At 45.5% G+C, this 144,179-nt stretch overlaps 1 protein-coding gene and 2 non-coding genes across 3 annotated transcripts; 1 reads left to right on the top strand and 2 right to left on the bottom strand.

The window, feature by feature from the left end:
• Nucleotides 1-2,544: 2,544 nt before the first annotated feature.
• Nucleotides 2,545-2,731, bottom strand: LOC145358056 (U2 spliceosomal RNA). Its single transcript, XR_013889426.1, has one exon. It is a non-coding gene; the product is annotated as a U2 spliceosomal RNA (small nuclear RNA).
• An 85-nt stretch (nt 2,732-2,816) lies between these two features.
• On the bottom strand, nt 2,817-3,008 carry LOC145358048 (U2 spliceosomal RNA). Its single transcript, XR_013889419.1, has one exon. It is a non-coding gene; the product is annotated as a U2 spliceosomal RNA (small nuclear RNA).
• A 24,140-nt stretch (nt 3,009-27,148) lies between these two features.
• Nucleotides 27,149-137,183, top strand: LOC145357935 (uncharacterized). Its single transcript, XM_080211519.1, has 22 exons — nt 27,149-27,472; nt 46,006-46,156; nt 83,096-84,003; nt 86,208-88,110; nt 92,810-92,857; nt 98,650-98,768; nt 101,366-101,540; nt 105,732-105,871; nt 107,466-107,592; nt 108,453-108,488; nt 110,231-110,367; nt 111,667-111,793; nt 112,993-113,135; nt 114,646-114,772; nt 117,865-117,897; nt 119,592-119,704; nt 122,956-123,085; nt 126,402-126,541; nt 129,203-129,326; nt 129,638-129,796; nt 132,754-132,916; nt 136,454-137,183. Exons 1-22 carry the CDS (start codon nt 27,291-27,293, stop codon nt 136,540-136,542), a joined length of 5,274 nt encoding a protein of 1,757 aa, XP_080067645.1. The 5' UTR covers nt 27,149-27,290; the 3' UTR covers nt 136,543-137,183.
• The last annotated feature ends 6,996 nt before the right edge of the window (nt 137,184-144,179 follow it).

Here is a 144,179-nt window from a genome sequence, read left to right as displayed (position 1 = left end):
CATTTACTTGGTGCCAGTCAAGTACGGCCTTCATTTTAAATTCTCAGCTGTGTTTTCAAGTACCTTCCCCCCCCCACCTTGCCTTTACCCCTCCCTATTTCTCTACCCTTCTCCAGTTCTACATTTCACTCTTCCAATTCTACTCTCTTACACATCCCCAGTTACAATCGCTCCACCATCCAATCTTGCCTTCAGTTCCATTGATCTCAAAACTCTGGAATTTTCTCCCAAACCTCGCAATGTTTTTACCTATCTAATTCATTCACCTTTTTTATATTTCTCCTTTAAAACCTCTTTTTGGCTCAGTTTTGATCACCAATCCTAAAGTCTCCTCATGAATCAAAAACTCCCAGTGCAGGTACACAATGGGATAGATACAATAACATTTCCTTTACACTGTCCCCATTAACCACTCTCAGAGCAGATATAGAATGGGTTAGATACAGAGTAAAGGTTTCTGTACAGTGTCCACATCAAACGCCCCCAGGACAGGTACAGCACAGGCTTAGATACAGAGTAAAGGTTCCTTTACACTGTCCCCACCAACCACTCCCAGAGCAGATATGGAATGGGTTAGATACAGAGTAAAGTTTCCTCTACATTGCCTCTATCAAACATTCCCACAGCAGAAATGGAATGGGTTAGATGCAGAGTAAAGATTCCTCCACACTGTCCCCATCAAGCACTCCCAGAGCAAATATGGAATGGGTTTGACACAGAGTGAGGCTTCCTCTACACTACCTCCATCAAACATAGTAAGAAGGCTCACAACATCAGGTTAAATTCCAACAGGTTTATTTGGTAGTAAATGCCCCAAGCTTTCAGAACACTGTTCTTTCGTCAGGTGAGTGGAGAGTTCTGATCGCAAACAGGGCATATAAAGGCACACACAGTTTACGGAGTACTGATTAGAATGCGCGTCTTTGCAGCTAATCTGCTATTCAAGTCTTAAAGAGCAGACAATGTGAGTGGACTTAGCATTAAGCATAGGTTAAAGAGATGTGTATTGTCTCCAGACAGGACAGTGAGTGAGATGTTGCAAGTTCAGACAAGTCATGGGGGTTACAGATGGTGTGACACGAACCCAAGATCCCAGTTGAGGCTGTCCTCATGTATGCGGAACTTGGCTATCAGTTTCTGCTCAGCGACTCTGCAGTGATTAGTGAGCAATCAATGAAACAACTATATGATGACATCATATCGTTCCATCCCACCATCAGACTCACCATGGATTATTGTCTGGAATCGGTTGCATTCTTGGACACATGCATCTCCATTAAGGACAGTTGCCTCAGCACCTCACTGTATCGCAAGTCCACAGATAACCTCACGATGCTCTACTTCTCCAGCTTCCACCCTAAACACGTTAATGAAGCCATCCCCTATGGACAAGCCCTCCGTATACACAGGATCTGCTCAGATGAGGAAGGTCGCAACAGACACCTCCAGACGCTGAAAGATGCCCTCATAAGAACAGGATATGGCGCTCGACTCATTGATTGACAGTTCCGACGCGCCACAGCGAAAAACCGCACCGACTTCCTCAGAAGACAAACACGGGACATAGTGGACAGAGTACCCTTCGTCGTCCAGTACTTCCCCGGAGCAGAGAAGCTATGACATCTTCTCCGGAGTCTTCAACATGTCATTAATGAAGATGAACATCTTGCCAGGGCCATCCCCACTTCCCCACTTCTTGCCTTCAAACGACCGCACAACCTTAAACAGACCATTGTCCACAACAAATACCCAGCCTTCAGGAGAACAGTGACCACAACACCACATAACCCTGCCACAGCAACCTCTGTAAGACATGCTGGATCATCAACATGGATGCCATCATCTCACATGAGAACACCATCCACCAGGTTCACGGCACACACTCTTGTAACTCGGCCAATGTTGTCTACCTGATACACTGCAGGAAAGGATGTCCCAAGGCATGGTACATTGGGGAGACCATGCAGACGCTACGACAACGGATGAATGAACATCACTCGACAATCACCAGGCAAGACTGCTCCCTCCCTGTTGACGAACACTTCAGTGGTCACGGGCATTTGGCCTCTGATCTTTGGGTAAACATTCTCCAAGGCGGCCTTCACGACAAAAGGCAGCACAGGGTCACTGAGCAGAAACCGATAGCCAAGTTCTGCACACATGAGGACAGCCTCAACTGGGATCTTGGGTTCATGTCACACTATCTGTAACCCCCATGATTTGCCTGAACTTGCAACATCTCACTTACTGTCCTGTCTGGAGACAATACACATCTCTTTAACCTGTGCATAATGCTATCTCTACTCACATTGTCTGCACCTTTAAGACTTGAATAGCAGATTAGCTGCAAAGACTCACATTCTAATCAGTACTCTGTAAACTGTGTGTGCCTTTATATGCCCTGTTTGCGATCAGAACTCCTACTGACTTGATGAAGGAGCAGTGTTCTGAAAGCTTGTGGCATTTACTACCAAATAAACCTGTTGGACTTTAACCTGGTGAGACTTCTAACTATGTTTATCCCAGTCCAGCTCCGGCATCTCCACATCATGTCCATCAAACATTCCCAGTGCAGATTTTTTTTACATGATGTGGACAGAGCAAACCCCTATTTCATCTCCCTGCTCCAAAAATCAACTTAATATATGGTCCCCAGATAAGGGGCATATCAGATACTAAACTGAAAAGAACAGATTTTTTTTTGTTTTTATTCCAATTCAATCAAATCAAGTCCAATTCAGAGTCTCAACAAGTTGAGACATTCCTGATCCAAGCTGACAAGACAGGGTTCTCACCTCCTGTCTTGGGCTTGATCTATTTGATCCAAGGTGATTGGAGTAGGTATAGCTCCCCCTCCAAGGTTTGATCTTATTTGCATCTTAGCCAAAAGGCCAAGATGCCACTTTTAAAAATTGCTTCAAATGAAGCTGAAATGTAACCTAATGACTTCAACCAAGCACAGCATGTCAATACTACACTTGATCTTAGCTAAAAGGCCGAGAAGCGATGGAATGGGGGTTAGACAAGGAGTAAAGATTCCTGTCCACTGCCCCCATCAAACACTCTCAGAGCAGTAATAGAATGGGTTAGATACAGAGTAAGGTTTCCACTACATTTGACCCCACCAAACACTTCCAGAGCAGATATGGAATGGGTTAGATACTGAGAAAAGTTTCCTTTACACTGTCCTCATCAAGCACTCCCGCAGCAGATAAAGCATAAGTTTTGTGTAGAGGACAGAATTTTAATTGGGGAACACTCTTTCGCTGTTCTTTCCCTTTGCTACTTGCTACACAAATACAATTAAAGTTTAAGGTGCTGGCAGTGTGTATGGGAGACACATGTGGCCACACAGTGAGACTAGCTTTTCTATAGAGATAGTGGCAGCAGCTGATAATGCTGGACAGATTTGGACAGCCTGTTAAAGAGCCGCTGGGCAAACAGGGAAGCTGTTATCATGGTCTGAACTATCCTGCCCTGCTCCATTGCCATTAACAGAAAGTTTATTGAGAGTGCAAAGGTGGCATCAGTGTTTTCTTCAAATTTAAATTTCATTTGGAAACACGTCATATTACATTATTTTCACTTTATTCAGTCTTATTTGTGAGACTAACTTAGAGTTAAGTGTCCTGTCAAGCCTCCTGATTGGCACGTGATGATAATTACAGGGGAGTTCGGGACATTTCCTTTCATGTGGAAAAAACAATGTTGTGTTTTTTGTTCCCTCTTTATTGAATGTTCATGTTAGTGTCCAGTAGTACTCACTGCAATGTGGAATATGAAGGAACTTGCAGACTCAGCTGTCCCTCCCTTCTACACACTATAAAGGACATTGAGGTCATGCTCAGTGGGGATAATTGAAATGTTGTAGGTGAACTCAAAGTCCTGTAAGGACTTTACTGGCCAACATGCTGAGGTGAACTTACAGGGGGACAGTGTTGTCACCACTTTAATGTCTTCATTCTTCTCTTGATTGACTGCTCACACTAGCTCCCATCACTCTCAGGACAGGAGACCCTTCTCTTTTCCGCGTCACTTTGCTCCCAAGCCCAATCTCCTGGTTCACTCTTGTGGCTCCAAACCCCCCATGCAACTGCCATTCTCCTGTGCCCCTCATTCGAGTTGTTCAACAAGGAAAACTGCTGACCTCAGAAGCAACCACACAGAGCCGCCTGGTGCACATTATAATGATGCTGTGCCTTTAAGAAATCTACATCATGTACCTTGTGCAAGTTTTTTTTTAACAGTCTGTTTTAACCGGTACCACTGGGTCTGTAGCCCTCTATTATTACTGCTGCAGCATAATTACACCCACATTTGTTTTAATCTGGATTGATGCTGTTCCATTATTTCAGTGATTTCCCCTGGGATTTTGCAGAGTAGGGCTTGATTGAGTTGATTGACAGAAAATCAAGTAGCTGGATAAAGCTAGGCTTACAGAGAATTCAAACCGTTTGGGACCTTTGCAGAGAGGTCACTTCGGAGAGAGGTCACTCTCTCTGTATTGCTTTCTGTCTCTGGAATTGGAGAGTGGAATCAGCCAAGAACTAAATGACTTTCTCTGAGATCCTGCAGTTTGGGGATGGATCTTTCCCTGGAAGTTGGTGTATGAGAATTAGCAGACAGGCATCTGTCTGGATTTCTATCTAGAAGTGGTAAAAGTCTGAAAATCTAGCATCAACATGAACAGATCTGTTTTTGATGCAAACTGGTTCTGAAAAACGAGTTGTGTCTGTGGGGCACTGCTTCTAATTGAAACTTTAGAGATAGCTCACTGTTAAGAATAATAACTTGCCATGTTTAAGTATTTTCATTGGTAACAGCTATGCTGAATCTTTTTGCTTTATTCTAACTGTGTTCTTATATAAGGTTTGCTTTGATAAAGGAAGGGTGATACTGTCACACAATGTTTAGCGCTGCTGCCTCACAGATCCCAAGACCTGGCTTCAATTCCCAGCTTGGATGATTGTCTGTGTGGAGTTTGCAAGTTCTTCCCGTGTCTACGTGGGTGTCCTCCAGGTGCTCCGGTTTCCTCCCACAGTCCAAAGGGTTAGGTTGATTGGCCATGCTAAATTGCCCCTTAGTGTTCTGGGACGCGTATGTTAGAAGGATTAGTGGGGTAAGTATGTGGGATTGTGGGGATAGGCCCTGGGTTGTCGATGCAGACTCGATGGCTTCCTTCTGCGTAGTAGGGTTTCGAAGTTTTCCTCATGGGTCAGTAGAATTACACCTGGAGTGAAACATGTTATGCTCACCCTAATGCCCTAATGGATCTAGGCTAACTGCATAAAATACTGTTGGGTTTCTAACCAGGTCCCTAACAACACATCCACTGGATGTCATGAGATTCATGTGCTGCTGGCCTTATCTTGAAGGTAGGACACTATTTTAAAAATTGACTCATCTTTTGTTCCCTCACCCTGCAGTATAAATATCTTTCACTTTCTATGTCTTTTAGCTTTGACAAATGGTCATCTGGACTCAAATCGCCAGCTCTTTTCTCTCCTTACAGATGCTGCCAGACTTGCTGAGATTTTCCAGCATTTTCCCTTTTGGTTTCACAATTTTAAAAAGTCTTGCTCTAATGACTGTTCAAGATAGGCAAATTGATAACATGTGAAAACCTGCCATAGGCCAACATACTACAAACAAGTTGTTGACTTCATCTTTGGATTGCAGCCTATTTACAGGAAACTGCAGTTTCAGCTCTGGCTAATTGAGTCGCCACCCCCGTCTGCCACCTTTGCTGCTCTTTCAGGTTTTCATCAAATTCCCCCCCCGAGTAAAGCTTCCTCTTCACTGTCCCCATCTTAAGTCTGTTTAAAGCACAGTGCAATTAGTTACGTCACGCAGAAACACCTTAACATAAAGCCTTTAACTGGGAAAACCATACAGAGGATCCCACACCATCTAACACTTCCAGGGCAAGTACAAGCAGAAGTTAGCGAACCAGCTGAGTTTCTCTGAGAGTCAGATGGCTTCATGGTCACTTTATTTTCAATTCTCCATTTTTTTTAAAACTGAATTCAAAGTCCACACATTTTGATGGTGGGTTTTGGACACACATCTCCCAGCAGATATAGAATGGGTTACATATAAAGTTGTCTCGACACTGTGCCCATCAAATACTAGATCAATCTAGACCACAGGATTATTACGCCAATAATGTATCATAAGGGACTTGACAACGCTGGAGCCTTTTCCCACCCTTCTTTGCATGTATAGCAAGATGTGTTCCCTTTATTCAGGTTCAGCCCTGATGTGGAATTGCCGGCATTGGACTGGGGTAAGCACAGTAAGAAGTCTCACAACACCAGGTTAAAGTCCAACAGATTTATTTGGTAGCACGAGCTTTCAGAGCGCCAAAACTTGTTGGACTTTAACTTGGTGTTTTGAAGTTCAACCCTGACCCAGAACCATTCTTATTGTAGTCCAGCGCACACCTGATGCCTGACCCAGACCTTCTCCCTTACCCCACCCCCCAGCCTTGGCTCTAATCTTGATCCTGACCCTTGGCCAATCCTGATCCTAAGCATGCCTTTGGCCCTCAGCTCATCCCACTTACCTCTCCTACAGATTTTTCAGCAGCTATGCACCGGGCTTACAATGAGGATTGCGAAGCGCTGGGCTAATGTCTTCCCTCCTTAACCCAAAATCAGTGAATCATTGCTGTAACACCCCCTCTGTCGCCTCAGCACTGATGAACAAGCAAATTAATCAAAATTCTTTGCTTGCTGTGCTTGTGTTTTTTTTTGAGTTACATTTTGGCAGTAACACCAAAGAACCAGTAATTAGCAACAACATAGCTGAAATAATCTCCACAGGCCAATGCAAAGCTCAAATAGGAGAGCAAGCCTGTTCCAGTCAGTGTTTTATCTGGACTGGTATCACCTGCTCATGTGGAGGGTGGATGCTCCCAACACTCAGATGCATTTCAGGGAAAATCAGATAAATACGTGCAGGGGAAAGGAATAAATGGATATGTGAATTGAGGTAACTAAAGTGCGAGGAAACATATGTAGAGTGTAAAAATCAGCATTGACTGGTTGGGTTAAAAAGCCGGTTGATGTTTTGTAACTTTTATGTGATATAACCCCATGACGTAGGCACACTCAGGGAAGGCCATGGCCTAGTATCACTAGTCTATTAATCTAGAAACTCAGCTAATGTTCTGGGGGCCTGGGTTTGAATCCCGCCATGACAAATAGTCAAATTTGATTTCAGTAAAAAATATCTGGAATTAAGAATCCACTGATGACCATGAAACCGTTGTCGATTGTCGGAAAAACCCATCTGGTTCACTAATGTCCTTTACGGAAGGAAATCTGCCGTCCTTACCTTGTTTGGCCTACATGTGACTCCAGGGCCACAGCAATGTGGTAGACTCTCAGCCGCCCTCCAAGGGCAACTTGGGATGCGCAAGAAATGCTGGCCAACCAGTGATGCCCATGTCTCACGAATGAATTTAAAAAAAGTTCCTTAAAACTTTCCACTCAATTAGCTCATAGCTGATCAATATCTTAACTTTTCCTACTGAACTACCTCCCATTACTAGGGGCGGCACAGTGGCACGATGGCTAGCACTGCTGCCTCACAGCACCAGGACCGGGTTCGATTCCTGGTTTGGGTCACTGTCAATGTGGAGTTTGCATGTTCTCTCTGTGTCGGCCTGGGCTTCCTCCAGGTGTGCTGGTTTCCTTCCACAGTTCAAAAATGTGCGGGTTAGGTAGATTGGCTATGCTAAATTGTCCCTTGGTGTCAGGGGAGTAGCGAGGGTAAATGCATGGGATTATGGAGCTAGGGCCTGGATGGGATTGTGGTTGGTGCAGATTCAATGGGCCGAATGGCTTTTCACTGTTGAATTCTATGATTCCATCCCAATCTATCAATTCAGTTTTGAAATTTTCAAACCCCTCACCCTCACAGCCTCAGTAGGGCTTGAGAAAGTTCCAAATTTTCACTACCTTTCATGTGATAAGTTGTTCCCATCACCTCTCGTTGTAAGGTCATGACTCCTTTTTTAATATCCCACACACTCCACTCCCCCCAAAAAATAATTTCGCTATCTACTCTATCAAATCCTTTAGTGATGTTAAATATCTGAATTAGGTCAACCTTTAATCTCTTAAACAAATACAAATTTAGCCTGTGCAACCCGTCCTCATATTTTAACCCTTTTAACTGTGTTATCATTCATGAAAATCTGTACTGCATTCCTTCCCTGACCAATGTCGTCTTTCTGACGTCTGGTGTCGAATTGAGATCCTAAATAGGATTGTACATGACTGCAGGATCACCTTTCCCACAGATGGCCATAATTAATGATGGTTATCATTAGATCAGCCATGATCTTATTGAATGGCGGGGCAGGCTCGAAGGGCTAGATGGCCTACTCCTGCTCCTATTTCTTATGTTCTTGTGTTCTTATGTTACATTACCTTGGATTTATATCTGCAGATATATGGGCAGTGTGGTGACACAGTGGTTAGCACTGCTGCCTCACAGCGCCAGGGACTTGGGTTCAATTCCAGCCTTGGGTGACTGTGTGGAGTTTGCATGTTCTCCCTGTGTTTGCATGGGTTTCCTCCGAATACTCCGGTTTCCTCCCATAGTCCAAAGATAAGCAGGGTAGTTGGATTGGCCGTGGTAGATGCATGGGATTGCGGGAATAGAATGGTGTAGGCTTGGGTAAAGTGCTCTTTCGGAGAGGCATTGCAGATTCAATGGGCCAAATGGCCTCTTTCTGTACTGTAGGGATTCTACATTCCTATCAGTCCTATTACATCCCTAACATTACACCTGGGTGTATTCCTTGATTCAGCATCTGATACTTGGGAAGGTCGGTGGGACTGTAGCACAGGGATTCAACTGGTTGGGTAGACCTTGACTCACCCTCGCTGCAGGACTGAGGGAGTACAGCACAGTCACTGAAACTGTCTGACAGATCAGCTGAGTTCCTGACTGCCCCCAAAATATGGATGTAAAAGATCCCATGGCATTTCTCAAAACAAAAAGGGTGGGCAATTTCATCCCGGTAGCAAGAATCCCTCAACTATCTGAACTAGGTTACCTTGCGTGCGGCCGTATTGTGTGTGCCCCATTCCCCTCCACTGGAAACAGGCTGCCGTTCGGGGTGGGTGAGGGCCACGACGTCCAGCCTCACAGCTACTGTTCAATTCTATCCTCATCGCAGAGCACTCAACTCAAAAAAGTGCGATATAAATGCAAATCTTTCTCCTTTAAATGCACCCCTGCAACTCCCCTGAGCGTGTGGGCATGTTTCCTTTCCTCGCATGCCTCAATTCTAACATAGCACAGGAAACAGGCCCTTTGGCCCTCCAGAATGGTATATGGTATCGAACTGTGTTTGTTAATGTTTCATCCAAAGTGAGACATTTCACACTACCTGAAAGGCACTGTCAAAATACGGGTTAATTAGCTTAAGTGTGAGGTGCCTTTGTCGAGAGTTGAACATGCAGCACCAGCGGGGATAGAATGAAGCGATTCCAATTGCATCTTTCAAACGGGAAATTAAAAATAAAAATACTTGGTGGGGGAAAAATAAGAGGAGTGGGATAATTCTTTTAAAGAACCGGCACAGGCAAGTTCTGCCAAGTTTTAAAGATTCCAGTGCTGAGGCTCCTTTATTTACAAGCTTGTCACTTCAGCTATTTGTTGATGGCGGGTTCACATTCATGGTGCAATGGAGGCATAATAGAGGGATTTAAAAAGAATTACAGCACACAATGTGGCAAAGTAAAAGTGGAATAATGAATGGATAATGTAGGTGTGAGAAAGGTTATTTAAGTTGAATCATCAGCGCAGAACCAGTGAACACAAGCAAAAAAAACAAGAGTAAACATTCCCAGAAGTAGATTTGTGGGCTAGATTCTCAACAAAGGCACCTCACACTTAAGCTAATTAACTCGTATTTACACAGCGCCTTTAAGGTAGTGAAATGTCTCACTTTGGATGAAACATTAACAAATACAGTTTGATACCGTATCATATTAAGGATGGCATGGTGGCACAGTGGTTAGGAACCCTGGTTCAATACCAGCTCGGGTCACTCTCTGTGCGAGTCTGCACATTCTCTCCATTTCTGCATGGGTTTCCCCAGGGGGCTCTGGTTTCCTCCCATAGTCTGAATGATGTGCCGGTTAGGTGTATTGGCCGTGCTAAATTCTCCTTCAATGTACCTGAAAAGGTGCCGGAGTGTGGCGACTAGGGGATTTTCACATTAACCTTGCACTGTATTTTTTAAAAGTCCCTCTATTATGCCCCATTGTGCCATGAATGTAAACTGAAATAACTTCAGCCTTTCTGTGGGAGGAAACCGGAGCACCCGGAGGAAACCCACGCAGACACGGGGAGAACATGCAGACTCTGCACAGACAGTGACCCAAGCCAGGAATCGAACCCAGGTCCCCGGCACTGTGAGGCTGCAATGCTAACCACTCTGCCACGGTATCATCCCCGCAGCACCAATTTATGTTTATTAGCACCTTTAATGTAAAGGTCCCAAGGCACTTGATAGGACCATTACAAAATATCACACCAAACTATGTAAGGACATATAAGGTCAGGTGAAAAAGATCTTGGTCAGAGGGGCAGATTTAAAGGAGCGTCATAAGGATGAAAGCAAGGTAGAGAGGTGGAGGTAGGGAGGGATTGATTTGATTTATTATTGTCATATTTTAGTATACATTGAAAAGTATCATTTCTTGTGCACAATACAGACAAAGCATACAGCTTATAGAGAAGGAAAGGAAAGAGTGCAGATCGTAGTGTTGCAGTCATAGCTGGTGTGCAGAGAAAGGTCAACTTAATGTGAGGTAGGTCCATTCAAAAGTCTGATGGCAGCAGGGAAGAAGCTGTCCTTGAGTCGGCTGGTACATGACCTCAGACTTTTGCATCTCTTTCCCGTTGGAACAAGGTGGAAGACAGAATGTCTGGGGTGTGTCCTTAATTATGCTGGCTGCTTCACCCAGGCATCGGGAAGTGCAGACAGAGCCAACGGATGGGAGGTTGGTTTAGCTGGGACCTTGTCAGATGAAGGCACGACCACCAATGGTGGAGCGATTGCAATTGGGAATGGACACGGTGCCAGAATTAGGGCTGTTTAGATATCCTGTGGCGGAGTGGGGGGTGGCGGGGGGGGGGGGGGGGGGGGTACATCATTCAAAAGGAACTTACGTTGTTAGGTGTGAAGTCACCCATCTGTGTGGTGAGTTTGATGAGCTAAGTGTGAAGCAAACTGCATGCAGATGTCAAATGTTGACTATCACGTTCATTAGCACTGACCAGTATCTCAGCCCTCTCATCTGCTGAACTGTCTGGAAAATGAATGAAAGTGTACATTGTCAGCCCATCATTATCTTTTCAGGGAAGGAAGGCTCTTTGGTGACTGGGCTCTGAGGATACAATTAATAAAAATATTTGACAATTAATTATTAGTGGGATTCAGTGATTGCAGCCCAGGCCAATCTTCAGTGAAGCATTCACAGTACAACTTGCTTTTTCAGAACTTTCAAAGCATTAGCAGGACACAGAGAAACAACAGCTATCATTCTGTAAAACAATCAGAAACTTGAAATGAAAATCAAACGTTAGAAGTAATATGCTTTGCTTGCGAGGGAGAAATATTGGTCTGACTAATTTTCACCATAAAAGCTTTCTGTCCTTGGTCTGCTTAAAGAATTGTTTTTTGCAGTTAGTCAATGTCTATTTCTGTACATCTCACCTCTGGTTAGAGGGTTTTAGGTTGAGTCAGTGAAACAAGGCCATGGCTGTTCACTGAAGCTATGTGTTTAATTTGTTTTGTTGATAAAAATAAAGGTTCTCTTGCGTTTCTGCTGTCACTTTTCAAAGGTAACTTTCAAATCTGTGACATTATTCATTTCTGACTCAGCTCAACTGAAAACCTCATCCATGCCTTTGTTACCACCAGAATTGACTATTCAGGCTGTCCTTCTACCTACCATTCTCTGTGAATTCCAGCTTATCCAATACTCTGATCTCTGTATACCAACTCAAATCAAGTCCCATTCACCCATCATTGCTGTGCTTGTGGACCTACATTGGTTCCTGGTATAGCAATGGTGGCATGGTGGCACAATGGTTAGCATTGCTGCCTCACAGCGCCAGGAACCCAGCCTCAATTCCGGCCTTGGATGACTGTTTGTGTGGAGCTTGTACATTCTCCCCATGTCTGCGTGGGTTTCCTCCAGGTGCTCCGGTTTCCTCCCACAATCTGAAAGACATGCTGGTTAGATGAATTGACCTGAACAGGTGCCAGGGTGTGGTGACTAGGGGAATTTTACAGTAACTTCATTGCGGTGTTACTGTAAGCCTTACATATGACAAATAAATAAACTTTAAAGTAGGCTTACATTAACACCACAATGAAGTTACTGTGAAAATCCCCTAGATTAAAGGTGTTCAGGTTAAGTGGATTGCCCAATGCATGGGGTTATGGCGATAGGATGGGGGGTGTGGGCTTGGTAAGATGCTCTTTCGGAGGATTGTTGCAGACTCGATGGGCCGAATAGCCTCCTTTGCACTGTATGGATTCTATGATTGTCTTTGCTTTTAAATCCTCACGGTGTTGCATCGCTCCACTGCTATAAACTATTACTACATAAGCCTGGCTTACAGCCCCCTGCAACCTTTGCACTCTTCCAATTCTGACCTCATGTGCGTCGCCATTTTTAATTTCTCCTCTATTTGCAGCCATGCTGATATGTATCAGCTATGATTTTCTTTTCATGAAGTTGACATGGGAATGTTGGCAGGAAATCAAATGTCACCAGGTTAGTTGGCACTGAGCCTTTGACATTTCTGTCTCCAACTACCAACTTCTCAGGAAATCCTGGGATGGGCAATAAATTAATCACTGTCAAATTTGCCTTTATCCAGAGCATTACCTTAAAGAAAGACACAAAGGACAGAATGATTTTACACAAACACATTAGCAACTATGCTGAATATAATGCAGAATAATTCCTCGGCAGCTGCGTCCATTGTTCTGCATATGTTTTTCTCTCTCACTTCCTGTCTGTGGGCCTCTCACTTTCCAAGAAGGATTTGGGTAATCCTGCCAGCCGATCATCATGCCAAACTGCCAACGTTTTTCAATCCACCCTTGCTGCCTGCAGTGAGGACAATTGGCGGAGAGCGATAGAGGGCAAGACCAACATGTGACGTGCTTACCTTGTGTCAATATGCACCGGTGCTAAAGCCTTTCCATAGACTCTTACAGCACAACAGGCCATTTGGCCCATCTAGCCAGCGCCAGCTCTTTCAAAGCTATCCCATTAGTCCCATTCCCCTGTTCTTTTCCTGTAATCGCTGCATTTGCTTCTTTTCAAACACAAAACCAATCCCTTTGTGAGAGTTACGACTGAACCTGCTTCCAGCACTCTTTCAGACAGCTATCCTAGATCGTAACAACTTGTATTAAAAATGCTCCCTAATATCTCCCTGGTCCTTCTACCAATTACCTTCAATTTGTGTTCCCCAGTTATCATCTCTCATAGAGTGACAGGATAAAGAAGATGATCATTTGGCCCATTGCGCCTCTATGGGTCTTTGGTGGAACTATCCAATTTATTCTGCTCTCATAGCCCAGTAAATGCCCTACAAATATTTATCCAATTCTCTTTGGAAAGTTACTTTGAATCTACTTTCTCCGGCCAGTGCATTCCAGGACATGACAGTTCACTGTGCAAAAGAAAATGTTTCTTGTGTGTTTTCTCTGTTACTCTGTAAATCACCTTTACTCTGCATGTTCTCGTTTATGAGTCTCCGAGCACTGAGCCTTAGAGGAAGCTAACTAAAAATAACTCCTTGCAACTTTCACAACCTGAACCCAAAAGTGAAGCAGTTCCTGAGGAAGCTTTTTTAAGCAAAGTGAGTTTGCTTGCCTAATTTACCACTGTTGACTGGTAAGTAAGTGATATGTTCTTATAAGGAGATATGTTTGTGGAAGGAGCCAGCTCAGTGGTAGCTGTTTTCAATTCAGGGTCAGAAGATCCTGAGTTTAAATCCATTCTAGGTGTGACACTGTGGCATAGTGGTTAGCCCTGCTGTCTCACAGCTCCAGGGACCCAGGTTCGATTCTGGCCTTGGGTGAGTGCCTGTATGGAGTTTGCATGTTCTCCCTGTGACTGTGTGGGTTTCCTCTGAGCGCTCTGGTTCCCTTCCAAGTGCAGCTTAGGTGGATCGGCCATGCTGAATTGTCCCTTAGTGTCCCAAGGTGCGTGGGTTAGGGGAATTATAGTTGGGATTATGGGGTTAGGACCTGGGTGAGATGCTCTATCAGAGAGTTTGTGCAGACTCGTTGAGTTGAATGGCCTCTTTCCACTCTTACCAACAAAGTATAGCACAGGAACAGGCCCTTTGGCCCTCCAAGCCCATGCTGATCATGGTGCCCTTACTAAGTTAAAGAAAACCATTGCCCTTACTTGGTCCGTATCTGTCTACTCCCTCCCTATTCATGTATCCATCCAGGTGCCTCTTAGATGTGCCTGCTCCCACCGTCTCCTCTGGCAGCGCATTTCCAGGCACCCATCACTCTCTGCCTGAAAAATGTACCCCACACATCTCCCTTAAACTTTCCCCCTCTCACCTGAACCTGTGCCCCCTTATAATTGACATTCCCAACCTTGGCAAAAGCCTCTGAATATCCAAGAAAAATTCTCAGACTAGCCTCTGTAGGGGTTCTATGAATTCCTGTGAGCTCTGAATTCTGACTGACATCCAGCGAGATGCTCCCATTTGATGGATGTCAGTCAGAATTCAGAGCTCACAGGAATTCGTAGATCCTCCTCATCGTATGAGCTACGGGAACCAATAATGTTGAGACTTATCCTCCCTATCAGCTTGTGTGGAGATTGTTCCAACGATGGAAGGAGCATTAAATCACAACCAGTCGGCCCGTGAATCAACTGCTTTACTCTGCTCTCAAAGCGAGTAGCGTGATGATACAAAAAAACAACCTGCTCTGAACTCAACTCGCGTTTGGTGAAGGATTTCAACGGTGGAATCGAGAAGAAAATCTGAGAAGAAGTGAGGTTTGACGTTACACTGAGGCCTGGTCCGCCTGTTAAAGAACAAAGAACAGTGCAGCACAGGAACAGGCCCTTCGGCCCTCCGAGCCTGCTCTGATCACTTTGTCCTATCTCGACCATCCGCTTACATCCCTCTATTCCCCGTCTGTTCATGTGTCTATCCAGGTGAGTTTTAAATGTTGCTAATATAACTGCCTCAACCACCTCACTGGGCAGTGCATTCCAGGCCCCCCACTACCCTCTGTGTAAAAAAACTCCCCCCTACACATCTCCACTGAGCATTCCCCCCCCTCCGATCTTCAACTTGTGCCCCATTGTAATTGTCATTTCTGCCCCGGGAAATAGCTTCCAAGGGTTCACCCTATTTATACCCCTTGTAACTTTTACCAGGCGGCCCTCAGTCTCTGGCTTTCCAGGGAGAACAGTCCCAGGTTATTCAATCTCTCCTCATAGCTGTCACGGGTGGTTATAAAATAATCCACGGCTGCTATTTCAAGGAAGTGCAGGGACATTCTCCCCACTGTCCTCGGCAATATTTACCCCTCAACCAACATCAGATTAGCTGTCATTTATATTGCTGTTTGTGGGAGCTTGCCGTGGGTATAATGACTGCCCTGTTTTCTACATGACAAAAGTGACCACATTGCCAGAGTATTTCTCTGACTATAAAGAGATGACTTAAGGTTGTGAAAGATGTTGTACAAATACAAGCTCGTTTGTTTGTTTGATGGGGAGAATCCAATGGCATATTAAACATGACACACCTACAAGCTGTTCCTTTGGGTTTATATAGTGCAGCAGCCCCATCTGCTGGCCACTCTGACATTAACAACATTTCCTGGTATGATGCCACACTGTGGGGACGCTGGCGTTGGACTGGAGTAAAAACAGAAAGAAGTCTCACAACACCAGCTTAAAGTCCAACAGGTTTATTTGTAGCAAATGCCACATTTGTAGCAAATGCCAACTCCCACCTGATGAAGGAACAGCGTGTTCCGAAAGCTTGTGGCATTTGCTACAAATAAACCTGTTGGACTTTAAGCTGATGTTGTGAGACTTCTTTCTGTTGAAGCCACAATGTCAGAGCAACAAGAACTCATCAAAGTCCACCCCAGCACACAGCACTGGCGTATAACATAACGGTAGCACAGTGGTTAGCACTGCTGCTTCACAGTTCCAGGGACCTGGGTTCGATTCACGGCTTGGGTCACTGTCTGTGTGGAATATACACGTTCTTCTCCTGTCTGCGTGGGTTTCCTCCCACAGTCCAAAGATGTGCGGGTTAGGTTGATTGGCCATGCTAAAATTTCCCCTTAGTTCCCTAGGATCCTTAGGTTAGAGGGATTAGTGGGTAATAATATGTAGGGATATGGGGGTAGGGCCTGGGTGGGATTGTGGTCAGTGCAGACTCAATGGGCCGAAGGGCCTCTTTCTGCGCTGTAGGGTTCTGTGAATAGGGAGAGGAGAATTCCAAATAGAGATTAAGCAGGAAGCATTCTAAAGCTACAGGTGAATGGGAGCTTCTTTAAAAGAGTTGTATATCATTAGGTGCAGAAGGTCATTCAATCCTTCAAATCTTTGTAGAGCGATCCAGTCAGTATAATTTCTCCACTCTATTCCTATAAGTTTATTTCTTTCAAGTACCGATTCAATTTTTCCTTTTGAAATCATTGATTGTCTTTGTTTCCGCCCTGGTGGGCAGTGAGCTCCAGGTCATTATCACTTGTTGTGTAAAAACGTTCTTCCTCACATCCCCCCTACAACTCTTGTCCAAAACCTTAAGTCTATAATCAGAGACCTTTGGGGGAGTTTTCTCATCCTGGGTGCGGATCATACAAAGATCTGTTTACCTCGGGTGGGACTTTCTATTTTTGGGATGAGCGCAGCCAGAAATTCCTGCCACTGTACTGCCAACTAGTTGGAACAGACTTTCTTTGTGTACCTTATCTAAAGCTGTTATAATCTTATACACCGTTATCAAATCTCCCCTCCTTCGCTATAAAGAGAACAATCCCTGCTTTTCCCGCTTAACCCTATAGCTCAAATCTCTCATCGGTGGAACCATTTCCTCTCTGCTCCTTCTCAAGCACCGTCATTTCCTTTCTAAGGTGTGCTGACCAGCCAGAACTGGATGTAATACTCGACTTGTGACCTGGATAGAGCTTTAAGGATCAGCATAGTTTCTCTGCTTTTGTCTTCAATACCTCCATTTATGAAGCCAGATGCTTAGCCAACTATCCTCTCAATATGTCCTGATATTTTCAGAGATTTTATACACATAAACTCCCAGATCCCTTGTTCCATTTTAGAACTGTGTTTTTAAGCCGATATTGCCTTTCCTTATCCCTCCAGTCGAAATGCTTCACCTCACATTTCTCCATAGGAAATGGTGTCTGTCAAAGTTTGCCCTTTCTGCCAGCTTGTCCATTTCCTATTGGTTTAATCCTCACTATTACCCACACCACCAAACTTGTCATCAGCAAATTTTAAAATTCTGTTCTATTCTAATATCCACGTCATTTATATTTATCTGAGGAAAGGTTGTAAGACCTCGAACTGAACAGTGAGGAAGACCACTGTCCACCATCCGCCATTTTTAATCCACTGACCTTCCTATTCCATGAGCCTAAATTTTGTTAACAACCCTTTACACGATACTCCTTCAAACGCTCTCTTACAATCGTGATAAAGAACATTCACTGCATTCCCTCCATCAACTTTCCTTGTTACTTTATCAGTAATTCAATAAGATTGATCAGAGATGATGGAAACTTTACAAATGCACACCAGCTTCCCTCAATTACCTAAATTAACTCTCTAAATATCTTTAACTTCCTTCCCTGATTATTGGTGTGGAAAGCTTACTTTGATGTTAAGTTGATTGTCCTGTAGTTACTAGGAATGTTCTTGCACCCTTTCTTGAATAATTTGCCATTAGCCAATGATAGTATCAGAGAATCCCTACAGTACAGAAGGAGGACATTTCGGTCCATCAGATCTGCCAGGCCCACCCCATGCCCCATAACCCCACACATTTACCCCACTAATCCCTCTAATTTATATGTTTTTGAGCACCAAGGGGCAATTTAGCATGGCCAATCCACCTAAGCTACACATCTTTGTACTGTGAGAAAGAATTGGAGCACTTAGGGCAGCATGGTGGCACAATGGTTAGCACTGCTGCCTCACAGCGCTAGGGACTGGGGTTCAATTCTGATCTCGGGTCACTGATTGCGTGGAGTTTGCACATTCTCCCCGTGTCTGTGTGGGTTTCCTCCTGTTTTTGGATTGTACTTAGTCTGCACTGAAACGTCACCTCCTTAAAGATTATCCATTAGTCTATTACCATGTTCCTGCCACCCTTTCAATCCAATTTAACCTAATTGTATCCCTCTCACCCCATTTAAATTTGCCCTTTTCCGATGTTGAAGTTCTATTTACATTGTTCCTCGCTCTTCTCTGCTATTACTCTCAACTTTACTGTTCAATGATCATTATTATACAATTGTTTCCCCACAGACACTAATTTCATTTGGCTCACCCTGTTCTCTGGCACAGAAATGTCTCATTCCACATTGGAACAGAAACATACTGGTCAAGGACGTTCTCTGAATACGTCCATACCCTGTACTCCAACGTTTTCCCAATCGATATTTGAATGATTGAAGTTCCTCATTATCACTGTTTTATAGTTCCTGCACATTGCTGTGATTTCATTTTCTCACTGAGGCCTGTAGAATACTTCTCAGTAGCATGGTCACAACTTCTTTGCTTTTTAATTCGAAGCAAATGGATTAAGGATGGCCTCTGTTACAAAAATACAATGTCTTCCCTCATCAGTATTGTCCTCCTTTTCATCCTTTCCAATTTTTTTGCAAATCTTCTTTTCCTTGAATATTAAGTTCTTACCATTTTAAAGTCACATTTCCATTATTGTAACTTCATCATGTTTCCACCATTTTCCCAACAGCTATTTTATGCTTGTAATTCTCCCCACATTTTTCACCAGACTTTATGCATTTGACATTATTTTTGTCTCCCTCGTCATCCTTTTTAGGGTGCTACTTTCTCCCAGAGTGAGAGCGAGTAAAGGTTTTACTGAGGGACAAGGGCATCAAAGGTGGAGGGTGTAGTATAAGTGTCTGATACACACACAGTTAATGTGTGTGCCAGTTCCACCTACACAGACACAAGAAGACACATGGCCCAGACCTAGTGCTTTGAAGCAAAGACGTGTAAAGACTAAGTCACGAGACAGAATTTGAAGTACCGAGTTAAGGTGCGCGCCTGACCCTGAAGAGCATAAAATTGTGCGAGAAGGCAACCGTGTGCGTCCTGACATTATCGCGCACTCACGTGATATTTTGGTCACCGGGCACATGCGAGAATCAAAAGTGTGCCCGCCAACAATCCAGAAGCTAATTTAAATGAATTAAACACCAGTTGATGGGGATTTTGCGTTGCCCGCCTGCCTTTATAATTGGTTGATAGGTCGAATGGCCAGTTGACCTTTACATTTAAATTGCAACCTCAACCCAGGGCAGGGTTGAAACAACATGAACAAATGCATCTGCAGAAGGGAGCCCACACCATGTGGTGTCAGACAAGGAGGCAGGAACATCCTTTGGGGGTCCCCTGGGCACATTACACCCCCGGACCAACCAGGTCATTTCTCTCCTTTCACTCTCACTCATGACTTCTTGAATCTGGTCTCCCCACTCTGAGACCCCTGACTCCAGTCTTACTTGGGCTTCTTGGCCTTTTGGGACTGCACGTTGTCACTGTTGGAAGTACAGAGCTGATTGGTCATCAGCTCTCCAAGGCTAGATTTCCTTCCAACTGTAATAATAATGGATTACTGAATTTTAAATATGACCTGTGAGATTTTTCTTTTTAAAATAGGCATACAAGCTGAGGATGCCTGAGGATATAAAGCAGGTCATTGGCTGAATTGCTGGAGGGTGATAATCTGAGAGAGACAATGGAACTACCCTGTTTCCAGATAATGATTACTATAAAGCATACTAATTGTCATCTCTGGTGGAGACAATGGGAGATAATAGGAGATGAGTATCAAACCATCAAAAAATACTCTATGCATGGAGTCCCAGATGGATTTGTGGATTTTGCCTTCTGGGAATGTGCAAAGAGTGGGATACAAGCCAGTATAAAAGCTGTCTCAGGTGTGTGTTTATTGTGTGTGTGAACCGGTGCCAGGGCATCAAGGTGTATATGGCACAGAAGCAAAAATCCAGTCAGCATCAGTGGCCCTGCAAAAGATTTTTGCAGATATCTCTCCTTCAGATTGCTGAAGTTGGCAAAGATCACAGCTGAAAAGGAAACCTGGGCAACATCTCAACCAAACTACAGAATATTCAAATCTCAAAACTAACTATTTGCTTGTTGAAGTCAGCACCATTTGAATCCTGAATTGCGACGGTCGCAAGGCTCAATCATTTACTCTTTATGAGTCAGGAACTATTTGGAATAACTTTTTGTTCACTTAATTACTTTGGACTCAATTCTCACTTCTAATCTGCATTATGTGAATGCGTGTGTTTTTATCATTTTCTTGCCTTCAATAATTAATAACTCGGTTCTTAGCTCAAGAAAGCCTGATTCAATTGACTCCTTTTGAAGCTTAAATATTGGGAATGGGAAAAGGGATTCGTAAAAGAAGAGATCCTTTAAATTAATCAGAGGGGCTTGAAAAAAGAAAGGGTGCCAGTTCATCTCTCCCTAACCGGGCATAACAGGCTGGGGATATCACTGCCTGAAGTGAGCAAACTGGAGGCTTGTGCCAAGATAGGTCCCTCCGAGGGGACAGAGAGTGACAAATTGAGGGATCTCGTCCAGGATAACAAATTTGGGGAACCTTGCTTGGGGACCAATTGTAACATGAGAAAGGGGCAAGATGTTAATCCTAAAGGAATTGATGTTGCTCCCAGGTGTAAATTTGTTGAGATCAATCATCAGGGTCACTGGTAAGCTCTCCATCCTGACTTTCTAACAGGGCAGCAGGGGTGGGTCCAGGGGCAGGGGGCTGGTATTTGTGGTGGTAACAGGGACAACATAGAATTGAGCCAGCAATTTCATATTCCCCCATGGTTGACACTGACTGATATCGACACCCAGTGCCAACCCATCATTACTCTTCTGCCTTGCTACTCCCTGCTGTCACCTAGGCTTGAATCCTCTTTGGATAGGTCTATTGCTTTCCCTCTATTCCTCTCTGTACAATCTCCAAAGGGCTCATTGAGGGTCTCATCACCACCTCCTTACAGCAACCCCATTAGCTGCCTCTGACTCTCTCGCCAGCTTTCCCACCCAGCACATTTGCTGTTAATGAAACAACCCTCCCATTCCACTCACCCACCCGACCACTGGACCATAACAGAAAATCAGTAATCACTCCTTGCATTTTGCCGAGGAATGAGTGTTCACTTGTGAACAAATCCCGACTATCCATGACTTTATTGTCAACTGTATGGCCTTGATGGAGACCTGGCTCGCAATTCACTAAAGTTCCTTCAACAGTGCTTTCTAACCCACATCCGTTATCACCTCAGAAGAATAGCAATGGAAATACCACCATCAGCAAGATTCCCTCCAAGTCACACACTGTCCTGAGTTGGAACTATATTGTTATTCCTTCACTGTTGCTGGGTCACAACTATGGAAATCCCTATCTAATAAGACTGTTGGTTTACCTACGTTATCACAGTGGTTCAAGAAGGTGGCTCACCACCATTTTCTCAGACCCAATTCAGATAGGAAATAAATGCTGTCCTTGCCACAACACTCTCATCCCATGAAAAATTAAAGCAATTCACCTTGACTCTCACTGAAGGTTTGTCACCCAGCCATCCTCCCTGTCCAAACCACTGCAGTGAGGCCTTTATCACAAAATTATACTTTGATCTCTTCTCTTGCTCCTCCGGTGACTTCTCCTCCTTCAAACATCTCATCGTGTTCCACCTCTTTTTGAAATTCTCCATTTCCTGCAGTTTCTCATTAATACATTCTTCCTCTCTCCCCCTCAGTCTCTGTAAACAGTAACTTCCCATCCTCAGTAACTTCAACCTCCCTTTCAACTTACTTTGTCCTTGTTTCCCTAGTTCCATTGGTTCCTCATCTTCCCTTAAACAGCTGTCCCTGCATTAAACTCCCTGGTCCATTTTCATGGACACGACCTTGTCACCTCACATGATCTCTCTGTATCCACTGTCTTGATCACAGCTCCTGTTATCCCACAGCACCATTGTCTCAGAATCCACCTGTTCTAAACACAATTCTCCTCCAATTCCTTTAGAAAGGCATTTGCAAGCTGGCAGCTTCCGGGACTGAAGACTTTGATCAGTCAGGATGATGTTTCTATCATTGATCTACCTCCCTGCTGTTGGGAGGGTGTTGATTACAGAATGGTGTCCCTTAAAGAAGACTTTGTAGCTTTCAGCCGTTTAACAGCAAGTCTTTGTTACCTGGTTGCAATTGTATACATAAAGGGTACCGCTTCAGTAGAAATAACAGTAGGAGGGATTATTATTTAAAGTGTGAAAAGCTGCAGCATGCTACAGTGCAGAGGGACCTGGGGGTCCTTGTGCACGAATCGCAAAAACCCAGTCTGCAGGTGCAGCAGGTGATCAAAAAGGCGAATGGAATTTTGGCCTTTATAGCGAGGGGGATAGAATATAAAAGCAGGGAAGTCTTGCTGCAACTGTACAGGGTACTGGTGAGGCCGCAACTGGAGTACTGTGTGCAGTTTTGGTCACCGCTTTTGCGAAAGGATATATTGGCCTTGGAGGGAGTGCAGAGAAGGTTCACCAGGCTGATACCGGTGATGAGGGGGTTAGCCTATGTAGAGATTGAATAGACTGGGTCTGTACTCGTTGGGGTTTAGAAGGCTGAGGGGGGATCTTATAGAGATTTACAAGATAATGAAGGGGATAGATAGGGTAGAGGTAGAGAGATTCTTCCAGCTTAGAAAGGATAGCAGAACTGGAGGGCACAGCCTCAAAATAAGGGGGGGGGGGCAATTTAGATCGGAGTTGAGGAGGAACTTCTTCACTCAAAGGGTGGTTAATCTCTGGAATTCTCTGCCCATTGAAGTGATGGAGGCTACCTCGCTGAATATATTTAAGTCACGGGTAAATAGATTTCTGATAGACAAAGGAATTAAGGGTTATGGGGAGAAAGCGGGAAAGTGGAACTGATCCACTTCAGATCAGCCATGATCTTATTGAATGGCGGGGCAGGCTCGAAGGGCTAGATGGCCTACTCCTGCTCCTATTTCTTATGTTTTTATGGTACAGGCAAGGAGCTGACTCCACAGCTGAATGTTTCACCCATTGGATTTGTATACTTTGTTTGCCCAGAATTGAACCCAAAGTGCCCTGCCCATGGTCAGCCCTGAAGTGGGATTTTGTGTTGGTTGGCCAATTTTTTTTATTCAGTCATAGAACTTGTGCATTACTGGCTGGCCAGCATTTATTGCCCATCCTTAGTTGCCTTTGAGAAGGTGGTGGTGAGCTGCCTTTTTGAATCGCTGCAGTCCATGTGCTGTGGGTTGACACACAATTCCGTTAGGGAGAGAATTCCAGGATTTTGACCCAAGAACGGCAAAGGAACGGCGATATATTTCCAAGTCAGGATGGTGAATTGCTTGGAGGGGATATTACAGATGGTGGTGTTCCCACGTATCTGCTACCCTTATCCTTCGTGGTGCTGTCTAAGGATCTTTGGTGAATTGCTGCAGTGCATCTTATAGATAGTACACACTGCTGCTACTGAGCATTGGTGGTGGAGGGAATGGATGTTTGTAGAATGTGGTGCCAATCAAGTTGGTTGCTTTATCCTGGATGGTGTCAAACTTCTTGAGTATTGTGGGGCTGCACCCATCCAGGCAAGTGGGGAGGTTTCCATCACACTCCTGACTTGTGCCTTGTAGATGGTGGACAGGCTTTGGGGAGCTACAGTATTCCTAGCCTCTAACCGGCTCTTGTAGCCACTGTGTTAATGTGATGAGTCCAATTGAGTTCCTAGTCGCAACAAAAGAGTCTCAACAGGCACAAGGATAGGCAGACCGCCTGACACTTAACCCGCACAACCCACCCCCCTCCCCATAGAATTTCCGATATGTAGACAGCAGGTATGTGTAAATCTGTGGATTTTAAGAACCCCTCCTGGTCTTCAAGCCTCCCTCAGCAGGTGTGTGTAAAATCCAGCCCTGCGTCTTTGTCCTCACAATAAACACACGCACTGTCCTACCTGTGATCAGCCGGACCAGAGCTGAGATCTGATGCCAGGTTAACTCTGTTTCCCTCTCCACAGCTGAGTATTTGCAGCAAAGGTTTGTTGTGATTCCTCAGCAGATCGCATTGTGTCACCTCCAGTCACCAGCATCAGGTCCAATCTCAGGCTCTGAACTATTTGAATATTTTTATTTCAATCCATCCGTACTTATTCTTGTGATTGTACCCATGACAATACAACGGCCAATCTGAATTAATCCTTAACTGCCTGCGTCATTTTCTCTGACTGCCTCTCCGGAAGCAATGCCTCCTGTTCACTTCTAGGCAGGAAATATGCAGTATCTTGTGTAAGAAATATGCACCTTTAGGAAAAGATGCTTTTTAGAATTGTACAGAAATCTAATAGATCTAACTGGCATAGTATTTAATTCTCTTTCACTCTCCCTGGAACCATACAATAATAATTCCAAGGAGGAATAATAATAATTCAGGTGGCACGGTCACACAGTGGTTAGCACTGCTGCTTCACAGCTCCAGGGTCCTGGGTTCGATTCCCGGCTCGGGTCACTGTCTGTGTGGAGTTTGCACATTCTCCTCATGTCTGCATGGGTTTCCTCCGGGTGCTCTGGTTTCCTCCCACAGTCCAAAGATGTGCAGGTTAGGTTGATTGACCATACTAAGAAATTGCCCCTTAGTGTCCAGAGATGCGTAGGTTAGAGGGATTTGTGGGTATAATATGTAGGGATATGGGGGTAGGGCCTGGGTGGGATTGTATTTGGTGCAGACTTGATGGGACGAAGGGCATCTTTCTCCACTGTAGGGTTCTATGATTCTATGAGTCAGGGATGAATGTCACTAAGATTACACTCCTGCCATTGAATTCATCGGATTTCACAAACATTCCTGAACCGATAGTAGGCAGCCTTCTTGCATCCTACAGACTGCCTTTATTGAGCAAACAACCCTCAGCATGAGGTCAACTCATGGTCCTGTGCGGTGGTACAGTGGTTAGCACCGCTGCCTCACAGCGCCAGGGACCCGGGTTCACTGTCTATGCAGCTGCCTCTAACTATGTAATATCCTGGTTCAAAGCTAGTGGAAGAAACGGTGAAAGGAAGAAAGGCCATGATCAGGTTTGTGCCTGATTGCTCTCGGCTCTCAGGATCTTACCGGCACCAGATATCAGGAACGATCAGCTTCGTGCCAATTTCCAGCGAGAGGCTGGGTAATTTATTTAAATATATTTAAAACATCATTTCCATGGATTTAATGAGCCCAGATGCAATCGTCCCGCCTCACTTGCCTTTGCGGCCTCACTTGGAGGGTTCTCACCGACAAGGAACACACCCACTCCCATGAATGAGGAACAATCGGGATGGCCTCGCCGGTAAAACCAGAGACCACTGAAGCCCACTGGGGAGGTCATGGGCAAGGGTGAGTGAGCCCCTTGGGTAGTGTCAGTGGAGTCTGAAGGGCTGTGGCCTATGGGACAGGGCTTGAAGAAGCAGGGCATATGGAGGTGGGACTTGAAGGGGGCACAGCTAGGCTGGGCAGCTGTGGAGGGGCCCTGCTGCCACTCTGCAGGAGATCGTGGGGGGTGGGGGGGTATGACTGGTCTGAATAGCAGTGGGAGGGCACTATTTCCAGGTGATGTGGGGCTTGTGATTGGCTGCTGGGCCTCGCAGTAGCTGAGGTGGGGGGTGGTTTGTTGAGGCTAGCTGCAGCAGCAGAGGCCTGGCAGATCTCTCTCTCAGACCTGCCTCTGCTGTTGCGTGCAGCCCCAGAAGTCTGCACATGTTCAATAGCTCCCTCTGCTGCTATAGCAGGCTGACGGTCAACGTAAGCCCTGGCCCCTTCCCGACAGGTGAGGAACGGTTGGGCCATTGTTTAATCCACTCAGAGCATAAAATTCAGGGTTTGAACTCATCCCCCCCAAAATGGATGAGCATCTCTCCTATTTTCCTGTCCATCCTGGACTTAGAATGTTTTTGGTAAGATCCCCCTCATGAACTATAGATTATATGGAGATGTGGGAAATGTAACAGTTCATTTGTAACAAAAGCAGAAAATGCTAAAAAAAACTCATCAGGTCTGACAGCCTCTGTGGAGAGAGGATAGAGCCAACATTTCAACCAGAGCTCTGACGAAGGGTCATACAGACCCAAAGCCATTGCTCTATTCTCTCTGTAAGAAGTCTCACAAAACCAGGTTGAAGTCCAGCAGGTTTATCTGGTATCACGAGCTTTCAGAGTGCTGCTCCTTCATCAGGTGAGTGAGTCATCTGATGAAGGAGCAGTGCTCCAAAAACTCTGGCTACCAAATAAACCCGTTGGAGGTGTTGTGAGACCTCTTACTGTGCCCATCCCAGTCCAACGCCGGCATCTCCACATCATGGCTATTCTCCCTCTTCAGTCCAAAGATGTGCTGGTTAGGTGGAGTGGCCATGCTAAATTGCCCCTTCGTGTCAGGGAGATTTGTAAGGTAAATACGTGGGGTTATGGGGATGGGGCTTGGGTGGAATTGTAATCGGTGCAGACTCAAGGGGCCGAATGGCCTCCTTCTGTACTGCAGGATTCTATGATCAGGTGCTGTCAGACCTGTTGAGATTTTCCAGCATTTTCTGTTTCTCTGATGTTTGTGTCTCTCATTCCCTGTCTCCTCTTATTTAACTCGCAAATAACTAATTATTGCTTTGGAGGTGATAATAAACCAGTTCCGCCACTACAGTCCATTTCTCCCTCTAGTATTTAACTTGCAAATGACTGCAGCCTTGTGTTGACAGCAAGCCAGTTCCGCCCCTGTGTGTGTCTGGCTCAGCATCCTGGCCACTACACAGGTGATATCCCTGTTGTCAGTTTCACTCACCTCCGGGCTCTCACCCGGGGTCACCGCCGGGCCACTTGCGTTGAAGAAAGTTTACTTTGTTTTAAAAGCTCTGACCAGCCGCTGACGTCTCGGAATCTCTACAATGTCCAGGAGAGTTTCCGTCCGCAAGTCCATCTCCAAGTTATTCTCCAGGAGCGACAGCAGTCTCGGGTGCTCGGATGGGGCAGAGAAAGTGGACAATAAATGTGTGGGAGGGGAGAAAGCGAAGAAAAAGCGGAGGAGACGCGAGAAGAAGAGAAGTGGTCCGAATACTGAAACACAAAGGTATGGGCAGATATTCCAGCACACTCTGGAGTCCTGTTATCTCTGCACTCAGAAAGGAGTGAGTTAAAGGGGCAGATTCGGGTCGGTTGGGATGTGATTTTACTCAAATACGATCTATATTAGCGCTGACCGCAAACCTCAAATAATAATAATAATATTCCAGAAGACAGGAGCGGTATAGAACCACAGAGATTCAGGATTGCAAATGCAGGAATCCATGAAAATTGTGGAGAACTTCAAAAAAAAGTCATTTAAAAGGCTGCTAGATTGTTAGTCTTTATCTCAATGAGATTGAATGGCTAAATGGATGGAAGTTGGTCTTCACATAAAATATTCCCATTGGGATTTTTGTTGTATAACACTGGGCAACGTAGCTCCTGAGGGGCATGTGTCACTTTTGGAGAGGGTGCTATATCTAAATTGGTGTTATCCAGATTAAATTAGGGGAACTGGCTGTATACATTCAACTTCAATCCCTTGGATTTAGCAGGTTAAAATTAATTAGAGTATGAAACTAAAACAGAAAATGCTGGAAAATCTCTCCCTACGGATGCTGTCAGACCTACTGAGATTTTCCAGCATTTTCTGTTCTTCTTTCAGATTCCAGCATCCACAGCAATTTGCTTTTATTTTAAGATCAATTGAGGGTGTTTAAAGGGATTAAAGGATTTGTTAAAGTCAATAAACAGAAACTTTACCCAGTAGGCAAATTCAGAATCAAGAGATTGTTCAGGGTGATGTCAGGCAGTCTAATTGCTGGAAGCTGACAAGGTCAATTGAAAAAAGTCAGAACAGATTTCCTCAGACGTTTATTAGGTAAAGATTTGAAGGCAGGTAAGTGGAAATATGTTGCAGGTCAGCCATGATATAATTGAATGGAGGAACAGGCTCGAGGGGCTGAATGGCCACCTCCCATTCTCCATGTTCCACTGGTGACAGAATAATGATTAGGATGTTCCTCTTCAGCCATTGATTGGATTATGATTTTCATGTGGCTGGCCAATGGACTTGGGGTGCATCAGCTAAATGGCCATTCTTCATGAGCGACCTTAGACTTAACGGAATCCCTATTTGTGCAGAAAGGCAATGCCCTGACTCTCCAAAATGGCAATTTAGTGTGGCCAATCAGCATGATCTGCACATCTGTGGAGTGTGAGAGGAAACTGGAGCACCTGGAGGAAACCCATGCAGACACTAGGAGAACGTGCAAACTCCGCATAAACAGTCACCCAAGGCTGGAATTGAACCTGGGTCCCTGGTGCTGTGAGGCAGCAGTGCCAATGACTGTGCCACTGTCCTACCGATAGTGAATGTCAACTGGCTACTCAACAACAATGGATGTCATCTTTAAACCCCATTCATCATCTCTTCACTAACACTCACCCTGACTGACTTTCAGCTCCACACCTGCCAACTTCTTCTTTGTTAAAGAAGATTAGAGGGTCCTTATATTTTCCTCATGCTCCTTTTAGATTCCAGTGTTGTATATCTCCTTCTCCAGTTAATGTCTCAAAATGGTCTCATGCAAGGATTCCCTTTGGGACTCCTGCATTTTGCTGGATTAATAACTCAATACTTCCAACTTCAACCTGGTGTCAAAACTTTATAAATTTTGAAGAGGTAATACTCAAAATAATTGATTTTGCTTGGACCTTATACTCACCACAGAGTCTTTATGAGGACCCAACTGACTATGGGCCATCTGCAATTGAGTCTAGAAGACCCCTCCCCACCACCTCCTTCTCACCCACCCCTCTATACAATAGGAAAAGACCATCTGACCCAAGTAGTCTATGCCAGTTCTCCTGGAAGCCTCTTCCTCCCTTCTTCAACTAACCCCATCCATGTAATATATAAAAAAACAAAAAATGCTGGAAAACCTCAGTAGGTTTGGCAGCATCCGTGAAAAAAGAAACCGAGTTGACATTTCAAGCCTGTATGACTCTAACATACTAACATCAATGCTGTTCCAACATAGGTGTTGCTTGTGAATTGATGAGGGAACACTGGCCGGATCTGTTTTATCTGCCTCTCTGGCTATTGTCCATTGTTCTTATCATGTGTCCTCATGCTAGATGGGTGGTTGGTCACTCCCTGTGTGCCAAGCTGTCTCCATCCACTCCAAGGGGCCAGATCACATGGGAATGTCTCCGAGGAAGAACCATGATTATCTCAGGCTGCGGACACTCAGCAGATCAGGCAGCATATGTTGAAGATAAATAGGGTTAGAGTTTGAGGTCAATGCCTCTTTACCAGAATTAAAAGTTGTTAAGAGATTATATACCTGTTCAGTAAGGCTATTAATCGGGAAGTCTTAAAGTGGTTCCATCAAATGCAGCTTAATCCAATTATACCACGACTACTCAATAGGTTAAACTGCATTTCTGCTTCTGTATCCAGTTTTGTTTTGAATTGGTCTTTTACTCCATTAGATTGGACGATCCAAAGAAAGCTCTAAGATATTTTTCTTGACCAAAACTCCATTAAATCCATTGCACTTTTAAACTAAAGCAGCCTACTGTTTCCACTGGCTAGCATTATTTTTGCAAGTGTGATTTGTCCAAAATTGCTGCTAAAAGTTTTTGGGGGACGTTGAGTGGGATTACTTTCTGCTTCAGGGATATTTCACCCCAATTGAAATAAACATCCTGTTGGAAGCAGCCCATAAAACTGGCTACATTACTGAGGGAATTAATTACGATGTGGCTTTCCAATGGTTGTGGTCATGGCGCGCCTTCAAGGAGGAAAGAGTCATCAAACCTGAATGTTCAATTTCCTTCTCTCTCCACAATGCTGCCTGACTTGCTGAGCATTCCTTGCTATCTCTATTTTTATCTCAATTTTAAGCTTGCTTTTAGACCCAAGGTAATAATTAACATGTTTTAGAAGCTGTGTAATACAATTGTTAATTTGCCAAAACACCCTGACTGCTGTAAACCACCCCCCCACCAATAACAAAAGATTGTGTGCACTTTTTTTGTCAAGCCATTTTTGGTTGTTAAGAATCAGATTTTTCACAGGTGGTGATTTTTAAATGCTTTCTTTGTGAAAACCCCAGTTTCGGCCGTATTAATCGCACTACACCAAGTTACAACTCAAAGACACTAAGAAATATATATCAAAGCAAAAAAATAAAATTGCTTTTCACGTCAAGTTTTAGGGTGCTGCCCAATTGAAGTGGTTTATATGGTGAAATGCAAATCAGTTTGAGTGGAAGCTTGTGTTGTCCCTCTGGCTCCTAAATCTGCCATCATCAACCACAGAATTGTTGCAGTGCAGGAGGATCCATTTGCCCTGTCATGTCTGCACTAATTCTCCAAATGAGTGCCATGGCTTGGTCCCATTTCCCTGCCTTAGCCCCACTGCAATCATCTAACGCCCTCTTGAATTCCTCGATTGAACCTGCCCCCACTACATTTCCAGGTCCATTCCCAATGTATACCAGACCCAAACCACTCTACTCAAAAGCAATCAATCCTTGCCCCTGCTGCCCTTGCCAACTATTGTCCAACCTCCCTTCCTTCTCCAAAGTCCTTGAACATGTTGCCTTCCACATCCATTGTTATCTGAATTCCAGGTTTGATTTCTTCCTAGTTCCTGCTCTGCAACAGTACCGAAAAAACTCTTACCAAAGTCACAAAGAACATCGCACATGACTCTGACAAAGATAAACTTACTACCCTCCTTCTTTCCCAGCTGTGTGCAGCCTTTGATCATCGTTGGCCTTCAAGCCTCTCCACAGTTACTCAGCTGGGTGAGGCTGCTCTGGCCTCCATTCTTAACTCTCTAGTCAGGGAATCGCTTGCAATGGTGCTTCTTCCCTGCTCTCGCATTGTTACTTCTGCTGCCCCATCCCAGGATCAATGCTTGGCCTCTTCCATTTCTCAGCTTCATGCTGCCCCCCAACTGACATTATCAGAAAGCATAGCATTGGCTTTCACATGTATGGCGATGATGCTCGCCTCAACTTCGCTACCCCCTCTCTCGACCCCTCTACAGTTATTAAATTATTAGACTGCTTATCCAACACTGGATGAGCAGGAATTTTCTTCAATTTAATACTGGGAAGAATTAAGCCATTGGTTTCAGTCTCCAGTCCAAACCTCATTTGTAGCCACCAACTTCACTTCTCTCCCTCATGCCAGTCTGATGTTAAACCAGTCTGTTCAATACCTTGGTGTCAAATTTGACACTAAGATGAGGTCCTGGCTTCACTCATACCATGATTAAGATCATATATTTCCACACTGTAACATTGACAGACTTTGCACCTGTCCCAACTCCTCTCCTAGAATCCTCATTCAAGATTATGTTAGCTCTAAACTCAACTGTTCCTCTTTGGGCTAATCTCCCACATACTACCCTTCATATATGAAAAAAATGCAAAATTCTGTCAAATGTATTAAATTGCATTCCCTCATCAGCCCATGCTCACTGGCCTACAAGAAACATCTTGATCTTAAAATTCTCCTCATCGTTTTCAAATCCCTCCATGGCCTCACTCTTCCCAATCTCTCTAAACTCCTCTAGCCCCACATCACTCCAAAATGCATTCCTTTAACTCTTGCTTCTTGGGCATCACTGAGATTAACTTTGTAGTTTTGACAAAGGATCATCTGGGCTCGAAACTTCAGCTCTTTTCTCTCCTTACAGATTCTGCCTAACCTGCTGAGATTTTCCAGCGTTTTCTCTTTTGGTTTCAGATTCCAACTTCTGCTGTAATTTGCTTTTATACTGAGATTAACTGGTCCACTATAGGTGGCTGTGCCTTCAGTTGTATATGTCCTAACTTCTGGGATATCCTCCCTCCACCTCTCTTCCTCACTAAATACAACTTTCACCAACACACATACCATGAGCTTTCATTTTCCGCAATAATGTTTGATGTGGCATATTTAGCAAATGCCCTCTGAAAATGTAAGTACAGTACATCCACAGCTTCCCCTTTATCCACAGCATACATCACTTCTTCAAAGAACACCAGTGAATTGGTTAAACATAATTCCCTCTCTGAAAACCATGTTCACTCTGCCCAATTACCTTGAAGTATTCAAGTGCCCCACAATAAGTCTTTAATAATAGATTCTAACATTTTCCCTTTTGACAGATGTTAAGCTAACTGGCTTCTAGTTTCCTGCTTTCTGTCTCCCTCCCTTTTTGAATAAAGGAATTATATTCACTATTTTCCCATCCAATAACAAACTTCCAGAGTCTAAGTAATTTTGGAAAATTCGAATCTGTGTACAATTATCTCATTAGCCACTGCTTACAAGTCCCAAGAATGACGTCCATCAGCATCCAGAGACTCCTCAGTCTCAGCTCCTATAATTTGCTCAGTCCCATTTGCCTACAGTATCACAGAGGCAGCACAGTGGCACAGTCGTTATCATTGTCACTGCACAGCGCCAGGGACCCGGGTTTAATTCCAGCCTTGGGTCACTGTGTGGAGTTTGCACATTCCCCGTATGTCTGTGTGGGTTCCTCCGGATGCTCCTGTTTCATCCCACAGTCCAAAGATGCGCAGTTAGGTTGATTGGCCATGCTAAATTGCCCCTTAGTGTCAGAAGGATTAGCAGGTAAATATGTGGAGTTACAGAAATAGGGCCTGAGTGGGATTGTGGTCAGTGCAGAATCGACGAGCCAGATGGCCTCTTTCTCACTGTAGGGATTCTATGAATCTGCTTCCCTGGTGATTGTAATTTTCCTGGCTTACTCTCTGCCTTCTATTTCCTGATTTAGGACTATGTCTGGGATGTTAATTGCATCCTCTAGAGTGAAAACTGATACCTTTTGCAATTCATCTGCCATCTCAATTTTCCATTATTCACTCCCCATCTCACTTTCTATACGATCAGTCAAATTCTTTTTAAAATATCCATAAAACACATTTTTTCTGTTTTTTTTGTGTTTCTAGCTAGCTTTCTCTTATCCTCTTATTTTTCCTTCTGGATCCATCTTTTAGTCACGGATTGCTGTTTTTTGTATTTTATCCAATCTTCCGCCCTGTTGCCCATTCTTGTGGAGTTATATGCATGCGTTGCCCCATGCTTATAATTACAGAGGCTCTGGACACAGATGACCCAGTTTGCTTGGAGATGATATGAAGAGGGGGATGATTTTGAACATTAATGGCACTATATAAATGAAAGTTGTCCAATTAGGCAATGTTTTGATACAATGTTTTCTTTAGCTATTAAATGGATGCTGCTAACATCTTTTCTGATGGAATACTTTCTTCACATTTTCTATATTGGAATGCAAGAAGATGTTGGTTTGGATAAGATTTACAGATTTACAATCACGGAACTGGGTTTGTTTAAGAGCTAATGTCTTCAAAGAAAACATAGAAAAACTACAGCACAAACAAGCCCTTCGGTCCACAAGCTGTGCACAAGGAAGTAAATTATGGAGGAAACATAGAAACAGAAGTTGGCAACTCAGTCCCTCAATAAGGTCATGGATGATCTATATAATAACTTGGTTCTGTAGTCTGAAGCACCTTTGCTGAACAAGAATCTTATCAACAACACCAATGAATCTTTTAAACCTTGGTTTTAAAATTTTCAGTTCACTCCAGCCTCAAACAGCTTTTTAAGAGATAGTTCCAGATTTCCTGCACAGTTGTGTGAAGAATTGTTTCCTCACCAGCCTGAATTAGCTAATTTTGATTTTAAGGTTATGTCCCATTGTTCTAGATTCTCCAATAACCGTTTCTCTCTGTGTTTCATTGTCCTGAGAATATAGATGATTAAAGGGCTGCAAGGTGGCACAGTGGTTAGCACTGCCGCTTCACAGCTCCAGGGACTTGGGTTCGATTCCCGGCTTGGATGACTGTCTGTGTGGAGTTTGCAAATTGTCCCCGTGTGTGCATGGGTTTCCTCCGGGTGCTCCAGTTTCCTCGCACAGTCTATAGATGTGTGGGTTAGTGGATTGTCCATAGTAAATGAGCAGGATTACAGGATAGGGTGGAGGGCAGAGCATATGTGGGATGCTCTTTCAGAGAGTTGGTGCAGATTCAATGGGCTGAAAGACCTCTTTCTGCATAGCAGGGATTGTACGAAAGGGTGATTTGATTGAAGATTTTGAAAAGAATTATTGATCGGGGAGACAGATGGCATAAAGTTAAGTTTATTTATTAGCCACAAGTAAGGCTTACATTAACACTGCAATGAAGTTATTGTAAAATTCCCGTGTCGCCACAGTCCAGCGCCTGTTCAGGTTAATGCACCTAACCAGCGTGTCTTTCAGACTATGGAGGAAACTGGAGCACCCGGAGGAAACCCACGCAGACACAGGGAGAATGTGCCAACTCCACACAGACAGTAACCCAGCCGGGAATCGAACCCGATCCCTGGCATTGTGAGGCAGCAGTGCTAACCACTGTGACATCGTGTAGCAAAAGACCTAATCTTAACATTCTGAGCCAGACTATTCATTTGAAAAGCTACCTTTCATAGAATCATAGATTCCCTACAGTGCAGAAGGAGGTCATTCAGCCCATCGAGTCTGCACTGACCACAATCCTACCCAGGCCTTGTCCCCATAATCCCATGCATTTACTCTAGCTAGTGCCCACTTGGTGTGACAGTCTTCATAAAATTGTGAAGACTATCTTCAAAAAGCAGTAGAAGATCAAATAATCATTTTAAGTCTGAAATTAATGGACTTTTGTTGAACATGAGTCCAAAAAGAATTGGAGCCAAGGTGAGTGGATGGAGTAAAGATACAGATCAGCCATGGTCTTGCTCAGAGCAGGTTCAAGGGCGAAACCGGCATTCTTAACAACTTTCTTTAATCAGCTTAAATACCTCCAATATATCACCCTTAATCTTCTACACTTGAGGGATTATAAACTTAATCTATGCAACCTATACTCATAATTTAACCCTTTTAGCCCCAGTAATCAGTCTAAAGTTTGAAGTTTATTTATCAGTGTCATAAGTAGGCTTACATTAACACTACAATTAAGTTACTGTGAAAATCCCCTAGTCGCCACACTCCAGTGCCTGTTTGGGTACACTGAGGGAGAATTTAGCATGGTCAATGCAGCTAACCAGTATGTCGTTGGACTGTGGGAGGCATGATGTAGAGATGCCGGCATTGGACTGGGGTAAATACAGTAAGAAGTCTCACAACACCAGGTTAAAGTCCAACCAGTTTATTTAATAGTAATCCCACAAGCTTTCAGAAATGCTGTTCCTTCATCGGGTGTTTGGAACCTTCCACACACCTGATGAAGGAACAGCGTTTCCGAAAGCTTGTGGGATTATTATCAAATAAACTGGTTAGACTTTAACCTGGTTTTGTGAGACTTCTTCTTGTGGGAGGTAACCAGAGTGTGCTTTCACCCAAACAAGTGTCAGAGTGTGGCAGCTAGGGGAATTTCACAGTAACCTTATTGCAGCGTTAATGTAAACCTTACTTGTGACATTAATAAATAATCTTTGGAAGAAACCCATGCAGACATGGGGAGAATGTGCAGTCTCCGAACAGACAGTGACTTGAGCTAGCAATCGAACCTGTGTCACTAGTGCTGTGAGGCAGCAGTGCTAACCACTGTGCCACCATGCCGATCTTGAAGTATTGCCTCTCAGAATAAAGAAAATGGCTTTGCTGATCTCCTATGTTTAAACTTTAAGTCCTTGAGGGTATAAAGAGATGTTAGTGGGATATGCAGATATAGGTGATAATGTGGAACAGCCAATGCCTGCTGAAGAGGTGATGGTCTAGAGCTGATGGACCAAATAGAATGTCCTCCTGTCATGTCCTTATTAAAGTAACAATACTTTTATTTACCGAGGCAGAACAAACACACACAAATGACCCTGTTGTTTTTTCATTCACTGCAAGCTGCCAGTTGTTATTCTGCTTTCTAAAGGAAGCTGATTGTTGCAGTACATGGTAACAGTTGTATTAAAATGACATTTGCCAAATGGACCTTTGTCCCTGAGCCAGGTAGGTCTGAAGTGATAAGCAGCCCTGGCACTCTTGTGGCAGCGTGTTGTCAGCTGTGCCCTAATCTGCACCTTGACTACAAGTTCAGATCAAAAAAATGGAATATTTCGAATTACCTTCATCAAATTATAGAATGATACAGCATGGAAGGAGGCCATTTGGTCCAGCATGCCAGAGCTGTCCTTTCAATCCCCGTCCTCTGTTTTCTCATCTCCGTCCTGTAAATTTCTTTCCAAGAATTTCTCCCATCCCCCACGAGTGTTGCTGCTGAATCTGCTTCCTCCCCCCACTCAGTGTATTCTGAACCAGAAAATCAAAGGATAAAAAATAGTCCTCTCAGCCATTGGTTTAATTGTGTACGCCTTGGTTACTGACCCTGCTGCTTGTGGAAACATTTTATCCCTAAGCCGTGAAAAGTTACAAACTCTCTCATTAACCTTCTCTGCTCTAAAGAGAACCACACTAACTTCTCTTGTCCCTGATACAACTGAAGTCCCTCATCCCTGGAGGTATTCCAGTAAATGGCCAATCAACCTAACCCGCACATCTCTTCTGCACCCTCATAGAATCATAGAATCCCTAAAGGCAACAAGAAGGCCATTTGGCCCATCAAGCCTGCACTGACAATAACCCCACCAAGGCCCTATCCCCGTAACCCCACATATTTATCCTGCTTATCCCCTTACACTAAGGGGCAATTTAGCACGGTCAATCAACCCAACCTGCACATCTCTGGAATGTGAGATCTTGGCAACCTTTCTAAAGCTTGAACCAAATGAGGCCCACTAGCAATTTTAAAAATATATACCTGTTAAATATGAAGTATTCTCTTCTCCCAGAGACATTATAGACTGTTTTCTTGATACACAGGTGTGATAAAGGTGACGGCACAGGGTGGCATGCTGGCACAGTGGTTAACACTGCTGTCTCACAGTGCCAGAGATCTGGGTTTAATCCTGCCTTGGGTCACTGTCTGTGCAGAGTCTGCACATTCTCCGTGCCTGCGTGGGTTTCCTCTGGGTGCCTCGGTTTCCTCCCAGAATCCAAAGATGTGCGGGTTAGGTTGATTGGAAATGCTAACTTGTCCCTTAGTGTTGGGGGACTAGCTAAGGTAAATGCATGGGGTTGTGGGGAAAGGACCTAGGTGGGATTGTGATCAGTGCAGACTCGATGGGCTGAATGGCTTCCTTCTGCACTGTAGGATTCTATGATTCTATGACTTTATAGAGTGACTGGAAAGTGAGGATTAGAGGTAAACCTTTTAGGAGTGAGGTGAGGAGAAATTCCTTCATTCAGTGGGTGGTGAATGTATGGAATTCATTACCACAAAATGCAGCCGAGGCCAAAACATCGTCTGATTTCAAGAAGATTTTAGATATAGCTCTTGGGGCTAAAGGGGTTAAAGAATATGGGGGGGAGGGGGGAGGATCAGGATATTGAATTTGATGATCAGCCATGATCAAAGTGAATGCTGGAAGGGCTGAATGGCCTCCTCCTGCTTCTAGTTTCTGTGTTCCTATGTGAGGAAAAGGCTTCCATATTCAGCAGTTTCAGACTGGTCTAACCAGCCTGCTGATGTTCCATAATCATACATTATCTCTCCTTCACTCTTCTTTGATGTTGTCCTACTCTGGTTCATCATCGAGTTTGAGGCCTTCACCGTTTCACTCTTGACCACTGTGCTTTCAGCTGTTGGCCATGTCTGTTGGAATTCCCTCCTTAAATCCCATTGCTCCTCCTTAAAACTTAACTCTTCGGACAATCAAAGAACAAAGACAATTACAGCCTTTGGCCCTCTAAGCCTGCACCGACCATGCTGCCCAACTTGACTAAAACCCCCTATGCTTCTGGGGACCAAAAGAACAAAGAGAATTACCGTTTGGTCACTTTCTCCTATTGTCTCCCTTTTTTTGGCTTGGAGTCTTTTTTCAGTTTTGTTTAATTATGCCCTTAGGAAGCGCTTTTGGAAAATATCTATGTCTTATTCAAATACAAGCCTCTCGATTTCCAAAAACAAATTGCTGCTGGGAAGTGACCTCAATCTATTTAAATGCAACTAAAGCACATCTGTTTGAGCTGGCTGATGAGGGAGTCAATTTTTACTGGGACGACCAAATAATCGCAGCAAACAATGGTAACAATTCGAGACGAATCACCCTGGGCGCAGCCCAAAGCAAGATGGTCGCTTACAGAGCAATTCATTGGGCCTTTCTCTAAATTTTGGAAAGCTCCTTAGTTTTGGACAGTAACTTACTACCTTTGTAGCTAATGTGAAAAAAGCCCTCTATCACCTGGAGGTTGTGTAAATGGTGTGGTTCCCCCTCAGGTGAGTGCTGTGGTTCCTCCTCACAGGTGCGTCGCATGGTCTCTCCTCCAGGCGAGTGATTTGAAACCTCCCCCTGCTCCCCAGGCAAGTGGTATGCCTCCCTACCCCATTCCAGGTGAATGGTGTGGTTCCCAATCCCCACTCCCACCCTAGAAACAACACTGTGTGAAAAGAATGGAGATTTGGGGAAGGAATTCGAGGCCCATGTGATGAAATTAACAATTGCGTGCACATAGATATGAGGACAGATTGCCAATGAGAGTTAATTCTCTGCTTTGACCCTAATTCTCCCCCACTAGATTATGAACATTGAAACACACAGGGAGTAAAACCTTATTTAAAGGGCTTAATCTGATTTCCTTACATTTGATGATGTTCAATTTGGTTTGAGGGAGGTGATGGCCTGATGGTATTATCGCTGGGCTATTAATCCGGAAACTCTGCTAATATCCTGGGGACTCGGGTTCGAATTCCACCCGGCAGATGGTGGAATTTGAATTTAATATAAAAAATCTGGAATTAAAAACCTCCTGATGACCATGAAACCACTATCGATAGTTGGAATAACCCATCTGATTCATTAATGTCCTTTAGAAAGGAAATCTACCATCCTTACCTGGTCTGGCTTACGTGTGACTCCAGAGACACAGCAAAGTGGTTGACTCTCAACTGCCCTCTGAACAAGGGCAACTAAGGATGGGCCAGCTAGCAATGCCCATGTCGCATGAATGAATTAAGAAAAAGCTGCTTGATCTGGTTCAACAAAGGTTACCCAGGCAAACAAAACAGAAAAATGCTGGAAAATTGCAGCAGGTCTGACAGCATCTGTGGAGAGAAAATAGAGGTAATGCTATGAGTCTGGATGACCCTTTGTTAAACATTGGCTTTATTCTCACTCATGATGTGGAGATATCGGCGTTGGGCTAGGGTAAACACAGTAAGAAGTCTCACAACACCAGGTTAAAGTCCAACAGGTTTATTTGATAACACAAGCCACTAGCTTTCGGGGAGCTGCTCCTTCATCAGATGAGTCAGCTGACAAAGGGGCAGTGTTCCGAAAGCTTGTGGCTTGAGTTACCAAAGAAACCTATTAGATTTTAATCTCACTCCACAGATGCTTTTGTTTCGAATTCCAGCGATATTTTGCGTTTATTTGGACAAACCTGGGAAGGAACCCTTGTATGTAATGCCTGTTTATTGGATGTAAAATGGTCCAATATTGAGTGTGATTTCTTGTGCCTAACATCAGCCAGTGCTGTTATACAGATCTGCGGTGTTCTTGGGAGCAACCACCTGAAATCAGCTCTGGATCAATTTAAATCTGTAAGGAAGGGCCCTGTGCTGTTTTAGAATCCCTTTGTTAAATAAAGTAGGCGCGTCGCTCTGGGTTCGCAAGGGCCATTTTTAAAATTAGTTTTATTTTTGCATGAACAGAATCTCTTCGAGGGCAGACAGAGAGTGTTGAAAGATTGATGGGGAATGAACACTTGCTCTGCTCTGCAGCACTTGTATGGATTTTACATTTACCTGAGCAGCGTGCCAAGACCTCTGCTTAATGTCTCCTTTGAAAGAAGAGGCAGTGTAGATATGAGCTTGAGATATTAACATGTCCCCACCTTTTCTTCAACCTGCCTACTCAATAAAGTCATTTGAGCAAATAGAAATATATGGAATTACCTCCACACAGCTGGTGGGTAAATACTGGGTGTGATCGATAAACATTACTTCAGCAAACAAGGCTGGATGAACATCCAGAATGTAGCAAAGGAGCGCCCAGCTAAACAATGGGAGTGACACATTGGCCATGGTAAAGTTAAACCAGCTGCCAAGCTTGCCACTTCCCCGCATTATCCAGTGATGTGTCACTGTCCCTGCATGGCACTCTCGTCCCACAGCCACCCAGCCTGAGATACTCATTTGGCTCAGACGTAAGGGCTGGCCACTGAATCTGAGACATGAGCAACTACTAACCCTTGTGAAAGAACGAAACACAGGCTTTCAGTATTATTGTTCCTTCTATAAGAGTCCAAAGATGCGTGGGTTAGATGGGGTCTATTGGCCATTCTAAATTAATCCTAGTGTGATGGGATTAGCAGGGTAAATATGTGGGGGTTACAGAAATAGGGCCTGGGTGGAATTGTGGCCAGTGCAGATTCAATGGGCTGAATGGCCCCCTGCATTGTAGGATTCTATGATTTCTGAAAGCCCCTTACAGTCAAAGATATATATCCTGCTGTAGAAAGATGCAGCAACTGATCTGTACTCAGGATGCTCCTCCACACAGCTGGGATAGATCTCCCAGTGATCAGTTTTATTTAGTGATAAGTATCAGTCTATCGGGGAGAGCATTCTTCTTCAAACAATGCCAGTGGATCATTTAAATCCCATCTGAAAAATAGCACCCCCAACCATGCAGTAATCCCTCCAATGCAGAAGGAGACCATTCGGTCCATTGAGTCTACCACCGATAACACTCCGACCCAGGCCCTATTGCCATAAGCCCACGTATTTACCCTGCTAATTCCCCACGACGCTTAGGGACAATTTAGCATGGCCATTCAACCTAACCCATATATCACTGGAGTTGGGGGGGAAATCCGTACAGACACGGGGAGGACATGCAAACTCCACACAGACTGTGACCCGAGGCCAGAACTGACGCTGGCACTGTGAGGCAGTGGTGCTAACCACAATGCCACCGTGCCCCACCCAACTTGAAAAATATGAAGGTTGCCCTTTATTGTCAGGGTAAATTTACATGCTTAGTTTCTGGAGTGGGACTTGAAAGCACAACATTTGGATTCCAAGTGCAAGTGTTTCCAACTGAGACACAAGGATCTCTACTGTTGTATTACCTTCTCAAGGGCAATTAGAGATGGGAAATTAGAGTGTTGTTAGCAATACTCTCACCTCATGCAAGAATTTATGAAACTAACAAAATTGTACCGGTTTCCGTGTTTTGAGAAAGCCCACCATCATCTACCCATCGGAATTCTCTCAGGATAGGGAGAGGCAGTTCAGCCCCTTGAGTCTGCTTCGCCTTCCAATTACAGCATGATGGTCCGCACCTTAACTCCACCCATCCTGGTTCTGTAACAGTTAAATATTCTTGTACAACAAAAACATCTGTCAATCTCAGGTTTGAAAGTTTCAATTGGCTTCAATCTCACCAGCTTTGTGCCCGAGTGGGCCACATTGCCACCACCCTTTGTGTGAAAAAGGCACTGGGGACTGGCGATAAATTCTGCCCTGAATGGTAACAGTTGTATCCTGAGAATGAAAAGCGCTTAACTTATCACTGCATTTGCTGGTTCACACATCCTATCACTGTATTCTTTTGGACCTGGGTTAGAATCATAGACTGGTACAGCAGACAATGAGACCATTCACCCATCTGGTCTGTGCCAGCAATGTACAACAATTGATGATGAAAGAATGCCCAGGGCTATTTTATGGAGAAGAGCAAGAGAGGTTTCTCTCCTGTCCTGGCCAACAGTTACTCCTCAGCCATTATCTTAGGGAACACTATTTGGTCAGTCTCTCATTGTTGTTTGTGGGATCTTGCTTTGCACCAACTGGCTGCTTTATTTACTACACTATAACAGGATTACACTGCAAAAGAGCCCCTATGGCTTTAAAGTGCTTTCAGAAATCCTGAAGTTGTGAATGCTTCTATTTTAATGCTAAGAGTAAATCCATAGAATCCCTACAGTTCTGAAGGAGGCCATTTGGCCCATCAAGTCTGTATGGACAACAATTCCATCCAGGTCCTAATCCCAAAGCCCCATGCATTTACCCTAGCTAGTCCCCCTGACACTAAGGGGCAATTTAGCACGGCCAATCCACCTAACCCGCACATCGTTGGACTCTGAGAGGAAACTGGAGCACCCGGAGGAAACCCACGCAGGCACAGGGAGAATGTGCAAACTCCACACCGACAGCCACCCAAGCCATGACTCAAACCAAGCCCCTGGCGCTAGTTTGAGAATCATTTCTCATGATGTGGAAATGCAGGCATTGAACTGGGGTAAGTACAGCAAAAGTCTCACAACACCAGGTTAATGTCCAACAGGTTTATTTGGTAGCACAAGCTTTCAGAGTGTTCCTTCTGAAGAAGGAGGCTGTTCTTCACCTGAAGAAGGAGGAACACTCCAAAAGCTTGTGCTACCAAATAAATCTGTTGGACTTTAACCTGGTATTATGAGAATTGTTACAATCATTTCTCAGCCAGACTGGGTAAGGACAGCAGATTTCCTGCCCTAAAGGACATTAGTGAACCAGTTTTTTATGTACATTTTATGATCTGTTCATGATCACTCCTACTGCAGTGTCACAGAGACCTGTTCAATGCCAGCGCTGGTGTGAGAGTTGATCTGTCCCAGCGTTGGTCCGAGGCCACCTCGATGAGCCATGGTGCGTGCCGGTCTGACTTTAGAGTGAGTAAGCAGTATTGTGACCCTGAGCTCCTGTGGGTCAATGTGTTGAGTGTGGCTGTGTTTGCGAGAGGCAGCATTTCTTATTGTATAACAGGTTGCTGGGAAGATAAGAAATGCAAATAGCAAATTCACTTTGGTGTGGTCTGTAATGCGTAGTCAATATTGGTATCAGCCAGTCCTGTCTTCAACTCCCAGCTTCCTGTTTAACACCAGTTTACGACTAGGTTGCCTTGTTAAAGATTGACTACGGTATTACCTGCACTGGACATGACCCCCTAAACCAGACCCCCATTTGGAACTCTCCATGACAACGCTTGGCAATGATGGCCCATAGGTCCCCGTAGGTTTACCGTGGTTTCGGACAGTGAGCCTGGCAGTGTTATCCAATTAAACATTCCCCAGTCAGCCACCACCTCAATCACCCTGTGAACGCCCATGTTTCTGGGGAAAGAAGGTCGTGATTCTCCCGTCACGACCCCCAATTTTCCTGGCAGGTCACAGTGGCAGATGAGCGTTGCTGGCCTGGTACCGGAATTTGTGTATGTGCCGGGATTGCACGCGCATCTCCCAGAGCTGGCGAACAGTCACCAGTCAGACCACACTGGAAACCGGTGGGAAGGCAGGTAAGTCATTGGAATCTTTTTTAAATGTATTTTAAATATATTTTAGGTCTCATAATTGGGAACTTTCAGGTCCTGATTGTATCTCCCATTCCACGAGGAGCGTTCAATTCTAGTGGGGTTCAGACTAGCTCCCCAAGTTTGGGAAACTAGTGGGAGACTCCACCAGACTGAATGGGGGCACTCGGGGTCCCCAGGAGGTTGGGCAGCAGGAGATGGTGCCCCCTGAGCATGGGCACCTGGCAGTGCCAGCCTGTGCCCTGGCACTGCCCAATGGGCGACGTGCCCATGCCCAGGGAGCACCTTGGCACTGCCCATCGGGCGTTGAGGTGCCAAGGCGGCAGGACCTATTGTGGGCAGGGGCATATGGGTGATCGGTTGGGTTTGGGGGGGGGGGGGGTGCGGGGGGGGGTGGCCACTGCCACTCTGCATGGGGACCGGTCTGAGATGGAGGGAGGGCAGCAATTGGGGCAGGCTGGGAGGTTAGAGTGGTCTGCTGGGAGGGCCTGCCTCCAGGGGGACTCTGAGCTGAGGGGGGAGGGGTGAGTGGGGGGGGGTGTCTGCTGGGTTTTGGGGGGGGGCGGTGGGTGGGCAGCGATTGGGGCGCTCCAGGGAAGTGGGGGGGTCAGGGCTGGCCTGGGAATTGCTGTGAGGGCCGCGATCAGAGCGTGGAGGGGGGGGGTGGGGCTGGAGGGGCAGCACTGCAGGGTCCCAGGCTGGCCAGCAAATGGGGAGACTGGTCTGAGCCACTGCGCATGCACAGAGTTCCAGAGCTGTCAAACTCCGGTGTGAATAGGCCCCGTCCCCCCGGGTTTTTAATAATATTCACGACTGGGATCTCTGCGGTGCGCAGAGAGCGGAGATTCAGGTGAGAAGCTGAACTGACAAAACAGTCAGGATCTAAAACAGTTTTCCCACCAATTCAGCGCTTTTGGGAGAATCACGGCCAAGGTTTCTCTTAAATCTTAATTGGATTTTAAAGCGGTAATTCAATATTAATCATAGAATCCTTACAGTACAGAAGGAGGCCATTCAGCCCAGCGACTCTGTACTGACCACAATCCCATCTAGTCCCTATTCCCGTAACCCCTTGCATTTACCCTGCTTAACCCCCCCCCACCAATCAACCTAATCCACACATCTTTGGAGTGTGGAAGGAAACTGGAGCACCCAGAGGAAACCCACACAAACACGGGGAGAATGTGCCAACTCCACACAGTCAGCCAAGCTGGGAATTGAATCCCTGGAACTGTGAGGCAGCACTGTGCCACCCCCAAAAATAATTGTTGTTATAAAGAAATTATTCAGTCACTCCTGTTAATTAATGATAAATATATTGGATTTGGGGAGAAAAGGCTGTTGACTGATAGTCACAATTATCAGTTAGGTATTTACTAGTTAGGCATTTGGAGTATTGTGAACATTTTGGGCCCCATTCCTAAGAAAGGATGTGCTGGCTTTGGAGGGGGTCCAGAGGAGGTTCAGAAGAATGATCCCAGGAATGAAGGGTTTGTCATATGAGGAGTGGTTAAGGAGTCTGGGTCTATACTCAATGGAGTATAGCAGGATGAGGGAGGATCGAATTGAAACTTCCAGAATACTGAGAGGCCTAGACAGAGTGGATGTGAAGAGGATGTTTCCATCAGTGCGAATGACATAGAACTCGAGGGCACGACCTTAGAGTGACGGGACGCTCCTTTAAAACTGAGATGAGGAGAAACTTCTTCAGCCAGATGGTGGTGAATCTGTGGAGCTCTCTGCCGCAGGAGAATGAGGATGAGAATCATATCAGCCATGATTAAATGGTGGAACAAACTCAATGGGCTGAATGGCCTAATTCTGTTCCTATATGTTATAGTCTTATGGTAATGAGGAATCTGCTTGTTTTCTGATTTGTTTTATGGGGGAGGTGGCGAGGCACTGAATTAATGGGTGTCTCAGGTAACCAATGGTGGGAGAGTTGGGGGTGGGGGCGTGGTGTTGTGGGGGTGGGAGGTCATTCATTGACACTTTCAGGAATTTGCCTAACTTTAGGCTTAAGCCCTGGATCAATCCGAGGACCGTGCTGGTCAGTCCAATCCTATACAAGCCCATCACAGTTCACACAAACATTGATCCATTTTGGCCTTTTCCATGAATTAATAGAAGTTGTGAACAGTGAGTTAAAAGAATTATTTTCCATTTTGGTCCTTTCAGATGTTTGAGTTGGAGCCACAGTGAACAGGATGAAGGGGATGGCAAGAGTACACAAGACAGTTATATGAAAACTTCACTTAGTACGAATGAATCACTGGACACTTTGGAGTCAATGGATGTCTCCAGTTGGAACCCAGTTCCAAAATCAGAGGTAAGAAAGCAGGATAAATGATCAAAGCAGTGTAACTGACCAAAAAAACTAAAATAACACCCTTTTGTGGCCATTTGTGTACGTGCGTATATGAACCAAAGCTGGATTAAACTAGTTGGTTGGGGATTTGAAATCCATGTGTATGCACCTGTCTCCTTTTCGCCCTGCAAAGATATCACAGATACCAGATACTGAGTGGTGTGGTGGCACAGTGGTTAGCACTGCTGCCTCACAGTGCTGGCTTGGGTCGCTGTCTGTGTGGAGTTTGCACATTCTCCCCATGTCTGCATGGGTTTCCTTCAGGTGCTCCAGTTTCCTCCCATAGTCCAAAGATGTGTGCATTAGATGGATTGGCCATGCCAATTGCCCCTTAGTGTCAGGGGTACTAGATGCGGTAAATGCATGGGGTTATTGGGATAGGGACTAGGTGGGATTGTGGTCAGTGCAGACTCGATGGGCTGTAGGGCCTCCTTCTGCACTGTAGAATTATATGATTCAGGTTGTAGCCTAGTTCTTTGTTAAGTTTTTTTTTTGTAATGTTTCCAAGTTGGGACATCCCTTCCCCACTTGCAAAGGGAGCCCATGGGGATCTCTTGAATGTATATTTGGGCGGGAGGAGTGAGATGGGGGACTGGTACACCAACCCCTTCCCCTTGCCTAGGAGAGGATTATGTGGCCTGTACAGTAGGTAGAGATAGGAAATCAACAACTAGTAGCACTGGAATCCATTGGCATGTTAACCTGTCAGCTGCTGCTCACTGGGTAATACTCTCACTTGGGTCAGAAGGTTGTGGGTTTCATATTCTGTGCCAGACACTCGAGCAGATAATCCAGTGTGGGATGGATGTTCCAACTGAATGCAATGAGAGTTGGTGGAGACTGGGCGAAGAGGTTGTGGGGTGATTATTGTGTTTGGGGGGAATGGCGGTGGTGAGAGCTGGAGAACTCTGGGGAGATTGGGGGCAATGAGGGTTGGTTGACTTTGGGGGAGACTGGATGTGGGGAGGGTAGAGGTCTCAGGAGGGACTGGGGGTGGGGAGGGTTACAGGTCTCGGGGGAGACTGGAGGTAGGGAGGGTCAGAAGTCTCGGGAAAGACCGGGGGTGGGGAGGATTAGAGGACTTGGGACAATCTAGGGGTGGGGAAGGTTAAAGGTCTCAGGGAGTCTGGGGCTGGGGAGGGTTAGGGGTCTCAGGAGAGTCTGGGGCTGGGGAGGGTTAGAGGTCTCGGGGGAGACTTGGGGTGGGGAGGGTTAGAGGTCTTGGGCTGGGGAAGGCTAGAGGTCCCAGGGAAGACTGGGGTCAGTGTGGGTTAATGTGCTTTACAGGGGAGACTGGGAGCTGAGTGGGAATAATGGATCTCCAGTGAGTATGTGGCAGAGTTAATGTTGGTGAAGCTGTAGGTAAGGTGGACATGGGAGTCTAAGTAAAAAAAAAGGAAGAAAAAGAAGACTGGGGAGAGGGAAATAAAACCTGCATATCTTTACATCTTTCTGTGCTGTTTGAATATGTATTGGGCAAACAAGCCTTGGATATGAACTGGAGCTTATAAAAGCATTTGGGTGTGGGAGAGAAGACTGTGTGCACTGGGACATGGCTTCTGCTGCTCTGTGTGCCTGAGGTGAGGAACTTTGGTGAATTTTGAAGGTGGAGGCATAGAGAAGGTAGTGAAAGATAGGACTTGTAGTTTGGGAGGCTCTTGGATAAGAAAGTGGAGGTCGGTCAGGGAGTTGGGTGGCAGAGGGGTAGGGGGTGCAGGTGGGGGGATGGGAAGTAGCAATAAGAGACAGTGATAGAATTGAAAGTCTTTTACGTTTAGGGAAAACCAGTCCACATGGGACTCAGTGTGAGATTCTGTCCCATTTATTGTTCTTGTGTCTGCAGTTAAATGATTTTTTTAAAGCAGGTTGAAGAAGCAGAAATATGTTAGCCCTGGAACTCAGAGGTGGAGAGTTCTCCTGAATCTAGGTGATTGGCTTATTGTTCGAAGTGGCCAGCTTAGAGGTTGTTCAACAAGCAGTTGATTTCAACAAACAGAGCATTGCAGGGATAAGAATTTAAAGATGGCATTTTGTGACCAGTTTTTGAAGTTTGAAGATTAAAATGTTCTGGGTGACAAATTGACCTTTTAATAGTTCCAGAAATTATAGACTGAACAGTAGAACAATAGATGTTTATGTTGGTAATTTCTGTAGTTAAAAACTGGTAAATAAATGATAGTTGAGGTGCAAAGGAATCCTCAGAATGTTGCAAATGTTTTAATGTTAGATAAATCTGATAAATGTTCCTTAAGAAAAAGCCTGGTCCCTGGATCAATCCTAGGACCTTGCTGGGCTGTCCAGTCCTATACAAACACATCACTGTTCACACAAACGTTGATCCATTGTGGCCTTTTCCATGAATTAATAGAAGTTAGGGCTAGTGGTTGATCTCAGAAACTGAGCAGAGTCGGACCTTGGTGCAGTCAGTTGTAGTTGCCAGCAGAGGCCGCTGTCTACTCTGTTAGCTGATCACTCAGCTATTTGCTCTGGCCTCCTGTACATCAGTAAGAAGTCTCACAACATCAGGTTAAAGTTAACAGGTTTATTTGGTAGCACAAGCCGCTAGCTTTCAGAGCACTGCCCCTTCATCAGGTGAGTGGGATTTCAGTTCACAAACAAGGTATATAAAGACACAAACTCAGTTTACAAAATAATAGCTGGAATGTGAGTCTTTACAGGTAATCAAGTCTTAAAGGTACAGACAATGTGAGTGGAGAGAGGGTTAAGCTCAGGTTAAAGAGATGTGTATTGTCTCCAGCCAGGACAGTTAGTGAGATTTTGCAAGCCCAGGCAAGTCGTGAGGGTTACAGATAGTGTAGAGGATTACAGCAAATGTCACCTCAAAGACTCAGTTTCAAACCAAGTCATGTGCACGATGGTTAGAAATACAAGGGGTTAGGCTAGACGCAATGCAGAGTTACTGGGTTCTGGGTGAAAAATCTATCCATTTATATTTATTAGTGTCACAAGTACGCTTGCTTGAAATTGCAATGAAGTTATTGTGAAAATCCCCTTGTCATCACACTCTGGCCCCTGTTCGGGTACACTGAGAGAGAATTTAGCATGACCAATGCACCTAACCAGCATGTCATTCGGACTGTGGAAGGAAACCGGAGCACCAGAAGGAAACTCATGCAGACATGGGGAGAATGTGCAGACTCCACACCGACAGTGACCCAAGCCATGAATCGAACCCAAGTCCCTGGCCCTGATGGATCCTTATTAAAGCTGTCCGCATGGGAGCGTTTTCTGAAAGAGAATTCTAAGGCGATTTCTTCAAACATGACGATTGAAAGCCCTTGTGAGAAAGACAGAGACTGGTGTGCTCACAGTGTAGCAAATTTCTGAGTGGGTTGTTGGGAAATCCATAGAATCTGCTTTGGTCGCATCTGTCACTTGCTTTAGAGTATGGTGTGTGTGTCCACAGTTCGCCAACTGGGTTACATGTGCTGCATACTTGCCCTGAATATTAGAGTATAAGACATATCTGGTAAATTGTTTTATCTTTCCGAATTTGTCTGCGAAGAGATAGCTGGGCTGAAGGAATCGTGAATATTTGAATTGTATTCTTGTGTTTGTATTGAGACATTTGGAACCTTTTTGCCTGGCTCACTATTCTTGTTTGATAAATGTTTTGTTCTTTGTGTTTAAAGTTCATCAGCACGCTCCAGTGAATTTGTTAAATAACTTTCCTCAAAATTCTTTAAAAGTTCGGATCTATCAAGCCAAGTTCCAGGATCTGACTTGTCCGCTATTAGCAGCAGCTGGGATCATAGCACCAGTTGTGTAGCCCACGTAATTAACATTAATTTATCACGTGCCCGTTCATGCACAGATTAATCTCACCAAACCCTAATTTTGGGTTTGGATGCCAACTTCATGTCACGTCAGATAGATCACTTATAATTGCTGGGAGATGTGATACGATGCAGTCAATAACAGCAGTATTGTGTACTGGATAATAGGAGCCAGAATTAGGATGGTTAATGGCCCTGAAAAATGCTGACTGCCATCAAATCCATACATAGAAGCAATATCAGGTGCTTTCTCAGAGATGCCAGCCATTCAGCCCTTCAAGACTGCCCTGCTGTTCAATAATTTCACCGCTGACCTGGTTGGGGTTATGATCGAAGTTTGTTGAACCTGATGTTGAATCCATAGTAGAATTCCCCTTGTCCTGGCCTTCTGCCCCGTCCACCCCCATATCCAGTGGATCATCCCCTGCCAGTTTCGGCACCTCCAGTGCAAGACCACCATCATACAGATCAGCTCCTCCCATCCCCTGTCAGCAATCCATAGGGATTGTTCTCCCTGTGACCTTCTGGGCCATTCCTCGGTCACTTTCTCTCTTTCCTTGAAAGAGCTGGAGAAGCAATGCCTCCCCTTCTACCTCCTTTCTCACGGCCCAAGGCCCAAAACATTCCTTTCAAATGGAACAGCCATTTATTAATACGTTGTTCAATTTAGTATACTGTTTAGTATACTGTTCAATTTAGTATGCTGTTTAATTCAGTATACTGTTCAATTTATCATACTGTTCAATTTGGTATGCTGATTAATTTAGCATACTGTTCAAGTTGGTATGCTGTTCCACTTGGTATGCTGTTCCATTTGGTATACTGAGTTGTATTTGTTGTTCACAAAGCGATCTCCTCTACTAAAGGCAGACGGGGTGATCGTTTAGTCGAACATCTTCGTTCAGTCAGTCACAATGACCCTGAGATTCCTGAAATTTCTATTCTCTATCTTGCTCTGACTCTGACCTTTCAGTCCTCAGCCTGCTCCAGTCTTCCAATGTAGCTCAGTGCGAGCTCGTGGAACACACCTCCACCAGAATTGTCCTGTTCTGCCTGCCGCAGGAAGTGTAGCAGATGGGGAGGGAGTGTGGGGGCTGCTGGCAGCATTGCAAAGGCCCTTTGACTGCAAGTGGAATTTTTTGATTTTGGGGTGAACACGGCCAGAAAATCCAGCCCCAGATCATTCATCTGGATGCATTACATCCTTCCAGATTCATTAGCCCTGATTTTACTGGCACGGAAGCCCAAGGCTTGTAAGATTGCACCCCAGGCTAATGGGGAGTGCTGTTCTGCGAGACTCATCCGCCCTGATTTCAGGGCAGCTGTGCCAATAAAATCAGGGCCATTGAGTTTAATCATTTTGAATCATAAAACTTACACCATCATCTTGTTTGTGTTTGCTTTTGAAGGTTTGTTTTTTTATCTGAAACCAAAAGAGAAACTGCGGGAAGATCTCAGCAGGTCTGGCAGCATCTGTAAGGAGAGAAAAGAGCTGATGTCTCGAGTCCAGATAGCCCTTTGTCAAAGCTTTGAGAAAGCTTACAGATGCTGCCAGACCTGCTGAGATTTTCCCACGGTTTCTCTTTTGGTCACAGACTGCAGCATCTGCAGTGATCTGCTTTTATTATATTGTTTTTTTCTGTATTTTAATTCCATTATTTTGCATTCAGATGGCTGCAATCCTTCCATTCATACCTTCCCTCGCCATATATTTTATTTCTTTGCTTTTCCCATGGCCAGTCCCTTCAGTCTTACAATCTTTTGTCAATTAATTCCTCCTCTAAACACAGACTGTCCCTGCCTCAACTGTCAACCATCAAAAAGGAAATGTGATGGCGCATGAGAGACGGAATGTGGGAATTGCCAGGAATAAAGTTATGGCAAAGGAATGAGAAAAGAAAGGCTTGCATTTCTATAGTGCCTTTCACAGCCATCAGATTTCCAGAATATTTTATTGATACTGTTGGGGGTGGCACAGTGGCTGCTTTACGGTGCCAGGGACCCGGGTTCGATTTCTAGCTTGGGTCACTGTCTGTCTGGAGTCTGCACGTTCTCCCTGTGTCTGCATGGGCTTCCTCTAGGTGCTCCTGTTTCCTCCTACAGTCCGAAAGACGTGCTGATCAGGTGCATTGGCCATGCTAAATTCTCCCTCAGTTCACCTGAACAGGAGCCGGAATGTGGTGACTAGAGGATTTTCACAGTAACTTTATTGCAGTGTTAATATTAGCCTACTTGTGACACTAATAAAATAAACTTTAACGTATTTTTTGAGGTGCTGTTATCGTTGCAATGTGGGAAAGCGTGCAGCAAATTTACACACAGCAAGCTCCCATAAGCAGCATGACCAGATATTTTGTGACACTGTTTGAAGATTAATTATTGCCCCAGCACACAGGGAGATCACCCCCCTGGCTCCTCTTTGTTATCGTGGTGTGCCATTTTTATGCCAACCTGTGAGAGCAGATGGAATCTTGGTTTAAGGTCGTATCTGAAAATGAGGCCTCTGACAGCTCAGCGCCCCCTCAGCTCTACATTGCAGTGCCAGCCTTTGAGTTCTGCGCTCCTGTCCTGGAGTGGGACTTGAACCTAGAACTTTCTGACTCGAGAGATGGGAATACTGTCAATGCAGCCCTGCCTCACATTGAGTGGCACTTTGAGGAGAAGGTTGAAGAAGGAGATTTGCTCCATTTACAAAGTAATGAAGCAGCGTCACCCAGTAATTCAGCTCAGAACAGGTCCTGCTCACCCACTGTGCTTACTGAGCTACATTGGTGCCTGCCCCATCAATGCTTCAACTTTAAATTTCCCATCTTGTGTTCAAACTCCTCCGTGGCCTCTCTCCTTCCTGCCCCTCTAACCTCCTCTTGAGGCCGCTGACATAATCCGACCTCTTGTATTTTCCTTAATGGGATTTTCCATGCAGCCCACCGCATGTTTCACAGCAATGGAGGTGGCCCACCATGGGCCAGTGGTGGGATCTTCTGATCCTGCCATTGTCAACAGGGTTTCTTATTGTGTGGATCCCTCAGCAGTGGACGACCTCCACCGGGGAGGCACCTTCGACGGGACCGGAAGATCCCGCTGGCGTGAAAGACTGGAAAGTTCTGTTCTCTGATTACCTTCATCTCACCATTGATAAGCAGATCTGAGCTCTGACCTTCCCTCCCAAAGCTTTCCGCCTTTCCTTCATTACAACTCTCCTTAAGACCTATTTGACTAACATTTTTGCACACCTGGACCCATGCCTATATCTGCAGTCTTGGTGTCAACTTTCATTTGCATTGTGAGAGGTCCTAATGCAGTAAAGACGCGATATGAAAGTTGGATAGGTTCAACACTCACTCCAAGACCTGATAGCTGAGGAAGGTGGGTTCATGAGGTAGTCAAACAGGTTGAGAGTCTACCTGCAAAAATCCTTCCAACATACAAGACATTCCAGGAAAGGTTTACAAGACCAGTCCCAGGGATAGAAACTCCAGCTGTGTGGATAGATTGGAGAGCTTGGGACTGTTCTCCATGGAGAGAAGGTGGCTAAGAGGAGATTTAATAGACATGTTCAAAGCCATGAGGGGATTGGATGGAGCAGACAGAAAGAAACTGTTCCTCTTTGTGAAAGGATCAAGAACAAGTGGGCACAGATTTAAAGTGATTTGTAATACAAGCAAATGGAAGAAAACATTTGTCCACACAGCGAGGGCTGGGGTCTGGAATGCACTGCCTGGAAGTGTGGTGGGGGAAGGTTCAATTGACAGCATAGGATAGGAACAATATGCAAGGGGAAAGGCAGGGGAATGACACTAAATCATAATGCTTATTCAGAGAGCTGGTGCAGACATGATGGTCCGAATGGCCTCCTTCTGTGCCATTTCAGTTCTTCTGTTATTCTATTGGAGGGTGAGCATTCTCCACTGACCAGCAAGAGTTTGTGGTCTTGGGAGATGAAGGATCATACAATCTGTACAATGTTGAAGAGGCCATCCGAACAGGCCCTCTTCCCCATCCATAACCCCTCAGGTTTCTCATGGCTAATGCCCCAAGCCTACTCATTTTTGATTTGATTTATTATTGTCACATACATTAGTAAACAGTGAAAAGTATTGTTTTTTGCACGCTATACAGACAAAACATACCGTTCACAGAGAAGGAAAAGAGAGGGTGCAGAATGTCACGTTACAGTCATAGCTAAGATGCAGAGAAAAATCAACTTAATGCAAGGTAAATCCATTCAAAAGTCTGATGGCAGCAGGGAAGAAGTTGTTCTTGAGTTGGTTGGTACGTGACGTCGGACTTTTGTATGTGTATCTTTTTTCATCTTGGAACACTAAGGGGCAACTTAACATGGCCAATCCACCTAACCTGCACATCTGTGGACATGAAGGAGAAAAGCATCTGGCCTTTAAAGAAATAACTAGAAGTTCCGAAAAACTTTGGAAACAGTCCCTAACTGCAGCAGGAAAACAAGATTTTTGAACATCTCTGGCTAAAAACCTCCAGCATGCACCACGGGAACAGGATGGATTATATGTTCTCGTTTTTTTGTTTTATGTTGTTCAGCTAATCTCTGGAGAGATGGAAATTCTTCAGCATCTCATGAAACTCAGTCCCAGCGACTTGAGTGCCAGGATTCTGTTCAAACTGGTCTAACCAGATTTTCAACTAAGGGGCTATTCATTTCCACAAAATAAAACCTTCCTGCAACACATTCAAGAGCAGCAAACCAACAAATGCCTCAGCCTCTGCTGTGTTGCAGATATACTGCTGATATATTTACAATTCTGCTACGAACAGTGCAATCTTCATAGAAGTTAAAACTCGTGCTGATCCCCAACCTATATTCCCTGGTTTTAAGATTGGTAGCAAGAAAAGTAATTTTATCCCAAGTTCCCCACCTGCTATTTAGACAACCACTGAGATTTATTTCACTTCTCCCATTATTGTCTTGCACAATTTTTCATTAATCATCTCGACCAGTTCATAGATTTCCCTTTTATCCACTACTCTTTCACAAAGAAAAAAATTATTCCATCCTTAAAGTTACAAAGCCAATGCTCAGAGTGGACCCGGCCAACTCAAATCCATTCCTTGCTTGATGCAAAAACAGAATTCTAATTCAAATTGAATTCAATTCAAGGTCCACGCGGGAGAGACAAACAAGATCCAAGCTGACAAGATGAGGCATAGCACGCTAATCTTGGGCTTGATCTGAGCCTAAAGGCTGAGTAGCACTCCTTTTCTCCCCCCAAAAAATACACTTCATTCATAAGAAATCAACGAGAACATTACAAACATTATCAAGCCTACACACCTTTGGACACTGAAGGGCAATTTAGCACGACTAACTCACCGAACCTCCCACATCTTTGGATGGTGGGAGGAAATCGGAGCACCCAGAGGAAATCCACGCAGACATGGGGAGACTCCACACAGTCATCCAAGCCAGGAATGGAACCTGGATCCCTGGCGATGTGAGGGCAGCAGTGCTAACCACTGTGGCACCGTGCCACCCTAACACTCTGATGATCATGATTTCCTGTCTCCAAACACTTTAGCTAGTCAGGCAACTTTTATTCCCATCCTGAATATTTTTTTGTAAAGCAAGTGTATTCAAGTAAGTAAACAAACTTAATGCTTTTTGCATGCTGCTGTGCTACCAACAGTGTCCGGGAGATTAATCTTTAATTCCTGGAGACTGCAGGATAACCTTGGAGAGTTGCCAACTCTCTCACAGATTTGTAAAGCTGTTCTGACATCCGTGAATTGCAAGATGCTAGCGGCAGTGGGAGTCTTAGATGGGATCTCAAATTTGAGCGGTAGTCAGAGAATCATCCTTTGTCTATGTGTTTATTCTTTGGAAACATTGAAGATAAGAGGAAGAGGCTGGTTGGGCTTGCGAGAGACATGAAGAAATGTAGAAATAGAAATAGAAATCCTACAGTGCAGAAAGAGGCCATCTGGCCCATCGAGTCTGCACCGACCACGATCCCACCCAGTCCCCACCCCCATATTCCTACACATTTACCCACTAATCCCTCTAACCTATGCATCTCAGGACACTAAGGGACAGTTTTAACATAGCCAATCACCTTAACCCACACATCTTTGGACTGTGGGAGGAAATCAGAGCACCTGGAGGAAACCCACGCAGACACAAGGAGAATGTGCAAACTCCACACAGACAGTGACCCAAGCCAGGAATCGAACCCAGGTCCTCTGGAGCTATGAAGCAGCAGTGCTAACCGCTATGCTACCGTTCTGCCCTTTGTAGTTTGAAGATCTGTAAGAGGAACAATTTCACTGGCACTTCATAGAACTCCAGGAGGGCAGAGGTGCATTGGGTCAGGATTTGATATTCTGAAAAATCAAGCCAGTGTGAGCACCTTGTATGAGGTTTTTTAAAAATTAATTCATGGGACATGGGTGCCGTTGGCTGGCCAGCATTTATTGCCCATCCCTTGTTGCTCTGGTTCAGAGGGCAGTTGGGAGTCAACCACATTGCTGTGACTCTGGAGTCGCATATAGGGCCAGACCGGGTAAGGACGGCCAATTTCCTTCCCTAAAGAACATTAGCGAACCAGATGACTTTTTCCGACAATTGACAATTTTTCATGGTCATTAGTGGATTCTTAATTCCAGATTTTTTTTGTTGAATTCAAAGTCCCCTATCTGTTGTGGCAAGATTTGAACCCCGGATCCATTAGCTGAGTTTCTGGATTAATAGTCTAGTGATAATACCGCTAGGCCATTGCCTCCCCATCAAAGAAGTTGATGAATGTAGAACTTGTAACTTGAATTTCTGACAATAATGTAGTGAGACTATTTTGTGATACTAAATATAACTTGGAGACCATTTGTTGGAAGTAACTGTTCTTGAGGCGAGAAAGAAAGAACTTGCATTTACATAGCACCTTTCTCAACCTCAATGCCCAAACATGGTCAACAACAAATAAAGCACTTTTGATGCATAACTACTGTTGGAATGTAGGAAACTCTGGAACAAATTTATACCCAAGTTCCCATAAACAGCAGTGTAATAATGACCAGATAATGCTTTTAGTAATTTTGGATAAGGAATTGATATGGGCAAGATACATGGGAGAACTCCACTGTTTTTATTCTGGGATCAATACGTCCCCCCAAGAGGGTGGATGGGGGTCTTAACTCTTCTTCGAAAAAGTAGTATCTGTGACAGTGCAACTCTCCCTCAGCACTCCATAGGGAGCGCCTAGATTTTGGGCTCAAGTCTCTGGAGTGGGCTTTGATTAGAAGTGAGTGTGTTACCTACTGAGCTGCAGCTAACGCTAGATGAAAAATTTACCCCAGGCATGTTTCGGGCATCTGCAAGTGACTGGCAGAGCAGGATCAATGAGCATCACTTCCTACTCATTGCGGATAAGAAATAAAACCTTCCTTTTTTGTTGAGAAATCTCTTGGAGTAGCTCCCTGCCACACTTCATGCCAGCTGAGCAGGAATGGATCAGGAACTCTGTGAGGATAGTTTCAGCTGTTCTGGAAGTGGGAATATGACAGCTGACCTTCATAGCTGTGACTTAGGGATCACAGAATGATTGTTCATTAAATCGCACAGGAAGGGTGTTCTAATGATCAGAATTCAACAGCACCACACCTGAGCTTTAAACATAAAACAGGCACCTAAGGGTTTAGTGAGCAATTAAAACAATAGCCTTTCAATTGTTTTTACTGGAGATTTAGAACACAGAACTGTACAGCAAAAGAACAGGCCCTTCAGCCCACATTGTTGTGCTGAACATGATGCCAATTTAAACTAATCCCTTCCGCTTGCCCTTGTCTCTATCTCTCTATTCCTTACAAATTCATGTGCTTATCCAAAAGCCCCTTAAATGCTCCCTATCGTATTTGCTTGCGCCACCACCCCTTGCAGCATATTCCAGACACCTTCTGGGCAGAATTTTCCAGCCGCACTCACCCCAAGACCGGAAAATCTCACCCGAGGTCAATGAACCTTTGCATGGGCTGTGTCCCACCCACTACGATACCCGTGGTGGGCAGGGTGGCAAAATTCCACCTGCCACTCACATCTCCTTTGAACCTTTGCCCCTCTCACCTTCAGTGCATGCTCCCTAGTATTAGACACTTCAACTCTGGGAAATAGATTCTGACTGTCAACCCTATCTATTTAGATGTGATCCCATTTAATCCCATAATATCACATTGAGCTGTAACTCAGGAACGCTGGAGAACAATTGAGCTGGTGGAGAAATCCAACATGACAGGAGGGTGAACTGGCGATGGAAATGCAGATGTGTTTTTATATCTTTGGAGATTTTTTGGATAAGGGGCATGATATTCAGAGGGGATTTGAAAAAGAACTTTTTCATTCAGAGGGTGGTGGGAATCTGAAATACACTACCCGGGCAGGTAGTGGAGGCTGGAAACCTTACAACCTTTAAAAAATATTTGGATGAGCACTTGAACTGTTATGATGTGGAGATGCCAGCGTTGAACTGGGGTGGGCACAGTAAGAAGTCTCACAACACCAGGTTAAAATCCACAGATTTATTTGGAATCACAAGCTTTTGGAGTGCTGCTCCTCCATCTGGTGTGTACGGACATGGGCAGAGTGCTGAGTGAGCTGAAGTTTATGGAGGAGTTAAAATGTAAGCCTGTCCAGGAGAATGTTGCAATAGTCCAGGTTAAAGGCTATTTGACTGAATACACTGGGAGTGGGAATACGAGAGCTGACCTCATTATTTGTGACTTAGGGATCACAGAATGATTGTTCATCAGGTCCCACAGGAAGGAACACTGTGGACCGCAGAATTCAACAACACCACACCCGAGCTATAAACATTCACCTGATGAAGGAGCAGCACTCCAGAAGCTTTCAAAAAAAACCTGTTGGAATTTAACCTGGTGCTGTGAGACTTCTCACTGAAATATCATAACATTCAAGGATATGGGAGAAGTGCAGGAAAATGGGATTAGTGCGACTTTAGTGGTAGTTATTGTCGGTACAGACTCGATGGATTGAAGGTATTCTGTCAGGAAAGATTGAGTCAGCTGAGATTCTTCCCACTCGGAGAAAAGAAAAGTAAGTTTGGGTTGTTGGAGGGATCAAAGATTATTAAAGGATTCTATAATAATATTACCGAGGCCAATCTTCCATCACCAATCATCATTTATTTAGAATGGCAGGAATTTACTGGCACATCCGTCTGAGGTTTGTGCAATCCCACCCGAGGTCAACGGAGAATGCCATTCCCCGAGCCTTGCCCACCTCCGGAATTGGGGTGGGGGGCCCGTAAAATTCCGGCCAGTGTGCTCGGAATGCCGCTCAGCGTCTACAGAGTGCAGGACAGCCCTGAGTCTTTGGATTGGCATCTTGAGTGGAGCCAGCTAGTTTTAAAACCCCTCCCCCCCCCCCCTCCTCCGCCCACACTGCTGCTCCCTCCCTATTGAGCAAGCCTCCATCTGCTAATAGGGGAGATTGCATTCTCCAAGGCCAGCGGGGAAATCTATTGACAATTGCCCCGTGGCCGCCACAACAAATTTGATGGGTTAGCTGTAGAGGAAATATTTCTGCTTTCAGGTGAGAACAGAACTCGGAGGTCGTAAATCAGAAAAATCCGCTCAGGAATGCAGGAGAAATTTCTTTACCCAGAGGGGTGGTGGGAATGTGGAACATGTTACCTCAAGGAATATTTGAGAGGAATAAGTAGATAAGTAGAAGAAAGGAATGGCAGGATAGCAATGTGCTCTGCAAGCTGCGTGGCTATGCAGCAATCCAAGAGTTTCCATGCACCAGCCTGCCCCTTTAAATTACCAGGTACAGTAAGATAATTAAAGTAGTGTGTGGGTGATATATTTAACAGGTTACATTGAAGGCTATGTAGATGGGGTTGGATGAAGAGTGGGGAAGAGGTAAATGGGGAGTATAAATATTAGTGCTGACCTGTTGGGCTGAATGGCCTGTTTATATGCTGTAAATACTTTGTAATTATTTTGAATTTCTTGGCTGTGAACTTCGTTGTGTGCGTGCCAAATGAGTGTGTGCTGCCTGCCTTATTTGGAAAGCTGCTGCGGAAACAATGAGAGCTCTGGCCTGAACCACAGCGTTAGAATTAATGCGTGCTTGATGATCCCTGTGTGCAGCCTGCCCAGTCAAGTAGCCCCTAACCTGGGCTATTGCAACGTTCTCCTGGACAGGCTCACATTTCAGCCCCTTCATATACTTCAGCTCATTCAGCACTTCGCCCACATCCTAAGTGGATGTGCGGGTTAGGTGGATTGGTCATGTTAAATTGCCAACAGCAGTGCACAGAGTGCACTGTCAGCAGTCTGCCTTTGACAACTTCTCCTTATTTACTCGAAAACAGAAATATCCCAATTCATCAACTATCACATTTTGTCCAAACCTGCTCTCTTCCTTCACCATCTGGAAGGATGGGACTTCGAAAGACAGTCTCTCTGATAGTGTGGCACTGCCTCAGGACTGCACTGAACAACGTCCGTCTGGGTTGGTGTGCTCAATTATCTTCAGGTGGAACTTGAGTTCACGATCCTTCTGAGTGAGAGGGAAGCCACAATCAAAAGCTGGTTTTCGAGGCTGGGAATGATGACAGATGGATACCATCATTCCTACTTCCACTCAGCCCAAAAAAAGGCAGAAAAAGGGAGCTGAGGACTGCTGTATGAAATGGAGCTGTTGGGTTGTGGCCTCTGCTGCAGGGTTCCCCACTCAAGCCTATCAATTAGAAGTAAAACGCCACAACATCCCAAACAGTAACCTGTATAATCTCCATACATCCCGGACATGCTCTCTTCCACCTTCTTCCATCAGAAAAAAGGTACAAAAGTCTGAGGTCACATACCAACCGACTCAAGAACAGCTTCTTCCCTGCTGCCATCAGACTTTTGAAAGGACTTACCTTGCATTAAGTTGATCTTTCTCTATATCCTGGACTGTGACACTACATTTTGCACTCTCTTGTTTCCTTCTCTGTGAACGGTATGCTTTGTCTGTATAGCATGCAAGAAACAATACTTTTCACTATATACTAATACATGTGACAATAATAAATCAAATCAAACCAGAACCCCACCAAGCCCCCACCCCCATACTGAATGCCAGTAACCATTGGAGCCGTTGTCTTGATTGAGGACAGAATGTTGGCCAGGACAGGAGGAAAGCTTCCTGCTCTTCTTCCAGTGGTGCTGTGGGATCATCACCCCATCATCAAGCAAGCAACAGGACCTTGGCTATCGAAGGGCAAAATATTTGTCCACTGTTGTTTTCCTACCCCCACATTCATTGTCTAGTTTTGTTGTTGTTATACATCAAAACGCGAAGGAAGACCCACCTTGAGGTGCTTCACATGCACGAAATGATCAAAATGCAGCAACAGGTAGGCAAACAAATGTGGAAGCTGTTTTGCACAGTAAGATCCCACTAAAATATTATGAGACAAAGGCCCAGTGGTTTGGTGGTGTATCTAGATGGAACTTTGGTCAGGAAACAAGAAATGTTCTGTGTTTCACTTCCATCTGTTAAATGAGAACATAGAATGAGGAGGAGGCCATTCAGCCCTTTGTGCCTGCTTTGCCATTCAGTAAGATCACGGCTGATCTACATATTAGCCCCATCCACCTATCTTGATTGCATTACCCTTAATACTTTTACCTCACAAAATCTATTGATGTCATGTTTTGAGAAATTTTCACTTGACCGCCACCACCACCCCTCCCCCCCCCCACCCCCATCTCACAACAACTTATAATTTTACACGACCAGGAGTAAAGGGGCCATGGCTTAATGTCTCTTGCAAAAACTAGTACCGGCTTGTGAGTGCAACCCTCCCCTTAGTAATGAACAAAGAACAACACAGGAACAGTCCCTTTGGCCCTCCAAGCCTGCAATGATCATGTTGTCCTTTCTAGACCGGTTGTATCCCTCTACTCCTCGTCTCTTCATGTGTCTATCCAGATAAGCCTTAAATGTCGCTAACGTATCTGCCTCAACCACGTCATTTGGCAGCACATTCCAGGCCCCCCACCACCCTCTGTGTAAAAAAACCTTCCCCCTCACATCTCCACTCAACTTTTCCTCCCTTTCTTTGAACTTGTGCCCCCTTGTCATTGTCATTTCTGCCCTGGGAAAAAATGCTTCCAACTGAAAGCACGTGATGTCAGTCTTGTTTATATGCTCAAGTTGAACCTACCACTTTACCAAGTCTGGAATTAGTGAGAACGTTACTAATTTCATTAAGATATCCATTAGTCAATACTCTCTCTAAGCTGCATGGGTGGATAGCCATGCAACGAGTGTGCTGTGTGAGGAACAAATGGAGATTCCTCTGAATCTGCTTGCATGAATATTCACATCCAATTTTATAGAGCACAGCAAGGCAGCCGTCAAACAACATTTGAGGGAATGTTCCCCAACATCCTATAATGTCCATTCTTGGTGTCATGGTGGATGAAAGGCTCGGAAATGTGTTGAGCTGGACACTAATTCATAGAACCCATCTTGTTCTCATAAACGTGCACAAACCTCCTCCTGGGAAATGAGAAGATCAAACCATTCCCACAGCCCAAATTGGAAAACTTTTCACTGGGGAAACAGTGACCTCTATCACTTAGAATGACGAGGGCAGCAGATACCTAGGAAGACCTGGAAGTTCCCTTCCAAGCCAATCTGACTTGGAGAGCCAAACAAGCTGTTAATGGTAGCGGAGGGAGTGAATGTTTTTGGAAGTGGTGTCAATCAAGCGGATTGCTTCATCCTGGATGGTGTTGAGCTTCTTGGATGTTGTTGGAGCTGCACTCATCCAGGCAAGTGGAGAGTATTCCTTTACAATCCTGGTATTGGGTCAAGATCCTGGAACTTCCTCCCTAACAGCACAGTGGATTACCTACTCGACATAGACTGCAGCGGTTCAAGATAAAAGCTAACCACACCTACTCAAGGTCAATTAGCGTTGGCAATGAGTTCTGGCTGAGCCTGCAACACCCACATCCCATAAAAGATTTTTTAAAAAGTCGATGTGAATATAATTGAAAAGCTTTTACACAACAGACAACAACACCCTGTTGATCCTGGGAAGTTGCTGATACATCGGATTTCATTATTAATCAGATTAGTGCTTGGAGTTACACAGCAAAGAATTCTAAATGTCAGCCAAGTGACTCACTAACAATCTGTCAGATCCTAAGGGAAGGAATGACATTAGACTTTGCAGTTTAAAGATTAACCATTCAACACGCAAGTGTCCATTTATTTTCTTTATTCTTTCATGGGATGTGAACATCACCAACAAAAACCATAATTTGTTGTCCATCCCTGGTTGCCTTTGAACTGGGTAGATTGCTGGGCCATATCTTTGATTTGATTTACTATTGTCTCACGTATTAACATCCATGAAAAGCATTGTTTCTTGTGTGCTATACAGACAAAGCATACCATTCATAGAAAAGGAAATGAGAGAGTGCAGAGCATAATGTTACAGTCATAGCTAGAGCATAAAGATCAACTTAATGCAAGGTAAATCCATTCAAAAGTCCAACAGCAGCAGGAAAGAAGCTATCCTTGAGTTGTTTGGTATGTAAACTCAGACTTTTGTATTGTTTTCCCGATGGAAGAAGGTGGAAGAGAGACTATCTGGGGTGCATGGGGTCCTTAATTATGCTGAGGCAGCTGAAAATGTAGGCAGAGTTGATGGATGGGAGGCTGGTTTGCAAGATGGATTGGGCTACATTCACAACCTTTTGTAGTTCCTTGCAGTCTTGGCAGAGCAGGAGCCATATCAAGCTGTGATACAACCAGAAAGAATGCTTTCTATGATGCATCTGTAAAAGTTGGTGAAGTCGTAGCTGACATGCCAAATTTCCTTAGTCTCCTGAGAAAGTAGAGGCATTGGTGGGCTTTCTTAACTATAGTGTCAGCAAGGGGGGTCCAGGACTGTTGTTGGTGATCGGGATATCTAAAAACTTGAAGCTCTCGACCCTTTCTACTTCATCCCCATTGATGTAGACAGGGGTATGTTCTCCTTTACACTTCCATAAGTCGAAGACAGGCTCCTTCATTTTGTTAACATTGAGGGAGAGATTATTGTTGCCGCACCAGTTCACCAGATTCTCTATCTCATTCCTGTACTCTATCTCATCATTGTTTGAGATCCGACCCACTACGGTGGTGCCATCAGCAAACTTGAAAATCGAATTGGAGGGGAATTTGGCCACACAATCATAGATGTATAAGGAGTACAATAGAGGGCTGAGAACACAGCCTTGTAGGGCACCGGTGTTGAGGATGATCATGGAGGAGGTGTTGTTGCCTCTCCTCACTGGTTGTGGTCTGTGAGTTAGGAAGTTCAGGATCTAGTCGCAGATGGAGGCGCCAAGGCTCAGGCCACAGAGTTTGGAGGTGAGTTTTGTGGGAATAATAGTGTTGAAGGCTGAGCTGTAGTTGATAAATAGGAGTCTGACATCGGTGTCTTTGTTATCTAGGTGTTAGAGGGTTGAGTGCAGAGCCAGGAAGGTGGTGTCTGCTGTGGACATGTTGCGGCGATAGACAAACTGTAGTGGATCCAGGTAGTCCAGGAGATTGGAATTGATTTGTGCCATGACTAGCCTTTCGAAGCACTTCATAATGATGGATGTCAGAGCCACCGGCCGATAGTCATTAAGGCACACTGCTTGGTTTTTCTTAGGTACCGGGATGATAGTCATCTTCTTGAAGCAGATAGGGACCACAGATTGCTGTAAAGAGAGTTTGAAGATATCTGCGAATACCCCCATCAGCCGATCCGTGCAGGATCTGAGTACACGTCCGGGTACCCCATCCGGGCCAGTCGCTTTCCATGGATTGACCTTTGAGAAAGCTGCTCTGACATCTGCAATGGTGACCCCAGATAAAGGTTCATCCAGGGCTTCCAAGTTGGAGGGCGTGCTCTTGCCGACCTCTTGCTCAAAACCGGCATAAGATGCATTGAGCTCATCAGGGAGGGGTGCGTTGGAGTCGGCGATTTTACATGCCCCCATCTTGTAGCCTGTTAGGTCTTGCAGACCTTGTCATAGTCGACGGGGGTCGATGTGGCGAGCCTGGAACTCTAACTTGGTCCGGTACTGACTTTTGGCATCTTTGATGGATCTCCTTAGGAGGTACCTGGCTTTCTTGTATAAGTCAGTATTGCCTGACTAGAACACCTCAGACCTGGACTTCAGGAAGCAGTGGATATCCCTGTTCATCCATTGTTTCCGGTTGGGGAACACATGGATTTGCTTCTTTGGCACTCAATCTTCTACACACCTACTAATGACGTCAGTTACTGTAGTGGCGCGCTTGTTCAGGCTGGTCACAGAGTTTTTAAATACTGACCAGTCCACTGACAACAAGCAGCCCCGTAAGAGATCATCCAATTCCTCAGACCAGCACTGCATGATTCTCCCACTTCAGTTTTTGCTTGTAAGCCGGTAGCAGGAGCGCAGCCTTGTGCTTCTGTCAGAAGGGCAGTTAAGAGTCAATCACATTACTGTGGCTGTGGAGTCACATGTAAACCAAATAAGGTAAGAAGGATAGATTTCCTTCCCTAAAGGACGTTAGTGAACCAGGTGGGGTTATTAACATTTGACAATAATTTCATGGTCATCGGTATACAGAGATCAGCTTTATGTTCCAGATTTTATCAATTGAATTTAAATTCCATCAGCTGCCTTCATGGGATACAAACCCATGTCCCCAGGGCATTACCCTGGACCTCTGATTACCATTCCGGATATCAGAACCACTGCGGCCATCAAAAGTTCCCTTCACTGGGTCCTGAATTCGATAGCCCATATATCAAAGTACAGATCCTAGGAGCTGTTCTCAAGTGCTGAATTGAGTTGCCAACTGTGATTTCTCATATTCCTGGAGGTTTCATCGCATGATTTACCTCACACTCCAGCTATTAGTCAACCAACACATCCATCTTTGGGATGGACTGCCTTCATATGCAAATCAGAAAGCAAAAAGACTCTTTGCCCAACTGGATGACATTTATAATTGTCTGTCAAATAGCCCGTTGTCCCTCAATTGCAAAATCTTTGTATCTGATCAAGAAAATGGCGGAACAGAAAAATCTTTTCAATGTCCTGATGGTTTTTGTCTGGGGTTGCACGCAGCAGTGTCTTGGAGATCGACCTGGAGACTCCAGGTCAGCCCTGAAGAGTTGGCAACCCAAGCTGAATGACAACCTGAATTGACATTAAATCTTACATCCCACAATGCATTTTTCTGTGAGAGGGCAAGGCTGAAGAATTCAATGTTATCGCTTAACAATGGCTCAGGGGCTGTACTCTCAGTTCTCAGGAAGAACATTGGAGGTTCCAACCACTAATCTATGGGTTTTGAGCCTATAATAATGTTCAGAGTCATGAAGGGTCTTCATAGAGTCATAGAACCCTTACATTGCAGAAGGAGGCCATTTGGCCTATCAAGTCTGCCGACCACAATCCCACCCAGGCCTTATTCCTGTAACCCCACACATCTACCCTGTTGATCCCCCTGACACTAAGGTCAATTTAGCATGGCCAATCAACCTAACCTGCACATCTTTGGAATGTAGGAAGAAACTGGAACACTCGGAGGAAACCCATGCAGACATGGGGAGAAAGTGCAAACTCCAGACAGACAGTGACCCAAGGCTGGAATTGAACCTGGGTCCATGATGATATGAGGCAGCAGTGCTAACCATTGTGCCATCATGCAAGCCCGCACGGTTTTGATAGAGTGAATAAGGAGAAACTAATCCATGTAACCAAGAGCATAAAGCGATGGAGATTGGCGAAAGAGGCAGATGAGGGGATGGGAATAATTGTACCCTGCAAAGTATGGTCTGGAATGGTGGAAGCGAATGCGATAATCATTTTCAGAGAATGAGCTAAATATCTGAAAAGGCAAAATAAGTAGGGTGATATAGGAGTGTTGAGGAGGAGGGGTACGGGGGTTGGTGATGAGATTAATTTTGCAAACCTTATAAAGAGCCAACACAAGCAACAATGGGCCGAATGGTTCAGATTTTAATACAGGACAACTCATTGTTAAATCTGCTTCATCGCCATCTGTCTTGATTCTTCCATTGTCCATATTTTATCAAAGTTTCTCTGCTGTTGGATACTGGATGAGTTGAAATTTCTCCTGCATAAATATTGTGAAAGCCAAAGCTGTTGGCTGGAATTCTACTGCCCGGCCAGCAGGGGAATGGAGCAGGAGAGGGGCGGACAATGGAAAGGCCTGTTGACCTTGGGCAGGATTTTACGGTTTTGGGACCAGGGAGGCCATAAAACCCTGCCTATTGTCTTTATTCCCCCACTACAAAGTCCACTTCCTCACCACCAAGTTGATCCCTCCCCTGCCAAATATCCCAGGCTGAACAAGGTTGTTCACAAACTAGGGGTGGAATTTTACCAGCGCGTCTGCCCGAGCTTCATACGATCCTGCCCAAGGCGACAGAGAATGCCGTGCCAGTAAAATTTTGGCCTTGGTGTCATATTTGATCCGGAGTTGAGACCACATATCCAGAACACTACTAGGATCACCTTTTTCCACACTTTCATTCATTTATTCATAGGCTGAAGATGTTGTTGGTAAGGGCAGACTTTATTACCCTTAAGAAAATGGTGGGGAGTCACCTCCTTGAATCGCTGCAGTCCACGTGGTGTCAGGAGGGAGCTGTGTGACTTTGGCCCAGTGACAGTGAAAAAATGGCGATATAGTTCCAAATCAGGGTGGTGTGTGGTTTGATAGGAAATGTGCCATGATGGTGTTCCCATGCATCTGCTGCCTTTCTCCTTCACAGATTTGGAAGGTGCTGTCAAAGGAGCCTAGTTTATTTGTTGCAGTGCTTCTTGTAAATGATGCACGTGACTTCCACTGTTATTGGTAATGGAGGGAGTGAATGTTTTTGGAAGGGGTGCCAATCAAGTGGACAGCTTTGTTCTGGATGGTGTTAAGCTTCTTGAGTGTTGTTGGAGCTGCACTCATCCAGGCTATTCTATCACACTCCTGACCTGAGCCCTATAAATGGTGGAGAGACTTTGGGAAGTCAGGAGGTGAGCTAGTCTTAATTTTGACCTGCTCTTTTAGCCACAATATTTATAAGACTGGTCCAGGATGTTGATTGTGGGGGACTCAGAAATGGTAAATGTTGTTGGACGTCAAGAAGCGGTGGTTGGATTCTCTCTTATTGGAGATGGTTATTGCCTGGCAATTGCTTGTCCCTCTGTTACATCACCTTGCTCTGACTCTTGCTCAGCTTATCCACTTCAGAAACTCCCAGCCATGCCTTTGTTACAAGAAGACTTGACTATTGCCATGCACTCCAAGCCAGACTCCTAGATACTCCTAAGGTGGCACGGTGGCACAGTGGTTAGCAATACTGCCTCACAGCACTAGGGACCCGGGGTCAATTCTGGCCTTGGATGACTGTTTGCGTGGAGTTTACATGTTCTCCCTGTGTCTTTGTGGGTTTCCTCTGGGTGCCTCAGTTTCCTCCTACTGTCCAAAGATATACAGGTTAAGTGAATTGTCCATGCTAAATTGTTCCTTAGTGTCCAAAGACGTGGAGGTTAGATTGACTGGGTTATGAGACGAGGCCATTTGTGGGATGCTCTTTCAGGGAGTCGGTGCAGACTCGATGGGCCGAGTGGCCTCTTTCTGCACTGTGAGGATTCTATGATTCTATGATAGTACAATTTGTAAACTTGATCATTGAACACTGCTGCCAATGCCCTGACTTGGTCCAAATCCTGTTCATCCAAAACTTTTGTGTTTGAAAACTGACATTGGCTTCTAGTTGGTGATGCTTGGATTTTAAAACCCTCATTCTTGTTTTCAAAATATTTTGTCTCTTCCATCATCTATAACCTGCTCTTAACGCTCCTGAGATCCCTTCAATCCTCCAACATGGGAGTTTTACTGTGCAGACTAACTGGCCATTTCGGGTGAGGGGATAGCGCTGCAGTCAGTATACCCGGAACCATACTCCGACCATCGGGACAGGATGGGTCGACGGATAGCCGAGAAAAGCGGAGAGAAATCACTTCCCATCTGAGGCTTGTTGTGAGAAACTTTAGCTTCAGGTGGTTCCATCAGTAACAAATAACAAATTGCATTTGCATAGTGTTTTTAACATAATTAAAACATTACATGATTAAGAGGCAAAATTTGATCCCAAGATGCATAAGCAGAAATTAGGACAGGTGACTAAAAACTAAGCCAAAAAAGGAGTTTTAAGGAAGAGAGAGGTTTATGGAGGGAATCCCAAAGCTTGGGGTTTAAGCAGCTTTGGGCACGAATGTGAATGTAAGTACTGTGAGACTGCGATACACAAAGAGGCCAGAATGGGAGCAGTGCAGAGATCCAGCAGTTATCCGGTAAATGGATGATCCATTGTTTCTTTAAGACATTTGCTCTTTACTGCCAACCCAGCAGGGCAGACAGAGCTGAGTTTGTGTGTGTGTGTGCTCTCGATGATCAGATAGATTTAAAATTGTCCAATGTCACCTCAAATGGACTCGGTGGGGGAAAGTAGAAAGTGATCACAAGGTTCGGCTCTGATTAATTGTCCTCAGATTAAAGCTCAATCCCCAAGCAAATTCTCCAGAGTAAAAGAGGAAGGTCAATGTGGGGCAATGAATAGAGTGTTTCTACTGCGTAACTACCAACAAAAGCTTAAGAAGGGACTGTGCTCACTTCCTCCTCCAATGCAATAAGGAACAGCAGTCTCTCCTCGATTTGATACCTGTCTAACACTCCATCTCTGTACTGCTGTGTAATTCAGCTGAAATATCCAACTCTTTAAACTCTGTGAAAATGGAAATCCTGTGCATTTGAAATAAGAGAAAGGTATGGTTTGTTATCTGTGTGGGAATGTATGTATCTGTGTGGGAATGTGTGTATCTGTGCACACGTGTATGTGTGTCAGTGAATGGTTTGCGTGCGTGTGTGTGTGTGTGTGCTGGGGATGGGTGAGGTGTGTATAGTGTGTGTGTGTGATTGAAGTGTACTCTGTGCACTGGAATGATACTCTTTCTACTTCCTGACGTAATTGATTTTCTGTGACACAATTTAGAACGTTTCAGCTCCTTGACCCTCATGCCAAGCCCCATGGGGTTAAAGTCTGCTGAAGAGTGAGGTTCTTATTGGGAAATAGCATTCTCGGTCCTCCCCGGTCTCCCAACCGAGCGTCTGCTGTTTGTGTATAAGCCCAGACAGTGAGCCTGATTGTACCATCATGTTGCGCCCGTTTTCAGGCACGAAAACTTGTTAAGATCGGGCGTGAGGTAAGTAGCGCGATCCATGCCTGCCTCTGCGCCCATTTCCCCTTTACCGAGGGCTGCAAAAGGCCACCATTGGGACTGCGGCTGAAATGGGCACAATGTCAATTTATATGCATTTGCATGGATTTATATTGACTTAATGGGCTGCATGCCTAAACTTACCAGTGCTTCCCCCTTTACCACCATGTTTGCCCGTCCAGATTCGGCGCAAAACAGACATGGCCCGCAAAGGTCCGATTTGGGCACTCCAGCTTCTGAGGCAGGACCTCTGACTCAGATCGCTGGAGGGGGAGGCAGGGGGTTGGCACGGGGGAGTCGGGAGCAGTCTGCTGCCACTCTGTCACTGCTCAATGATGGGGAAGGGGAGGGTCCACTGCCACTCTGCATGCGACTGGTGGGGAGGATGGGGGGGGCAGGGTCCCGCGATCGGTCTGGGTAGCAGGGGAGGGGGGGTTGGGGGATAAGGGGGTCATGAATGTTGTGGGTGTGGGGCAATTTCTGTGGGGGCCAGGGGGAGGCATTATCCAGTCCACTGCTTCTGCAGCGCGGTTCAGAATCGTTGCTATTTTTTCAGGCAGAGTGTGTGTGAGGGTGCCTGAGAACGGGTCTAAAAGTCGGATCTGAAACACTCCCAGTTTCAAGTCCGCCTAGCACTTAGAATCAAAATGGTAAAATAGGGCCGAGTGTCAGTGGGATATTCATATACCAAAGGCATCGCAGTGTGCCCAATTCTGCAACAGTGACATTTGCAATTTGTTTTACATAACATCGTCATTCAGGTCAACTGTTGCGAGGCAGTTCAAAGGAGCATTTATTAAATAAAAATTGACACTGAACCACACAGATGTTAGGGCAGGTGTTCCAAAAACGTAGTGAAGGTGATACATTTTAAGGAGCATTGGAGAGAGGGAATTCCAACTTTGAAGAGCCTGGGCAGCAGAAGCTGATGTGGGTGGCATGGTGGCACAGTGGTTAGCACTGCTGCCTCAAAGCACCAGGGACCCGGGTTCGATTCCCAGCTTAGGTCACTGTCAGTTTGCGCATTCTCCCCGTGTCTGCGTGGGTTTCCTCCAGGTGCTACGGTTCCTTCCCACGGTCCAAAGCACATGCTGGTTAGGTGCATTGGCCGTGCTAAATTCTCCCGAAATGTACCCGAACAGGTGCTGGAGTGTGGCAACTCGAGGATTTTCACAGTAACTTCACCGCAGCATTAATGTAAACCTACTTGTGACACTAATAAATAAAATAAAAGCATATTTTGGAGTTTAGTAGAGTGAGGGGTGACCTTATTCAAACATTTAAGATCCTGAGGGGACTTGACAGGGGAGATGGTGAGATGTTTTCACTTGTGGCAGAGTCTTGAACGAGGGGACATGGTGACAAGATAAAGGGCGGTCATTTAAAACTGAGGTGCATCAAAATTTCTTCCTGCTGGTCAACCTCTGGAATTCTCTGCCCCAAAGGATGGTGGAAGCAGAATCATTAGAAGTATTTAAAGTGGAGATGGAGAAATATTTGTTCGATCAAGGAATAGAGGGCGATGGGAAAAGGCACAAAGGAGCTGAGGCTGGCACAGATCAGCTATGATCGTATTGAATGGCAGAGCAGACCTGAAGGCCCTGGTGGCCCACTTCTGCTTCTATTTCTTATGTTCTCATGTACTTTGTCAAAAATGACTATTCCACTCCCTGTGTTGGGTTTACGGAAATATGTGTCCAACTTGGCCTTGATGCCACCCACATCTATCAGACTTCACGTAGAATGAAGGGAATCAGGGATGTGCAAGAGGTCTGAATTGGAGGAGTGTGAGATCTTGGAGGGCTGTGGGACGGAAGGGGGGTTTGAACACACAACGCATTGCTAGACCGGGTGACGATGACAAATGAACAGGACTTGGTATGATTTGGGATAGGTGCAGCGGTGTTTAGGATGAGGGTGGAAAGTCAGAGGCCAGTCCAGAGAGCATTGGAATATCCTGTCCAAGCCCAACCTGTGCATTTAACAATAGCTGATTGCAAGTATGTGCAGTGACTGAACTGGAGACAACCTTGTTCTGTACTGTCGAACAATTTAAACTGGACAATCGTGGCCTTTTGCTTTGAATAGGGCACTCTCCCTGCTGCTATGAATTCTGGGATAGCCTCACCTCCATTGCTGTGTCTAATTTTTTCCAATCTTCAGAAAGAGAAAACATTCCAAATTCAGCAGCTTGATTATTCGGTTAAAAGGGGAGAAAGGAATGGAGAGTTGAAGATTCTATTAATCCCACTTGGCTAACCCCTTGCAGCCCATGTTGATGCTTTGTTTTGCTCCTGCTTTGACATCAGTTGCTTCACTGGAGTTATTCCACGCAGGATTTATTCACTGGTGAAACTCAGCAGAGTAACCTAGTCAGCACAAGGACAATCATGGAATCCCTGCTGTATAGGAGGCCCTTCAGTTTATCGACTCTGCACCAACAACAATCGCACCCAGGCCCTATCCCTGTAACCCCACATATTTACCCTGCTAATCTACCTGATATTATTTAGTATGGCCAATCAGCCTAACCCACACATCTTTGGAATGTGGGAGGAAACTGGAGCACCCTGGAGGAAACCCATGCAGATATGGGGAGATTGTGCAAACTCCACACAGACAGTCATCTGAGGCTAGAATTGAACCCATGTCTCTGGTGCTGTGAGGCAGCAAAGCTAACCACTGTGCTGCCATGCCACCCCCAATTCATAGGAGCACCTTGGGAATGATGAGCACTTTACGTAATGCTTTTCGTGACCCCAGCAAATCCCAAAATAATTGATGAAGCAGTTTTGAAAGAAAGGTACTGTTGTAATCTGCACACGAAATCACCCAACAGCAGTCAGGTGTCCTGTTTGTAAGATGCTGAGAGCAAATTATCATTCCTGGTTCGGGGCAGGGCTCTCCTGCTCTTCAAATAATTCCACAGAATCTTGACCATCTATCTGAAAGGGCAGACAGAACCTCAGTTTAACTTCTCACCTGAAAGGTGACCATCTCTGACAGTGCAGCACTCTCACAAAACAGCACCAGCAGTGTCAATATGGATTATGTGCTCAGGTTTCTGGAATGGGCTTTGAACCAATAAGCCTTTGACCCACAGGATAGTGTGACCCACTGCGTCACAGTGATATGGTTTTAAGAGTGAGGCAGCTAAATCGACAACTTAGCTCACTTTCTGCTTGCTGTAGATAAAACAGTAATGTATCTGTGATAAACCCCAGAACTTCCATGGAGAATTTACCAACCTTCCTGTGGAATACAAGTTCCTGTAGTAACTAGCGATTGACTACCCAGGATGAAAGCATCACCAGGGGGCTGCACGGTGGCACAGAGGTTAGCACTGCTGCCTGACAGTGCCAGGTACCTGGGTACAATTGCTGGCTTGGGTCACTGTCTGTGTGGAGTTTGCACATTCTCCTCATGTCTGCATGGGTTTCCTCTGGGTGCTCTGGTTTCCTCCCACAGTCCAAAGATGTACAGGTTAAGTTGATTGGCCATGCTAAATTGCCATTTAGTGTCAGGGGGACTAGCAGGATGAATACGTGGGGTTACGGGGATAGGGTCTGGGTAGGATTGTGGTTGGTGCAGAGTCGATAGACTGAATGGCCTCCTTTTGCATTGTCGGGTTTCTATGATTCTATGCCCTGAGCCCTTAATGCAGCAGACTCCGAAACCGCTCTGCAGAACAATCGTCCTGGACGGGACTCATGTACCACAGGGCTGTAGTTTAACGTTATGATTTATAATACATGGTGGCACAGTGGCACTGTGGTTAGCACTGCTGCCTCTCAGCACCAGGGACCCCGGGTTCGATTCCCAGCTTGGGTCACTGTCTGTGCAGAGTTTGCACATTGCCTGTGTGGGTTTCCTCTGGGTGCTCCGGTTTGCTCCAACAGTCTGAAAAACGTGCTGGTTCGGTGCATTGGCCGTGCTAAATGCACCCAAACAGGTGCCAGAGTGCGGCGCCATGAGGATTTTCATAGTAACTTCATTGCAGTGTTAATGTAAGCCTACTTGCAACACTAATAAATAAACTTTAAAAACTTCCTGTTCCTTTCCAGCAGCATCCTGAATTATTACAGAATCATTCCCTCACTCACAGCTATCCACTTTCCACCTTCTGTAAAGTTGAAGTCATCCAAATCTCTTTTTCTAAATCTCACACACATCATTCCAATGGAACATTAATCTCGGGGTTCAAAATTGTGAGGGGTAAACAGGGAGAAAGAATGCATTGGCAGAGGACACAGATTTCAAGTGATTTGCAAAACAAAAGAGCCAGAGAGTGTGATGAGACTCATTGTTACCCTCAGTGAGTTTTAATGATCTGGAATACACATGCCTGCAAAAATAACTATGGAAATAAGTCAGCTGTAACTTTCAGAAGAGAAATACTGAAAGGTTGAAAAAAATTCAGGACTATGGGTAAAGGCTAGGGGTAGTGGGATTAATTTGGATAGCTCTCCCTAAGAACCAGCCCAGACATGATGGGCCAAATGGCCTCCTGTGATTCTCTGTGCTGCTTTACTGTGCCCATTAGCTCCACCTGGTGGCATTGATGGTTCATTAACTGAATCACTAAAGTGTCAGGAGCAAAACCATTCGTCTCTGAATAAATCAAATGTGATTTTTGTTACGTGGAATTTTCTCCTTTTGGACCACGAGTTTGACCTTCACCTGTGTCTTTTGGTTACTAACTGTCATGGAATAAAACGGTGGAGAATGGAGGCCATCGAGCCTTTGCTGACTCTTTGAAGGACTTTCTAATTAGCCCCAATTCATCGTCATTTCCCTGTAATCCTGCGAGTCATATATTTATCTGTTTCTTTTTTAAAGACTATGATATATTCTGCTGCTGCAGCTGTTTCTCGTGGGGCATCCAATGTCCAGACAATCTGATGTGAAATGATCCTCCTAACATCCCTCCTTCATTTTTCATCAACAGCTATAAATTCATTCCAGTTACCCACTCAGTAAGCAGTGAAAAAATTTCTCTCTTACTAAGACATAAGACCATAAAATATAGGAGCAGAATTAGGCCACTCGGCCCATCGTGTCTACTCTGCCATTCTATCATGGTTGATATTTTTCTCATTCACATTCTCCTACCTTTTCCCCATAATTACTGATCCCTTTATTAATCAAGCACCCCTCTATCTCTGCCTTAAAGACACTCAATGACCTGCCTCCATGGCCCTCTGTGGCAAAGAGTTCCACAGACTCACCATTCTCTGGCTGAAGAAATTTCTCCTCATCTCTGTTTTAACTGACCGTCCCTTTAGCCTGAGGTTGTGCCCTTTGGTTCTAGTTTTTCCTATCAGTGGAAACATCCTTTCCACGTCCACTCTATCCAGGCGTTGCAGTATCCTGAAAGTTTCAATAAGATCCCTCCTCATCTTTTTAAACTCCAATGAGTACAGACCCAAAGTCCTCAACCGTTTCTCTTGTGACAAGCTCTTCATTCCAGGGATCACTCTTGTGAACTTCGTCTGGACCCTTTCAAAGGCCAGCACATCTTACCTTACATGGGGTCTGACCAGAGCCTTACACAGCCTCAGAAGTACATCCCTGCTCTTGTATTCTAGCCCTCTTGACATGAATGCCAACATTACATTTGCCTTCCTAACTGCCGACTGAACCTGTGCGTCAACCTTAAGAGGATCTTGAACAATGACTCCCAAGTCTCTTTGTGGTATTGATTTCTTAAGCATTTCCTCACTTAGAAAATAGTCTATGCTTCCATTCCTCCTTCCAAAGTGCACAACCTCACACTTTTCCACATTGTATTCCATCTGCCTCTTCTTTGCCCACTCTCCTAACCTGTCCAAGTCCATCTGCAGCACTCCTGCTTCCTCAATACTACCTGTCTCTCTACGTATCTTTGTACCATCTGCAAACTCAGTCCCTTCAGTTCCTTCCTCCAAATTGTTAATGTATATTGTGAAAAGTTGTTGTCCCAGTACCGAGCCCTGAGGCACACCACTAGTCGCTGGCTGCCATCCTGAAAAAGAATGCTTTATTCGCACTCTCTGCCTTCTGCCAGTCAACCAATCCTCTATCCATGCCAGGATCTTACTCTTAACACAATGGGCTCTTAACTTATTTGACAGTCTCTTATATGGCACCTTGTCAAAAGGCTTCTGGAAATCTAAATAAATCATGTTCACTGGTTCTCCTTTATCTAAACTCCTTGTTACCTCCTCAAAGAACTCTAATAGATTTGTCAGACATGACCTCCCCTTGACAAAGCCGTGCTGACTCATCCTATCTGACCATGCACTTCCAAGTACCCCATGAGTCCCAAGTACCCTATCAAAATGCCTCACTTCTGATGATTACCCGATCACTTTATGCCTTTCTCTCGTTTAGCACCAATAATTTATTCCTAATTCCTCTGGTCTCATTAATAAAACCTTGGATTATCTCTTTGAATTCATAGAACTGTAGAATCCCTACGGAAGGAAGCCATTGGCCCTTCGAGTCTGCACTGACCACAATCCCACCCAGGCCTTATTCCCGTAAACCCACGTATTTACCCTGCTAATGCTGCTGACACTCGGATCAACTTAACATAAGAACATAAGAACATAAGAAATAGGAGCAGGAGTAGGCCATCTCGCCCTTCGAGCCTGCCCCGCCATTCAATAAGATCATGGCTGATCTGTCGTGGCTCAGTTCCACATTCCCGCCCTCTCCCCATAACCCTTAATCCCCTCTCTTATCAAAAACCTATCAACCCGCGTCTTAAAAATATTTAGCGAGGCAGCCTCCACCACTTCAACGGGCAGAGAATTCCAGAGATTCACCACCCTTTGAGTGAAGAAGTTCCTCCTCAACTCCGTTCTAAACCGCCTCCCCTTTATCTTGAGGCTGTGCCCCCTAGTCCTTCTGTCTTTTTTGAGCGGGAAGAGTCTCTCCACCTCTATCCTATCCATCCCATTCATCATCTTATACGTCTCAATGAGATCTCCCCTCATTCTTCTAAACTCTAACGAGTACAAGCCTAGTTTATTCAGCCTCTCCTCATAGCTCAACCCCCTCACCTCCAATCTGCTTAGTCTGCTCATCTTTGAATTCTTTCCTCTTGTCCTGCTTTGGATGGAACTCTCCAACTGTTACCTAACTAGTGATCTGGGCTGGTTTAACTTAACTCTCTGTGCCTCATATTTGAAACCCATATTCTCATCAGCCTCTCTTTTATATTTTAATCAAACTGTTAATTGGAACAGTCTGGCTGTATTTAAGAGGAATTTAGGTAAGCATATGAGGGAGAAAGGGTGAGATGATGAAGAGGGCAGAAGGAGGTTCTTGCGGAACATCAGCATGGGTAAAGGGTCGAATGGCTTCCTCCTGTGCTGTAACTCACCTCTCCCACCCCGAAACGGCACAGTGGTTAGCACTTGCCAAGGACCTGGGTTTGATTCCTGGCTTGGTTTACTGTCTGTGCGGAGTCTGCATGTTCTCCCCGTGTCTGCGTGGGTTTCCTCTGGGTGCTCCAGTTTCCTCCCACAGGAGGTTAGATGCATTGGCCATGCTAAATTCTCCCCCGAACAGGCGCCGGAGTGTGGCGACGAGGGGATTTTCACAGTAACTTCATTGCAGTGTTAATGTAAGCCTGCTTGTGACACTAATAAATAAAAAAAACTTCAAAATATCCATGTTCAGGGTTTCTCAGTCAGATTGCCCAACACAGAATTGCAAAGAATTTGCTGGAGACAAGTTGCTCTCAGGTTGTACTAAATGTTAATGAAGGAGGACAGATTGATCCATTTTTGCCTTGGGCAGCAGGTAGTATCAGCAGCTGATCTCTCTATTGAGAAAAATCAAGGTAATCTGGAAACACCTGCTTTGAGCCAGTCCCAGTTGTATGGGCGTTATTCTCATTTTATCTCTCCCAAGTTATTGCTCAGCTGAATTTTCCTTTCAGTAGAGTTTTGAAATAGTTGAGTAAGTGGAACCTGAAACATCAAATCCCAATGGGATCCAGCGACTCAGGACAAGTCTGACAGTTACAGTTTGGTTCATGTGACATGAGACAATGTGCCACACCTGCACCCACGCAAGGTGAAGGTTACGCTGAGAACTTTGCTAGAGTTCTTCTGAAATGATGCATAAACTGATTAAAAAAACCCTCAAACATTACATGTTAGTGTACTTGAAGAACCAGCATGCAAAAAGAAGGCAATCCCTCTACATGGACAGAGCACAGCTAGAAGAGCATGTGTCATTTTCACCAGTGTCATGCATTGGAGAGGTGATGGCACAGTGATGTTGTCAGTGGATTAATAATTGAGTAGACCCAGGACAAGATCTGGGGACCTGGGTTCAAATCCCACCATGGCAGGAGGTGGAATTTGAACTCAATTAAAAACCTGGAATTAAAACATCTGCTGATAACCATGAAACTATTGTTGATTGTTGTGAAAACCCATCTGGTTCACTAATGTCATTTAGGGAAGGAAATCTGCTGTCCTTACCTGGCCTGGATTCAGGTAGGACAGCACTGTGTTTAGTAGGAAACACAAAACCTCCCAGATAGATATCAAAATTCCCTAACATGATTTGTAACCTGGCAGGAAACTTTTTGGCAAAGTCCAAGCCAATTTTTATCCTTCAGATAACATCACTTTTAAAAAAAAATCAAAGCAAAGAAGATTAATAGGAGATCTTTGTAAATTCATTTATAGGTTGTGGTTGTTGTTGCAAAGATCAGGTTTAATTGTTCATCCCTTATTGCCCTTGAGAAGGTGGTGGTGAGACACTGCAGTCCATCTCATGTAGGTACACTTAACTCTCTCTTATGGAAAGAGTTCCAGGATTTTGACCCAGTGACAATGAAGAAACAGCAATATGATTCCAAGTCAGGTTGGTGAATGGCTTCAAGGTGGTGGTGCTCCCATACGCCTGTTGCCCTTGTCCTTCTAGGTAGCAGAGATGTGAGATTGGTCGTGCACTCTGTAGATGGTATACACTGGTGATGAAGGAATTGAATGTTTAATGAGGTGAATAGGTAATAAACAAGTCAGCTGGCTTGTCTTAGAGGACATTGAGTTTCTTGAGTGTTGGTGGAGCCCACTGATCCCAACAAGCCTCTACTTTCTCAGAAGACTAAGGAAATTTGGCATGTCAGCTGGATTCTCACCAACTTTTACAGATGCACCATGGAAAGCATTCTTTCTGGTTTTATCACAGCTTGGTGTGGTTCCTGCTCTGCCCAAGACCACAAGGAACAACAAAAGGTCGTGAATGTAGCCCAATCCATCACACAAATCAGTCTCCCATCCATTGATTCTATCAATACTTTCTGCTGCGTCAGCAAAGCAGCCAACATAATTAAAAACCCATGCACCCCGGACATACTCTCTTCCGACTTCTTCCATTGGGAAAAAGATGCAAAAGTCTGAGGTCATGTACTAACCAACTCAAGAACAGCTTCTTCCTTGCTGCCATCAGACTTCAGAAAGGACCTACCTCACATTAAGTTAATCTTTCTCTGCACTCTAGCTATGATTGTAACACTACATTCTGCACCCTTTCATTTCCTTCTCTATGAACTGTATGCTTTGTCTGTATGGCGTTCAAAAAGCAATACTTTTCGCTGTATGCTAATACATGTGACAATAATAAATCAAATCCAATCAAATCAAAATTCCAGCACACCCCTGGCTTTGTGCTTTGTAGATGGTGGACAGGCTTTGGGGAATCAGGGGGTAATTTGTTGCTGCAGAATTCCCAGTCTCTCACCTGCTATCATAGCCACCGTATTAATATGGCTGGTGTGACACAAATACTTCCCTTTCTATGAGAATGTGAAATAGCCTGTGGGAAATTTCTTAAACCACCTCATGATTTTCAGGTGGTTTATTCCTAAATAGCAAAATGCTGACGATCTGAAATAAAAACAGAAAGTACTAGAAACCCTCAGTGGATCTGGCAGTAAGTTTGGAGAGAGAAATGGAGTTAATATTCCAGATCCATGACCTAATGAAAGATCATGGATGTTTAACACTGTTTCTCTCTTTGCTGATACAGCCTGATCTGTTGAGTATTTCCAATATTTTCTGTTTTACTATCTGATTATTTCTCAGTGGAAACATGAGAATACCCTGATACGTATCAAACCTGAAAATATTTAAAACACGCCAGCTAAATTCCTGAGTTGAATTGCACTGCACCAGTTGTCCAAGTGAGCAACTCTCATTTTCACTCTCTCACCCTCTCGCCAAAGCCCTGCCTGTTCGTCCACTTCAACTCAGAGTCAAATTCCCTTTCGAAAGCTTCAGTTGAACCTACATCCAGAACAGGCTCAAAAACATGGAAATGTATTTTCCTCATATCATTATTGCTTCTGTTACGAATCACTTTAAATCTGTGCCTCCTTGTTCATAATCCTTTCATGAGTGGGAACACTTCCTCCCTATCGACTTCTCCAGACGCCTCATACTTTTGAATAACTTCGTGAAATCTCTTTCCAGTCTTCTCTTCTCGAAGGAAACTTGTCCAAACAACCTTCACAACTGAAGTTCCTCATCTCAGGAACTGTTCTCATGCAAACTCCCCCCCAACCTTGCCCCCCCCCCCCCCCGACCTTGTCCCCCCCCCCCCCCCACCCCCGTGGCCCCCCTTTCCACCCCTCACCCCCAGACGAGATGTTCCCTTCCCCCCAACCTGATTCTCTCCACAGTTTGGGTCTTTCTCCCCACCCGGCCTGGTTCTCTCCCTGAACCCCTCCCCCCACCCGCCCTGGGTCTCCCCTTTGAATCACCAGAGCTTCCCCCGAATCTCTTGGTCTCCCCTGAATCCCCCGGCCCTAGTGGTACATTGACGACACACTCTGCTGCTACTGGTGGTGAAGGGAGTGAATGTTGGTGGGCTGCCAATCATGTGGCCTGCTTTGTCCTGGATGGAGCAGCACTCATCCTGATGGGTGGGGAGTACTCTATCAAACTCCTGACTTGTGCCTTGGAGGTGGTGGACAGACTTTGGGGAGTCAGGAGGTGAGTTACTAGCCACAGCATTACAAATCTTTGGCGTATTCCGTAGCCACAGTATTATACGGTCAGTCCATTCAGTTTCTGGTCAATGGTAACCCCAGGATTTAATTGTGTTTGTTGCCCTGGTTCTGAATGTGTCTACAGGTGGAAGCAGTTTCCCCACTTCTATCCATCTACAGATCAATGAACCCATGGACACATAGGTATGGAGCGTAAGTCACCCAAAAACCCTGAGGACCAATATGGATCTGTGCTCCTGGCCTAGATTAGCTGCTGGAACTTGGCTGCTTTATCCCCTGTAAGAAGGAGAAAGGCACCAGTATGGATCTCTCTATGTCTGAATACCTTTTGCTGTTTGTGGGTTCATTCCAAATGCCGGGGTATCAGATTAGTCTCATAATGTACTATTAATCTCATTCCCCTAGCCCAACAATAATTTGCGCATGATGCACAGTGGTTAGTGCTGCTGCCTCACCCTGCCAGGGTCCTGGATTTGATTCCAGTTTTGGATGACAGTATGTGCGGAATCTGTATGTTCTCTCTGTGTCTGCATGTGTTTCCTCCGGTTTCCTCCCACAGTCTGAAAGACGTATTGGTTAGGTGCATTGGCTATGCCAAATTCTCCCTCCGTGTATCCCAACAAGTGCCGGAGTGTGGCGACTGGGGGTTTTCACACTAACTCCATTGCGGTGTTAATGTAAGCCTACTTGTGACACTAACAAAATAAACTTTAAACTTTTAAAATATGCTTTATATCGTATGCTTCACACAGCCAAACATCCCCAAATCATTTCTCAGGAGCATAATCAAACAAACTTTGACACTGGGCCACATTACATGTTGGAACGAGTGAGGAGGCAGGTCACCCCGATAGAAGCAAAATGCTGCAAATACTGGAAATCTGAAATAAAAACTAAAAATGCTGGAAAAGGTCTGGCAGCATCTGTGGAGAGAGAAACAGGTTAACACTGAGCAGCATGATGGCACAGTGGTTAGCCCTGTTTCCTCACAGCGCCAGGGATCTGGGTTCAATTCCTGGCTTGGGTCACTATCTGGATGGAATTTGCACATCCTCTGCTTGGGTTTCCTCTGGGTGCTCTGGTTTCCTCCCACAGTCCAAAATGGGCGGGTTAGGTGGATTGGCCATGCTAAATTGCCCCTTAGCATGAGGGGGACTAGCTAGGATAAATGCATGAGGTTATGGGGATAGAGCCTGTATGGGATTGTGGTTGGTGCAGACACGATGGGCCAAATGGCCTCCTTCTACACTGTAGGGATTCTAAGATTGTGAGTCGGTTTTCAGAGCTCGAGATTAGAAGCGTACTGACCTGGGGGGGTGGGGAGGCGCTGGGGTGAAGGGGCGTAGGCAGAGGTTTCAGGGAGGGCCAGGCAACTGAAGGGATCGGATGCCAAAAAGCGAGGGGATGAAAACTTGGGAAGTTACAAGAGGGCAGAATTTGAAGTAGGGCAGAGTTCTCTGAGGATTGTACAGCTGGAGGAGGAAGGCTAGGGAGGAGAGAGGTCACGGGAGGGTTTGGACGGCAGGGGAAGGGGAGAGGGGCATTGTTGGTGAACATAATTCTCCAAAAGCTGTGAATAGAGGGAGGTTAACTGGGATAGTGACACACCTATATTGGTATTGGTCATTAACAAGTTGATTCTGACAGCTTCATTGACAATCAGCAGGAAATTTACCACACTGAGACAGACTAATTACCTCCGCAGACAAAGTATACAAATTCTAACCCCATTTTTAATTCTCTTTATGTTTTTTTTCTCTCTCTCCACAGAAACGCTATTTCAGCCTATCGGAGTCAGACCTGAGAAGCAAGAGGGGCGCGTTTGGGGGTGAGGGGGGTGGCAGCCTCCTGGGTCCCTTCAATACCTTACCTGGCAAGGCAGCAGCAAGGCGAGGCAAAGAGTCTGGGGCCAGGGCCGAGCAGAGAGACTATCCGCACAGCTGGGCAGGCGGAGAGGAGGACAGTGGGTCGGGGGATGGTCGGCTGTGTCAGAAGCGGGTTTGGGACACTGACACAGCCTCAGAGAGCCACCCTGGAAGCAGTCAGTGTGATAACATTCCTGACAGCCCACACCAAACCAGTTCTCCAGTGATCCCTGCCACAGAGCGCAACCTCCCTGGCTGGGCTGAGGAAGTTTTAAATACCTGTTTAGCTAAAGTAAACACATCCCCGCCGCCCACTGAAGACCCCTTACATCCAGCCACACCTCCCATTGCCCCGCAGAGTGAGGGGGGCAGCTGGGAACTGCCCCAGGTGCCAGGGAGACAGTCCCAGGGTAAAAGAGCAAAGACTAAATACAACATTCTCATCACTCTGACCAAGGAGGAAGACTATTGGGAAGGGGAAGGGGAAGGGGATGAGGGGGGGTTAGTCCCCAGCCAGGCAGGAGTCCCAGAGCGAGCGGAATCCCACGAGGTGCCAATGGCACAGACACGCCTCCAGGAAGAAGGGGAACCTGTCGGGTCAGTTCCCATTGGACGCGCTGAGGAATGTCAGAGGAATGTGCTGGAGCCGCCTCTCGGTCGGTTCAGTCATCATTACATCAGCCTGGGCTACGGGAGGAGAGCGGAGAACTCCAAACATCCTGGGGAACACATCACAACTTACCCAGTTCCCAGCCTGGGAGAGCCAGTCTTCAGTCGCTCCCTCGAGAAACCCCCCAACATTCAGACTGAAAGGTGAGTGATACACACACACACACACACACACACACACACACACACACACACACACACACACACACACACACACACACACACACACACACAGACACACACACACACACACAAGCACACACACACCTACAATTAAACTCAACAACCCAGAACGATCATCTTTTAAATCAGTCTTCACTTTGGCTCTGTACTCTGGTCAATGTTTTATTCTGCTTCTGTCAGCTTTGTTCAAAAGTTTGGAGTGTTATTGACGCTACCATTTCTGCTTGTCTATCATCTTCTCACTGCTACCTGACTGTTGTTACCGGGTATGGAATCTAAGGCAGTATCAGTGTCACACAGTTTCCTGCTCATCGTCCTGACACCAGCACTGGGAGTGTACGCCGCAAACCCCAGTCTCAGTAAACTTACAGAAATATACCCATGTCAGAGGGAGTTTCTGTTTGCATGTTAAAGAGACTCGTGTTCTGAAGGATGTCCCTGAGCGTTTGATGAGTTGCTGAGTGTATCTCGAAATTGTTGTGTGGGTGTTTGAGGAAATAATAAATACTTAATGCCTCAGCTTGTGAGAGAGTTGGTGGGGTGGTGGTGGGAGGCGGGGGACATGAGGGTCAATGTGTGAGTTTGAGGAGAGATTGAGGGTCAGTGTGAAGGGGGACTAAGGGTCAGTGCATGAGTTTGAGGAGGATTGAGGGTTAGTGTGAGAGTTTGAGATGCAATTGAGGGTCAGTGGTGTGAGTTTGAAGGGGATTGAGGGTCAGTGTGTGAGTTTGAGGGAGGATTGAGGATCATTGTGTGGGTTTGAGGAAGGATTGAGGGTCAGTGTGTGAGTTGGAGGAGGGATTGAGGGTCAGTGTGTGAGTTGGAGGAGGGATTGAACATCAGTATCTGAGTTTGAGTGAGGATTGGGGGTAAGTGTGTGAGTCTGAATGAGGATTGAGGATCAGTGTGTGAGTTGGAGGAGGGATTGAGGGTCAGTATATGAGTTTGAGGGGGATTGAGGGTAAGTATGTGAGTTTAAGGGGGATTGAGGGTCAGTGTGTGAGTTTGAGTGAGAATTGTGGGTCAGTGTGTGAGTTTGAGGAGGGATTGAGGGTCAGTGTGTGAGTTTGAGGAGGGATTGAGGGTCAGTGTGTGAGTTTGAGGAGGGATTGAGGGTCAGTGTGTGAGTTTGAGGGGGATTGAGGGTCAGTGTGTGAGTTTGAGGGGGATTGAGGGTCAGTGTGTGAGTTTGAGGGGGATTGAGGGTCAGTGTGTGAGTTTGAGTGAGGATTGTGGGTCAGTGTGTGAGTTTGAGGAGGGATTGAGGGTCAGTGTGTGAGTTTGAGTGAGGATTGTGGGTCAGTGTGTGAGTTTGAGGGGGATTGTGGGTCAGTGTGTGAGTTTGAGGAGGGATTGAGAGTCAGTGTGTGAGTTTGAGGAGGGATTGAGGGTCAGTGTGTGAGTTTGAGGGGGATTGAGGGTCAGTGTGTGAGTTTGAGGGGGATTGAGGGTAAGTATGTGAGTTTGAGGGGGATTGAGGGTCAGTGTGTGAGTTTGAGTGAGGATTGTGGGTCAGTGTGTGAGTTTGAGGGGGACTGAAGGTCAGTGTGTGAGTTTGAGTGAGGATTGTGGGTCAGTGTGTGAGTTTGAGGGGGATTGAGGGTCAGTATGTGAGTTTGAGGGGGATTGAGGGTCAGTGTGTGAGTTTGAGGAGGGATTGAGAGTCAGTGTGTGAGTTTGAGGAGGGATTGAGGGTCAGTGTGTGAGTTTGAGGGGGATTGAGGGTCAGCGTGTGAGTTTGAGGGGGATTGAGGGTCAGTGTGTGAGTTTGAGGGGGATTGAGGGTCAGCGTGTGAGTTTGAGGGGGATTGAGGGTCAGTGTGTGAGTTTGAGGGGGATTGAGGGTGTGAAATGCTTTGGATTGAACTTGCCTACTTTCATTTCAAAATCCAGTTTCACCAACAGAGTCACAAATAAATGTATAATATCTAGTTTTGTATGCTCCACAATAGAAATAGTTTCTTCACGAGTGAATTAGAGATTTACTATCAGGCCTCTCCCCAACATTCTCCTTCCTATTGAGAAAAGCCCAACCTATTGAGAATGTTCTTTCAATAAATGAAAGTGTTTTTTTTCTCTGAAGCATTGTATCTAGTTTGTTTGTGTTGCAAGGTCTCCGCCGCAGCACTTTTTCAAAGCACACTCCCAATTATTTTGTTTCTCAGCAGAACAAGTCTGAATCCGGCGAGTTTTCCACTTCAGAAAGCGGGAGGCTTGGAAAGCAACCAGGAGAATCCGAGAAAAGTGGGAGTTGTTAACTCTGGGACAATGAACATCAGCAGCCAAACAGGAGCTGAAGGTGCCACATGGCTCTCCACGCACACATCTCAGAGTGCAGTGAGTCTTGACTCCTCACACACCACAAACAGCACAGGGCAGCAACAGAGTCACGGAGGGTTCAGCGACACCAAGAACGGAGTGTCAGAATCTCCAAATAGCTCCTTGCAGCTGAGCATTGCAGATTCGGGACACACAGTTTCTCAAATATCCAGTCCAGGTGAACGCAGTGTTGCAAATGGCAGTGATGGGTCTCTGTCAAGCAATCCTACACAGAATAGCACTACAGAAAACATTGGCAGCCACAACACTATGAATTCCCTTCTGTATGGCGGGCAAATTGGAAGTGATTCAATGCAACAGCCGGGCAAAATGTCTCAACTTGGTGGAGGTGCTGTGTCGCAGAATGTGGATTCCTCTGGGCTAATAAGTACTCTTCATGGACAGAACCCTGACCAAAATGGTCTCACGTTTGAAAACCGTCACTCTTCAGTCAGTGAGGAAAGCGTACCTGCAAAGGTGAAATTGGATCAAATTCCTGGATCACAGCTGATTGGGACTCCTCTCCAGAATCCTGAAAATGGATCCATTCTAAACGCTCCAAAATACTCTTTGGGTCTCTTCAAAGCAGACACCACTGAACAGCCTGCCTCCAATTCTGAAACTGCTCCTGTTCAAAATCCCACTGAGGGTCCCAAAGGTCCCCAGGCTGGAAGCTCCATTATCACCAATGCAGAGTTCCAAGAGCAGACATTCAGGAAGACATCTGAGAAAACAGGACAAGAGGGAAGTAGGGAGCCCCAACCATCTGGCAGCCTCATTCTGCAGAAGGACTTGTCTCCCCCTGACAGCGCCATCCAAAATCAGAGAGAGAATAGTCCCACAAATGTCTCGGACGACCCTGATGGTCTGTTGGAAATAGATGGGTTTGTGGATGCCATTCGTAACTTGGAAAGTCCCATGCTCTTAAGTCGTAACAAAAGCGCGAGAAGCCAGAAGGTACATTCCATCTCCTCTCCTTTTTGCACCTTGCCTCCAATAGAAGAAGATCAAATCACTCACAAGAGTCCTCTACCTTTGTTGCCAAGCATTGAGACATCACAGCAGCTGTCGAGCCCTCTGTCCCTCAGTCAGAGACCTTTGCCAAGCCTCCCCTCCCAGCCGGTTTCACCAGCCCCTCGAATAGATTTCTCAAATACCCCGAGAAGAGAAATTCTCACCCCTCTGGAGATGATGAAGATGCAGCTGGAAGATAAGCCCAGAATTGCTGCCCAACGTGCTTCAGCAGAGAGCAGCATTGTCTTCCAATCAAATCTTCAAGGAAAGTCCAAGCTAGACTTCAACACAAATTCAACAAACAAAGATTCAGAGAATAGGTGGTCTCGACTTAATAACAGCCTGTTGTACTCCAATTATAAAAAACCCTCTGAGTCTTTCTCCACCAGGTCATTGGATCGTAACCTGAAATCAATACCTGTGAGTCCAGTCAGTCCATCAACCACGTCGCCAAATCTTATGTACAGAGGTTTGTCGCTTGAGGGTGCTGGCATAACAACGATGGCCACTGACCCGCTCCCAACAACGGCTTTCCTTGCTGGAATGTTTGAAGGGGATTCAATGGATGGCAGAAGGCCCAGTTTGCACTCCAGCATCTCGGACAGGCTGATGACTGGCTCCAATCTTTCGGATAGTGGCAGGAAGTTTCGCAGAATCTCCTTACCTTCGAATTTAGAGCACAGTACAATCGCCAATGAGAAACCAAGAAAGATCACGGCTTTTCCAGATGCACTGGTGAGCAGAATGTTTACACGCTCTCTCCCCTCCCCCCCCTCCTTTTTTTTATTCCCAACAATTCTCATTCCTGATCGCCATGCAGGGATTCTATGCATTTTCCTAATAATCTGCCAACTCCCATTTTTAACCTTTACCACCCTCACACTTGTATTGCCCTTTACTTTGGTATCTTCAGCCATATTTGATGTCAGTTCTTTGTGTCCATGCCAAAATTATTCATGGATATGGAGAATTGTCTGTGTGGAATTTACATGTTCTCCCCTTGTCTGCATGGGTTTCCTCCGGGTGCTCCAGTTTCCTCCTATAATCCAAATATGTGCGGGTTAGGTGGATTGGCCATGCTAAATTTGACCCTTAGTGTCCCAAGATGTGTAGATTAGATGGATTAGCCATGAGAAGTGTGTGGAGTTATGGGGGTAGGGCAGGGGAAGAGGGCCTGGGTAAGATACTCTGTCAGAGAGTCGATGCAGACTCAATGGGCTGAATGGCCTCTTCTGCACTGTAGGGATTCTGTGAACTAGGTCATAGCACATACTCTTAGGGCACACCATTAGCTTTCAGCACCAACTCTGAAATAACAACTTACTCATGGCTTGACCCAATCCTCCTAGTCTGAATGCCTCAATACTGTTAATTGGATCCTATGCCATTGTATCAATAAATTGTATCTATTGGTAAGACCAGTACTCACTGGGTGACTGATCTGCCCACATTTGCCCTTGGTTTGCTACCAAACGGTGTATCAGGTGTCTGGGGAGTACCCCCTCCTTCAAACAAGAAACAAAGCATATTACAAAGCACCGCTAATTTTCAATGAATGGCCTCCCATTGTTGATTATCCCAATTCCACTGTCCTGCTCCAATACCGCTGACCTTGTAGCTTCCTGACTTCCCACACTGATTGAGAAGTGAATGGACTCTTTCTTTACCTGTTCGGAAGATTTTCAACTTCAATCAAATGGCTCTTCTTCCCACCTCCAAGATTTTTGTATCTAGTAAATGAAGGTGTTCAAAGGATGATGGGGAGGAAACACAGTTTTGTTAACAGTTTGACAATATTTCTTCAGGATCAGTAATTTACAGGTCAGTCTTCAATTTTTGGAGACTCCTGTATAATCTTGGAGAACTGATGTTGATGCATTTCCTAGTTTGCAATCTTTTGGTGCAGTGACCCATAAAGACCAAGTTCCTGGCTCAGTGTATAGAATCCCTACACTGCAGAAGGAGGCCATTCAGCCCATCAAGCCTGCACTGACAACAATCCCACCCAGGGCCAGTCCCTGTAACCCAATGTATTTATTCTGCTAATCCCCTGACACTGAGGAACAATTTAGCATGGCCAATCAACCCAACCCGCACATCTTTGGAGTGTGGGAGGAAACCGGAGGAAACCCACACAGATACAGGGAGAATATGCAAACTCCACACAGTCACTGAGACTGGAATTGAACCCGGGTCCCTGGAGCAGTGCCACCGTGCCTCCATGCGTGGGCTAATGTCAACCAATTGGAATGGCAATACAGCTCCACAATTACTCTAGATTCTTTGAACGGGCAGCCAGGAGTTGACCAGAGCTTCCTGGGCTATCTTGTTACTGCTCTTGGACATCACATGAATGTGGGTATCAGGTAAGAACAGGGTTACACTGGTTGTGATGCCACCCAATACCAAATAACCTTCTGATACTCATTCCAAAGAAAGAGTTGCTCCATGGATGAGGGGGTGAGGTTGTCTTTTTCCTGTGATCCCTGTAGGAGTTGGCATCTCAATGAGAAAAGTAACATATATAGTCTGGGGACTCATTGAATGATGTCCATTTTTCTGACTCAGTGGGTTGAAGCAGTTAAAATACATCACCAGAAAGGGCATAAAATCTTTCATTTGTACCAAACCTCATCATGATTAAGATGCACGATTCTTTCAAAGGGAAGCATGGTGGCCCAATGGTTAGCAGTGCTGCCTCACAGCTCTAGGGATCTGGGTTCGATTCCCGACTGGGTCACTGTCTATACGGTGTCTGCATATTCTCTCCATATCTGCATGGGGTTCCTTTGCGTGCTCTGGTTTCCTCCCACACTCCAAAGATGTGCAAGTTAGGCTGATTGGTCATACTAAATTGTCCATTAATGTCCCAAGATGTGTAGGTTAGAGGGAATTAGTGGGATTAATACATGGGGTTGCAGAGATAGGGCCTGAGTAAGACGCACAATTGGAGAATCAGTGCAAACTTGATGGGCCAAATGGCCTCCTTCTGCACTGCAGGGATTCTATGATTTCCCGTCATAGGCAGTGCAAATTTTCCCAAACACTTCATGAAAATATTGTGTTTTTAAGGTCTGGTGAGGTGCATCAAATCAGAGTAAAGTTCCCAACAGTTAAATACTTCCGTGAAGTGCCTGTTTGCACATATTGTGTGTACGTCCCTTTCAGAATCCATGTTAAAACCTTTACTCTGGAAGTACAGGTTTAGTGGAATGTAGATCTGCAAATATTGGGAAATATGTCACTAAACCACTCTTGTTGTGGAGCTGGATTTCTGCGAAGCTAAACTACTGCACTCCAAGAGCAGATCCAAAATCAGTTCCAGGAAAATGCAGACAAGCTGACAGAATGTGGGTGGGGTTTGCCCCATAAAATGGTTTTATTGGGCTTGACATTGTTTATTAAACACAGGAAAAAAAAAGGAGAATTTACAATTCCGCAGCACTCCATCTGTACAGAGTCATCTCAGGATGCTGTCCGTAATCAGGATTGGCCAAGGGTGCAGACCATCAGCTACTGCCTCGTCCACAATCAGCATTGGTCAAGGATGTAGGCCCACTGGCTACCACCTAGACCACATTTAGGATTGGCCAAGGGTTTGACGCATTAGCTACCGCTTAGTCCACTCCCCATCAAAATTGAAAATTTCATTCGGCACTTTCAGGGAAAGAGTTTTTTTTAAGTTTATTTCTTAGTATCACAAGTAGGCTTACGAAGTTACTGTGAAGATCCCTTAGTTGTCACATCCTGGTGCCTATTTGGGTACACTGAGGGAGAATTTAGCATGTTCAGCACGTCTTTCTGACTGTGGAAGGACACCGGAGCATCCGGAGGAACCCCACACAGACATGGGGAGAATGTGCAAACTCCACACAGACAGTGACCCAAGCCGGGAATCGAGCCCAGGTCCATGGCGCTATGGGGCAGCAGCACTAACCACTGTGCCAAGAAAGAGGGAGAGAAGTAGGAAATGAAATAGAGGAAAAGAGGGGAATTATTTTGAAACGGTTCCTTGGTTAAGAACAAAGAACAAAGGAAATTACAGCACAGGAAAATGCCCTGCGGCCTTCTAAGCCTGCACTGACCATGCTGCTCAACTGAACTAAAATCCCTCACCCATCCGGTGAAAAGAACAAAGAAAATTGCATTGTTTCATTTTCAGGCTGAGGTCCAATTTTCTCTCAAGATGATTTGACATAAGCCAAATCACACCCATTTTATCAATCCCATTCCACTCCATCAGCTGCTACTCCACTGGCTCCCCATGTCCCAGCTCCCAAAGGCTGGATTTTCCTGTCCCAACACAGGGCCGAAGTGTGTCAGGCATGCTTTAAAAATGCAAAGTGGAAACTTTTACAGATGTATTAGGATATGCTATACCATACATTGTACATTATTCACTGGATAAATATTGAAATTTAGTTCTGAGTGCATGAGGTGGCCCCATTGCTTTAAATTTCACTTTGAAGTTTAGCTCAGCCATCTGTTTCACTGTTTGAAAGCTTTGCTGGATGGCTGAGCTTCTGGGTGTGTTCAAAGGCTCTCATAGATTCAGCTGAGGAGGGTTTGTAAAGGATAACGTGTGCTTGTTTATTTTGACAGATTGCTGAGCTTTTAAGAGGATGATTGTTTTTAAGTGGCTATTCAAATAATGATTATTTTGAAAGATTTACGAGCTTTTCAAATGAAAATTTCAGGGGAGAGTGTATAGGGCTAGTGTCATAACAGCATAAGACATAGGAGCAGAAATAGGCCATTCGGCCCATCGAGTCTGCTCCGTCCCCTTTAATGTAATCTCAGACATTAACTCTTGATAGATGATCACTTTATAAGTGATGGCTACCTTCCCATATCACATCTAAGTGCCCATTCTTCAGGTGTCCACCTAGACAATAAGTTTTGACAGGTTATTTGTCTATGAAACCTATCAGCTTTGAGATTAATCCTATCATGCCTGTGACATCTTCCTCTGTACACATTCTGACAGGAGTCATTTTGGTTGTAATCAGGAGCAGGAGTCTTGGTTTATCCGCTTAATCTTTATTTTGAATTCTGGCTAATTTTGCCACCTTGCTCACTATGCTGAGTAAGACGCTTATCCCCAAGCAGGATATCAGCCACTCCTACTTTCCATTATGCTGTGTAATTAACTAATCACTTCAGGCACTTTTAACTTCAAAGGTTTAACCCTCAGTGAAGCGCTGTGGAATGCTGATGCAGTTTATTACTGCAAAGTAATGGATATTCTTTTTATTTTTTTGCATGTACTCTATTGTCTGGGAGAAGAATTGGTCTTGACATCTGAACTAATTCTTTGAGCATGCGTGCTATCAACACACCCTCAATTTCAACCTTCACTGCCCACTTGACAGCTACTTGTGTCATTCACTGTGAAACAGCTCCAAAACTTTCATAAATCTATTTTGCTTTACAGAAATGCACGCCAAAGGATCAGGGAAAAATTAATCCACGCCCTAGCAAGGTAAGAATTATAAATTGCATGGTAGGTTTCTTAGGCCTCCTCTCAGTTTGAACTAAATGTCCTCTTTGTCTCTGCACTCGAACCTCTTTCTTTATGCTGATATTTTCTGTTTCTGTAATTGATGCTACGAGGTGATTTCACCTAATGACCCTCTATGGGCCCCAGTGACACCATCCTGCCCGCTCCTCGCTGCATTAAACCCCAGTATCGTCACTCCCAATTTTGTATTCTGGCTCAGCCTTTCCCAGGAACTTGCCCTGCCCCCCTGCAACACCTCCACCAACTGCCACTCCCCCCACCCTCGATCAGCTTCCCCTTCCTTCCATAGTTCAGAGCCTGTTTGAAAAAAAACACAAGATCAACAAAATCATTGAATCTTTACAAGGCAGGAGGCCATTCGGCCCATCGAGTCTGCACTGGTTCCCTGAAAAAGCATTCTATCTAGTCCCACTCATCTGCCTTATCCCCATATCCTGGCATAATCTCTATTTTTCAGATAGCAATCAAATTCCCTTGTGAACACCTCGATTGAACCCATCTTCACCAACCTGTCAGGAAGTTTGCTCCAGATTTCAACCACCATCTGGGTGAAAGCATTATTCCTCACATCATTTCTACTCCTTTTGTCCAATATTTGAATCTGTGCCCTCTCATTCTTGATGTACTCCTGAGAAGGAACAGTTTCTCCCCCTGTCCATCCCCGCAGGATCTGAATACTCTTCTCTTGATAATCCTCACTCTTTGATGAACTTTACCTCCGTGGTCGTTCTTCAAGCAAATGGTCTGCTGCTCGATAAATGGCTTTGACAGAGGTTCCTTCATTTAAAAGGCAAATGGCCTAGATCGATGTTGAGATCTATTCTTAGCCTACAACAGTCTTGATAATTTGGTGGCATTAAGTAGTCTTGCCAGGTGTTCCTGTGAAGACAAACTGATGTCAATCATAGAGTTTCTCTATTGGTTCATAGGATATAAGTGTCTCTGACAAGATGAAAGGTTTTTTTGCCCATCCCTAATTGCCCTTGAACTACGAGGTTTCTTAGTCAGCCACCTAGTGTACATCTGGAGTTACAGTTAGAAAGTCTCACCACACCAGGTTAAAGTCCAACAGGTTTATTTGGTAGCACAAGCCACTAGCTTTTGGAGCGCTGCTCCTTCATCAGGTGAGTGGGATTTCAGTTCACAAACAGGGCATATAAAGACACAAACTCAATTTACAAAATAATGGTTGGAATGCGAGTCTTTACAGGTAATTAAGTTTTAAAGGTACAGACAATATAAGTGGAGAGAGGGTTAAGCACAGGTTAAAGAGACTTTAACCTGGTGTTGTGGGACTTCTTATTGTGTTTACCCCAGTCCAATGCCGGCATTGCCATTTCATAGTCTCAAGTAGGCCCAGCCAGGTAAGCATGACCAACTTAGAGCAGATAAGACTAAGGGAAAATTTAATGTTAAAATTACAAAGGGTTTTGACAGATGGCGGGATTCTTGGATCTCAAGAGTGGCTGCACCATTGCAAGTAAGAACAGAGAATTTGGCATCTCCTGTCACTGTCAGCAGCTCCAGAGAATCCCAGCCACAAATGAGTATGGAGGTTTTCAGCAAGACTAAGACGTAGCCACTGTTGGAAGGTTCCAGAACCAGAGGACAGAGATGTATTGTAATTGTCAAAAGAACCAGAGGGAGGTGTCAGGGAGATTAGCAGAGGTTACATGGGATTATAGGGATAGTGCCTGGGTGGGATTGTTATTGGTGCTGGCTCGATGGGCTGAATGGCCTCTTTCTGCACCATAGGGATTCCATGATTCTATGAAATAAAATGAACAAATAGCCACCTCATTTGGAAGGGAAGTGTCACTTATACTTCTTCAAGTACTGACGAACAGGTAAACAAATTAACTAAACTCTTTCAAAGGGGTATTGCGCAACTAAAGAAATCAAGCCAGATGAATACTACTTCCTTGCCCCTCAAGTCCTGGAGTGACTCTTGACCCTATTCCCTTCCCAACCACAGAAATGTGAGTCACTCTGGGCAACCAGTAATAATGAGGAATGGACTCTGATGGATGTGAAACTACATGAGGAGACCCCATTGCAACTCAAACTCATTGTCTTGACCACTTTACCATGAGGATAGGTACTAAACAAATAAACAACGTAGTAAGCATTCCATAAACCAACAGCAAATGTAGGATATTTGTACATGTAATTATCCAATCCACCACCCCCTCTTCACCGGATATATACTTAACCTTAGTTTATACAGTGAACACACAGAACCTTGGGTGAACATTTTGTCTGAAAGGTGGCATCTCTGACAGTGCAATATTGCCTAGAAACTTTGGTTTAAGCCCAAACCTTCAGACATCATGTTGAGAGTCTCATCATTGAGCTTCCTGTTTTAAATCAACCTACTTTATTGAAGAGGAGCTAGATGGGTATTGAGTTAAGAATAAAACAGAAGATTGAAAGGATGATGATGGACAAAAGAGTCCAAACAGTTCTAAGTGCTGCCTTTAGGAGCCTGAGCTCCAGTATGTAACACAATGTGTTACAGGGAAAGTGCACAGTTTCCAAAAACCTCAACAGAATACTCCAAAAATTCCAGGCTTTTAAAAAGGCAAATTAGCCTGTACACAAGAATAGACAAGTTTTTCCTCTCTGGGCAAAGTGTGGTTGTTCTGGCGAGACTATTCAGATAATGGCTGATGTTCAGATACCAGCCAGGAATTGGAAGGGGTAATCAAAAGGGAGGAGGCTTTAAAAGGTGCAGACAGATGTCACAAGGTGGAGAGGTTCTGAAAGAGAGAATTCTCTCACATGAATGGTCAACATACAGAAAACAAATCTCATTCCAGCGATACTCAAACTGGTCCTGTGATTCTCCACACTCTTTTCTCTAGAAAAAAGGCAGGTTGAGAGGTGATTTGATGAGGATCTTTCTTACTATGATTGGGTTTTAGAGGTGGAATGGATGTTTCCACTTGTGGACAAGGCACGAACAAGTGGCCATAAATATAAGTTCAATAATAATAAATCAATAAGAAGTGTAGGGGAAAGTTCTTTAAGCAGAGGGTAGTTTGAATGTAGAACATGGTACCTCACGGAATAGCTAAAGTAAATAGCTTAGAAATACAAATAAGTTGTATGGTAGTACCTAGTGCAGTATCACTGAAAAAAGAGACATGCTATCAAAGCTTTTTGTCTTGTACACATCAGGACAGCTAGGCAAGAAATTTCCAACAGCAACAGATAAACAACAATTTACACCACCTGAGAAGAGAATGCTGATTGGTTGGCCAGTTGACTCTTAATTGGTAGACCATCTCCACCAATCACACAGATCTTCACAGTAAGACAAAACAGGCCCTTTAAATTAAAAGAAATGGAGATATCAAATAAATCAAGCAAACAATCATGGGTAAATCCGAAAACAAAAGCAAAGATACTGCGGATGCTGGAAATCTGAAATAAAAGGATGAAGTGCTGTATACTCACAGTGGGAGTGCCAGTATCTGTGGAAAGAGAAATGGAATCAACACGAGGATTCCCAAACTAGACGCTGGTTCCACGGCAGCCTGCTGTTAGATACAATTTGTGTTTTGTACTGTTTCCAGCTTGTCCTATCATAGGCTGGCCTCTTCAGAATTCAACCTTTGATTGGACGAACTGGAATTGTATTGATCAGGGTGAACATGGAGAAGGTGATGGTGAGAATGGGGCCTGCGAGGCGGAGAGGAGAGTGGGGACTGCGAGGTGGAGAGGAGAGTGGGGCCTGCAAGACAGAGAGGAAAGTGAAGCCTGTGAGGTAGAAAGGAGAATGGGGCATGCGAGAGGGAGAGGAGAATGGAGCCTGTGAGAGGGAGAGAAGAGTGGGGCCTGTGAGAGGGAGAGGAAAGCAAGGCCTATGAGGCAGAGAGGAGAGCAGGGCCTGCGAGGAAGGCAGGAGAGTGGGGCCTGCGAGGCGGAGAGGAGAGTGGGGCCTGCGAGGAAGGAAGGAGAGTGGGGCCTGCGAGGAAGGAAGGAGAGTGGGGCCTGCGGGGAAGGAAGGAGAGTGGGGCCTGCGAGGCAGAGAGGAGAGTGGGCCTGGGAGACAGAGAGGAGACCAGGGCATGTGAGACAGGGAGGAGAGCAGGGCTTGCAACACGGAGAGGAGATTGTGGCCTGCAAGGTGGAGAGGAGAGCAGGGCTTGCGAGGCAGAGAAGAGAGCAGGGCCTGCTTGGCAGAAAGGAGAGTGGGGCCTATGAGGCAGAGTGGAGAACGGGGCCTGCGAGGGGGGAGGAGAGTGGGGCCAGCGAGGTGGAGAGGAGAGCGGGGGCCTGTGAAGCAGAGAGGAGAGCAGGGCCTGTGAGGGGGATAGGAGAGCAGGGCCTGCGAGATAGGGAGGAGAACGGGGCCTGTGAGGCAGAGAGGAGATTGGGGCCTGTGAAGCAGAGAGGAGAGTGGGTCCTGCGAGGCAGAGAAGAGAAAGGAGAGCAGGGCCTGCGTAGCAGAGAGTGGGGCTGCGAGGTAGAGAAGAGAGTGGGGCCTGTGAGGCAGAGAAGAGAGTGGGGCCTGTGAGGCAGAGAGGAGAGTGGGGCCTGTGGGACAGAGAGGAAAGTGGGGACTGCGAGGCGGAGAGGAGAGTGGGGACTGCGAGGCGGAGAGGAGAGTGGGGCCTGCGAGGTGGAGAGGAGAATGGGGACTGCGAGGTGGAGAGGAGAGTGGGGACTGCGAGGTGGAGAGGAGAGTGGGGACTGCGAGGTGGAGAGGAGAGTGGGGACTGCAAGGCAGAGAGGAGAGCAGGGCATGTTGAGGGGGAAGGAGAGCGGGGCCTGAGAGGCAGAGAGGAGAGCAGGGCCCCTTAGCTCCCCCTTAGTGTTGCTGGATACATGGTGGGCAGTGCCAAGATGTTTCTTGGGCATTGCCATTTTGTCACTTGGGCAGTGCCGGGGGCCAGGCTGGCGCTGCAAGATTGGCAATGCCCAAGGGGCAACCCCCCCTTCTGCCCTCCATGGTCTCTGTTCCCTCCAGCAGGGTCAGGCTGCCTCTTCCCCATTAGTGGAGAGTTGTTGTAAAGCTCATAGACGGGGAACCACTCCTGGCTGGGAGGTGGGGGTTGGAAGGCTAGCGGGCCTGGAGACTTCAGTCCCAGGAATCAAATAGCAATTATAGTATTTAAATATTATTAAACAGCGACGGACATCCAGGCCCCAGAGACGCAAAGAGGCCATGGCACCCAGCGGGGAGCCTGCTTAATGGCCTCTGCTGATATCTCCCAGCCAGCAGCAGGCTGGGAGAATCGCCCCCATTACGTCTCATGCTGCATAACGCAGTTAAGGCAAATGACGCTAATGCATGTAGGGGAAAGTGAGATGAGGAGGAATGGAATCGTGGGATATGTTGAGGAGGTTAAAATGGAGAAGGGCAAGTGCAAGCTCATGTGGAATGTAAACCTTAATGTAGAATAGTTAGAGACATGGAAAATAGAAGCAGGAGCAGGCCATTCAGCCCATCGAGCCTGCTATGCCATTCATTTCGAACATGGCTGATTGTGAAATTCAACATCCTGATCCCACTTTCCCCCCACATCCCTTGATTCCTTTAGCTGCAGAGCTATATGTATAGAATCAATTGGGTTGAATGACTTATTCATGTACCATAAATTTTATATAATTTTGTAGAGTTTGCAATGAGCACAAACCTAGCAGTAAATGGGTAATGAAGGTTGTAATGGATTCAATCTGTGGAGCTGATCCACTCCTCTCAATTCTGACTCTTGCTTTGTGACCTCCCATTGCTCACCATTTAGATCATCATTTACGACAAGCCAAACTTCTCCGGTTTTCAAAGAGAAATCAGTTGCGATGTGTCTGACTGTTCATCATGGCCATTTCCTGCTGTCATTTCAGTCAGAGTTATTCGGGGATGGTAAGTCCTTTGCAAACACTTCACAATTGGCCTCTGTCATACTATCTTTTGGAGGGTATGTTAACTGTTGTTCCTGTGGTTCCACTGATTTTTCTTTTCTACCCTTGCCTTTCTTTCCTATAAAAAAAATAAACTTTTAATTGGTCGTTAACATTTTAAGGGGGTTAAATTGGGGCGTGTAGCACTCATTTCTCAGATACCACACAGCCTTCTAAGGCTCTACAATAACAGGTTAGAGGTGTTGGCATGTCTGACCTGGAACTGTACTGCTTACAGAAGGTTGAAGGATGTGACTTTGATTCTCCCCCTTGCTGAAACAGTCATTAAGCCATCTGTATCTGAAAGTATGGGACCTAATTCTTGCTTTAGGTTTCTCACTGTCTTAACTGCTGCTGCCTTCACCCACAGCCCTGACCTGACGATGATGAGATCTGAAACCCAATGCTCAGAACTCCTTGGACCCCCATTACTTGAACATGGCTGAGGGGTCGGGAGGGGGGTGGGGAGTAAAGTTACATGGAGGGAGGGGGCACACACAGTGAATCTAGCTCCCTGTGAATCTTGATGGGTTTTGTCGATGACTTAGTTGCTCAAGAATTGAACCATATCAACAGCTTCCATCCTCGGTCAGTTGGAAGGTGTCTGGTCTCAGCCAAGTAAGAAGTCTGACAACACCAGGTTTCAGTCCGACCAATTTATTTGATAGTAAACTCACAAGCTTTCGAGGTTTCCCTCTTCATCAGGTGAATGGAGAGTACTGGCCTCAGACAGAGCATATAAAGCACGGTTTACAGATTACTGATTAGAATGCGAATCTTTACACCTAACCTGCTGTTCAAGTCTTAAAGTGGCTAACAATGTGAGTGGAAGGAGCACTGATCACAGGTTAAAGAGATGTGTCTTGTCGCCAGACAGTACAGTAAGTGAGGTTTTGCAAACCCAGGCAAGTCATGGGGGTTACAGATAGTGTGACGTGAACCCAGTCTCTGTTGAGACTGTCCTCATGTGTGTGGAACTTGGCCATCAGTTTCTGCTCAGCGACTCTGCGCTGTCCTGTGTTGTGAAGGCCGCCTTGGAGAATGCTTACCCGAAGGTCAGAGGCCGAATGCCTGTGACCACTGAAGTGTTCGTCAACAGGAAGGGAACAGACTTGCCTGGTGATTGTCGAGCAATGTTCATTCATCCGTTGTCATAGCGTCTGCATGGTCTCCCCAAAGTACATGCTTCGGGACATCCTTTCTTGCGACGTATCAGGTAGACAATGTTGGCCGAGTTGCAAGAGTATGTACCGCGTACCTGGTGGATGGTATTCTCACGTGTGATGATGTCATCCATGTCGATGATTCGGCATGCCTTGCACAGGTTGCTGTGGCAGGGTTGTGTGGTATTGTGGTCACTGTTCTCCTGAAGGTCTGCACACATGAGGACGGTCTCAACCGGGATCTTGGCTTCATGTCACACTATCTGTAACCCCCGTGACTTGCCTGGGTTTGCAAAACCTCACTTACTGTACTATCTGGAGACAATACACATCTCTTTAACTTGTGCTCAGTGCTCCTTCCACTCACATTGTCGGCCACTTTAAGACTTGAACAGCAGATTTGGTGTAAAGATTCGCATTCTAATCAGTAATCTGTAAACTGTCTGTGCTTTATATGCTCTGTCTGAGGCCAGAACTCTCCATTCACCTAACAAAGAGGGAAACCTCGAAAGCTTGTGAGCTTACTATCAAATAAATCGGTTAGACTTAAACCTGGTGTTGTCAGACTTCTTACTGTGTTTACCCCAGTCCAACGCCGGCATCTCCATATCATGGTCTCGGCCAAGGCAGCTGGATTTCCCAGGGGGATTCAATGGAGTTTTATGCTGAGTAAAACTTTTCTCTTTCTTTAGAGCCTTTTCTTTCTTTCTTCACATCTGCCGTCAGTTGGAAATGTGTTTTAATTCAAATCTGATGGCATTCCTTTTCATAGCTTTTAATTCTTGTGAGAAATAAGGGGTTTTGATCCAGATGCTGTCACCATGAAGGATCCTGCAGCAGGCTTGAGTATACATCTTGAGTATATGAGCAGCAGGTCTTCATTAACAACTCATTTCTACGTACATATTTCTATGGAACTGACTCCATTCTCAGCCTTTACACGTCTCTGGCCAGCTCTAAACTGATCTGGCTCTGGGTCATGTGGTAAGAAGTCTCACAACACCAGGTTAAAATCCACCAGGTTTATTTGGTGGCAAATGCCATTAGCTTTCAGAGCGCTGCCCTTTCGTCAGGTGGGTGGGAGTTCTGTTCACAAACAGGGCATATAAAGACAAACTCAATTTTTAGAATAATGATTGGAATGTGAGTCTTTACAGCTCATCAAGACTTGGCAGGAGGTCATGTGATAAAAGTAGACCCAATCAGAGTTGGGAATGGGACGGTGCACAACCAAATCCTCTCTCTCCCTCTCTCTAAAGCAATACAGGATAGGCAGAGAGGTGCAATAAGTGACCGTGTTTGTTGTGTCTCCCCTCACTGAGAACTCATGTGATTGTCAAAAGAGATATTTGACAACAGGAGTAAAAGCCTTTGGCCTTGTTCTGATCATCTTCAGCTGGGTGGCCTTCGAGAAGCCGAATTATAAAGGGAAGAAGTTTGTATTTGGAGAGGAGGATGTGGAGTTGGTGGACCCCTGGTCAGAGGAGGTTAAAGAAGAGACTGAGGATCCCAACTCCGAGCCACCACCGACCAAACCCATCGTCATCGGCTCTCTCCGGAGAGCAGTCAGGGTAAGAGATGCATAAAAACTGATTTCCTCGGTGTGTTTATTTTTCATTCTCAGGAAATGGCATCATTTGCAAGGCCATCATTATTGGCCATTCTTAGAGCTGGGAGACAGTGCCATGAATCACCATAGTCTGGTTATTCTTTGCATTGGTTTACACGGCAACAAGGCTTGCTTATTCACTTCAGAAATCATTTACCATTCAACCACATCTATGTAGGTCTGGAGTCACATTTGGACCTTGCTGGGTACAGGTGTCCAGTTCTCATCCCTATAGAAACATCATTATTGTCACAAATAGACTGCAATGAAATTACCATGAAAATCCCTGAGTCGCCACACTCCAGCGTCTGTTTGGGTACACCGAGGGAGAATTTAGCATGACCAATGCCCCTTACCAGCATGTCTTTCAGACTGTGGGATGAAACTACAGAACCTGGAGGAAACCCATGTAGACATGGGGAGAATGTGCACACTCCACACAGACAGTGACCCAAGCTGGGAATCAAACCTGGGTTGCTGGCGCTGTGAGGCAGCAGTGCTAACCACTGTGCCACCTTGCCAACCTCATAAATAAACTTTAAAATTGAATGATAGAGTCACTGCAGTGACTCATTGAGTTTGCACCAGCCCCATTAAACCCACACATTGACCATGACTAATCCATCTAACTTACACATGTTTGGCCACTAATGGGCAATTTATAATGGCCAATCCACCTAACCCGCACATCTTTGGACTGTGGGAGGAAACCGGAGCACCCGGAGGAAACCCACGCAGACAAGTTCCACACAGACAGTCACCTGAGGCTGGATTTAAACCCTGGTCTCTGGCACTGTGAAGCAGCAGTGCTAACCACTGTGCCACCATAAAGGCACATGGCTGCGTCCAATAAACTATCCAATAGTTTCAGGGTGGTTTTTACAGACACCAGTTCTATGGGTTGAATTTTCAGTGCGTGGATAAAACTGGTGGGTGGTTCCCAATTCCTGGACTGTAGGGGGAGAGTGGGGTGATTGTAGTTTGAAATAGGGGGTATGAGGGTGTTGGGGATGGTTAGGGGGCATAGCTTGGCCTAAGATTATGAGGGGCCATAGCGAGTCGGTAGGGGTTCATGAGATGGCGTGAATGGGGAATTGGGTGTGTAAGGGGGCTGGAGGACCTTTGTTTATACTTTAACTGGGAATAAACCTCAATGCACCAAGGTGGGCCTCTTAAACACCCAGCTTTGGCACCTGTCAGCCAGTGAGGCTGCCTCTAACCTTATTGGCAGGTTGTCTGGCCCAACCCCGACCCACATTCTCCCCCACAACCCCTGCAATTAAAATCCCTCCTCTGCAGATACTCTCTCCCCAGACAGTTGGGCTAAGCTGGGAATCTTCCTGAATCTTGCTTCCCAACTCACCGATGAAATTCCATCCCAATATTCAGAAGCTGCCTTGCTGGGATCTGAACTTACATCCTCTGGACTGCAAATGCAGCAAGGTAAAGGCTGAGCTAATAAAATCCCAAGTTATCAGTTAGAAATGTTTTATACCTTGGAGTGATTGCCTGGAGCAAGCTTTTCATTTGGCCAATGTTGAGTGTAATTACAGACTGTCCAATTAATCCTAGCTAAGTACTATAAAGGATTCCCAACTAATGTGACTCGTGTGAAGTAAACCCTTTACTCTCACTGACCAGAACGCTTGATCAAAATGGTAGGTTTTAGAATTGACTTGAAGGTGAAGAAAAGGCTGAGAGATTTAGAATGGGAATTCCAGAACTTCGGAGCTAGGCAGCTGAGGTATGGCAACAATTGGTCGAGCGATTAAATCGGGGTTGCCCAAGAGACCAGAATCAAAGGAGCACAGAGATCTCTGAGGTTTTTGCCCTGGAGATAGGGAGGGGCATAATAAGGAATGTTGGGAGTGAAACGAGGAAACACTTTTTCATATTCGCGCTTACACCAAGCTGGAATTCTCTCCCCAAAAGGCCGCAGATGCCAATTAAATATTTCAAGGTTGTGATGGATAGGTTTCTGATGGCTGAGGCTATCGAGGGATATGGAATAAGACAAATAAATGGAGTTAAGAAACAGGTCAGCCATGATCCCGAGGTCCAAGGAACTGACTAGTGTTCCTATGACATTTGGTTTTTGAGGTGTCTTGACTATTCCACACCGCATGTGAGGGAGCAACAGACTGTGGGGCTGAGAGAAGCCAGTATGCCAGAGACTGGGACTGGGCTATAAGCAGTTGACTGACACCATCCAGCACAATGACTGACTCAGTCCCGATCCAACCCTTCAATCCCCAAACTGTGATTCAAATCTCTAATCTAATACAAGAGAAAGTCAGTCATTTCTCTTGGTCTATACGTCCCAATCTTCTATTCATGTACGGGATGTGGGCATCACTGGCTAGCCCAGCATTCATTGCCCATCCCTAATTGCCCCTGTGAGCCATCTTCTGGAACCGCTGCAGTCCTGAGGTGAAGGTGCACCCACATTGCTGTAAGGGAAGGAGTTCCAGGATTTTGACCCAGTGACAGTGAAGGAACAGTGATATATTTCTAAGTCACGATGGTTAATTGCTTGGTGGGGGGATCCTCCAGGTGCTGGTGTTCCCATGTATCTGCTGTCCTTGAATTCTAGGTGGTAGTGGTTGTGGGTTTGGAAGGTGCTGCCTTTAGATCCTTGGTGAGTTCCTGCAGTGCCTCTTGTGGATGGTACATACTGCTGCTGCTGTGCATCAGTGGTGGTGGGAGTGAATGTTTGTGGAAGGGGTAGCAATCATGGGTTAGTACAAAGCCTCTATTGAAAAGTAGTTCAGAAGTGATTAAAATCTGGCTGCACTATAGCGATGGGACTTGAATTTATAAATCTGCAAAATCACATCTCCAAACTATGGATGTGAGATAACAACCTGCAGATCTATAGCATCTTTAATAATGTAAAATGTTATGTAGTTATCAGGCATTAATTCACATCAAGGCACATAAAAGTATAGCCAGGACCAGTGACCAGAGTCCAGAGAGGTAGAATTGGAGAAATGTCCACTCCAGGTGATCTCCGAAAGAATTCCTTCACAGTAAGGATGATGAAAATCTGAACGGCGGAAAGGCAGGTTAATAGGGTGGTGAAACAGGCGTATGGCACACTCCCATTTATCATTCGGGGTATGGATTACAAAAGCAGAGAAGTCATGATGGAGTTTATGGAAGTTTGGTGAGGCCACAGCTGGAGTACTGTGTGCAGCTCTGTTCACCACATTATAGGAAGGACGTGAATGCACTGGAAGGGGGTGCAGAGGAGGTTCACCAGGTGCTGCCTAGGATGGAACATTTAAGTTACGGAGAGAGGTTGAATACCTTGGGTTGCTTTCCCTGGAGCAGAGGAGACTAAGGGGGCGACCTGATTGAGGTATTCAAGATTATGAGGGGCATGGACAGGATGGATAGGGAGCAGCTATTCCCCTTGGTTGAAGGGTAAGTTATGAGGGGACACGAGTTAAAAGTGAGGGGTGGGAGTTTTAGGAGGGATTTGAGGAAAAACATCTTTACTCAGAGGATGGTGATAGCATGGAGTGCGCTGCCTGGGAGGGTAGTGGAGGCGGTTTGCCTGACATCCTTGCAAAAGTACCTGGACACATACTTGGCATGCCATAACATTCAGAGCTATGGGCCAAGTGCTGGCAAGTGGGATTAGGTGGGCAGTTCAGGGCATTTCATGAATCGGTGCAGACTCGATGGGCTGAAGGGCCTTTTCTGCACTGTAATATTCTGTGATTCTGTGGAGCAATCCCCACCAACCAAAATGTTAGTGAGGCTGAGGGACAGTTGAAAAGTTTAACACTGAGATTGAGAGATTTTTATTGGGAAGTATTCAGGTTTACAATACCAAGGCTGAGAGATGGAGCGAAGGTAGAGATCTGAATGATAGCAGGCTTGAAGGGCTGAATGGCCTCCTCCTGGTTGTAATGTGGATGCCAGTCAGTGCACAGAGGAACATTACCTCTCTCTGCTGTCGGAGTTCAGTGTAAAATGAGTTTCTGTGGTTTCCTCCAGTTTCAGTGCTTCTGCAGAATGGTGTGCACACAGCATTGAAACCAGAGCAAAGTCAACAAGGAGATGGTCATTGGCGATCGTACTGATTGAGCTTCATTATTCAGGACAGTTCCCTGGTACAATGTTTCTTTGGGTTGCTCTTTTTCAGGACTACTCCGTACCACAAATATCTCTGTTTCCGGATGCCAATGGTGAGGGGAAGAAGCTGTCATTTCATGGTGAATCGGAGGATGCTCGGATATTTGGATTTCCCCCAAGAGTAATCTCAATCATTGTGAATTCCGGACTGTGAGTCTCCCAGTGTTATTGTTAAAGAGTCCCATTTGATGGGTACTGATGACTCAGTTGGTTTAACCTTGTGCTGAGTGTGACACTGAATGCTTGCTCCTGCTTGTTTATATGGTCTCCCATGCCTGTGAGTGCCCCTATTCCTTACACTGTTCACGTCAGGCTCACTGAGCCTTTTTGGCGGCACAGTGGTTGGCATTGCTGACTCACAGCGCCAGGGTCCCGGGTGCGGGTCCTGTCTTGGGTCACTGTCTGGGTGGAATTTGCACATTCTCCCCATGTCTGCGTGGGTTTTCTCCAGGTGCTCCAGTTTCCTTCCACAGTCTAAAGATGTGCGGGTTAGGTGGATTGGCCATGCTAAATTGCCCCTTAGTGTAAGGGGGGGGCTAGCTCGGGTAAATGCATGGGGTTATGGGGATAGGGTCTGGGTGAGATTGTGGTCGGTGTAGACTCGATGGGCTGAATAGCCTCCTTCTGTACTGTATGATTCTATATATTAGGGTGTCCAGGCCATTGTGAGACAAGGGTAAACAGTGGGAGCAACGGAAAGAACTAAAATGTAGACAATGCCTTTCACAACTTCTGGATCTCCTAAAGCGCTTTGCAGCCAATAAAGCATTTTCTTTAAGTTCAGTCACTGTTGTAAAGTGGTATATGTTTCAGCCAATTTACTCACAGCAAGCTCCTACAATCAGCAATATAATAATGACCATGTAGTCCGTTTTTGGGATGTTGAAGGATAAAACATTAGCCAGGACACTCAGGACAATTCCATTGGTTGGTCACTCAGGGCTTCTCCCCACCCTGGCCTCCATTTTGAGGTCGGTAGGTGAAGTTCAGGGGCAAGGGAGGAAGTACAGCAGGTCACCCTGGTAAGAGAACTGCCTCTGTCAAGGGCCCCCTTTCCACACTGAATGCCCCTGCAAGTCTTTAACCATGGACTCTCCATCAAAAGTCCGAATGACCTGTCCCCAGCCCCATCGGACTTCACTTCCTCTTCCTGCCATGACACCTCCTGTACTTGCGGACTCCATGACCTAAAATCTGGGGGTTGCTTGTAGTACCACTCCTGGCCACTGCTGCCAATGGCACTGCTGGGACTACAGAGCCAATTACCAATCAGATTTGCTGGCAGCTCTCTGAGGCGAGACTTCCTCCCACATGAGTTTGGAAGTCCAGCCTTGTGCCAGTTAATGCTCTTTGAAGAATGATTGTGGGGCTGCTGCGATCTACAAGGCGACATTTCCATCGGCTCTTTGGGGGAATGCAAGGGGGAAAAATCTGTCATTTGAAAAATCCTGCCCATAAAGTTTCAAGGACATCTTGAAGGAGGCAAAAAGTTAAAGAGGTTTGGGGAGGAAATTTCCAAGATTGTGGCTTAGGCAGCTGAAGGCAAGGTCACTGATGGTGGAGTGATAGAAATCAGGAGAGAGGTTAGACCTGGGGGAACACCCAAGACCTCAGAGGGTAGTAAGGCTGGAGGAGGTTTCAGAGACAGGGGACCATGTGAAAACTATGGAAAGAATTTTGATGAGAATTTTGGAATAGATTTAAAAGGATCCACACTGATGTCGCTCTATCTCTATTTCCACAGATGGCTTGTGTACCCTGAACCCTTCTTTGAAGGCCAGCAATGTATTCTGGAAGTGGGGGGCTATCGAACGCTGGAGGAATGGGGAGCAGAGAAAGCACAAGTGGGATCTCTGATGCCCATACAAATGGTACACACACAATCTAAAGCAACATAAAAATATCACTGCAGAGATGTCAATGCTGACCAATTGCCCCAGAATACTAACACAATAACAAGCATGTGTTAGATCGGATTTGCTCACTGGATATCACCAACTGGGAGGAACCAGTGATCCCAGAATGACAATGCATCAGGGATATTTAACAGCTTGAGTTCTTGTCTCTGAAGAGGAGAAAGCTGAGAGGAGTCCCGATAGAATTGTGAAGCTGGGTGGGGGAGTTGTGGAGAAATTGGATCCACTTGGTAGGTATGACCAGAACAAGGGGCCTTAAAAATAATTGCCCTCTGACACAGTGGTGGCCCATCAAGTATCTGAGTGCAGCCTGCAAGACAATTTGTTGCCCATTGCCCACACGTGGGGTTGCCATGTTCTGCTGGTTTCTTTCCACGTTGTTTATTTCCTCGTGGTATTACTAAAGTGATAGGCACATGAAGCAAGGGCACAGGAAGTGAGGTAGGTGCTGATTGCAGGCAACATTGACGATAAGAGCCATTGTGTCCAATCAAAGCACACTGAGTACAATGAAGTGAAGTAAGCTTAAATATTTCTTATTTTGTCTTTACCATTTGAACATGATAGTTCCATCAATGTGTAAATGATTAAGCACTTTCTTTAACTCTTATGAAATATTTGACCTGTATTATTTACATTGAATTCATGCGGTCATGGTTAGTGTACCAGCACGATATCAATCTTGTGGCCCACTGAGATGAAGGAGGGCCACTCATGCGACTCACTCACTAACCAAGGTGGCCTGTCAAATCCAACAGGTCAAATGTTCCAGGCTGAACTGCCAAAGATTGATTATCTTGTGTGGTTATTTTCAGGGAGCGCCCAGGGTGGAGAAGCCTTATGAGCCCAAGGTATGAGAACGGCAAATGGAATTGGTCACGATTTTCATTACAGATTTGTTATGTTCATACATCTTGGGGAAGGGAGCTTTAGGGAGAAAGATGTTACATCTTCTGGATTGTTTTCCATTAAATCCCTGTAAAATTGTGAGTACCAGTCAGGGAAATGTTATCCCTTTTTCTCTCTCCTCCGTCCCACTTGTTCCCTCCATTTAGCCCTTTGTCTTCCTTTGCTTCCGTCTCACTCATTCTCCTTCCTCAAACTTCTCATGAGTCTACTATTTAGTCCCCATCACCAGGTGCCCTGATGCCCATTGGTAAGGGTGAATTATTGCCTTGAATCTCTGCAGTTTGGTGTAACTGAGGGCCTTACTAGGCTACTTCAGAGGGTAATAAAGAGTCCACCGTGTTGACGTAGGATTGGGATTGCACGTAGGTCAAGACTGAGTCAGGACAGTACGTTTCCCTGGCCTGAAGAAACAATTGTGAAATCCTTTAGGTGTCTAATTACAGTCCGGCAGCTTCATAGACACTTACTGATACCAGAATTTTATTTCTGAATTCTTACTCAAGTTCCAAATCTTGTATTCTTTTGATAATTGGCCCAGAACTCTTAATTATTATTACAATCCATAACCACTCCATTACTCCTTGAACTGGTCAGACTGCATAATCAAGGACCCCGTGAATCCCAGACATACTCTCTTCCACCTTCTTCCATCAGGAAAAAGATACAAAAGTCTGGGGAGGCGATGGCCTAGTGGTACTATTGCTCATCTAGTAATCCAGAAACTCAGCTAATATACTGGGAACCCGGGTTCAAATCCTGCCACGGCAGATGGTGTAATTTGAGTTCAATAGAAAATATCTGGAATTAAGAACCTATTGATGATCATGAAATCATTGTCAATTGTCGGAAAACCTCATCTGATTCACTGGTGCCCTTTTAGGGAAAAAAATCTGCCATCCTTACGTGGTCTGGCCTACACGTGACTCATGAGCACAACAAAGAACAAAGAACAACCCAGCACGGGAAACAGGCCCTTCGGCCCAACGAGCCCGCGCCGCCGCATCACCCTACACCTATTCTACCCTGCATGTCTACGAATGGAACCCCTAACTTAGCCAGATTCAGGGGACAATAGTGTCAATTTGGTAAAACCAATCAGCCTAAGAGCACATCTTTGGGGTGTGGGAGGAAACCGGAGCGCCCGGAGGAAACCCACGCAACCACAGGGAGAATGCGCAAACTCCCACAGACACAGGCCCAAATCCATGTATCTGCACAGCTAGTAGTGCTGTGGTTGACTCTCAACTGCCCTCAGGCAACTAGGGATGGGCAATAAATGCTGGCCAAAAGCGATGCCCATGAGCCATGAATGAATAAAAAAAAGTCTGAGGTCACGTACCAACCGACTCAAGAACAACTTCTTCCTTGCTGCAGTTAGAATGGACCTACCTCATATGAAGTTGACCCTAGCTATGACAATAATACTACATTCTGCACCCTCTCCTTTCCTTCTCTATGAACGGTATGCTTTTTCTGTATAGTGCACAAGAAACAATACTTTTCATTGCATACCAATGCATGTGACAATAGTAAATCAAATCAAAACCCTTCAGGAGCACTGTGCACAGAGCAGTAACACACACTCTCACCTACTCTATCCAGCCTCACTACTGTCCTGTAGAATGGATACTGACCCTTCACTGTGAACTCCTGATTTCAACAATTTCCATTCTTTTCCTTCCAGGTCAGCATCTTTGAGAAGCCATACTTTGCAGGAAGAAGTAGGGAAGTGTACAATGACTCCCCAGACTTCCTGTCCAGATACCCGAACAATGGTGCTGCTCTCGCTAATGCTGGCTCCATAAAGGTGCATGGAGGAATGTGAGTATTTCGGCATAGCACGGAAAGGGTTAATGTGTCCTAGGTGGGGCACTGCTTTCTAATCACTGACCCTTCAGCTGGGGTTCTCCTCTTAGGACCCACGGACGTACTTCTCTTAGGGAGGAGTAGTGAGGGGTTGGTGTTGAGATTTCCCACCACCTTGATCCATTATGCTGGGTCAGGAGCAGATTGCAATGCAGGGCTAGCAGGAAATTGCTAGCACAGGGAGTGGTTGAAGCAAATAGTTCAGATGCATTGAAGCAAAAATGAGACAAGCATTTGAAGGAGTAGCAATAGACAGTTACAATAATAGATTTCGCTGAAGAGAGATGGAGGGAACCTCGAGTGACACATAAACACTGGAATGGACTGGTTGGGCCAAATGGCCTGTTTCTGTGCAGATTTTGCATTGTCATTATTCATTGTGTTAGTGGCACGGCGATGCATTTTTGATGTTAGTGTTAGCCATAGCTTAGTGGATCACACCCTCACCCCTAAGTCTGAAGGTTGTGGGTTCAAAACATAGGCTGATTTGTCCAGTGCAGCATCAACCGAATCATAGAATCCCTACAGCCATTCGGCCTATGGAGTCTGCACCAACCACAATCCCACCCAGGCCCAATTCCTGTAATCCCACATATTTGCCCTGCTAATCCCCCTGACACTAGGATCAACTTAGCATGGCCAATCCACCTTACTCACACATCTTTGAATTGTGGGAGGAAACCGGAGCACCCGGAGGAAACCCACACAGACACAGGGAGGATGTGCAAACTCCAAACTGACAGTGATCCGAGGCCAGGATTGAACCCGGGTCCCTGGCACTGTGAGGCAGCAGCGCTAACCACTGTGCCACTGTGCTTCACTCAAGGAGGTGACATCTTTCAGATGAAGTGTTAAACCGAGACTTTGACTGTCCTCTGTTAGAAAGATGAAGAAGGTCCTTGGCAATGTTCTGCTTTGAGGAACAGAGAAGTTCTCTTTGATATCCTGGGGGTGATAATTATCCCTTTGCCATCACTAAAACAGTCGATTTGGTCACGTTTCAGTTGCTATGTGTGGGCCGGACCTTTGCATAAATTGGCAATCATGTTTCCTATATAACAGCAGTGACTACGCCTCGAGAATACTTCATTAGCTATGAAATCCTTTGGGTTGCCCTGAGGTCATGAAGGGTTCAATAGAATTGCAACTGTTCTCTTTTTATATCTAAGAATGTTTGTCTGGGTGTTCATTCATGAAGATGCTGTTGTTTAGATGCTGACTTGCTTTCTTTTTCTCTTGAACCTTTCCTTGCAGTTGGGTTGGCTACTCAAAGGAAGGGTTCAGGGGTCATCAGTATCTCTTGGAAGAAGGCGAGTTCTTGGACTGGAGGTCATGGGGTGGCTTCGATGAGGATTTAAAGTCAATGCGCCTCATTCGGGCAGTAAGTATTAGCGATTTGAGAGAGACATTTCTTACAAAGGGACAACCAGATCAAAAGCCAAGCTTTGCCCCCAGTGGCTTAGCTGGTGAAGGGAGGCTAACATAGACATGAGATGTGTCTCATTGTCTAAATTCAGCCTGTTACCTTGGCCCTGTGGTAGCAGCACTGCAGCACGGAATAATGCACCAGGAAGTGTGTTGGATGTAGATCCAGCAGGAACACTGCATAGGAAATTAGATATCTACTTGAAATTAAAGAATTTGCTGGGCTGTGGGGAAAATTCAATGGGAGTGGGACTAAATGATAGCTCTTTCAAAGAGCCAGAACCGGATTAATGGGCTGAATGAGTTCCTTTGCCACTGTATTATTCTCTGATTCTGTTGGGTTAGGGTTCTGGGGGAAATCAACTTCCTGCTTCTAACGCTGATCTGTCTATTGCAGCATCAACTGAGTGCTTCACTCGAGGAGGTGACTTCTTTTGGATGAGGCTCTATCTGCCCTCTCAGCTTCCTGTTCCTAATGCCCGTGCTGTTTAGTGAAGTGTTTGGGGGTGGTTCACGTATGCGGTCGTATGGAGGAGGGGAGAAGGTTTACATTTAATGTCAGTTGATGGTCCACTGGGACATCCAGATTGCCAGAACAACCTTTCTTTTTTCATTCGTTCATGGGATGTGGGCATTGCTGGCTGGGCCAACATTTATTGCCCATTCCTGAGGGTATTTAAGTGTCAACCACTTTGCTGCGGAACTGGAGTCACATGTAGGCCAGACCAGGTAGGAATGGCAAATTTCCTTCCCTAAAGGCCATTAGTGAACCAGTTGGGTTTTCACAATAATTGACAATGGTTTCATGGTCATCATTCAATTTTTTTTCCCAGATTTTTTTTGACTGAATTCAAATTTCACCATCTGCCATGGTGAGATTCGAATCCAGGTCCCCAGAATTGCCTCGGGGCTCTAGATTACTAATCCAGAGACAATACCCCTACACCACTGCCTCACCAATGCAGGCTCAGATATCAGGATGATGAGTCGGCCTGTGTTCGCAGCAATGTCACCTTGGTCAGGGGCAGTGAGAATAGAAGGGAACTATTTTGTAAGAGGCTTCTAATTTCTTCATATAAAAGTGATTGTCAACAACTGGGCTGTAAGTGTGTTTGTGGGTTTCCTGGTTTGATATCTTCTTTTTTTGTTTTGAAGGAATTTTCTAACCCTGCCATTGTTCTGAACGAAACAACTAACCAAGAAGAGAAAGATCCACTCGTGATAGTCGATTCAGTGCCAGACCTGGAGCTAGTTGATATTCGGGACGTAATACAATCCATTAACGTTTTGAGTGGCGTGTAAGTGACAGTAACCTCATTGCAGTAGTCTGGACTATAACTTAATGCGACAGATGCAACAACATTGGTGCAACTGTATAAGACTAGTGAGGCCACATTTATAATACTGTGTACAATTCTGGTTGCTTTATTTGAGGAAAGATGGATTAACATTTGAGGCAGTGCAGAGGAGGTTCACTAGGATGATCCCAGGTATGGAGAGACTGCCATATGACGAAAGATTAGATCTGTTGGGTCTGTGCTCTTTGGAGTTCAGAAGAATAAGATTTGAAGCATATAAGATCCTTAGGGGGTTAGACAGGGTAAATGTTGGGAGGATGTTTCCACCCATGGGTGAGTGTACGACGAGGGGGCATTGTCGCAGAATAAAGGGGTATTCATTTAATTGGATTTGTTGAAGAAACTCTTCACTCAAAGAATTGGAACTCATGGCCCCAGGAGGCTGTGGAGGCTGAATACTTGAACACTTTCAAGGCTGAGATCGAGAGGTTTTTAATGAATGGAGGAATTAGGGGTTACGGAGAGAAGGTAGTAAAGTGGACTTAATGAGTGTAAGATCAGCCATGACCTTATTAAATGGCAGAGCAGGCTTGAAGGGATGAATGGCCTACTCCTGTTCCTATTTCTAATGGACAGTTAGCCTGAGTTGGAAGTGTGCAATGTACAGTAGAGCTGATATAATGTGCACTGTGGTTACTAATTCCTTGTTTTACAAAGACTGCTTTTCCCTATAATAATGCGGCTCAATCTGCCGTTTGCTTGCATTACAGCCAAGGTTATCATCTTGTAACCATGTTGTCCGGGATAGTCTCCGGGTGGATCTCTGACCGAGTGATCTGATTTGACGTGGAGCACTGCAATCTATCTCCAGCAAATGAATGCGGGTGATGTCGGCTGGCCACTTCGCACCCCGCCCCCCCCACGGGATTGGCGTGGGCCAGGGTCCAATAATAGAAATCTCCATTGACCTCGGTGGGAATTTCTGGTCTCGATGGAAAGAGGCCGTAAAATCCTGCCGTGGAGTTTTCTCTTGCTCACTGCAGAGTGGCCAGTGCTGTCAATGCGTGTGGCAACAGGTGGATTCAGATAGAGGTCAGAATTCTACCGTCCAGCCCACCACGGGAATTGGAGTGGGTGAGGGGAGGACCATGGAAAAGTCCACTGATCTCGGGCAGGATTTTACAGTTTCAGAACGATGGAGGTGATAAAATCCCACCCAGAGACTGCCAAGTGCTCCACAGTCAGACAATCTTTCAACACTGGTTGCCCATGCATGCACGAGAAAGTAGGTAGCTTGACTGAGATATGGGGAGGGCCAACGACCCAGGGAGAAAATCCTACAGAAAGAAAGCAAACAGACTTACCATAAAAGTGAATAGTTTCAAGAACTTGTATTTGGGCTACTGCAGGAGTTGTGAACCAATGCACAGAGTCGAGGTGCAGAGTCTGCTTTCAATGTTCAGCATTGAGTTGCTTCCTTCTGTTAAACTTTCACCATTTTGTCTTTCAGATGGGTGGTCTACGAAGGTGTCAATTATTCCGGATCACAATACATCGTCGAGAAAGGAACTTACCGAAACCCTCAGGACTGGGGTGCCCAGAACTGTAAGATTAGTTCCCTCCACCCTATCTTACTGGTAAGCAGAACATTTACCTCAAAACTGTGCAACATATGATCTTGATAATATGTAACCCCCGCACTTTCCCAATCCCCTCCAACCCCGTGGCGAATAAATTGTATCCAGGGATGTGACAGAGGCTCAGTTTCTTCAGACACGGAGTCTCCAATGTCTGATCACCAATCTGGGGGGACTTTGCTTACCTCAGCAAGTAGTGAGGAGCTGTGAAGTTGAGTTGGCAACTCCTCCACAGCCTCGGAAAATAGAGCAAGGAATTAATCAGCGTTCCTATTCCTGATGGCTATACAGTGACCCCTTAGAGAAGAGTTGTATGGGTGTCAGGTGAGAAGGGAATTCAGACTGATCTTGGTGCTCCTTCAAGCATTGAATAGCAGCCAGCACTGCAGCCTAGGCTAAGGTGGATTGGACTGGGGAAGGTAATTGTATGTTTATTATCTGGGGAACCTCTGCTCAAACAAAGAGTCAGTCCCTTTCAGAGTGAAGGTAGAAGAGAAGAAAAATTGAAAGAATAAATTCTTGTGGAAACAAGCTTGGGTTGCTGTCTGTTTGGAGTTTGCACGTTCTCCCCGTATCTATGTGGGTTTCCTTTGGATGGTCTAATTTCCTCCCACAATCCAAAGATGTGTGGGTTAGGTGGATTGGCCATGCTAAATTGCCCTGTAGTGTCAGGGGGAACTAGTTAGGGTAGATGCATGGGGTTATGGGGATAGGGCCTGGGTTGGATTGTGGTCAGTGCAGACTTAATGGGCCAAATGGCCACCTTCTGCACTGTAGGGGTTCTATGATTCATATCTTTGATGAGTCTATTCTTCTCAAAAAAAATCCTTCTGCACAAGTAGAGGGCTAACAGGATATTTATTTGCCATTGGAACCTATTCTGGAGACAATGTGTACACATGGTCTGCTCAGCCTTGACTTATTTAATCCTACAATGAGAGAGACGTAAGACATCAATGAAATGTTCAAAATGTTTCTCAAGGGGCAAGCATGCTATAATTTTAACAAACAAATGTACTGCAATCCAGCAAAACATCTTCTTTCTAGTGTTTTAAAATAGTCTTTTAAAAGAGGGGGAGTTCAGCCTCTTCCCACTCAACTTGTTCCACTATTGAGCTCAATTATTGCTGAGTGGTACCTGATTTTGCTGCTGATTTCTCAAAGCTCCTGCCCAAAATTAAATCCAGCATAGAAAGTTTTAAGTGTGTTTTTCCCTCACTGCTTGCTATATTATCTAGCAAGGGCTCTCAAGTGGGGGTCCATGAGAAAATTTCAAGGCATTCCCACTGTGGAGGTGGCTGAGGATAGAGAAGATAGACAAGAAGCTGTCATTATCACCATCCTGTGATGGTTACGTGGACTCCAGGAGCTGGATTGAGAGAGGCTCCTCCCCTGCAACTGTGACCTTGCTTTAGACTGGGTTTTAAGCTGCAATGTGCCAATCACATGCTGGAGGCCAGCCATAGGGGTGGTGCAGTGGTTAGCATTGCTGTCTCACAGTGCCAGAGACCCTGGTTCAATTCTGGCCTCAGGTTACTCTCCCTATTTTCACACACTCCAGGTGTATGGGAGAAAACCCACGCAGACACAGGTGGGTTTCCTCCAAATGCTCCAGTTTCCTCCCACACTCCAAAGATGTGCAGGTTTGGATTGGCCATGCTAAATGTATGGATTTATAGGGATAGGGTGGGGAAGAGGGCCTGGGAAGGATGGTCTGTCAAAAAGTTGGTGCAGACTTGATGGGCCAAATGGCCCTTGTCGTACTGTAGAGGTTCTGTGATGAGCTCTGCATCTCACTCCCACACTCCTGGCCACCTGCAACCCCCTCACTGCTCCCCCCCCACCTTCCCGCCACTCCTGAGCTATTGTCAAAGGGAAGCAGGGCTGCTGGGTAATCACCAGCAGTTCCTTGTTGTGGAGGAGAGGATTAAAATTAGTGCACCAGGAACGGGCTTCAGGTGAAATGCAATTTATTTTGAAATTAAAATGACATTAAAGCATTCTTAAATGTAAGTGAGCGTGGTGGGAGGGGTATAACACAAAGCCTAAATAGAAAAGGAGGAGGAGCGAAAAGATGCAACATTTCCTTTGAAGGACAGTGACGTTGTCGAATCAGAAAGTGTGTCAGTTTGCAATGCTGAGGCATGCTGGGAAGCAGAGGGCATCTGTCAGGGTGGCACAGTGGTTAGCACTGCTGCCTCACAGCTCCAGGGACCTGGGTTCGATTCCCGGCTTGGGTCACTGTCTGTGTATGGAGTTTACATGTTCTCCCTGTGTCTACATGGGTTTCCTTTGGGTGCTCCGGTTTCCTCCCATAGACTGAAGATGTGCAGGTTAGGTGCATTGGCCAAGCCAAATTGACCTTAGTGTCCCGGGATGTGTAGGTTAGAGGGATTAGCGGGGTAAATATGTGGGATTACGGGGATAGGGCCTGGGTGGGATTGTGGTCAGTGGAGACTCAATGGGCCGAATGGCCTCTTCCTACACTGTAGGGATTCTATGAGATTCCTGGAATATGTTGAACACTGTCTGCGGCTCGAAAACCCCATGTCCTATCAGGAGGAAATGGCAACAACTGCTCACACAGTGAAGACAACGGCAGAGAGACAATGGCTGCCTTGTTCTCAGTCAATGTGAGTGGATATGTTCCCCATCGCACTCCCTCCAGCAGGTTGATACCAGTCTATTTGTGGACAATGAACCGTACTCCCATTTTCAACCACTCAAGATTGTTGGGCCTATTTTAGTTTCAAATTATGGAAAATTAAAATAATAATGAATATATAATCTTAAATTGTTTAACTAAATTTAAAGGACTTAAATTTTAAATTTTGTTTAAATTTGTAAATCAAAATGTGCGGCATAGTGGCACAGTGGTTAGCACTGCTGCCTCACAGCGCCAGGGACCCAAGTTCAATTCCCAGCTTGGGTCACTGTCTGTGTGGAGTCTGCACGTTCTCCCTGTGACTGTGTGGGGGAGGGGGTGGGGGGGTCAGTGGGGGTGGGAGGGAGGGGGTTGCAGGGACAATGCAGTGAGGCATAAGCACAGACTGAATGATAAAGTGATACTGTCTTGTGTTTTGTGTATTCAGGTGGAGCCAATTGGCCAGCAGCTGAAAATGAAGGCAAGTATCATTCCCCGCATCTTCCCACTCTTTTCATTATGTAAATAAGATTAAATTTATTGATACAACCAGGGAGTACAAAAGCAAGGACGTTGCATTGAACCTGTAAAAAAACATTAGTTATATATGGAGTACTGTGCCCAATTCTGGGCATCTCTGTTTAGAAGGATGTCAAGGCCTTGGAGAAGATGCAGAGGAGATTTCCTGCATTGTATCAGGGATAATGAACTTCAGCTACATGGTGAGACTGGGTTTGTTCTCCACGGAGCAAAGAAAGTTAACGAGAGATTTGGTAAAGGCATTCAAAATGTTGAAGATTTTTGAGTAAATTAGTATTTGGTAGTATGGGGCTTTAGCCTTGCAGAGAAAAGATATTTTGTCAAAGCTTCTTATCTTGCACGTACCAGGACAAACACAAGATTACCCTCGTCGGAGGTTGCTGATTGGTTGGCAAGTGGACTCTGATTGGTAGAAACATTGCCATGAAGACTGTACCAGTTGATGGTTGACAGTTAACTGTCAAGCATTGTTTGAAATTCAAACTAGGCAGCTTGTCTCTGGTCAAGGAGTTGCCCTGTAGAATGAACCAGTTAGAAGCTGTCACTATCTTTGTTTAGCTGGAACAGGCACAATGTGTGTACGTGTTCTTTCTGTCTGCAATGAACTGGGCCTGTGCCTCAATATATGTATCTTCCAGTATACACACATGTGCTACATTGCGAGGCTGGATGACAATCTTATATTGATTGTTGGCATAATTTTTAACATATTGAGGATTTTTTTTATCCATTCAGGAACATGGGCATTGCTGGCTGACCAGCAATTATTGCCCTTCCCTAGTTGCTATTGTTCAGAGGACAGTTGTGAGTCAACCACATTGTTGTGACTCTGGAGTCACATGTAGGCCAGAACATGGGCAACCCCCAATCAGACAACCAAACCCCCCAAATGGGGAGCCCTTCCTCAACAGTAACATGGCCACTCCCACTAAGCCCACTGTGGCAGCATTCACAAAATGGTCACCATTCAACCAACAGGGCAATATAATAGAAACGATTAAAAAGGGAGGCACTGACCTCATGGTATTATCGCTAGACAATTAATCCAAAAACTCAGTTAATGTTCTGGGGGACATGGTTTGAATCCTGTCCCGGCAGATGGTGAAAAACATTATCTGGAATTCAGAATCTACTGATGACTGTGAAACCATTGCCGATTGTCAGAAAAACCCATCTGGTTCAGTAATGTGAACACACACACACACACACACGTGAGACTGTGAAATTCACTTTTGGAGTTGGCTAACTGCTATGTCAACATTTAAGGTTAAATTGAATAGGTGGCTAATATTTATTCTCAACCAACATCTCTTAAAAACAGATCATTTAGCCAAATTCATATTATTGTTTACAGGAAATTGTTGAATGCTAATTGGGTTTCCACTTGCTACCTCACAGCAATGACAACATTTTAAGTATTTCATAGGCTTTTCAATGCATTGGAATTTGCTGAGGAGACAGTACTGTTTGAGCCATGTTATTTTCTTAAAGCCCAGAGACACATTTAAAGCAACAAGGATAGAGAGAACAAATTTGTGATGGGTTCTTCCTGGTATTAATCTTTCCCTTGGTCCTGTTGCTGTCTTGATCCATGTGCAATTAAAATAAGTTTCATTCTTTTCTTCCACCATAAAGACCAAGGTGTACTCGGAGTTTGAATTCGGTGGGCCCTGCCTGACTCTCGAAGACAAAAAGATGGGGATCCCAAAAGACTTCAAGTTGCAGTCGTGCAGGGTCCTAAGCGGCAGGTAAATGCAATCGATTGGCAGCATGTTGGAACGCACGGTGTATCATGAAAGTAACACGTTGTGTCAGCAGGGGACATACCTCTGCTCTCCTGGCCAATAGTTATCCTTTGATCAACATCATTAATACAGATTTGTCTGCACACTATTTGTCAGAGTTGGATCTGTGCAAATTGACTATTTGTCAGAGTTGGATCTGTGCAAATTGACTGTTATGTTTCCTACGTTACAACAACAACTGCTCTATAAATAAAGTTGTTAATTGGCTGTAGTGCACTTTGGGGGCATCCTGAGGTTGTGAAAGATGCTGTATAAATGAAGTATTTTCCTTTTATATTGTTGATCTTTCCTCCTCCCATTAACTCATTATCACTTGGGTTCATACACAAACCAGATACCAGTGCCTGACAATAGACTTGTCCATGCACCCTTCTGCTCAAAAATTACTTGGCTACTAAGTAACTGAAGTGCAAGTGATAATGGTAACAATGAAGGCAACAGGGGATCAGAGAGCTGGGTGGACACAGAGAGCTGGGTGGACACAGAGAGCTGGGTGAACGCAGAAAGCTGGGTGAACATGGCATCCAACTGAGTGTCTTTATCAAAGAGTTTGAGTGGTTTGTAAAGTTGAGGACTGAGAAGCAGGTTGAATTGAATTTTTTGAATTCCATATCAAATCAGACATGGAAGGATTTGATTTATTATCACGTGAAGGAAAATGGAAGGAGAATGAGGGGAAGAGTGAGGGCAAATTAAGAAAATAAATTTGAAACATTCAAAATTTTACATTTTAAAATGGTGTAAAATGATTCAGAACATGAAGGGATGAGAATCCATCTGTACAGTGTCAGAGTGTCATCAGTATTCACCATTTATCCTTGTGTTTACCAGCTTGAAGTATCTGCAAATAGTTGGGTTTCTATCAACTGTGCAAACACAGCAACTAACACTAACAAGCAACTAACAAACGTGAGCAGTGAGGTATGGCGAGCTATCGGTGGAGCAGAGCAACCAATACAGAAACTTCTGTATATTGGTGTTTAAATAGTGATTTTTAGATTTTTCTCCTGGTTTGAGATTGCAATGTATGTTCCTGGTCTGAGGCCTTCGCAGATTTTGCTCTTTCACCACTGGATGCCCAGAGGCCAGAATGGTCCCTCTGACATGGTGACACAGTGGTTAGCACTGCTGCCTCACAGCACCAAGGACCCGGGTTCAATTCCTGGTCTTGGGTCACTGTTGGTGTGGAGTCTGCATGTTCTCCCCATGTCTGCATGTGTTTCCTCTGGGTACTCTGGTTTCCTCCCACAGGCCAAAGATATACAGGTTGGGTGGATTGCCCCTTAGTGTCCCAAGATGTATAGGTTAGGGGGATTACAGGGTAAATGCATAGGTTTATGAGGATAGTGGGGGGGGGGCCTGAGTAAGATACTCTGTTGGAGAATTGGTATAGGCTTGATGGTCCAAATGGCCTTCTCCTGCACTGTAGGGATTCCATGATTCTATGTCACGCCTTCCAACCATTATCTTGTAAATTGAGTTTATGTCTGTATGTGCCCTGGTTGTGGACACAAGTCCTCACTCACCTGATAAAGGAGCAGCATTCTGAAAGTTTGTGCTGCCAAATAAACCTGTTAGACTTTAACTTGGTGTTGTGAGACTTCTAACTGTGCTTACCCCAGTCTAATGCCAGCATCTTAACATCATACCCAAGGGGCAGGAAGTCATCTGCATCTTTGCTCCATGGCTCCCCACACTGGCATGTCAAAGTACTGCATACTCCAAGCACTTGCTTTCCATTTTATAAGAATAGGAGAAGGCCATTCAGCGTTCAACTGCTCCATCATTTATAATCATATTCTGATTGATCAGAACCTCAGTTTCATTCAGTTAATCTTGGTCCATATCTTTTGACATCCTTATTAATTGAAGGTGTAGCTCATTTTATTTTGAAAACTCCAATGTGGTTGGCACAGTGGTTAGCACTGCTGCCTCACAGGGACCAGGGTTCAATTCCCAGCTTGGATCACAATCCGAGTGGAGTCTGCACCTTCTCTCCATGCTTACGTGGGTTTCCTCCGTGAGCTCCAGTTTCCTCCCACAGTCCCAAAGATGTGCTGGTTAGATGAATTGGCCATGCTAAATTCTCCCTCAGTGTACCCGAACAAGCGCCGGAGTGTGGCAACTAGGGGATTTTCACGGTAACTTCATTGCAGTATTAACATCAGCCTACTTGTGACAAATATAAAATAAACTTTAAATTTTAAACACTTTCAATTGGTCCTGAGTATCCACAGTCTTGGGGTGAGAGTTCTAGATCTTTCCATCCGTGTGGATGAAAAGATTCTTTCCGATTGCAGCTTGAGTTTTAAGATTGGGTGCTGTTGTTTTGGACTCAAATCCCTCCCCCCAGGAGAAAATATGAATGATGTTAAACACCTCAACCAGGTCACCCTTCTTTCTTCTCCATTCAGGTGAATACAAACTTATATAATGAGTATATAATAACTTATAAAATACAAATCCTAGTCTGCAGAACCTGTTCTCATTGTTAAATACTTTTAATCAGGGTGTGAATCTGTATTGTAATCCTGAGGTGAAGTGAATTAATGTCGTACTCTAAATGGTTCCCCACCTGAATGGTTCTTGTACAACTGAAGCAAACCTTTCTCCTCTTTTGTATTCCATCCCCTTTGAAATAAAGTTGCACCTTCATTTTTGATACGGCACACTGGCAGAGTGGTTAGCACTGCTGCCTCACAGCACCAGAGGGCCGGGTTCGATTTCCTGCTTGGGCGATTGGCTGTGTAGAGTTTGCATGTTCTCCCCACGTCTGCACGAGTTTCCTTCAGGCGCTCCGGTTTCCTCCCACAGTCCAAATCTGTGCAGGTTAGGAGGATTGGCCATGATCAATGCATGAGGGTATGGGGATAGGGCGGGGAGTGGGCCTAAGTAGAGTCCTCTTTCGGAGGATCGGTACAGACTCAATGGGCCAAATGGCCTCCTTTTGCACTCTAGGGACTCTATGGTAATTAAATTGAAGCTAGATAAGTACATGAGGGAGAAAGGAATAGAAGGATAGCTGAACAGGGTGAGATAAAGAATGTTATGAAGGGGCTCATGTGGAGCATAATTCCTGACACAGACCAGGTGGGTTTCTGTATAATTCTGTCCCAGCCATCTTGCAGAAAGCTGCAGTTTTATGTTCCATGTTGGTGCGGTGTTCACTAATCCAAACTGGCTTTGTCTTTCAGCTGGGCATTATACGAGGGCCAGGACTATGATGGGAGAGTCTTTGTGGTTGGTGAAGGAGAGTACCCAGACCTCCAATCAATGGGCTGCAGAATGACCACCCACATCCGAAGTATCAAGGCCGTACCCCATGTAGGTATCCATCATCACTCCACCACTGGAAGCACGTGCTTATCTAAACAGTCACCTGGTCTAATATCGCCACATGGCTTGGTGTCAAACTTCGATTAAGCTCTTGTGAAGCAGCTTGGGACAGTTTGCTGCGCCTCGAGTGCAAGTTGTTCTAAGTGGGTCTCAACAATTAGAGAAACACGCTGATTATCCTGACTAAATGGCTCACTTGGTTAGAGGCATTAGGTTAAAGTTTGCTGTCATAGACAATAATGCCTTGAGGGACAATTTTAATCCCTCCCCCTCCTCCCATTGGATTTTTTTGATTCGTTTATGGGACATAAGCGTCGCTAGCTGGCCAGCATTTATTGCCCACTCCTTGTTGCTCTTGAAAAGGTGGTGATGCAAACTCTTAATAATTTCATAGGGCCCCAAGTTACATTTACTTCGGAGTTAGTTGGGCTTCTTGAAGGCTCAGTGGTGCCAACATGGCCACGGGAGTGGGGGGGGAGTCCACGTGCTGAGGGTTGACTCACAATGCCGTCAGGGAGTGAATTCCAGGATTTTGGCCCAACAACTGTGAAGGAACAATGAGATATTTTGTGGAATCTAGTGGAAAGGGAATTAAAATCTGAGCAGTGAGATTTTGATTCTTTCCCTGAGATCCCATGGCCATTCTGACAAGAAGCCCGACTAACTCCAGCAGGAACCCCCAAAGTGAATGTAACTTAGGGCCCTGTGAAATTATTAGGAGCTTGATGCAGTTTTAGTAGCTGATTGAACACTGACTCTGCCCAGTCACATCTGGTGGAGACCCAGTCATGTAAGTTCTAAATCTGCATTATTGAGGGGTGATTGGAACCAGGAGTTCCCATGCAGAAAGTTTGGGCTCCTGAACCCCCTCCTGCTCCCATCTCATTCTGACCCACTGAACTCTCCTAAAACCCTCAAACCATTGTGACTGGCCTGATTTCTGACTGAGTAGCCCAATCTTCACAGCTCAAAACCAGTCAAAAGCTGGTCAGTGGGACATGAGTCATTGTAAGGAAAGGTTGAGCAGGCTAGAGTTCCTTTATTGTCTTTAAAATAATGAAAGGGTTTGAGAAGGTAGATGTGAGGGAAAGAAAAACTTGGGGTCATAAATGCTACCGTAGTCTCTAATAACTCTAATGTGGAATTTGAGAGGAATCTTTTGACCCAGAGAGTGCTGAGAAGAATGAGGACAGATCTTATGGAAATGTAGAAGACAATGAAGAGAATTAATAAGATAGAAGCAGGGAGGTTGTTTCTACTGGCAGGTAAAACTAGAACTAGGGGGCATGGCTTCAAAATAAGGGGGAGCAAATTTAGGACTGAGTTGAGGAGGAACTTCTTCACCTAAAGGGTTGCAAATCTGTGGAATTCCCTGCCCAGTCAAGCAGTTGAGGCTACCTCATTGAATGTTTTTAAGGCACGAAAAGAGAAATTTTTAAACATAAAGGAATTAGGGGTTACGGTGAGCAGGCAGGTAAGTGGAGCTGAGTCCATAAAAAGATCAACCATGGTCTTATTGAATGACGGAGCAGGCTCGAGGTGCCAGATGGCCTATTTCTGCTCCTAGTTCTTATGTTCTGATGAATATAGGTGATACGGCGGTACAGTGATTAGCACTGCTGCGTCTCAGTGCCAGGGATCCAGGTTTAATTCTGGCCTTGGGTAGGGTGCTTGTCTGTGTGCAGCTTGCATGTTCTCCCTGTGTGTTTGTGGGTTACTTCCAGGTGCTTTAGTTTACACCCATAATCCAAATATGTGTAGGTTAGGTTGATTGGCCATGTTAAATTACCCCTTTGTGTCCCAAGATTTGTAGGTTAGGGGAATTAGCAGAGAAATATATGGGACTATGGGGATAGAACCTTTGTAAGATGCTCTGTCAGAGAATCAGTGCCGGCTTAATGGGCCAAATGGCCTCCTTCTGCACTGTAGGGATTCTATGATTCTCTGCTGACTCCAGTGCAGTACCTAGGGAGTCAGCACTGGCAGAGGTGCCATCCCATGGGTGAGGCTTTGAGCTGCGGGTTTGTCTGCCCTCCCAGACCCATGTAAAAGATGCTCTTTTGAAGAAGAGGAAGGGAGTTTTGAATGGTGTTCTAGTCAATACTTCCCCATCAACTGACAACATTGTAACAATCTACCCAGCCATTATCACTCAGTACAGGATCTTGCTGGGCTGTGAATTTATCTAGGGCAATAATGAATCCAATCCTGAAAAGGAATTTGAACAAAATGTCAGACTTCTCATATTGCATTACCACCCAAGGCGGACTTAAATCTTTCTGAGTGTTTTGTCTAAAATATGAGAATTATTCAGCTTCTCAAATGTGAGCAAGGGAGTGGTTCAGAGTTTCGTCTCCAGTTTCCAAGCCAATATGGGAAGGAGGTATTGAATGAAGATAGTGATGTCTCCCACCAGTGACCTGGCAGGCCCTCAGCAACTTAGAATCATGGAATCCCTACAGTACAGAATTCAGCTCATTAAGTCTGCACCAACAGCAATCCCACCCAAGCCCAATCCCCATAACCCCACATATTTACCCTGTTAATCCTCCTCTCACTAAAAGGCAATTTAGCATGGCCAGTGAACCTAACCTGCACATCTTTGGACTGTGTGAGGAAGCCCACGCAGACACAGAGAGAATGTGTAGACTCCGCACAGACAGTCACCCAAGCCGGGAATCAAACCAAGATCTCTAGCACTGTGAGGCAGCAGTGCAAACTACTGTGCCACTGTGTGCTCATGATAACAGCGACCATACTTCAAAGCTTCATGTGAAAGACTTTGGGATACCCTGAGGTCTTTGTATTAAAGCAAATCCTTTCTTAAAAGATAATCATAGAATCCCTACAATGCAGAAGGAGGCCATTCAGCCCATCGAGTCTGACTGGCCACAAATGCACCCAGGCCCTACTCCCGTAACCCCACATATTTACCCTGCTCATCCCCTGACACTGCAGTCAATTTTAGCATGGCCAATCAACCTATCCCATACATCATTGAATTGTGGAAGGAAACCCACACAGACACGGGAAGAACGTGCAAACTTTATACAGTGACCCGAGGTCGGAATTGAACCTGGGCCCCTGACACTGTGAGTTGGCAGTGCTGACCACCGTGCCATCCCAATGTTTGCTTTTGTTCATCCCACAATTTCCCAGTTAAATTTTTAAAAATTTTCACCCCTCAACAAGAATTAAGTTGAAAAATGTGCCTGAGATCCAGTATTTGTACATGGTGGATCAATAAGCGTAATGGCAGAGTTAGTGTGTGCCCCATTGGATGACTCTTGTTCGTCTCACATAGGTCTTCTCTGAGCCATCACTCACTTTATACAGTTTGGAGAACCTGGAAGGAAAGGAGATTGAGCTGGACTCGGAGGTGAAGAATCTGCTCGCTGATGGTTACAACAATCTGGTTCTGTCTCTCCGCATCCATGGTGGTGTGTAAGTACAGAGCGATTTTACTGAGTAATACCTCTTTAGATGACTCTTTTTTTGGCAAAGTGAACTTAAGTTTATTTTCCGGAGGAAATATTGAGTTGGAGAAGGATGTAGAACATTTACTAAAACTGCGGTAAACAGAATTTCCATTAGACCACTGGAAAATGAAGCTGGAGAAGTAATAATAGGAAACAAAGCAATGGCAGAGGAACTGAATAGTTACTTTGCATCAGTCTTCACAGTGGAAGATATTAGTGGGATGCCAGAGCTCCAGGAGAGTCAGAGGGCACAGGTGAGTGCAGTGGCCATCACTAAGGGAAAGGTTCTGGGGAAACTTAAAGGTCTGAAGGTAGATAAATCACCTGGACCGGATGGACTACATTCCAGGATTCTAAAAGAGATAGCTGAGGAAATTGTGGAGGCATTGGTGTGGTCTTTCAGGAATCACTGGAGGCAGGGAGGGTATCAGAGGACTGGAAAGTAGCTAATGTAACGCTGCTACTTAAGAAGGGAGGGAGGTAGCAGATGGGAAATTACAGGCCGGTTAGCCTGACTTCAGTCATTGGCAAGATTTTAGAGTCCATTATTAAAGATAAGATCGCAGAGTATTTGGAAGTGCATGATAATGTAAGACTGAGTCAGCACGGCTTTATCAAGGGGAGATCATGTCTGACAAATCTGTTAGAGTTCTTTGAGGAGGTATAAGGAAGTTAGGTAAGGGAGAACCAGTGGACATGGTTTATTTAGATTTCCAGACAGTCTTTGACAAGATGCCACATAGGAGACTGTTTAATAAGTTAAGTGCCCATGATGTTAAGGGTAAGATTCTGGCATGGCTAGACATGGAGGATTGGCTGACTGGCACAGAGGGGATAAAGGGGTCTTTTTCAGGATGGCAGCAGGTGACTAGTGGTGTGCCTTGGGGGGGTCGATGCTGGACCACAATTTTTCACAATATACATTTATGATTTGGAAGAAGGAACTGAAGGCACTGTTGCTAAATTTGCAGATGATACAATGATATGTAGAAGGACAGGTAGGACTGAGGAAGCAGGAGGGCTGCAGAAGGACTTGGACAGGCTAGGAGAGTGGGCAAAGACTTGGCAGATGGAATATAATGTGGAAAAGTATGAGGTTATACACTTTGGAAGGAGAAATGGAGGCATAGACTATTTTCTAAATGGGAAAATGCTTAGGAAATCAGAAACACAAAGGGACTTGGGAGTCATTGTTCAAGATTCTCTTAAGGTTAATGCGCAGGTTCAGTTGGCAATTAGGAAGGCAAATGCAATGTTAGCAGTCATGTCGAAAGGGCTAGAATACAAGAGCAGGGATATACCTCTGAGGCTGTATAAGGCTCTGGTCAGACTCCATTTGGAGAATTGTGAGCAGTTTTGGGCCCATTTCTAAGGAAAGATGTGCTGGCCTTGTAACAGGTCCAGAGGAAGTTCACCAGGATGGTCCCTGGAATGAAGAGCTTGACGTATGAGGAACGGTTGAGAACTCTGGGTCTGTACTCGTTGAGGGAGGGATCTTATTGAAACTTACAGGATTCTGCGAGGCCTGGATAGAGTGGATATGGACAGGAAGTTTCCACTAGTAGGAAAAACTAGAACCAGAGGGCACAACCTCAAGCTATAGGGACGATCCTTTAAAACAGATGAGGAGGAATTTCTTCAGCCAGAGAGTGATGAATCTGTGGAACTTTTTGCCACAGAAGGCAGTGGAAGCCAGGTCATTGAGTGTCTTTATTTAGAGATAAATAGGTTCTTGATTAATAAGAGGATCAGGGGTTATGGGGATGAAAAAAAAATTAGCCATGATTGAATGGTGGAGCAGACTCGATAGGCTGTGTGGCCTAATTCTGTCCCTATATCTTATGGTCTTAACAGTGTCAGGGACCTGGGTTCGATTTCTGGCTTGGATCACTGTCTGTGTGGAGTCTGCACGTTCTCCCTGTATCTGCATGGGTTTCCTTTGGATGCTCTGATTTCCTCCCACATTCTGAAAGATGTGCTGGTTAGGTGCATTGATCTGAACAGGCACTGGACTGTGGTGACTGGGGGAATTTCACAGTAGCTTCATTGCAGTGTTAATGTAAGCCTTACTTGTGACTAATAAATAAACTTTATATGATTAATGAGACAGAATTTGTTTCTGTTTATCTGATACATTAAGCATAGAAAGTAGAAGCAGGAGTAAGCCATTTGGTCCTTCGAGCCAGCTCCGCTATTCATTGTGATCATAGCCGTTCATCAAATTCAATATCCTGGTGCACCCTTCCCCGCAATATCCCATTAGCCCCAAGAGCTATATATAACTCCTTCTTAGCTCTTCAATTCCCAGAGATTTGGAACAACGAAGGAAGGCCGGGAATCTTAGTCTCACGCTGTGCACTTGAAGCAGTGGTTGGTTAACAGCCTGAGATTGTTCTACTTAGGAGCTTCTGTCCACTGTGACAGGCAGTAGTGGCCTAAAGTCAACACAGTGGACAGACGTACCAAAATCACTAGCCTGACGATCCCCTCGTGACGCAAGATTCCCAGGCACTCCCCACCCCGAATTTATGACAGGCTTCGTGCAATCCCAGAGCTGAAAGGATATCAGGAGAGCTTGTTTATGTTACCATGCTGTGAGCTGCCTGTCTCCCTTTACCGTCTGCAGCTGGGTGATTTACGAACACAGCAACTTCCGAGGTCGCCAAGTTCTCCTGGAGCCCATTGAGATTTTGAACTGGCCCAAGTACAGCGGCTTCTCCCGGATTGGATCCTTATCACCGGTCACACAGGTTAGTGCAAAACTGACTACTTCTCATCAATGGTTGGACCAACTTGAAGCTCCAGACCCCAACCCACAAACTATTGACCTTTGAAACCTAATCTCCCTATTAGAACTTGCTGACTCTGCTCTGCTCTTATCCGACTCATGGGAAGCCCAGATTAGAGGTTTCAATACTCCGGCTTCTTTCCAGGCCTGAATGTCATTGCGCTATTTCCCTCACTCCTGTTGCATGATGTTTAACACAAATACAGGGGTGCAGAGAGAGACCATTCCTTCTCCTGCCCCTCGAGCTGAATGCATTTGTCTTTGTCTTGACAGAAACCTGCATTTTTCCAAATCAAGAACAAACACACTCAGGATCTCCTGTCAGTCACCATGTGTCGGGAGGATGTTAAGTCTGGACGAGTCATCATTGCTCCTGAGAATAAGGAGCTCGAGCAACTCTGGTTCTATGAGAAAGGAATGCTGAAACCCAAAGTAAGAGACTTGCTGTTTATTTACAAGTGGCAGTTAGACACAGGAATACTGCACAGCTCAACAAGTTGACATGTGACAACCTATCTTAAAGAGGGGATCACTATTGACAACCTTTCTTTGAATGTGACCATCTCTGGGATGTTGGATTAGGGCTGGTGTTGTGGGAGGGTTAGGATGGTCATGTATTCAGACTGGGGTTATCGTCTGAGGATATAGGATAAACCTTTTAGGACTGAGGTGTGGAGAAATTTCTTCACCTAGGAAGTGGTGGGCCTGTTGAATTCTCTACCACTGAAAGCAGTTGAGGCCAAACATTGTAGATTTTCAAGGAAGAGTTAAATGTAGCCCTTGGGGCTATAGGGATCAAAAGATATGGGTAGGAAGATATGATCAGGCTATTAAGCTAGAAGATCAGACATGATCAGTCCAAAGGTGTGCAGGTTAGGTGGATTTTCCATGTTAAATTGCCCTTTAGTGTCCCAAGATTTGTAGATGAGACGGATTAGCCATGGGAAATGTATGGGCTTACACAGAAAGGGCAGGGAGAAGGCCTAGGGAAGATACTCAGAGAGTCAGTGCAAACTCAATGGGCCTGATGGCTTCTTCTGTGTTGGAAGGATTCTATGATTCTATTCTATGATCATAATGAATGATGGAGTAGGCTCAAAGGACTGAGCGGCCTACTCCAGCAGCACGGTGACACAGTGGTTAGCACTGCTGCCTCACAGTGCCAGGGATCTGCGTTCGATTCCAGGCACAGATCACTGTCTGTGTGGAGTTTGCATGTTCTCCCCATGTGTGGGTTTCCTCCCACTGTCTGATTAGGTGCATTGGCCATGCTAAATTCTCCCTCAATGTACAGCTGCTGGAGTGTGGCCACTAGGGGATTTTCACAGTAACTTCATTGCAGTGTTAATGTAAGCCACCTGTTTCTATTCTCTATGTTTCTATGTTAATGACATCAGCTTGCTGATACTGAGACCAGAGCGGATCATTCTGCCCCTAAAGTCTGTTCATGCATTTGGTCCTGAGCTCACTATGGCCTGAACTCTCTCCGAACTGCCAACAAATGGAAAAAGAATCCAAGGCAGTCAAGTAAAAATGTTCGGGTAGAGTCCAGGTACATTCCCACAAAGAGAGAAGACAAGGCATCCAAAAATAGAACTCCCTGGATGAAGGTGGAGCTGGAGACCAGACTAAAGCATCACAAGGAGAGAGAGGTGTCCGCTTAAGAAAACGAGAGAGAATCAGGCTAAATATCGAGCAGAAATGGAGAAGAAAATCTGGGGCAAAGGGGCAGTACTATAATAGATTGGCAGCTAACATAAAGGAATCAAAATGTGTTCTATTCACATGATAGAGCTTTGGTAGCATAGCGGTCATGTTATTGGACTAATAATCCAGAAGCTGGGGGAGTGTTCTAAAGACATGAGTTCAAATCCCACCTTGACAGTTCCTTAGGAAATGTAAATTCACATCTTTTTATAAAATCTGATGTTGGTGACAATGGTTATGAAATCACCACCTTCTCATAAAAATGGGTTTATTATCCAGTCTGGCCAATGTGTGACTACTGTCCTGGACCAATGTTATTTCACTCTTAACTGCTCCTGGTTTGCCAGGTCATTCTAATCAGTTATAGAGCAAATGGTAATTTTTTTTGCATTGCCAGCAACATCCAGATCCCATGAATAGGTTAGCACCAGAGGAATGGTAGGGCCAATTAGAGACTGAATGGAGATGTGTTGATGGAGGCTGAGGTACTAGATGAGGGGAGAGGGCTGGTGCCGTAGGATGGTAGGATTCATAAAATGGGGTCTGACTGAACCTTGTACCTCCAGGCCAGACAGTTTAACATGAGGGAGTTTCGGGAAACAATAATTTGGGAGAAAAGTAACAAGTCACTTTGAAAAATGCGGACTCTTAGAGGAGCATTAGCATGGATTTGTTGAAGATAAATCGTGTTTTGATGAGTTAAGAGTTGGCAGATGAGGGGAATGTAGATGAAGTGTATATAGATTTTGAAAGGTTTTTGATAAAGTGCCTCATGTTTGGCTGCTTAGCACAATTGAAGTGCCACGGTGGCACAGTGATCAGCACTGCTGTCTCTCAGTACCTAGGACCCAGGTTCGATTCCCGGTTTGGGTCACAACCTGTGTGGAATTTGCACATTCACCCCATGTCTGCATGAGTTTCCTCTGGGTGATCCGGTTTCCTCCCACAGCCCAAGGTGTGTGGGTTAGGTGAACTGACCATGATAAATTGTCCATTGGTGTCAGGGGGATTAACAGGGTAAATATGTGGGGTTACAGGGATAAGGTGTGGGTGGGATCACTGTTGGTGCAGGCTCGACAGGCCGAATGGCCTCCTTTTGCACTGTAGGAGTTCTATGAGGCCATGAAATAAATGGGCAATAACAACACTGACACACAACTGGCTACACAGTTGTGGGGAATGGCTGTTTTCCCAATTGAAGGGGGCATTCAGTGGTGTTCCCCTTGAGTTCAGGATGAGGACCACTTGATTTATATTAATGACTCAGATTTAGGAGTACAGGACAAGCTAGCTGATATCTCACCCCAATGATAGCACCTCTAACAGTGCAGCAAGCCGTCAGTAGCACAGTGGAGTGGCTTCAACTCACAACTTTCTGATTCTGAAACATGAATACAATCCACAGGGCCACAGCTGATAACTGGCTGAGAATATGATACCCCCCACAGTCAAATAATCCAATGATGCTCACTTGTTAGACTTGCATCATCAAGAAAAGTTGTTTAGTATCAGAGGACAGCTTGGTAACATGGGAATCCCTACCCCAGCAAGAGCCCCCAACACATTGTGAAGAATTGGTAAAAGAAGTACGAAAGTCTGTTCCATGACAGATAAACAGACAAACCTTCAGTGTGCCTCCTTCCATTTCCTATTTAATCTATTCTTTCCTTCTTGTAATGCAGTTTTCTCCAGACATGAGTCTTCAAACCATTGGACAAATGACTGACGCTGGCAGTAAAGTTGTTCTCTGGTCTGAGAAACGGATGCCAAGGCATTGCTGGACATTTGAATTGAGTGGCACGATCCGGAGCCTCTTGTATAAGGGCCTTGTGCTTGACATCAAAGGTGAGTGTTCTCTGAACCAATGCTTTGTGAACACTGTGTTTTCGAGCTCAGCCAGCAAGCTGTCCATTTGCTAAATGCTCTGAAGTTTTGGGCAATCTGAGGCCACTATCTTTGGTCCCTATAACAAACTCCAGTCCTGAGGCATAGACTCCTCCCCTCTTCCTGGTAACTCTCTGAAGGCCAAACCAGACTCTTTGCAATGACCTTGTTGTATTTGAACCCAAACTGAGTCTCCAACTCTTTCTGTTCCACCTTGGTAACATTACCCAACTCCATCCTTGCCTCAGCACTTCCACAATTAAAATCCTCACTTTGCCTTTGTTATCTCTAGACTTGATTATCCCAGTACTTTCTAGACTGACCTCTCATCTTTGACCCAATGTTAAGTTCATCCAGAACTCTGCTGCCTATATCCAAGCATCAAGTCCTCTTCATCCACCACCCATATGCTCACTGACCCACATTGATTCCCAGTCCAGTTTTAACTCAACTTTATAATTCTCATCTTAAAATGACCCAATACCTCCTCAGTAAATTGCCTGATTATATTGCTGTGAAACTTCTTAACTTAAAGAAGTTAAAGTCTTCTTTACAAATATATGATGTTGCTGTCCTCACATTTACAGCTTTCTCTACTGATGCTCATAGCCTGAGCGCCTTTTCCATCACTAAGTTTGACTTCTGAGAAGTTCATTTTCCTTTTGCATGCCAAGTCCTCACACTCCGTCATTTAATAAAACCCCAATCCATTCAACACCGATTCCATCTCTTCTATCTCCACTCTCTCCCAACTCCGCAAAGACACAAAGGAGCTTGTTTCTCCACTAACTGCTTTTGTTATGAAATGGAGGTTGATTTCTCCCACCTCCCACCGAGAACTAACACCTAACCCCTCAAAGAGGAGTACCTCGCCTCATAATCCGTTAAAGTGAGTGTAAACTGGTACAATCTGCTCTTCAGCAAACTTTTGTTCATTAAATCAAAGTAACTTCCTGACACTTTCTCAACAGGTAACAATTTATTTATCTATCTAATGGTGAACAAGTAAACTAAACTGTTATAAAACTGAATAAAATGGGATGTTGCACAGATAAATATAATTCCCACTTATTAACAAAAGAAAATAGAATTTTAGTACTCTCTAAATTACAACCAGGTTTTGTGTCTTCCAGAATATTGTGGGCTTTCTTTGTTGATTCTTCTCTCTGGAACTCCTGTCTTCTTTGGTGCCTTTTCTATCAAGATGGCACTTTCTTTTAAGACATAAATGAGACTGTTACTCTGGTAGTTGCTCTCTGCATTTGTCCCACTACCTCCTTCCTTTTATACCTGTGATGACATATCAATCTCCTCTACAATAGGATTGGTGCCAGGTTTCCAAAACCACCAATAAGTCTGTGGTACCTAAGTGCCTGTTCCAAATTTGATTGACTAAATTCAAATAATTCAAATATCTTAAAGCCTATTGCCTTGGTAACCCTACTGCTTGGCCTTCTGATATAAATGTTTCAGTCTGGGGGTCCTTGTGTGCTTGGTACAGAAAAAAAAACACCATCTTTTAACAGGCAATTTTACAAACACAACACTTTCAATTCACTCTCTTCACTCATCGAACTTGTTACATTGCTTGCACTCAATGGCCTTTCTCAATTTCTAATAAAATCCATAGACTGAATGGGCAGCTTGGCTGATGAGGAAAGGTTGGACAGGCCAGGCTTGTGTCCACTGGAGTTTAGAAGAATAAGAGGTGACTTGATTGAAACATTTAAGATTCTGAGGGGTCTTGACAGGATGGATGTTGAGAGGATATTTCCTTTGGTTGGAGAATCTAGAACTAGGGATCACTCATTTAGAACTGAGATGAGGCAATTTTTTTCTGAGGGTCGTGAGTCTTTGGAACTCTCTCTTCTTGTAAAGTCAGTGGAAGCAGTCTGAATATTTTTAAGGCAGAATTAGATAGATTCTTGATAAGCAAGGAGGTGAAAGGTTATTGGGAGTAGGCAGGAATGTGAGGTTGAGGTTAAAATCAGATCAGCCATGACCTTATTGGATGGAGAAGCAGGCACAAATGGGCCGAGTGGCCGATGCCAGCTCCTAATTCATATGTTCACATGTCCAAATAGCAAATTAAACAGAATAAAGAGGCTATGGTTCTGCAGCTGGGCACAGCCATTTCCTGGTCTTGTCTATCGATATGAGTTGATCAGAATAAAATAAAGAGTTGAAGCCAGTCAGTCAATCACACCTTTCATAAGAACATAAGAACACAGTCTGTGTACACACTTTCCCATCATAGACATTGTCCATCCATTTCACCACCCCCACATGAGGGTAGACTCTTCACTATTTGATGATGATGAAGCTTAAGTGATTTCCATGAGTCATCTTATGGCTGAAAAGTCTGATGTGTGATTGGCACAGTTTGAAATACCCTATAGGTTTCACACTTTACGACAAAACCTTCTGCAAGGAATGTAGTTGCAGTGTAGTGTGTGCTGCTGCCCCTCTCTGCTGTTCCCAGTGGAGAGGAGGGCCCAAGGCTTCTGGGCAGCCTGGCAGCTGTATTGGATAGCCAGAACAAGATGTTTCTCTGTTCTTGCTCTTTGCCACAGTCCACACTGGGTTACCATTGTGCTGTCTGTGCCACAAGCACCAAATACTTGCCACCATCAAATTTTGTTTTGACCTTCCAACATCTGGAACTCCAATTTGGGGTTGTGGTTAACAGGGAGAAGGGATGGATGGGGCTTGAAGTGAAAGACTGCAGATCCAGAGAGGTCCTCTGATCAAAGGTCAGTTGTCCTTTTTGCACATGAGACATTAGCTCATCTGGTATACAAGATGAGATGCATCTCTTAACCTTTGAACCCCAGTTGCCTCACAAGTTTTGAACTCCACTGCCCTGACACACACACCCTGCTCCCAAACCCCACATTCATCCAGCTCCTCCACTTCCATTGCACTTGCTGTCTGTACCTCCCACCTTCCAATTCTAGGGAGGTGGAAATATTTCTTCCAACATTTGATCTCTTTGGGGTGCGATTTCCCCCCTCATTCTACTAAATTTCAATGAGTATGGTCCCAGTCTACTCAGTCTCTCGATTCCTGGCTTGGGTCACTGATTGTATGGAGTGTGTACATTGTATCTGCATGGATTTCTTCTGGGTTCTCCAATTTCCTTCCACAGTCCAAAAATGTGCGGGTAAGGTGGATTGTCCATGCTAAATGTCCCCAGGGGGCCTAGCTGGGGTAAGTGCATGGGGCTTTGGGGGTGGGGCCTGGTTGGTATTGTGGTTGGTGTAGACTTGATGGGCTGAATGGCCTCCTTCTGTACTGTAGGATTCTATGATTCTCTCCTCGTAAGCCAACCCTTTCAACTCCGGAGTCAATCCGGTGAATCTCCTCTGCACCCCACCCCACAATGCCAATATATCCTTTCTCAAGTAAGGAGACCAAAAAGATCTCTCCAGTGTTCCAGTGACACGCTTGCTGTGTTTTATCAACCTGTTGACATAATTCTCGTATCCTTCACTTCAGGTGGCAAATCTTACGACCGGGACAGTGCGATGATCTGTAAATGTGATGATGAGAAGCCGGAGCAACAGTGGGAGATTGAGATGCTGTAACAACATCAATGACTGAAGGACCCGACACAAGAACTTCTCTCCCCACCCCACTCCAATCACCCTCCCCACTGCTCCCTTTCACCCCTGTACCACCTCACTTTGGAAGGACGGTGGTCTCTATTTCCCAACAGGCCACCCTCTGAGATGCGGGATCCACCTCCTCCGGGCGTGCGTGATCCCTCGTTACACCCGCACCCAATCTAATGTCCCCAAAATCTCCGTGTGGAGACCTGGAGTGCAGACTTGGAAGCAGGGTGGGTGGAGGAGGGGGTTGGGCAGAGGAAAGAGGGCCAGCAAGGGGCAGAGGCCATCGAGAGAAGGGGCCTGGAGAGTTTTCTCAACCAACATTTTATTCGAGTGTGCGTTTGGAAATTTGTAACCAGGAATAGAAATCCACGGCTCCTGGGAGAGGCAGGCGGACAAGTTGACTTGGGAGCAAGTGGGATCTCTGTGTATATATATATATTTTCTAAAGTTTATTGCCGTTTAAGTGTTTTAATTACTCTATTGTCAGAATTGCTTCCCTCATGTGTAACATTCTCACTTCAATATTTTACTGGAAGAGTAAACAAATTTCTTTTATATGGATTGTTGTTTTGGTACAATGGAATCAAAGGAATATTAAACAAACTCAAAAATCACCCTCGTTCACACCAGTAGGTTCTTGAGTTATGGGTGAGACTGGCATCTCTTGCCTTGAGCTATTCCTAATCTGCGACATGGTGTGGAGCTGGAGTGAAATCCAGGTGGGATTGGATGAAGGGGACTGGTTCCCTCAAGGATCTGAATGAAATAATTGGCTTTTTCAATGTTACGTCGCAGTCTTCACGCTGTGTTCCGTGTCACAGTCTTTGGGTGGGGGGGGTGCGGGGGCTGGTCCACGTGTATTAAGGGTGTGTGTTCAAGGAGCTGGGTGTGTGTGTGGGTGTATGTGTTTAGATGTGATGCAGCATGTGTGTTTAGGAGTGTGGCTCCATGTGTATGTGTGTGGGGGGGGGTGGGGGGGGTGCCTCTCTCTCCTTCCCCTCTTCCCTCTCCTTCATGGTGACAGCCTCTTCCTGCTCACATTCTCAGTGATGAGATGTGGAACGATTTCTGTGCAGAACTGGGACCCGACACCTCCTGGATGAGTGTGAGGAAAGCTGCCAATCACATTTTTCAAAACCTTGTAAAAGACAGACTTGCATTTATATAGCACCTTTTATAACTTCAGTATGGCAGCTCCGTCCTGCTTGTTGTGATCAAATCTCTCTGGCCTGATCCGCCCTTCCCCTCCACTCAGCATTTATATAACCCCTTTCTTGAAATTTCACTCATTTCTTACACTCAGGCTTGTGCCGATAGACAAATATCATTTGGTCTTCTCGGCAATAATCATCGCTGATCAGAGAGAGTCCGGTGGGAGAGGGGGGTGGGTGGGGGAGAGGCCGGTGGGAGAGGGGGGTGAGTGGGGGAGAGGGCAGTGGGAGAGGGGGGTGGGTGGGGGAGAAGCCGGTGGGGGAGGGGAGGGTGGGTGGGGGAGAGGGTGGTGGGGGAGGGGAGGGTGGGTGAGGGAGAGGGCGGTGGGGGAGGGTAGGGTGGGTGGGGGGAGAGGCCGGCAGGAGAGGGGTGGGTGGGGGAGAGGGCAGTGGGAGGAGGGGGAGGCCGGCAGGAGAAGGGGTGGGTGGGCGGGAGAGGCCGGCTGGAGAAGGGGTGGGTGGGGGAGAGGCCGGCGGGAGGGGGATGGGTGGGGGAGGGATGGGATAGGTGGGTGCTTGGGGGAGAGGGCAGTGGGAGGAGGGGGAGGCCGGCGGGAGAAGGGGTGGGTGAGGGGAGAGGCCGGCGGGAGAAGGGGTGGGTGGGGGGAGAGGCCGGCGGGAGAAGGGGTGGGTGAGGGGAGAGGCCGGCGGGGGAGGGGAGGGTGGGTGGGGGGAGAGGCCGGCGGGAGAAGGGGTGGGTGGGGGGAGAGGCCGGCAGGAGGCCCAATGAAAGGATTTCACACCGGCGGGAATTTCTGACGGGATCTTCCATTGGTGCCACCATGGCGGCTTGGGAAACCCACTGGAGACCGGTGTGAACCTCATTCACATCCGGCTAATGGGATGCAGGTGAAGGCCCAATCCCCTCACCTTCCTATCACCACCCCCCACTACCCCCCCACCCCCATGCCCAATTCTCCCCAGTGTTAACCGCTACAAAACACATTGGGAACAAGGGAAGGGAGGGAACCACAGTCCTGGACGAGTTCCATCTTCCGTCTCAGATAGATCCCAGAGATCCAGCTTCATTTTTAGGGGGTCCACCTTCTCTCTTCAATAGTGGGTCAGTGATGTTGGGCACCTTGTCCTGGATAGGACAGCGGACTGCGGGGCATCAGACCTGCCCTGCCACTGAATACGGCGCAAAACATCCAGCCTTTGCAGTACATAACACTCCACCGTCCCACGCCGCCTTGGGACTAAGTCCCAGGGTGGGAGAATTCTGTCCCCAGTGACGCACAACCAGTGTTGCCATCAATAAAATGGTCTCAAATTTATCCCACATTCTCCACCAGGTGGCAGCAAATCTCCACATTAAATTCTTTGTTGAGTGGCAATGTGAAAAGATCCCAGCATCAAGTATCCAGGGTTGTCCCAACTATCCGGTATTCCCACTAACTGGTCCCAGAGAGTCCGCCCAGTTGTGCAAGAAGGCGTATATAGCATATACCGATCTCACTGACACCAAGGAAATACGGAGACACTTGACTGAATGCTTGGTTTAAGAGGTAAGTTTTAAGGAGAGTCTTGCAAAAGGAGAGGATGATTGCAGGAGAAACTCCAGAGTAAAGGGCCCGGCTGTTTAAGGCATCGCTCCTATTGTGGGGCAAACAAAACTGGAAATGCACAAGAGGCCAGAACTGGATCGATGCAGAGATCTCGGAGAGTTGCAGGGCTGGAAGAGGTCATATGGTGTAGGTACAGCCTCCATGCTGTTAGAGTGGGAGTTCCAGGATTTTGACCCAGCGACAGTAAAGGGGAGACGATATACTTCCAAGTTGGAAAGTTGTGTGGCTCAGAGAGGAACTTCCAAGTGGTGATGTTCCCATGTATCTGCTGCTCTTGTCCTTCTAGACAGTCGCGGTCATCAGTTTGGAAGGTGCTGTCGAAGGAGCCTTTACTGAGTTCCTGCACTGCACCTTATAAATGGTCCACACCGCTGCCATTGAGCATCGATGGTGGAGGGAGTGGATGTGGTGCCAATCCAGTGGGCTGTTTTATCCTGGATGGTTGTTGGAGTTGCATTCATCCAGGCGAGTGGGGAGTATTCCGCCTTGTAGACGGTGGATAGGCTTTGGGGAGCCGGGAGGTGAGTTACTCATCACAGAATTCCCAGCCTCTGACTTGCCACAATACCTATATGGCTGGGTCTAGTTTGGTTTCTGATTAATGGGAACCCCCAGAATGTTGATAGTGGGGAAGTCAGTGATGGTTATGCCATTGAATGTCAAGTGGCGATACAGAACTTTACTCATTTTTCAATCGGTTCTGGGAGTGTGGGCCTCCATCACTCATCCAGTATTTATTTCCCATATGGATTGCCATGTTTGATTTAAGAAAAAAGCTTCTGGAGCACTTCAACGGATAGTTAGGAGTCACCTGTATTGGTGTAGGATCAGTCGTCACAATGCAACAGATCCATGTTCATTTACTGACACTGGTGGGGGTTCTCCCATCCTGGGACTAAATCCTGTAGGAAGGATGGAAACTTGGGGAGTGTTTTCCACTGTGGAAGCTGGAGGAAAAACATGCCAAATCTTCCAGCCCTGACCCCGCTAATTATGCCCCTGGGTGTTCTGTGGCGTGTGACGGGAGGGGTGTGATGGTGCCTGGTCCACTGTCCCAATTGGGTGCCGTATTGAAAAGGTCACTGGCCCACTGCTGAAGAAAGCAGGTGGATCTCTGGGAACATTCAAAGGCTGGAAGATGGAACTCCTCCAGGACACTGACTCTGGGAGATCGACCTGAAGATGCTCCCCATTCCTATCGCTTTGATACCCAGGGTCAAGGTTTGCCAGCAGCCTCCATCCTGAACCCTAGAGGCAGCCCCAGGTATTGTCCAGGTGAATCCCAGCATCCCGATACCTCGCTATTCCGGACCTGTTTCTCAGTGTCACATTTCCCCACTGGTGCTGCGGAGAATTAGGCATGGGGAGGGGTGGGGGGAAGGTGGGGGAGGGTAGGGGGTTACAAATGAGGTTTAACAACATAAGAACATAAGAACTAGGAGCAGGAGTAGGCCATCTGGCCCCTCGAGCCTGCTCCGCCATTCAATAAGATCATGGCTGATCTTTTCATGGACTCAGCTCCACTTACCCAACCGCTCACCATAACCCTTAATTCCTTTACTGTTCAAAAATGTATCTATCTTTGCCTTAAAAACATTCAATGAGGTAGACTCAACTGCTTTACTGGGCAGGGAATTCCACAGAATCACAACCCTTTGTGTGAAGAAGTTCCTCCTCAACTCAGTCCTAAATTTGCTCCCCCTTATTTTGAGGCTATGCCCCCTGGTTCTAGTTCCACCTGTCAGTGGAAACAACTTCCCTGCTTCTATCTTGTCTATTCCCTTCATAATCTTCTATGTTGCTATAAGATCTCCCCTCATTCTACAGAGTTTCAATGAGTATACCCCAGTCTACTCAATCTCCCTTGATAAGCCAACCTTCTCAACTCTGGAATCAACCTCCTGAATCTCCTCTGCAATCCCTCCAGTGCCAGTATATCCTTTTTCAAGTAAGGAGACCAAAATTATACACAGTATTCCAGGTCTGACCTCACCAGCACCTTGTACAGCTGCAACATGACCTCGCTGCTTTTAAACTCCATCCCTCCAGCAATGAAGGACAAAATTCCTTTTGCCTTCTTAATTACTTCCTGCACCTGCAAACCAACTCCTTCTTGCACGAGGACATCCAGGTTCCTCTGCACAGCAGCACACTGCAGTTTTTCACCATTTAAATAATAGTCCATTTTGCTGATATTCCTACCAAAATGGATGACCTCACATTTACCAACATTGTACTCCGTCTGCCAGACTCTCACCTACTCACTGAGAATATCTATTTCATGTGAGGCTGCATAGCTTATCAAAACGTGTTTGAAAAATGCTGCAGGCTACAATTAAAATGTGTAAGATTGGCCAACAACTAAACAATACTTTTTTCTATGTGGCACCTTTCCTTAGTAAAAGTAGGGTGTCATTTTAATTGCCTTGCTCTCTCATTTTTCAAAATTATTTATTCTTTCGCAGGGTGTCAGTGTCACTATCGGGGCCAATGTTTACTATCATTCCCTAATTGCCTTTGAGAATGTTGTGGTGGTATCCCTTTACAGACTTTCAGCGTCCTCTACACACTTTGTTCTGCCATTCATCTTAGTGTCATCTGCAAATTTTGACAACCTACACTTGGTCCCCAACTCCAAATCATCTATGTAAATCGTAAACAATTGCGGTCCAAACACTGATCCCTGAGGCAAACCACTAGTCATTGATCGCCAACCAGAAAAACACCCATTTACTCCCATTCTTTGCCTTCTGTTAGTTAACCAATCCTCTATCCATGAGTGACTATCCATCAGTGACTTTATCTACTTATTATTTTTAATTTCCATCAAATGGATTCAACCTGTTTTTTCCATAGAACCTATAGTATCTCTCACTACCGCCCTGATGTCATCTCAAATATCAGAGCCTCACCACCTCCCTTACCTTCCTGTCAGTCCCTCCGAACAGTCTGATACCCCTGGATATTCAACTCCCAGTCGTGACCATGACATTGGCCTCCAGGAGTTTCCCAATCCACATGGCAGACACCAGCCAAATATCCTGGCCCAATCCATCACGCAAACCAGCCTCCCATCCATTGACTTTATCTACACTTCCCACTGCCTCGGATAAGTAGCCAGCATAATTAATGACCCCATGCACCCTGGATATTCTCTCTTCCACCTAGGGAAAGTGATACAAAAGTCTGAGGTCACATACTGACTGAAGGACAGCGTCTTCCCTGCTGCTGTCAGACTTTTGAATGGACTTACCTCGCATTAAGTTGATCTTTCTCTACACCTTATCTATGGCTGTAACACTACATTCTGCACTCTCTCCTTTCCTTCTCTGTGAATATAGCACGCAAGAAACAATACTTTTCACTGCATCCCAATACATGTAATAATAATAAATCAAATCAAATCAGAAGCAAATGCGACAGTAAATTAATGCCGGAATAAAACTGATTTTTGGGTCTCCCACTGAATTTTCCCCCATTACCAACAACGATTGAACTCACCAAGGGGTGGGGAGGGGTGCATAGAACATAGAACATAGAACATAGAACACTACAGCACAAACAGGCCCTTCGGCCCACAAGTTGCGCCGATCACATCATCACCTACCAACCTACAGACCTATCTATAACCCTCAATCTCATTAAACCCCATATACTCATCCAGGAGTCTTTTAAAAGACCCCAGCGAGTTCGCCTCCACCACCACTGACGGCAGCCGATTCCATTCACTCACCACCCTCTGAGTGAAAAACTTACCCCTAACATCACTTCTGAACCTCCCTCCCCGCACCTTAAATCTGTGTCCTCTCGTAGCGACCATTTCAACCCGGGGAAATAGCCTCTGAGAGTCCACCCTATCCATTCCTCTCAACATTTTGTAAACTTCTATCAGGTCGCCTCTCAACCTTCGTCTCTCCAGGGAAAAGAGTCCCAGCTCCCTCAACCTAACTTCATAAGGCATGCCTCCCAGTCCAGGCAACATCCTTGTAAATCTCCTCTGTACCCTTCTCTCTCGCCTCCATTTTCACATTTAAATGCTGACTTTCAAATTTCTTGCCTTTCCCCCCTCTGTAATCTCTGCCTGCTCCACAGCCAGGCTGGTTCAAGGGGGACGGCGGGACTGATGTATGAGGAGAGATTGACTAGATTACGATTGTTTTCGCTGGAGTTCAGATGAATGAGGGTGACTTATAGAGACTTATAAAATTCTAACAGGACTAGACAGGATAGGTGCAGGGAGGATGTGCCTGGGGGAGTCCAGAACCAGGAGCCACAGTCTGAGAATTCAGGGTTGACCATTTAGGTCAGAGATGAGGAGACATTTCTTCACCCAAAGAGTGGTGAGTCTGTGGAATTCATTACCACAGGAAGTAGTTGATGCCAAAACGTTGAATATATCCAAGAGGCGGTTGGATATAGCACTTGGGACAAATGGGATCAAAGGTTATGGGGAGAAAGCAGGGTTGAGTTGGACAATCAGCCATGATGATGATGAATGGCAGAGCAGGCTTGAAGGGCCAAATGGCCTCCTCCTGCTCCTATCTTCAATGTCTTTATGTAACCCTCCGAGATCTCTGTGCTTCTCCAATTCACACATCTTTGCACATCTCCAATTTTAATCATTTTACTGTTGGTGACAATGCCTTTAGGTGACTGAGTCCTGAACTGAAATTCCCTTCCTGAACCTTTCCACTTTGTCACCAGTAAGAAGCTCTTTAAGATTTACCTGTTTGACCAAGCTTTTGGTCAACCCCCCTGATGTCTCCTTTTGTGGCTCAATGCCAATTTGTAGGTGTCAGTTAGCTAGCTGGGGGAGGGGGTGTGGGGGAGG

This window comes from Carcharhinus amblyrhynchos, chromosome 24 (assembly GCF_965287045.1).
Source record: "Carcharhinus amblyrhynchos chromosome 24, sCarAmb.v2.hapA, whole genome shotgun sequence".
In the NCBI taxonomy this organism is placed as follows: domain Eukaryota; kingdom Metazoa; phylum Chordata; class Chondrichthyes; order Carcharhiniformes; family Carcharhinidae; genus Carcharhinus; species Carcharhinus amblyrhynchos.
This window is presented reverse-complemented; position numbering and strand designations above follow the sequence as displayed.

Coding starts and splice junctions, on each gene's coding strand:
- LOC145357935 (XM_080211519.1), top strand. CDS start 27,291: ATGTCCAGGAGAGTTTCCGTCCGCAAGTCCATCTCCAAGTTATTCTCC. Junction 108,489..110,230: donor AGAAGCCTTATGAGCCCAAG/GTATGAGAACGG, acceptor TTTTCCTTCCAG/GTCAGCATCTTTGAGAAGCC. Junction 110,368..111,666: donor ATAAAGGTGCATGGAGGAAT/GTGAGTATTTCG, acceptor CTTTCCTTGCAG/TTGGGTTGGCTACTCAAAGG.